The sequence below is a fragment of the Xiphias gladius genome, chromosome 14 (assembly GCF_016859285.1).
Source record: "Xiphias gladius isolate SHS-SW01 ecotype Sanya breed wild chromosome 14, ASM1685928v1, whole genome shotgun sequence".
NCBI lineage: Eukaryota > Metazoa > Chordata > Actinopteri > Istiophoriformes > Xiphiidae > Xiphias > Xiphias gladius.
In genome coordinates, this window is record NC_053413.1 from 19154570 (window position 1) to 19298748 (window position 144179).

Consider the following 144179-nt stretch of genomic DNA (forward strand, 5'->3'; position numbering starts at 1 on the left):
ATCTGTACAACCAAGATACAGCCTCTTTCCAAACAGAAATTCACCCAAACATGGAGGCAAGAGGAGTCAAGTGGCTTTCTAAAAAATAAAGCAAAAAAAGAAACAACACAGTTTTGAGAGAAAAGACAAAAGTTAAACTCCTACATGAAAATCAATGTGCTTCTAACTCGTCCTTTCACTTACACATTTACGAAAGAAATATACACTCAGTGGTCACTTCATCAGTTATACCTGTGCAGTCTAATGCAATTCAATTCAACTGCTTTGACATAAATTCTGCCTTTTCAAAGTTGTTTTTGTTTTGTTTTTTTTGACATTGTCGGAAATGTGCAAATTTAATTCCATGTTTATTACTGAGGTTGTAGTAAAAGGTGGTGGTGTACTAAACTGAATAACATTCAGAGGTGTTTCTAATTTTTAACTTTCCTGTTTTACATACATGACAGGCCAGAATATTAGAAATACTTCTGAATATAATGCAGCTCAGTACAATACCAACAACACTAACTATGAACATGATGCTAAAATCAGGTAACAACTTCCATTCCTCCTGAAATATAAAATTTTAAAAAGTCTAGGAACCATCTTCTTCCGCAGTCAACACATGTACATGGGTTATGTCATGTCAATAAGACGCTGGATGCTTCTTGGCAAGCCTTACAGTTTTCAGTGTTGTCTAATAAACGCACAGAAGCTTCGTGTTGCCCCTTAAAGATGCCTCCCTGAACCAATGTTAAAAAGTTGTATCTTGCATGAAACAATAACTACAGCGTTCTGCTCTCAAGCCATCCCACAGAAAGGCCAAAACCTCCAGTCCTTGAAACGTTATTCACTACTTCTATCTAGAAAATTGAAAACCCATTTGTTGCCGATAAGTGGCTCCTAAAAGAGAACAATTTTGTTACTATCTTGTACAGTAAGTTAGGTTTCAAATGCCGACGCGAGTTTGTGGATCCACTGTGGAGTGTTCCCATCAGAATTTAAAATTGAATCTGATGTGTCTGACCTCTTTTCCTCTGACCTCAACTGTACACACACTTTTCACAGCAACTCCTTCAGTATTTCAGTTCATCCAGCACACACACACTCTGACTGCAACCATCAGTTGTAATGATTACACAGCGACAGAGTCTTCCTACGGGGGGAAGAGGCAGCTGTTTGAATGTATTTTGACTTCGGTAACAGGAGGTGTTGATGAGGGACTGAGTGAGTTTTGAATGTAACTCAGAAGCAGCACCCACGGCTGTTTTTTTTTTTTTTTCTACCTACTTGTACCAAGTTTTATGTGCTGTGCTCCCTTTTTATTTTTTTTGTAATGAATCCCTTTAGAACAATACAGCTCCATCACTGTCAACACCTTGGAAAGAAAAGCCGTGGGTGTAATCTTATGTTTTGTTTTCTCAAGCTTTCCAAATAATTACCTTGTTATCTTGACTTAACTCGCCTAACAATCCCGTTATAACTGGATAAAAACAGATTTTCTTTTTCTCTGTCAAGACACATTATTAGTACATACTGTTTACTAATAGGCATCTAAAAATATTTAGAAATATTTAAGGTGAACTCCACTGAATTTTACAGACCAGTGTCCGTTTACAGGTCTTGGGGAGTGCTACTGCGCTACCGCTTGAGTCCACAACGCTACAAGTCGAGTTGCATTGTGGGTAGTGGAGGTGCCAAACTAACAAGAAAAAAAGGGGGGAATGTGTGGAATTTAAAAAAAAAAAAAAAAAAAGCTATCTCTGTTTCTGCTGCATCGATTTTGATCCTTTTTCTCTTCTAACTACACAATGAGTCTCACTATGTTAGCGCAGTGATAAATTGGCGGAGTAATCTTTTTTTTACAACATTAAGGGTGTATTATTGTGTAGACTAACTGCTGACAACCACAGACCCACAATCAGTTCCTAATGCACCATAATAGGGAGATTATGAGTTATTTTCATTCAGTTACAGCTTGAGGTGGCTGTGATAAAAAAAAAACAAAGAACAAAACAAGAACTTAAATTGCATATTTTTTTAAAATTTGTCGTGAGATTTCTCTCATGATCAACACATATATACATAGAGGACTGTACTAACGCAATATGATCACAATGCAATTCCGCTGAAAGTTGATGAACTGCTCAGTCCTACCTTTAATACTTTTATTTTGTAATAATCGATTTGAACAGGCAGCAATGATTAAGCTCCCATTTGCTGCAAGAGCTTCACTTCGTAGACGTGTAATTTAGAGACGTTAGTGTTTACAACATCCCTGCTCCCAGCTGCTCACAACGCCAGGCTGGCTAGCAGCATACCCATGGGTAGTCTGCTTCCAGATGCCTTCAGTGCATCGAGTTAAACTCCATGAGGAAAACAGATATGTTTTTCCACTGAGTCCTCTGTGGAAATCATAACACCGTACTCACTCAGACCGAGAATTTCCAAACAGAACTAAACTCTTTACTGGAAACACAAGTCTACTTAAACTTTCCAACAGACACCTCGACGTTCTTCTGAATATTAGTTTTTATCGTTGATAGATACAGAGAACCCACTCAACGTTAACACCCGCGGTCTCTTGAGCGTCTAACTTGTCCTTAAACTTTGTTAGCGAGCATTCAAATCAGGTTTCTGTCTTTGCCAACTCCGACGCGCTCATCCCTCATGCTTTGACATCTAAAAGGTCTGGAGAGCTGGGATGCACGCAGAGTCAATATTTATGTAGAGGCTCACTGGCTTTGGCTGCAGTTGCCTGGCCCTGCTTTGCTCTCTGAGCGCTTATTTACAGTGGCTGGTACTCTGTGCTCCCTGTGCATGCTCACCTGCAACTACTGAGTGAACTCTGGACCCTGAAACAGATGGGGTTTTTTTTTCCCCACTGCCTTTTTTATTATGCTACCCACATTTGTTGTTCAGGGGCGAAGCACAGGGTGAAACTGGCTGTCCGTGTGCACAGCGAGCCTCTGAGGTTTGCTTTGTAGATCTCCCCTGACGCAACGCATGTCTCGTTTCTTGTCTCAGCTTTTTCTTCAATTCAGCTTTGTTCCCTCTCTCTCGTAATGATGTTTGATGTCTGTATATTTAGTAAAGATTCGGGTAATTTAACATGTGACGAGTGTCCGGTTCATGCCTCCAAATTGTTTTTGCTTGACATCTTCATCTGCTCACCCTGGCAGACTGTTATATCCGCTCACTGAGAGAAGAGTGTTGCTGCCGTGCTTCATCGATCAAATCCCTTTGCTCTTGTAACCATGGGTCAGAGACTGTCCGTTCCCATAGTGACAAATCAAAACAAGACTCTGCCGACGGCCACACAGCATGAGGCTCAATTTAAGGCTGCATCTAAGGAAAATCAAAAATGCCAGCGTGTTTACGCCTTGCTCTCGCGCCTGACAATAACATTACGCTGTGGATACCTGTTATCTCATGCTTCCAAATGAACTATGCCGTTTGGACACTGGAATCACCGAATTCACAAGGCTTTCAGAGCTCCACTTCATATCGCTTATGACCAAGTGCAGGTGCACAGTAATCTTTTTCCTGCTGGGCTGTATGCTGTCACACAAGGTTGGAGTTTCGAGCTGTGCCGAACCAACCTTTGTAAATAAAGTCCTGTTTGAAATTATTGGCACCCCTGAATTTCAAGTACATAATTTAGAATATCTTCAGAAATAAGGCCAAATTAACCCATTTTGTATAATATTTTTAATACAGTGTCAAGGTTACTGAAAAAGAAGCTTCTAAACGTTTCTTATAGCCATCTAGAAGCTTCTTCCACCTGTCCGCTGGTAGTTTCTGCCACTGTTTCATTGCTATGCCTTCAAGGTCTTTTAACTTTGCCAGAGTCCTTTTTGCAATGGCACATTTTAGTTCTCTCCAAAGGTTTTTCAGTGTGATTTTAGGTCAGGACTTACTGCTGTTCAAAACAGTCCATGTTTTCCTTTTCAACCATTCTTTTGCACTGCTGGATGTCTGCTTTGGGTCATTGTGCTGCTGAAAGACCCTAAGCAGCTCCACCGCATGATCGAAACCTCCACCATGTTTTACTGTGGGTAGGGTGAACTTTTCCTGATGGGCTTCATTTTGTCACCTACAAGCAAACTGATGCAATGGAATCCCATAGAGCTCTGCTTTGGTTCAGCTGTTCATAGAACATTATCCCAGAAAGACTGTGGCTTATCTATGAAAGCTTTGTGCCATTCGTTCAACAGTGTGTGGCGTATGGTACGGGCTTAAAACCACCATTGCAGATTGCTAAAGGTCAGCCTGAAGCTCTTTAGATGTCTTGTGTGGTGTTTTTTCACAATCCACAGCAACCTTTGCGGACTTCTCTCATTGAGTTTCTTCTTAGCACCACGTCCTGGAAGCATCTTTACAGTTTTACGACTGTGACACTTCCTGATAACATTATAAACTGCTGAAACCGGAATTTCAGGATCTTTGGCGGTTGCCTTGTAGCCTTTGGAATTGCTGTGTTTTTTGATAATGGCTTTTCTCTCAGACAGTTTTCTTGTCTTCGCTATTGTGAAAACCAAACTTGAAACAATCAGCCCCTTTTCATGAAGTAAAACCATCAGTCATTGGTTAATTCAGGTCATGTGAACACTGAAAACGAAGCAAAGGTGAGTTGCATTTGTTTTTTTATTTTTATTTTTTCAACTAACTTAAATTCATCAAAAGGATGCCAATAATTGTGTCAAGCTTAAATTCTATGTCTGTATTACTTATTCATCAGTCATCCATTTACTTGATTCAGCTGCTGAAGGATGGCACTGATAATGGATGGCACTTCCCAAAATTTATTTTTTTACAAAAACCAAATAACATTTTCATTCCTAAATCAATCCTTATTATTCAAGAATGGATTATTTAGATCCTTAAGAAATATTTCCACAATTCATAAAATTAAATAAAAAAAATAATAATAACAAAATATCTTAATATCTTTTTTGGAGACTGTTTGGTTCATTTTTTCTAAAATTGTCACAAAGCTACATTAATGATGTAGCTTAATCTAGATCATTATGTACACTATGTATATACAATAACACCCAATATGTATATTTATTTCCAATAAGAAATACTGTAGTTCTGAACATCTGGATTGGATACCATTTGTCACGTTTTCTCAAATTCCCGCATTAAAGCTGCATCAGTCAATATTTTAGGTGAACGATGGATCAAATGAGAAAGACTAAATGTTAAAGGGGTCTCTCGTACAGACAAACCCACACAATCATTACCAGCTCTGCAGTCGCTCTCAGCTCTACAGAGCATTTTAGCATCTCTCAGCTCATTGTTTTGGTTGAACAACTTTACTGTTTTGATTCACTCCCACCACTCTCATCAGCCCTGTCTGCTGTTTTCAACAATCCCCTCTAAAACCTCACTGTACAGTGACAGCAAGCACGATTACCGATTAGCTGGTGAACTTAGTGGAGCATTTAGCAACTAAAGCACCGGATAAGGAGAGTGAAAATTGGAGCTGCATTCATCAGTTGCACAGAAACACGACACCAAATGAATGACAATGTTTCCCCCTCGTTGCGTGATAACGCAGCATGTGAATGAGTACCATCAGTAAGAACAAAGTGACATATGCTAACACATGTACACTATTCTCCTAATATCTGTTGAATCTGTTAAATACTGTTGATTTATTCTGCTCTTTTAACAGTTCCATCCTTACTGGCTCTTCTTGCAGGTTCTTCAGGTGCGGAGAAAGTTGAATGTTTCAAAATTTAAATAGGCTGTCGAACAGCAATGAACGACCGGGAGAAAAGTTTTAAGAGAAAGAACATGCTTTCTGTGAACTGATCAAGAGGTTGGGTGTTGTCTAGAAGAACTAGAGCATCTGAAGTAAGAGTATCTGAATAAGTCTATGCAGACTTTGTACTGCTCCTTCAACAGTGCACTTCTCAAATGTCGGTAATACTATTAAGGACAAATGTTCTTTGACAATATTTGGACAATCGCAACCAAAAGCGAAGAACATTTTGTTCCGAGCTGTTGTCCGCAGACCAGAACTACAATGCCTGTGCCAGACTAGAGCTGAATTCTCTGAAGGGACAATGCAACACATGCCAATCACATTTTCACAGACAAGGTCATTTTCAACCAGAGCAGGATCACGCAGACCTGACGTGACCACACCATCTGGAAACCCGTGTCTGAGGGTGATGATCTTTTTGAGGCAGAACAGAATCTGCCTGCAAACCTGCTTTCACACAAATATGTGTATGCTTCTCAGTTGTTTTTGTGACGTTCATTGTCAAATGAAGTAAACATTCATCAGTTGATAGATTAGGCAATTTTAATGTAAGAGTTGACGTCTGACTCCCAAGACCAAACAATGCGGGATACTGAAATGAATATTGTAATCTCCTGGGTCCCTTACCTGAGAATATTGATGCTTTCTCTTGTTTTTGTTAGAGCCATGGCAGGAGACTGAGCCGGTAAATTGCTGGAGCATCTTATATGGGAAATTAACTCTGGATACTGATCTGGTTTGATGCCGAGATGAACAATGTCAGAGACATTTATTTTTTTTAAATTATTTTTTATCTGCGTTTCGGCTTTATTCGTTACAGACAGTAGAGAGTGACAGGAAAGACAGGGGAGAGAGAGGCGCTGACAAGCAGCAAAGGGACCAGGCTGGATCTGCACCTGGGTCCCAGAGACATTTATATTTTACAGTACATGGCTGGTAGAGTCTCCAGATGCAAAGCCAGGACAATGTCCTCAGGATAGTGAGAAATTCCAAATTATTTGTTGCTCCACATATGTCGAAATTATGGATTTTTTTAAAACGTAATTTCAGATGAACTCTCGTAATTGTTAGACTAATAAAACCCTTTTTAAAACCACATTGGACTATCTTACAAATCCATTGTTACAAAGTTTAAATCAAAACTTTTTGTCTTAGACCATGAGATGTTAACATTTTGAAGAAGAGTGGTAATCAATGGACAGCGATGAACAAGTCATTTCACGCCTCTTTTCTTTGGTTTTCTCCCCCTCAGGAGATTTCAAGGGACTGTGATGAATATAAATCTAGGGTGAACAAGACATTATTACAAGATCTACCATGAATGCGAATGGATCTTGATGGGAGTAATCTGTAGTTAGAGGACTAAAGAAATGGCACATGTCATCAATAGGAGCAGATCCATAAACCCCAACAGCATGAAGAACATCATGGAATGGGCCGACTGAATGTCGCTTTACAATGAATAAACTATTAAATATCAGATTAGGATCCCAAGAATAGACAGAAACATGAAGATCTGCATTTTTAAAATGCAGTCTGTTTGTTTTACAAAAAAAAAAAAAAAACAGTGAGTGAGCTGCTTTGAAACTACACTATGATATAGTTACACCATAACTTAATACCCTGTTTTGTCTTGGAAACGGCCAACTCACAACACCAACTCCCTTTTTACGTTTCGTTTCATTCCTCCAAAATGTCAAGCCAAGTTTTCATTCTTTCAACCAAACACGTATATACTGCAAGTTCAATACCTTTGGTTTCAGAAAGTTTCTGAAACAGCGCGACGAGCTTAAGGTTTATAGGTACAAACTGTGCACATTTGTACTCGGTCAGAAATGTTTCCTCCTTGCGTAACAGGCCTGGCTGAGTGTGGGAGGGGAGTCAGATATTTTGAAGCTTAATCAATAATATAGTATTAGGATCAAATGCACTGCGGATAGGGAAGGGTTTAGCTGTGAAATCCACATTTTTGCTACTGTGACAGAGAGCTTCTTTTATCTCCAAAAACTGCCTGGAAATTGAGGCGGCTGTTTTTCCTTGTAGATGCAACATGGCAAGAAACGTTCCACAGGAAACCAACAGTGCATGTGGAGGGGCCATGACGATTGTCAAACCGAGAAGGATGAGCGAAACACACCGAAAAGTGTGACAGTAATCGGCTGGTGAGGCACACTTCAAAAATCCTTGCTTTGTGCAAAATCATTTGGGACCCCACAGACACACACACACACACACACAAAAGCTGAGTTTTTTCAAATGATAAATCATTTTTTCCTCCAGATATGAAATGGGCAAGCTCTAAAATCTTAGTGTTGAATACCTGTCTTCATTGATGAAACCATCACACGAAGCATGGAACTGAACAGACAGCCCCTCGGGGCATTATACAAAGGGCAGTCAAACGCAAACGTGGATTTATTCTTCCCGTCGTCTCCCTGAGGTTACATAACGCTTCCTCTCCTCCTCTGGAACTCAAATAAAACCACCCGCTTCAAGTGCCAGAGGAAGAGTGGCAGATCGTATCTGTGCGCAAACAGGACCTTTGGCACAATGTCAATAGGATTAAGGGTAAATACTGCAACTGTCTCTCACCCTCCACCGGGGCTCTCGTAGGGGGAGAGGTGCGATTTTACCCCTCAGCCGCTGCCGGTTCGAGGCTCAAGTGGGACCCCCGTAAAGTTGCATCAAAATATTTGCACTGACAAACAGAGGCCATCTCATAAAAGTCGAGCCCGCGCAGCCCTTAACAATAGAAACACGCCAACAGGGAAGGCTTTGTCACTCAAGCGACAACTGGCCATGATGGGTCTCTAAGCAACGGGTGTTGGTGCATGAAACGAGGGAAAGGAAACAGCAACCGCTTAATTGCGTTGCCGGTTGAAAACTGTGTCCTCTGTGTGGGGGGAGGGGGGAAAAAAGGGAGCCGGTTAGAGAGGTGGTGGTGGATGGGGGGGGGGTCCTTTATGTAAAGCTGGATTTTCTTTTCATTTCGAGCCCTCGGTGCTGCCACATACTTGCCTGGTTGTGGGAATCATTAGTGGTGCATTCACGTTTTACGGCGGTGGGCAAATTGGGAATGTATGTAATAAAGAAGAATGCACGTGAAAAAAAGGGTGAACGTTGCGAGCCCACAGAGCCGAAAGGAACTGATTAAAAAAAAATTGCGCTCTTCTTTCAGCAAACCAGCAAATCCCCCCCCCCCCACTGAGGTAATGAGTAGTTTTTATTTCAAGGTCTATTACATACATTGCTTATACTTCTGTGCTGCCGGCAGGCTCGGATGCAGTCATCTGAAGGTTGCTGCCAAGTGTCCTTCTAACTTCGTGCCTGTTTGCGCTGCAGGGGTAGTTCTCACAGGAGTCGCTGGGGAACATCTCGTGGCAGCACCGACTGGGGGGGAATCGAACCCTCGTCGGACGGACGCGGACACGACACGGTGGCCTTGCCCGGCGTCGCTTTTCCCGCGGGGCGACTCGGGGGGGACTCGTTCAAAACATTAAAAAAACAAGATGAATTGAAGGTCATCGCGACCGAACGAGCAAACAGGTGTCTGCGTGGTCACGGCTTTTGCGGGCGTGGGGTGGGGGGGGGGTCATTCGTGGAGCGTTTAACCAGACATAGTGCGCACAAAAACAAAACGAAACATCTAAATAGCGCGTTAAATGAATGCAGTAAATATATTTTCAGCCGGCTGAGATGCACACCGAGCCTTGCTGCAGGCTGGAGACTGTCGTATCCGTTGGCTCAGCCTCTGATGTCACTGAGTGAGCAGGCGGGCTCCCAGCGCGCAGCGTCGGGGACGCAGCGGTGGGCGCAGGCAGGGAATTCGTTTTCCGCTCGTCCGCACACAACTACCCAGAAAACCTTTTTGCTTCTGTCCCATTTCCAGCGTCCGAATTTCAATCGGTGGCTGGGTGTCCTCCGAGACACTCCTCGGCAGCCTTGCTTTACCTGAATGAACTTTTTGGAGGCAGAGAAAAACAGGTAAGGTGGTGCCGCACTTGTGTAATGACGCCCTTGAGCGCGGGATGCTGCGGAGCCATAATCTGTGCTAGTACCGTGTTTTGCCTTTTTTTTAGTTTTGTTTCTTCTTTTCTCTTTTTTTTTTTTTTTTTTGCCGTAGCAGTCGTCGGAAACTCACCCGTCTCGACCGGTTATCTGTCGAAGCTGAGCGCACAGCTCACGCCCGGCTGCAGCCCGGCCGGCGCGGGCAGCGTCCAGCGCCATGGAGAGCAGCGTGGTCCACATCTACAAGGAGGACAGGTGTCCGTCGGGCCAGCCGGAGGAGTGCGTCCCGAACTTCGCCTGGCAAGCCGGCTTATCGGACATCTTCAACTACACGCCCAACGGCACGTGGGACGCCGAGCCCGAGCCCATGTCGCCCCTCATCCCCATCATAGTCGCGGTGTACTCCGTGGTGTTCGTGGTGGGCCTGGTGGGTAACTGTTTGGTGATGTATGTCATCATCAGGTGAGTTTTCGAGCTGTTCCTATGCCAAAGGCAATGCCGGTCGTTACCACCAAGTGTGAAACGTGCGCGCCTGCATGCACATGGCTCAGAAAGCGATGGGACATTTAGCGCGGGGGGGGGGGCTCTTCGTTTTAAGAACAGTTGGTTAGTTATTAGTGGGATTGTGTTTGTTCAGCTGCCCTCGTGAATGTAGTGAGTTTAGAGACACATGCATCCTGGTCTCTGCAGGGCCAGAAATGGAAATTACCTGTGAAGAAGAAAAACGAGGCTTAAGAAACGAAGTCATTACATTTGTTAACGTGTGTATTTCTTGGATTGTCGTTGTTTATTCCCCTTATGGCGCTTCCCGTGCATGTGCATATGTTGAAAGGTGTTTTTCTGTTTTGTTTTATATTCGCATTACCCTTTTTTTCTTCACCACTGAGGACAATGCGTTAGTGACTGTAACTGTTGTATAGCACAGAATATTGTGGGGGGGTGAAACACGACAGAGAGAGGAGTTACCCAACTATGGTGGCGACTTTATTTTGAGAATGGGGAACACGCCTGCCCTCGGGCAGCGCCTCGCCTACACTGAGGACCCCAAAACACCTCTGCGCCCCCCTTAGGCGACAACAGATAACAACCTAGCACCCCAAAACAGCACTAGTATTATAACAGTCCAAATAAACTCACATTTAATTACTGTTTGCAGTCCAGAACGTGAGACTCCACAGTCTCTTTCTATCAGTCCACTATAAATCCAAACGTTGAGGAGGGCGCACATTTCTCTTTTGGGTGCTCCGTGCATCCTGAACTTGGAGGGTTTTCCAGAGCTTCCTTAGCCCCCCTCTGAGAGCTGTCCGTGGTCTGCTCACAGACGACAGTGACAGTGCCAGTGTCTCTCACATCATCTGCTGAATCAATATGGTAATTCAGTCTCCTACAGGGTTTGTTACACTCCGTTCCTGAGCCACATGCTTTCTCTTTGCATCCAGCACAAAAGATATGTTTTACTAGCGCCCATCTAGTACGGGCCTTTCTTTTCAAAAATAGCTCTGCAGGTGTTTTCTTGGTAGTTATGTGTGGCATGGTTTGGTAGCTACACAAGAAATTAGCCATACAATGCTGCAAGGACATGACACCTGCTGTTCTATTCTTCGCGAGAGACTTCCTGAAGTTTTGGACCGATCTTTCAGCCAACCCGTTTGAGGCTGGGTGATAAGCTGGAGTTTTGATGTATCGCTGCGTTCAACTCAGGGAATGACTCAAATCTACCTGAAGTAAATTGAGGTCCATTGTCTTTCGCTACCTCTTTAGGCAATGGGCATGACGCAAATAGGTTTCTCTATTTTTGCTGGCTGTGGTGGTCTGCATATGAGTTATGTCGGGCCAGTGAGCATATGCATCCATAACAACCAGAAACATCTGCTTATTTTACATGTCCTCTGCAAAAACAAGGTGTACTCTCTCTCATGGACCTGTAGCCCATTTCCAAGTATGCACAGGTGCTGTGGCAGGAATGCTACACTGCAGCTTACGTACATCGCACAGATTCACCCGAGTTTCAATATCCTCATCAAGTGCAGGCCACCAAAAAAAAAAAAAAAAACTTCTGGTGACACAGGCAGACAAAAAACAGGTTGGCAGGAAAGGGCAGGGGTCGTCCATCTGGACATCCCCCTGGAGCTTGAAAGGATCATCTAGACGTGAAGCAGCAAAAAACAGGGACTGAACACAACAGGGGTTTGACATTTGCAAATGCACAACCACAGTGGAAAAATTCTTACAGAAGCTACAGAAATAGCCACAAGGCCAAGAAACCGCATCAAATCTTTCATTGTGGTTTGGGAAGCATACTCGTCCACTGCCTCATAAAGGTGTTTTCATTTTAAGTGTTGGATGTGAAATCAACCTTGATAGATTACATTTTAATACCTTAAATTTGGCAAGAGATGTTGGCAGTGGAAAAGGTAGAAGATATTTCGCCCCCCGTTGGTCCTCTTTTTGTTACACTTGTGTAGATACAATAATTTGGCTGCTGAGGTTAATCTGTTCATTCAAGAAAGAGAGCTGAACATTCTGGTAACACGATTTCAATAACCTTGTTTTTCTTTTAAAGGATTTAAGCACCAAAACAGTTAAAAAAAAAAAAAAAAAAGACTTCACGATCTTCCCCCACTACAGATACACCAAAATGAAAACAGCCACCAACATCTACATCTTTAACCTGGCTGTGGCAGACGCTCTGGTCACTACTACCATGCCCTTCCAGAGCACCGACTACCTGCTCAGCTCCTGGCCGTTTGGCGAGGTGGCGTGCAAAGTCTTCATCTCCATTGATTACTACAACATGTTTACCAGCATCTTCACCCTGACCATGATGAGCGTGGACCGCTACGTGGCCGTGTGCCACCCGGTCAAGGCCCTGGATTTCCGCACGCCCGTCAAGGCCAAGCTCATCAATGTGATCATCTGGGTTCTGTCGTCTGCTGCTGGGATCCCTGCCATGATACTTGGCAGCACTAAAACAAATAACGGTACCTTGACCTTGCATACATTCACACCGTTATGCACTGCTATGACTCCACCTTTGATGTTTAACAGGGTTTTACAAGTCTAAGTCTTTCTACTCATATTTATCTGGTCAATTCCATGTCTGTGTCTGCTATAGAGACAATATACGTTCTGTCAGCTGCAAAGGCACCATTGTAAGCAATTTCAAACTTGAAGCCCCACTCCATTCCAACATCTTTTCCCTGAATTATCTCAATTAGCTGCAGGAAGCACCCTTCAATTTCCATGCAGAGGAAGTTCTGTAGGTTTGAAGAGACCCTAGATTACAGCTATTTGACTAGATGGAGCTATGACGGACATAATGGAGCTTCCTTGACTGAGAATAGAGCTTGAAGGATAATTTTTTTTTCTTTCAGAGACAGTCTAATAAATTGTTCATGTTCACAACGAGCCTCCATTCAATAAAGCACAGTGAACGTTACCCAGAGCTATTACACTAGCTGATGAATCTGATTCTGGCCTTTACCTTTCTGTAGTGACGACCTTATCACATCGCAGGATCTCACATTAACAGTTTTAGCCATGCTAGTAATATGGCTCTGTGGATGTCAACGTCGACTGGTTTAGACTGACATATCTCTACAACCACTGGATGGATAGCCATGAAATTTACCACAGACATTCATGGGTCCCAGAGGATGAATCCTACTGACTTTGGTGATCAAGTTCCTCCATTGAGTTTGGCTTTTTTGGTTTTGGTGAAATGTCTCAGCAAGGACTTGTTGGGTTGAAATGAAATTTAGTTCAGACATCCATTTTCCCCCGAGGATGTATTGTTATATCTCTGATGATCCCTTAACTTTCCATCTAGTGCCAACTTCAGTTCAAAATCGTAATTTACTTTAGCTTTGTTTTATGACCAAACACTAGAGACTTTCCTTTCCGCCTACGCGCTACTTTGTATTTTGTACCAATTAGTGCACTAAATACAATAGAATAAAATACCCAAAATAAAATGAAATAAGATTGTAATAAGATGTGAGAATATTTGACTGGTCAAATCTCTTCCTCTAACAATGTTTTCCTGTAACTAACAGGGACTACAGAGTGTGCCCTACAGTTCCCTGAACCTTACACCTACTGGGACACGCTGATGAAGATCTGTGTCTTCATCTTCGCCTTTGTGGCCCCCGTCATCATCATCACCGTCTGCTACACACTGATGGTCATGCGGCTGAAGAGTGTGCGCCTCCTGTCGGGCTCACGTGAGAAGGACCGCAACCTCCGCCGGATCACGCGCCTGGTGCTGGTGGTGGTCACCGTCTTTGTGGTGTGCTGGACGCCCATCCACATCTTCATCCTGATAAAGGCACTGTCGGCCAATGTGCCCGAGACCACTGCCGTGATGGCTGCCTACTTCTTCTGCGTGGCACTGGGCTACACCAACAGCAGCCTCAACCCCATCCTCTACGCCTTCCTGGACGAGAACTTCAAGAGGTGCTTCAGGGACTTTTGCTGCCCTGGTGCAAAAGGACACGGGGACTCTCAGGGCGTGAGCCGGGTGAGAAGCACCCTGCGGGACCACTCGTGTCCCACAGAGGCTCGGGGAGATATGAGTCAGGCCAGGCCAGTATGACTAGCCATGGACATGTCCTCTATGCCCTGTCAGGGCTGGGAGGACTCCAATGACCTAGGCTTGACTCAAATCACCACTGCCATCTGACAGAGAGGGCTAGTGTTTATTTATTTATCCAGACTGTTGGCCAGAGAATTCAAAAAGCATGTTCAATTAAAGGATAATCTTGTGCTATTCTACATTTTCCGTACTGTCAGCAGATCCCATGAAAAGACCGAAACCAACAATGAATTCTAAACAAGTATTGTCTGTGTATCCAAAGCCTGATATATTTGATTCCTCCACTGTTGTCCAAAAACTATGAAGAACACATCAGTGAGCCACACTGTTGCACTGGGTGTAATGTTCCTTCATCAAAAAAAGGTAATTTATTTTGACTCAATCCTGCTGTAAATTCTCACTAGAGCACAAAATGCATTCGCTGCTGAAAATACTCCCCAATAAATGAAAAAAAAAAAACTACAGTGCCCAGCACTTTTTTAAAAAGGAAACTACTTATTTGTGACCTGTTTGTAAAGACATATATCTTCAGTAGGAAAAGGAAAGCATTAAGAGACAGACTAACAGATTGTTAATTTTGGTCTTGTCATGGGACAAACCCTGTAAAGGGAAGTTTAGATTAAAAGCCTATGAGTCAGTGATGGTTGAAGTTCCAAGATGCCTCTGGAGTCACAGCCTAGTTAGATCCTAAATCATTGTAGAGCATTCATTTTTTTTATGACATCCCTTCTGAAATAATTGAAGCTTGATTTATTATAAAACTGAAATATAATTCATAACCTGTACTTTTTCATATTATTTATCACATGGTTTAAATCAACAATGAAAGGTGATGAAATATGTTCAAGCAAGACAAACCAAAAGCATTTTATTGTGTGGCTGAATTTTGTTTACCTGATCTATAAATTGTACAATACGCTTTCACATTAAAGTGAATAATATTGTTCTCACATGCATAAAAAGATCAACTAGTATTTTGTGCATAGAATGAAAAGAAGTGATTGTCCCAGAATTTTTTTTCTGGAACAACCTGTATCTTGAGCATCATCATGTTTTATGTGAATTTGTAGTTTGGTGCTTAGCTGTACTGTAAATTTGTGCGTAGTCTTTATCTTTGAAGAGCCTCACTGTGGCAGCAAACCCATGTAGAATATTTAGTAACATCTCAGAGATCATCATCCGTAATCACCAGAAGAAGATACTGAATCAACATTTTTTTCTCCTTGACAAGATGTCTGACTTTGACGAGGTTTCGAAACATCTGCGTCCACTGTTGTTTAAGGCTCTGTGCTTTAGGAAACTCTTATTACATCTCACACTGCTCCGCACATTTGAAAATTTTCTGCCGCGATGCTACGTCACGTCTAGGAGATGTCGAGTAGTGTACGTAGTGTTGTGGACCTGTCATGGTCTCACCTTGTCTGAAACTACTAGTACATGTGAAAACCGGGCGGAGGGCTGCAAGGCAACAGCCGACATGAGAGTAACATACTGTAACCACACAGCAGGGCTTTCTGTGTTTAGTGCAATTTAATGTTTATACTGTAAATCTCTGTAAATCTCTCTTCAGATGTACAACCCTGCATTTGTGTGTTTATCGCCATGTAAATTTGGTTTTTAGCAGATTTTTTTTATTAATTACTTTAAATGTTGATTGACAGTTGACATCCTGAAATGTTGAAGTTGAGTAGTTAAATTAAATAGCAACATGTGGACTTTTCTGCTTTATATTTTTGATGTCGGCTAAACTGAACCTTTTTTTTTAGGCTGTGTTCTTGAATGAATCAGTTCATAATGATTAACAATCAGTGAATGTATACAGATAAGGAATGTTTTTTGATGGTATGCATTAATTTTATTTCATTTCACATGGTTTGAACCACTGTTTGTTTGCACCGGCTATCACATCTTTGACATCTTGTGAAAAGTAATTCATGTGAACTGATTTACTGTCTTGGTTTCCTGAATTATTGTTGTTTTTATAGGAGTCATCGAATCAACCAGATTTAATAAAAACAAGGCGGTTCTGAGGGTTTCTTCTTAATGTAGAGCTAACCATAAATATATTATCTGTCTAAATCTGATGACGGTACAGTTGTTATAGCAGTAAAGGTGTTTTTGCTTTGTTTTGTGTGCCTTATCCTTTGTCTCTTAACTCAGCTATTTTGCTTGCTACGAAAGATCAGCAATTAACCACATCCATTGTCCATTTTTGTGATTTTTTTTTTTCCTTGAATGAAAGTATATCATGGTCTAAGCTTCCTGCTAAAAGTTATTGTAGCAGTATCTCTTCCTATTGGTCTTAAGGAGGACATCCCACTGTCAGCTTGGTTACAGCGTGTTTCTTGATTATTCCTCTGTATATATACTTCAACTTATTTCATAGACAAGATTTCTTTCTTTGCCTACTCTGTAAATAAACACACAACCACCAATTCAGCCCAGGTGTGAGCACCATGTATGTGTAATGTGCTGCTGCTTTGTAAACTAATTGTATCTGTGGTATATTTATAGTTTGCTGTATCTTTTAGCTCTGAATGTCAAAGCATGCTTCATACGTGCACAACTAAGTCACAATAAAGCTGGAAATGTGAGACTGATTGATTTAAAGAAAACATTACATAAGAGGGGGTTTCTGCTCTGTCCTTCATGTGTCTTCGAAGGAAGAAAAATATGGAATAGCATCACAAATTGGCCATGAGATTAGAACCCACCTTCCCATTTATTTTATTTTATTTTTTAAATTATTTATTAATTTTACTCAACTCAGATACAAAGTTAGTGTTTCCATGGTGAGCGCGCCGACTGAAAAGCAGAGGTCCAAGTCTCCTACTAATAGTGAGGCGTTTTTGTGTTGGTGGCCTTGCAGAGGAATTTGCAATAACTGCAAGTTCAGCCATTGCAAGAGGAGCTTAAGGACAAGCTGCTGTTGCTGTGCCTCTAGTTTTGAATTTACCAGTTCTATTGCTCGGGTGTGTGTCTAGAACATTGTGAAGGAGGGGGCACAGGTTGCAGTAGAGGGCCAGTTCCCCCTGGACCTGCCCTTTACTGTGAAGTTCTACATGCAGCTTTATCTCTAACAAAATTACTGCTATGCACTTTGAAATGCTCTAAGGTAAAATACTTCTGATGGTTTGACAACAGCACAAATACACGCAATATTAGAGTAGATAGCCAAAGTAGCAGTAGCAGTACCGCTAGGAGCAAACTGGCCTCACACGGAAAAACACTTATCGTTTGTTAAAATAAGTAAAACTGCCCATGTTTATGTTGACCTCACAAAGACTGCAGTAATGTGACCCTCTTGTAGCACCACAAAACCTCTTAGAGGTCGGGGTTGGCGGTTGGTTCAACGGATCATGTGACTTTGAACACTGGACACAACAGTTTGTATCCCATTTCCTACCAACACTCAATATGGTTTTGACCAGTACCAACAGGGCAAAGTGGTCAACCGCCCCGAAGGGCCCAGACCTTAGGGGACACAAAGGCTCCAGGTTCACTGCATGGCAGTTACTTCATTTATTTGAAAATGTGTTTGGTAATACTGCATGAACCACCAAAGCACATTATTAAACGAAGAAGATCTCTTCCCTCACGTCCTGCCTTGTTCCTCTATGGGTTAACATTGGCTATATACTCCTGATCTATTTCTCCCCTGGAACGATGCGGCCTTATTTTAAGGCAACACTTGCATTATTACCTAACCCTGAGGCCCCATTTTGTAGAGGGGCCCTGAGTTTAAATCTAGTTTTAGGGCCTTTATTATTTTAGTATAATTTGATACATACATATATATATATATATGTATGCATTTTGAATTTATGCATTTTAGTAAATAAATTTGTGCTTAATCCAGTTACCACTAACTTGTTACTGAAACGAGAAATTTCTCCCAGAAATGACATTTATATACAGCTAATCTGCAACCGCAAATATGTTTTGAAGAAGATGAAATGCCAGCTGGAGTATGTGTTCTAGTAATATAATGAGGAAATGTTGTTAATTAACGCGGCGAGGTGAAAAAAGTGGGGGTGAGTGGTCAGTTGTACCGGTTTTGGAAGGCACTGAGAAACAATGTGGTCCTGCTGGTAGGGGAACCAGATCACAAAGTGCTTATGCATAGAATGTGATGGGGGTTCTTGTCAGGCAATCACAAATGAGATACAGTATAGTGTCTTTAAGCCCGGTTTCAGTGACGCAGTTTTATTTTATTGTTTTTAATTGCATTTTTTCAGAAGAAAAATTTCCTATACTTGGCGTTTGCAAAGGCTCATGGGCGACACTGCCCCCTTTACAGCAGCTGACAGGCCTAATGGTGCACAGGGACTCCCAGAGATTCAAGAGGCAAATTAAATCAATCAGTCCTCGCGATCATTGATGAAGCTGTCAGCCACAATGGCCAAGATAAGTACTTTTTTTTTTAACTCTCTGTCTCTCTCTCTCTCAAGGTGCATGTGCATTAGCAAGCCATTAGATTTAGCCAGCTTCAGTAACAGGCTCTTGTGTCTAATAAGGCTCTAATTGGCTTCATTGTTCCAAGGAAAAACTGTCACTCATTACTTGCGGCATGAAGCACATGCTCCACAGTTAACAGTACTGTGGGAAAAATGGAATGCAGATGTGCCATTCATAGTACGTGTATTAGTGTTATGTGCTAATAATTAGAATATTATTATTTTTCAATTAATCAATGCCACCTTTTAATAAAGCAGCCTTTACACAAAGTTTATAACTAGCAACTAACGGCTTTATTAATGCTTCATAGATAATTTAATAATTCTTTTTTAGGTTTTCAGGTCATGAAAAATCCCTTTGGCTGGTGTTAATTTATCTGTTTGGTAATAATGTATTTATAAATGTGGGTAATGTAGTATTATATGTTGATGGATTCCTCACCTTCTACAGGAAAAGTTTTCAATAAGTTATTAGTAAATGGATTTTTGTCCATGTGGACTTTTCCCAGAAGATAAATGGTCTAAAGGTCCATTGATCTATTAATTAAAGGATAAACACCAGCCAGAGAAATGTTTCAACCCTAAAGTTGTTATTATTATTATTATTATTATTAATGGCTTATAACCAGAGTTGTAGCCAGGAATTTAGAAATAATGAGATCAAATTCAATTCCCTCAAGCGCCACCCTGCACCCTCTGCAGAGGGATCTGATTAGCAGCCATTTTATTCCTTCATTTGACTGTTTGCTTATGTTTGGGTTCATGTTTGTTTTCCAGTTATTGTACTCCACGCTGCAAGGACCGGAAGTTGGTGAAAGAAATACTAATTACCATTTTAACATTTAATAAGTTTATATTTGTTGACTAAAAATAATTAAATGTAAGGTTCTTCAGTCTAAAATCAATGTTAGCTGTCAAAATCCACCAGTTTTAATTTGAGTCTAACTGTGTAGAATCTAAAGTTAGTAGTTCGTCTTTACATTGTAAATGGGTACTTTATTATGAGTGGTACCAATTAATCTGTACCTATAGCAGTGGTGTAAAGTAACTAAGTAAATGTACTCGAGTACTGCACTTAAGTACAATTTTGAAGTACTTGTACTTTATGTGAGTATTTACATTTTATGTTGCTTTATATTTCTACTCCATTACATCTCAGAGGAAAATATTGTACTTCTTACTCCACTACAGTTAGACTGATTGAGACTGTGCATAAATATTAAATGTTGAATATTAATCCATTGGTTCCCAACATTTTTGGCCTGTGGCCCCTAACAAAAAAGCAGTGTCTAGTTGGGGCCCCTTGTCACATGTCAGGTGTCTATGAGTTGTTAGCAATTCCACTAAAGAGAGATTCCCCTCTAAACTTCTCAGATTGTTTCATTTAGAGCTGCAACAAGTAGCTGATTAGTCCATTATGTCGATATACAGAAAATCAATAAGCAACTATTTGATAATCAAACTATTAGTTGAATCTTTTTTTTTTTTTTAAACGCCCATTTTTTTCTGGTTGTAGCTTCTCAAATGTGAGGATTTGAGTCCTTTCTTTGTCATATATGATGGTAAACTGAATACCTTTGGGTTTTGCTCAGCTGTTCAGACAAAACTAAAACAGTCCCCTTCGGCACTGCTGTTTTTTACTATTTTCTGACATATTATTGACAAAATAACTGATCGAATACTAGAGAAAATAATTGTTAGATTAATCGATAATAAAATAATTGTTTGGAGGCAGCCTGACCCCTAGGTTGGGCACCACGCGATACCTTACTGAATTTAAATAGCTCCGCCTCGATGAGCTACAACAGTAAAATACTACTCATGCAGTGTTGCATCAGTAACAATCTAATAATGTTATAATAATTTATCAGTCGCAGGAGCCATTGCCCTGCCATCTACAGGACAAGCGCTTTTGCTTTTAATATTTTAGGTATGCTTCTGTACTTAAGCAGTATTGTGACGTTTACTTAAGTACCTGAATACTTCTTCTCCCACAGATAACTTAGCTGTGCAGCCCTCGAAACTGATTTATTAATCTTTGATAAAGCCATTGGTTGAAATTTATGGAGTTTTTGTGAAAGCTGCCTTATCAAGTGGTACCAATTAATCTGGAGGGGTAAATCTTACATTGTGACTCATACTTAGAGTCAGAGTATAAGCAGCTTTACTGGCAAAGTATGTTGTTGCATACAAGGAATGTGACTCCGGATTCTAATGGCTCTCCGTGTATTTACACACAGGACACGGTACCAATAACAATGTCCAGGAGGATACGCATGGACATGCAGCAGAAACATGGACAACAAAGCTGAGCAAAGATAAAAGAACATGAACATATGACTATGATGTACGAGCCAGAAGTTGAAAATATAAAAAACAATAAAAATCGAAAATTGAAAAAAGAATGAAAACGAAACTCAAAGTCCCGTTCAACGCCATCATATCTGCAGTGGAGGTGTAACAAAGACTGCTGATGAATGCAGTGTCTATGGGGACAATGGCTTCTCACTACGGCTGCAGTTCCTCTGCTCGCCACACGGGGAAAGAAGTACGTCTAAACCCTCATTGGCCACAGCTGTTTACGCCAACGAATAGGAAGCCTTTGCCTCCCAACGGTTGCTTCCGGGTTGTCTTAGGAAGAAATCCTCTCGAATTTGAAGCTTGTTTTTATCTTCTCAGAAAAAAACAGCTAAAAGCTAAGTGTCCATAAAACGTTTAGAAAATGAACAGAATATTCGGACGCGGGAAGCCCAAAGCGCCTCCTCCGAACCTGTCGGACTGTATTGGCAATGTGAGTACTGCCAGGCTGAGGTGTATTGTTGTTTAGGTCTTTTTATGTGACCCAAAACAAGCTAGCGTGTTTACCTTCCACCGCAAGGCAACGAAAAACAGGACTGTCCTTTTCCACTCGACCCGGGTTTAGACCGTGAAAGAGGCATATTGGTCAACCAGGCTTTCTCCCCCCTTCTGCTTGCCTCTAACGCACATACAGCACGCAGAGGCAGGGCATTTTAGCACCGTGTGTGGTCTGCTAGGATGCTGGCAATCATCACACCTCGTGATTGATCTGCTTCACTCTCCTCTCTCAGGTGGATGCAAGGGCAGAGTCCATAGAAAAGAAGATTGGCAGACTAGACGCTGAACTTTTGAAGTACAAGGATCAGATGAAAAAGATGAGAGATGGGCCCTCGAAGGTGGGAAGCACTCTTTCAAACCCAAGAAAATAGAAGGGCCACAACATTGTTTTTTTTGAATATGGCAAACGAGAATTGTATTTATTCCTTGTGAAATGCAGAACATGGTGAAACAGAAGGCAATGAGGGTGCTGAAGCAGAAGAGAATGTGAGTTCGACAATGTGCAATCATATCTTTTAACACAGAAATATGAGAACGAGATCGAGATATCAAGGTACTGCAGTGAGGAAATGCCAGATATGTACATTTTGAGGTTGCAACTCTTTAATAACCAAACTATAAAAATTTTTGTTGTGTTTATGTTATAGCAAAAAAAAAAATTATATTATCCAACATATTGTCATCAGATCTTTGACACACTCAGATATAGGGCTGCTCCTGCAACAATTATTTACCTTATCGATTAACGTTCCAATTATTTTCTCAGTGAATTGATTCATCATTTGGTGTATAACATATCAGAAAAACACTGAAAAATTCCTGTCACAATTTCCCAGACCCCAGGGCGATGTCATTGAATGTCTTTTTTTATCCTAAACCAAAAGATATTCAATTCGGTATAATGTAAGTCAAGAAAAACTTTCACAATTTGAGAAGCTGGAGCCAGTGACGGTTTGGCATTTGCATGAAAAATTACAATTAATCAATTATATCAAAACCGTTGCCTTTTAATTTTATGTCAGTCAGCTAATTAAACGAATGAGTAATCGTTGAATCTCTACTGAAATATCACTACTGGTGTCAGCCTCAGAAATCCAGTATCAGTCAGGCTGTAATTGGAACTGAGCTTTGAAAAAAAACAAACACTTATTGTTATATATTGTTGTGACATTATATGTTACACAACCAACTGAATTGTTTTTGCCCAGGTATGAAGGTCAAAGGGACCAGCTGGCTCAGCAGTCTTTTAACATGGAGCAGGCAAACTACACGATCCAGACGCTAAAGGACACCAAAACAACAGTAAGAGCCATTCAAAGTTTAAAATGTTGCACGGCTCTTCATACTGATCTCCAGATGCAGAGCTGACTTGGTGACCATCAGCCTGTGTCTTTACCAGGAAAGCACATGCAAATTCAGAAGTCAGATACCAGCCAGATTTCCAGCGCAGATTCAGTCCTTCAACAGTGGCTTGCAACTAAATGTTCTGTCATTTATTTCTGTTTCCAGGTGGAGGCCATGAAGATTGGTGCAAAGGAAATGAAAAAGGCTTACAAGGACGTCAAGCTTGATCAGATTGACGTATGTTTGCTATACGTTTATCACTAAAGTCATACACCACTGCACTGCTTCTAATGTTTCTCGGCAATCATATATTGATGGTGTAGGCCACACCAGGCATCAGTGCTAGCAAACAATCAAGTCGTTTGGTCTCTATTTGTATAAGCAGAAAGGTTTGTCACTAAGTATACAGGAGCATAATGTTAGAATCACCACCATTATATAGTTTAGATATAAAGAAATTAATTTTTTTTTTTTTGTAGACCTTTTTCTGTAATTCAGAAAAACTGTGACAGCATTTTACAATGTGGAACAGCAAATTTCCAGGTTCCTTTGTCCCCCTTCAGTCAAATGAAGTCTGATTTCAACAACCAACATTAAAATAAATACAAGACTTAAGACTTTAAAAAACATAAATAACACATTCGTACAAATGTGTGTATTTGTTCCTGGTGGTGTGTAAGCTCTTCAAAAGGTGAATAAATACAAACAGGAGAGTTTGCATCTTACATGACAGTGTAATGTTGGTAAGTAAAAATCAGTATTCGAGTTTTGAGATATCTGCTACTAAAAGTGACCACGTGTGTTTGGACTTGCAGGATTTACAGGACCAACTGGAGGACATGATGGAAGAGGCCAACGAGGTGCAAGAGGCCCTGAGCCGCAGCTACGGCACTCCAGAGATAGACGAGGATGATCTCGAAGCAGGTATACCTGACTGTCTCTGACACATTTATTTTGCATTTACTTTAAAAAGTACTTCACTTTGACACCTTCGTTTAGAGCAATTTAAAATGAATGACCACGGCATTTAAAAAGGCAGCAATGACTGCAAAAGCGTCTACAGAACTGCAGTGACAGGTGTAACTGTGGTTTCAGAGCTGGACGCACTGGGTGATGAGCTGCTGCTGGATGATGACAGCTCCTACCTGGATGAGGCCTCAGCTGCCCCGTCTATCCCTGAGGGAATCCCCAGTGACAGCAAGACAAACAAGGTAACAGTCTACAGGGCACAGGGATCAATGTAACTGCCATTTTACTCCAGGCACAGATTATGGCATTGAAAACATGTTGAAGTGAAATCAGAAATGATTATTGTAGTTTTTTTTTTTAAGTTCTTTACATTATTTTTGTGTCATATTTTTCAAACCATACCATAGCTTTTTAGGTTTTCCCCACCTTTGAGACAGCCACTTGTTTCATCTTCATCAATATCATCATATTTTTTTCATTATCTCTGTGATTGTTTTGCATTTTGTATTATTTTGTTCATATCTATTTGATGCTTTTTACTTTTTTTAGCCTTTTGTTCATGAAACACTTGGTAAAAATTGTTTTTAAAGGTGCTAGACTATATAAATAAATGCTTAGATTCACCCAATGTTGGGAAGCTCCAACATCTTAGAATTAAGACTACTAAATTCAGTGATCCTTTCATGATGTCTCTTGGTGCTTATTGGTTTTCACCTAACATTCGGCCACTCAGTTCAACTGCTTCTCATTGCACGGATGTCATCTTAGTAGGTAGACATGGGAATACTAAAGTCAGGATTTGGTTATGTGCTAAGAGAAGTTAGTCCTCTGATTCCCAACATGAACGCACAACAGAAAACCTCTTGAATTAATTTATTATTAACCTGCTCTTGCAGCTGCACTTCTATGTAACAGCTCAGGTATTCTGACAGTGTTGTTGTTGACTGTGATTGCTTACCAATGTCAAACTGATTTATTTATTCAAACCCTTACCAATGTAAAGTATGTGGTTGTATAGTAAATGCGTAAAACTATTGGTATGGTTTGTTTCTTTTACGTTCTGACCGAATCTCCGTGCTGTTGAACATGAACCAATCAAAAGAATAACAACACCAGAGATGTTAGTGTCTGTTTAGAGGTTCGTCTGCCTGTGTTTGTAGTTGACTACATTTTCTTCTTCCGTTTTCAGGATGGTGTTTTGGTGGATGAGTTCGGCCTCCCACAGATTCCTGCCACATAAACAAGGAATGGATAAAAACAACTGCACTTCACCTGAAAACACTTTTATATGTAGAGTAACATTTATACATGTAAAAACCGTTTGACCCGAGAACACTACGATTTTGAAGCTGTCCTGGTGTTGGGTTGTGTATTGTTACTACTACTGTACTAGCATGTGGCCTTGTAACATACGAAACTTTTTAAAAAATACTCCTCCCTTTTCTCCCCTTCAGCCTCCTGTCTAACACTTGTCAGTCTCGTGCATCGCCGATGTGACCTAGTATCGATTTTTTTTTTTATTTGTTACTAGTTTTGTGTTGTTTAGTGGAGATGATTCCCACTGAGCCTGCTCAAAATGTCTGCGGGTTATTTGAAACATGCTAAATAAATCATGCGTTATAATTTAAGCTTGAATTACTGATTTATTGGTTATCTCATTATTCTTCTTTCTTTGTGGGTTCTTATTTCTGTGGATTGAACTCTGCTCGCAGACCTTGACATTTACCCTGCTGGCCAAGAAAACTCAGAATTCCGTACTTTATTAGGAGGTGGACGACTATTAACATTTTGTGATTAATTATTATTTGTAAGGGGCTTAAGGGACCAGGGGCAAAACTGAGTTGTGGGCAGCTAATGAGCCGCCCACACATACACATTTTCCCTACTAAGTTTGCATAGACTGCCAGAAACCAAGCTGTGTTCCTATGCTGTAATACTACCCTACACAAGGTTTACTGTATATTAATTACTATTTGTTGTACGGTAAGCATAACATCAACTAATAGTATCATTAAAGCAGTAGTTAGACATTTTAGGAAACAAGTCTTAATCACTTTCTTCCTGAGAGTTCGATGAGAAGATTGATGCCACTCCCACAACTGTCCATTTAATATAAGCCTACAGCCAGAAACAGCCTGGCTCTGCCTAAAAGTAAAAAAAAAAAATCTGCTTTCTAGCACCTCTAAAGCTCACAGATTAACAGTGAAAAAAAATAATAAAGAAAAACAGGTCGTAGTTTTATGATTGGTCATGCGCTGGACGACTTCTTGGCTGGCAGCGGTAATTTCCTCATGTCTTGTCTTTACCGTGATGCTTTCAGGCAAAGGCAACCTGCAGAGACCTGACGACCAGTGGATGGATTGCCGTGAAATTCGCCAGAGCTATTCAAGGTCCCTCAAGGATGAATTCTGGCGACTTTGGCGGTCCTGACTTGTTGAATCATGTATTTGTACAAGCGTGACAATGGATGTCATAAAGGGGGAAGGGGGGGCCGCCGAAGCTGCATTCGAGACCGCATAAAGTGACCTGTCCCCTCGGCTGTGAAACTCAGTATCCTCTTTATCTTACGGGATTTTCTTAACTGATGGTATTTGTTGTAATTCTTATAATACCGTTCATCTTGTTTTAGATTCATATTTCTGATTTATTACTTGTATTCTTTTTTTTTTTAATGCAATGCACTTTGTTACTCTGCTTTAAAGTTGCTCTATAAATAAAGTTACTATTATGCACCGGACGTAGATCTCACAAGAAATCTGGCCGCATTGGAGATATGAACCTTGCTTCACCGCTTACAAGGAGTTTGTTTGTAACGTGAAGTCGGCGTCATTTGTTCAACAGTGTATGAAGACAACGACCGAGTGGACCCAAGCGTGCTTTCATTTCAAAAGTCCGACTCTGGTGGGACTCGAACCCACAACCTTTGAATCACATCTCAAGTGCTTGACTAGAAGTCCAATGCGCTATCCATTGCGCCACAGAGCCAGTTATACCTGCGTACCGCGCACAATCGGAGACTTTGTATTATTCTAAATAACTGAGAAAAAAACGGTAAAAATAATTTTGGACACTTTTGGCGACAACTATCTGAACGTGACTCACAAAGTTAAGTGTTACAAAACAAGAACACTGTGTAATTAACAAAAAAAAATTTTTTTGTTTGAAATGTATGTACTCCTTTTATTTAAAAAAATACTACCTGGTTATATTGCTGATATGTTCAGTTCTGTGTGTACATATTTTGATTGTTAACTGTTCTGTTAATTAAAAAAAAAAATCAAATAATTTAAAAAAAAAAAAAAAAAAAAGAAGAACCAGGAGAACTGTTTCCTGTGCTTCCCGGCGGAAGTAGTTGGTGACCAGCAACAGTTAGCTTTGTGATCCATGTTGATGTGATTAAAGGACTCTAAAAAGGAAAATGTCAGAGCAAACGATAACAGTGACAGTTGCATACGGTAACAGAATTTTTAAATATGTTAGACGCCAATTAACAGCTAATATATAGAAATAAAAACGTAGGTTTACTAACAACCATCGCTCGAGTAGCTTGGAAATAGTTAGCTAATGTAGCTCTTACCGAACATTTGGCTCCGTTGAAAATACTTAATCCCTAACTACACTTTAAATCTCGAATGAAATACAACCCTCCAATGAATATATTACACTCATTGAATCTGTAAATAATTTCCTTTAATCTGACATCTGAACATTTGTTTTTTGCAGCTCACGTTATATATTTATTAAGAGAATGTGTAGATAAATTGTATCTGGCTTTATTCTGGAGACTTAAACTTGCTTTATTTATGTGTAATTCAATATGGGATTTCTTTATTTACTTTTGTTATGATGATATCTTATTGGTGAAGTACTTTATACATGTGAAATCATCTCCTTTATTAGAAATATTTTTAAATAAATTTGTTTCACACACCAAAGGTTTAGGGGAAAAAAATGAACAATCCCCAAATTTCAAAATCTATTCTTGTGCTAACTAAACACAAGTTATGATAATCTCATAAATTTGTTTTTATGTGCACATTACTGTAAAGCAATTTCCTGTAGTACCCAGAGTATGGCCAAATACTTTGCCATTGTTACTACCTTACTTAACCTCTGTTTAAACAAAATAAAGCATAATTTAGAGGCTACTGCGGTTAATTGGTATATCTGAATGGTCATACTTAAATCCAAGTCAGACACATTGTTTCAGAAAAATAGTTTTTGCCACATAGGGAAGTGCTTATGCCAACACTTTTAGATTCAGCTCTAGTTTTGTTTCCCACTTCAGGCTCTGCTAAGCACAGCATCACATTAAGGGGCCAGGATGATGGTAAGGGTCCGACTGTCAAAGACCTGTCAGATGCTCTCACTCAAGCCACTGGCGTTCCAGCAGCCTCACAGAAACTCATCTTCAAAGGTAGACTGTGGGTCTCTTTTCGTACACAGCCAAGTGAGCTTGAATATCATACTATGTATCTGGCTCTAACATTGCCTTGATCATTCTGGCAGGAAAATCACTGAAGGACATGGAGGAGAGTCTGTCCAGCTATGGAATAAAAGAAGGCTGCAAACTCATGATGATTGGAAAGCGGGTAAGGCATTTACATGTGTGACGTTTCTGATGTGTGACTGTGAATATCATCAAATACTGATAACAATCTTCAAACAGAACAGTCCCGAGGAAGAAGCCGAACTGAAGAAGCTGAAAGACATTGAGAAATCTGTGGAACAGATGGCTAAAAAGCTGGAAAAAGTAGACGGGGAGTTGACTGGACTCAAGAATGTAAGCATTCATCTGCAGTTTTTAAGTTGCATATTTTTCCTGCACCCATTTGTTCTGTTCTTAAACGTGTCTGTGTTTTGCTTGTCACCCATCTGTTCCAATTTTTTCAGGGCTTCCTGGCCAAAGACCTCCAGGCAGAGGCACTGGGTAAACTAGACCACAGAGTGAAAATAGCAGCTGAGCAGTTCATGAAGATTCTGGAGCAGATAGATGCCTTGGTAATCTATCGTGGTTTAGGTGTTTATTTTTGAGTGCATGTTTTATTCATGTATCACATGTAACAAACCCCAAACTGTTCCTCTCCTGACAGAGTGTCCCCGAAAATTTCAACGATTGCAGGATGAGGAAAAAGGGCCTTGTAAAGACAGTGCAGGTAAACCCCTTTTTCAGTGTTATCAAAATGTTATGATTGAAGATCACTGAGAATACTGAATAATTTTATTAAGAGTGCTCCATTTCTGTCAATAGGATTTCCTGGCTCAGTGCGACAAGATTGAGGCTTGTATATCAGATCACCTATCAAAGATCCAGTCAAAAAACCTCGCCCTGGCAGAGTAGAGCTAAAAAGTCTCCGATATCATGTTGCTCTGTGAGCAGCTGCAAAGTGTACAGAAAGCTTCAGGTGTGGAGCAGATCCTTGTCTATTTATTGTTGATGTGATGTGTATGAGAAATCCCTCACCACGAGAGAATCCTGTGAACAGAAGGAGGCTGGTTAACGACACTGATGCTAGATACACTGCGGATACATTATCTGGGTTAAAGACAGATGTGGGGTGCTTTCTGAGATACTGTAACCACAGGCACTCTTTGAAAGGATCTGAGGTGCTTTGAATTGTGGCAAATCATGTAGACCCTTTTAAAGCGTCCAAAACTAGTGATCAATAGAACTACCACTGCCAAATATCTGTTATATTTTCCATGATGATGTCAGACAAATTCACCAGTTCGTCAACCATTATCCCACAAAATATACAATAAAACAGACAAAATGTTTTTTGGTTTTTTTTCCTCATTGTGTTGTACCAACTGCTGAGCGTTCCGTATAGCAACTTGTACACACATGGGCAAAGGTAAGTGGACACCCAGGCATTACATCTATGAGACTGTTTACAATCCAAAATTATAAGCTTTAATTTGCTATGCTAACAGCCTCCACTGTTCTTAGGAGGGCTTTCTGTAGGATTTTGGAACTCGGCTACAGGGATTTGCTCCCATTCAGCCACAAAAGTGTGGGTCAGGCACTGTTGTGTGGGGTGATAAAGTGGGACTCAGAGTCGGTGTTCCAGTTAATACCAAAGATGTTGGGTGGGGTTGAGGTGAGGGCTCAGTGTAGGCCGGTCAAGTTCTTCAACATCTACTTTGTTTTTATGTTAAGGAAAGTGATTAAAAAAAAAAAAATCGTGGATCCGTCTCTGTAGCCAGATTCACACCAAAATTTAATGGGTTCTTCAAGAAGATAAGTTTAGGTAAACCGCAGCCCAAGACCAAAACAGTACAACGCTGTCCACATACTTTTGACTATATAGCCTATGTATTTATTATTCCATCTACATTAAGAGTTGGCACCAAATTAGCACCTTTTGTTTAATCCAGTGCATGATCCCTATGTATCTTTTGAAATGTGTGTGAACTGTGGAATTGTAATCGCTTTAAACCATCACTAAGAATGACACATCCTGTCTATTTTCTTCTGTTTTAAAAATAAAATTTTTTTGAAATATGAACAGAGCATTGATCATTTACCTCAGATGACAATTTAACCTCAGAACCTTAATTCCTTACAAAGTACAAAGAATTCAGTAAAACCAGAACAGTCAGACCTTTTTTCAGTTTATTTCCAGCTTTATCCATTGGGTCTTTACATGCATCTTTGCTAGCTTATACAGACCCTTAGTGGTGTTATCACAGATGTGCAAATGAGCTTTAAGAGTGGGGTTGAGGGGTTGGAGGGGGGTCCAGAGGTATGGTCCAACCAAAAAAAGGCTATACCACTGTGAAGCTTTGTCACAAGCCAAATGGAAACCTATACACAGGATGTACTGAATAAACCTCATCCAGTGACACCTCGGTCACTAATCATCTTTGTCCTTTGCTCCGTGCTTTAAAATGCGCGTGAATGCTACATAGTTGAAGTTGCCTTTCTTGTCAATTGGGGCCTCACGGAAGAGCTCGTCCACTTCTTCATCTGTAAACCTGTCACCCATCGTAGTGAGCAGCTCCCGCAGGTACTCCTCCTGGATCATGCCTGTAGGGGAAGACGTAATTCCAATAAAGGGCAAGTAGCAGACCTAGATCATTATGTATACCAGGTTGCTGCTATTACTGTTAAAACAAGCACAAACTACTTTTACTACTGAAACTATTAGTCAAGTAATCAATTAGTTGATTAACAGAAAATTAATCACCAACAATTTTAATAAGAGATCAACTATTGAAGTCATTTATCAAGGAAAAATGTCAAGAATTACCTGGTTACAGTTTCTATTGTATAAGGATATGATATGTTTCACATCAGTTTAATTGACACCCTGCCCTTGAGTCAACTGTTTTGATCAAGAATACTTTAAATCAAAAAAAAAAAAAAAAAAAAAGTCCTGACTGCATTGGTGCAGAGACATGCAGACAAACTGCATTACAAGGTACACTGCACATTTGAAACGTATTGACAACCTTGCTTCTGTCTCACTTAGCACGCAACCTCACCTGTGCCTTCCTCGTCGAAGCAGGCAAAAGCGTTACGGATCACATCTTCAGGGTCTGTGCCGTTCAGCTTCTCTCCAAACATGGTCAGAAACATCGTAAAGTTGATTGGACCCGGCGCTTCATTCATCATCGCCTCCAGGTATTCGTCTGTGGGGTTCTTACCTGGGAAAAGAAAAGGTCAGAGTAATCAGGACTGAATATACTGGCTCTCACCCAGTACCCATGCTTAGAGCATACCATCTACACGAAAACAGGTGCTAACAGACCTTCCTGCCTAGTTTTCCTTTCTTTATCTCAAATTTTTGTTACATTACTACTTAAGGGAATGTTTATTTATTGAACATCTTGCAATTAAGATAGCTGTAATGTCAGTGTTTTTACTACGATTGCCACCGTTTTCTTTGGTAAAGGAACTGAGGATTTTTCACTTCAATGTCTAAATGTGTGTAAATATATTGTTAGGTCTACCTAATGAGGCCAGCATGTCATGGAGGTCTTCTTTGTCAATGAAACCATCCCTGTTTTGGTCAATCATGTTGAAAGCCTCCTTAAACTCCTGGATTTGCGACTGATCAAACATAGCAAACACATTGGAGGTGGCGCGCTGAGGACGCTTCTTGGTGTTCTTCCCCTTGGCCCGTTTGCTCGACATGTTGACAGTTGGTAGGTCCCCCCTCCTGTAGTACAAATTATAGGAAGGCTGTGAACTAGAGCTTGACAATATGAGAGATATTTGAAAAAGATCATTTCTAATTTACTGGACAAAAGTAGCTCGATTAGATTTATAATGTACATTTTGTGTGAATGCAGATGAAACTGATGAAACACTTGAATGCATGTCACTCTGTGTTTATATAAAGACTTGGTTATTGCTTAAAATAACAAAATAACATCTGTGTTTTAAAAAAAAAAAAAGTCTAAATTTAATATCAGTTCTGGGTAAATATATCCACTTATGTAACCACTTATTGATTCAATAAAACTTTACACTTCATTGATGACTCTATATTGAATCCCTTTCAAATTATCTTAAGTTAAACAAAACAAGAAATTACGCAGCTTCATGTCTCAGTTTCCATTCTTTTACCGTGTGTCTTGTGTTTTTGTAGCCTATATTTGCTGATTATGAAATTACCCACCTGTGTTTGGTTGTCTACCTGTGTTTATTCTGTTATTATTATTAAATTGTACATACTTTTTGCAAATAAAGCATTAAAAAATAGAAATTGTTTGATGTTTTTTGAAAATGGTGACTTTCTCCATCCAGTAAGCACTAAACCAGGTCTGGCTTCAGAACCCATCATTTATACTTGTCAAATCTGGACTTGAATAACAAGTGACTGTTATAACACAGTTTCAGATTTGTGAAACCTTTATTCAATTTGTGAAAACACAAATAGGGGAGATTTTCTCTGCCTGCCCCCCAATATAGACCACATCAGACCAGGTCTAGATCAAAAACCACTGCATTTGGACATGTAAAATCTAGACCAAGTTAACCAAGAGAAGCTAAAGACTTTTTAAAACACAGTTTCAGATTTGTAAAACCTGCAAATCATAAGCAAACTTCAGCCTCGGGAGGAGATTGTGTTTTTATAGCAATTATGCTAGCGTGACCCTACCACAATAAAAAACATATAGGCAAACAACAAATTATTATTGAGTTGTTGATTTGCAAAAGCCTTTATCTATACGTTGTGCTGTAACAAATATCTGCTCGACAGCGTAAATGACGGCAAAAAAAACATTTTATTTCTTAGCTAGCTATGGTCCAATGTTGACCTTAAATAACTCAATGAACAGGCTAACTTTACAGATCTGACCGAGATCAATTCACAGGACATATGAACGAGCACTGGATAAATGAAAGCCAAATCACCCACCTCAAAAAATACAGGAGTTATTGCCAAAAAGCTGTGCACACAGGCACTTGAGCATCCACAGACTGATGAAGGGAAACCATCAATGTTTCATTTCCTGGTCCCCAAATTGACCAATCAGAGCCGAGCTGGAAGGTACCATCAGCCTGGAATATTCCATGTTGTCAATAGGTGTACTTCATGGTGTTTATTGTTTTTTGTTTTGTTTTTTTTTTACGTTGGATTAGATGAATGAGTTTAATTGGCGTGTGTGAGGGTACTGGTGAAGATGCTACATAAATACAGCTCTTATCTTTAACATTTCTTTGCCGAAACAACAAAGGCTGTGGTTAACATGTTTCATCACCAGGTGGCAGCAATTGCTTGACAAACTTGTGTTAATTGCCCAAATCAGGACTCCGCGGAGTATTTTTTGTTGTGTTTTGGTGCGTGAATATTCAATTGTCATACAAATGACCCACTTGTACTTGATTTTGTAGAACAGGATGAATGTAGATTGATCTAAAAAAAAAAAAATTAAGTTGAGAAACAGAACTTTTTAGGGAAATCGAGAAGAGTGGTATGGGGGTAACATTTTGGTTGGTTTAGCCCGGCCATAAGAGTTTATACACATATATGTGTTTATATATATTTTTTTTTTTTAACTTTAATTTTGTTTGGGTTTTTTTCCCCTGTCCAGACAGGGCACTAGTGGCTCCAATGGCTTTTGGCCGTCGTCTAAACGATGGCCCTTTGAAGACCTTTTGAAACGAGTCATTTCATCCCGCGCAAACAGCCCCTGAGCTGCCATCTAATTCTGCTACTTTACAACACCTACGATGTCAGACCGGAAATGCCCACTGTTCCCGCTGAGGTACTGAGCGCAGCGGAGGGGCCGGGCCTTGGAGACGCTCCTCAGCTCGCCCTCTGGCCCTTCACATGCCCTCATGGTCTAAATTTAAAACTACCCCAGCCTTAAAAGGTCCTGACGGTGTCTTGTGCATTCTGCCGAGTGGCAGCATTATTTTTGTTCTGTGGACTGCTGTCCTGTCCACTGCCCCTCACCCTGCTGCTTTGCCTGGATCCGGACTTGCTTTGGCTACTTTTGGAATAGCACACCCCTTCTCTTATTTTTTAATTGTTGTGGACTGGTGGATTCTTATTTGTGGTGAGTGATACATATTATTAATAAGTTTGTCTCTAATACTGAGAAATTGTTATTGTAGTTTATTTCATTTGCTCATATTTTAAAATTCCAAATCAGTAAGGCCTTAGGCCTACTTTCAATCTCTTTATTGATTTCTTTTATTTGTTTAATTTTACTTATTTATTTATTTTTTAATATCTTTAATTCATGCATTTTTACTGTCCTTCATACTAACAGGCTTTTGCTCATTAAGCTACTGTGTTCTTGTAGATTAGACTCCATGTGTCCTTGCAGTGAAATTTCATCCTCAATGAAGAAGAGCTTATCTCTTCTATTAACATTTGCTTTTACATCTCAGCAGTCAATGCTCATGGCTTACATTCCGGTTTACAGTCTGTAGCTTCTGGACAATTAAAGAGGTGTACACTGCCTGCTCTATTTATTGCCCAAAGACATAAGGAAAACAGAGATCAGGAAATACAGGTTTAACTCTGTTGTCATTAACTGCCGATCTTATAATTACCTTACCACGTTACACGGTGATGAGGCTGTTTTGTGTTTTCAAGCTGTCTAACTTTAGCAGTACCTCCTAGACTCAAACTAGTTGATTAGTTGATTAATTGAAGCAACAGTTTTGGAAATCTATTAACTGTCTGGCATTTTTGATTAGAAAAAAAAAAAAAAAAAGACAAACATTCACTAATTCCAGCTTCTTAAAAGTGAAAATCTGCCTGTTTTCTATGACACTGAACTGAAAACCTCTGGGATTTGAACTGTTGTTTGGACAAAACAAGCAGGATGAATATGTCAACAGTTGCTTTAGGATATTGTGACGGGCAATTTTCACTATTTCCTGACATTTTATATTTCAAATGAATAATCAAGAAAATAATCAACAATTTAGATAATAATGAGCATAATGTGTTACAGTCTTTGTACCTATTGAGTGTAATATCACTATAATCAGCCAAAGCTGGCAAACTAATCAAAACATTCCCACACATAACGTTTGACCCTTTTTACAGCGGATCCTCTCTTCAGCTATCAGATCTAACCACATTTTGTTCCCCAGTTCATCACAAAACCTTTTATATTTCCATGTGTGGAGGTGATTTTATCATTTAAATCCTGACATTATTTTTAAAGACACATTAGAGTTGATTTATTACCCGCTGCTTCTTCATTTAACACAGTAGAATTAGATTTTAACCAGAGCTAACGCTTCACATGCTCACACAAAATAAAAATCATAACGCCATCTTTACTTTGTAAAAAACATATTTTTAACTATTGCTGGTTGCCTTTCCTAAAACCTAACCACCACTTCCTGCCCTAAGCTAACCCCCGATTCAGAAATCAGTCTATAATAATAACAATGAGATTGATTTACAGAGCTGGTAAATTAAAGGAGAATCTGACATTACAAGTTGGCGCAGTGGCCCTCAGGATGTCAGGATCATTACAAGTGACGCAGCAGCTGCAGCAGCAGCAGCAGCAGCAGCATCACCATCACCATCACCAACACCATCAACTACATGAGAAGAAGCAGCAGCAGCATCACTATGAGAGCAGCTATTGCAAGAGCACCAAGTCGTCTGTTAGCAAGCAGTCGTTCACGACTTACAAGACCTCCAGCCATCGGTAAGAGGATGGGAGTGACACAGACGCTGATGGTTAACATTTGGAGAGTGTGAAATAAAAAATGACGCTCTCTTGATGTAACCTGCCACGTCCATAACCAGGGGAAGTGATGAATGCATTCAAGCAGACCTCTTTCAAATATTCAGCACTGTACTTTGGGTCTTATGTGAAGTATTGTCAGCAGTAGGAGAGGGGGGAAAAAAAACATGCAGCTCAAAGAGTTTTCATGGAGTGCAGGTGTCTTGCCCCTCCTCTGGTCTTCATCTACCCATAGACGTTCACCTATTATCATGTCAGGGAACACATTTTATACTCCTTGAGCCTTTTTTTGAGTCTAAGGGAGCAAGTTCAAATGAATTCTCAGGTCTTTCAGTGTTAGTCTATTCCCTAGTCTTCAGTTGCAATGTGCAATGAAAATGCAAGTCTTTCAGCCCTCTGAACGCTGAACGTTTTATTTTCCAAGCTGTTAATTTTACAAAACTCATTTCAATACCAAGGCCTTTACTAATAGAAAATAGCCTGTGTGACAGTGATGCATTCATTTATTCACTTTTTTAATTGTTCCATGTTTTTACCAGCTCAGTACTTAAGATTTGAGTGGTTTTTCTGTCAAATGTCAAGTCAAATTTGTAAGAAAAGTTGAGTCTCAATTAAGTGAAATCTCAAAGCGGTCAAGTCCTAGTCAAGGCTGAAGCCCTTGTTTTTGACTTACGTCCTTGTCTAGTCCAACGGTCAAGTCTTACATCTACAGCTCTGGGGCTGTTTTAATGTTGGTAACTATTAGATTCACTTTGCTATAATATTGTGCTTGTGTATTCTGAAATTAACTAGTATCTCTAGACCCTGCACAGGAGCCTTTGAAACACAGGAACACAAAGCCCAATGAAGGCAATTGTACAAAGGCGATTACAATATAGGATAAAGCTGGAACAAATTAATTTGCACATTTATGATTATCAATTAATTGGCTAGGTCATTTTTTTTCGAGGAAATATTTAAAATATTTATTGTTTCCACCTTCTTTTTCTTTTAATTCATTTATTTGCCTCAGGGACCATTGATCATACAAAATAAGCAATTCTAAAAATTCAACCTGTACTCACCATTTCCTGCTATTTTAGTGACCCAACAGTAAATTGATTAATAAGGAAAATAATTAGCATATTAATCAATAATGAAAATAATTCTTAGTTGCAGCCCTAATATAAGATATGAGCTATAGATTACTGCCCTTTCCAGCCTTAGGTTTCTGACACAGCTTTGCTGCAGGGATAAACATTAGCAAAAACCCAGGACATGTCACTGGAAGTTGGCGAGGAATTCGCCATGGGTGTACTGGTATACACAGTCATTTGTATGCTAATTTTTATTTAATTTCACTTTTATGGGAAATTCTGTGTTGGAATCAAACAAGGATCGATCAAAGTATATTCAAAGTCTAGCGTACGGTTTGTCTGAAAGGAAGGTTATCAGATCTATCGCAATAAGTCCAAAATCAATAGCTGCCAAGCGCAGAACGTCATGTATGTTCCATGTGTGTTACTAACACTGGTCAACATGTAATATGGTCAGAGTTTCTTTGTCCTTCAAGCTGCAGGGCTCAGTGTACATGTTGGAACCGTGATAGTTTTCAAAATGGGGTCAAGGGAAGGAATTTCAGCTGTAGTCAATGGCTGCCAGATATATTCATGGACAGCCGAGCTATTTCTGTAGAAAGGACATGAGACACTGCCACTAGGCCGACTGTAAAGACACTGTATGGAAGCTATGAAATTGTAAATGATTGTATACTGGCTTCCGAGGACTTTTAATAGTTAATCACCTTGGTTCAGTTTGCCAATCAAGTAGATTAACAAGTAAAATTTTCTTGGTAGATTTCACACCTCGATTCTGCTGGCAATCATTGATTTAAGAAGTTGGTACTTTTATTATTCAGATTTTGAGATTGACACACACTGAAGCTTCCTCAGACTGTAAAGAATTAAATGCTTTTATCAGCACCAAAACTTTTTATACCTTTGACTTTCTGAACCAAAGGCTTCCTTTCCAAACAGTTGGTGAGTCAGCAGTAGAAATAACCTCTTGGCACTGCAGAAATCTTTTGTGAGACTCTCTCCATCTGTCTGTCACTGCTGTGCTTTCAGCCCCTTCCACTGACTTGATGCTGCCTCGCCAGTATGGAATAGAGTTCATCAAAGCCATGCTGCACCGCTGCTCCTCCAGGCCAAATGGAGAGACTAGGGCGGACTTGGCGGAGATTATGAGTGAAAGCAGGGCTTTACAATGAGCCTTTCGAATCTGCTGCCTTTCGAATCCACCAGTTCTGGCTCCATTTATAAACCGAGCTGACAATAGGGAAGCCTGAGAGGCTGATAGGTAAAACTGTCAGGGTCCTGGTAGTCAGGGTGGACAGAACTGGACTATATAGCATATTCTGGCTGTGTTTTTATGTAACTGTCTTTGATTAGATTTTTATCATCACAAACACTTGTGGTACATACATTTAGTCATTAGTTTATTAGGTACACCTAGCTAAAACTACAACAGTTAGCCAACATTCATTGTTTTGGTGGGTGGACAAAATATTAAAAACACCTTTCAGTACAATGCAATATAGTTTATCAGCACCATAAACTGAAGCCTCCAAAATGATCATACATCTTAAATAATACGTCTCTAAAAGTTTCAGCAGTGTTTCAACAAATATTGAAAATCATAACCTTCATGAAGGTAGAATCTATCAAAACCAACAAAGTGTTAGAACATCTCTCAAGACTTTCCTACACAGCCCCCAAGCCCAATTGTTCCCGCTGAGGGCTTAAGTCTTTTTAAGAGAGGCACAAGTATATAGTTTTGTTTTAAAGAAAAGGCTCAGTAATTTCCTAAAACCGTGGGGCATTGTTGTTAACAGCAAGCGTTATTGAACAGGAGTGAATAGTGCATTTGTTCAGTTGCGCATTAATAGACATTTGGCACTATAATTAGTGTTTAAAGCTGCAGAACGGTCTATGTAGAATTGAATCAAAATTAACTGCACTGCCCATGTTCATTGGTTCATTGTTATGAAAGAACATGCCACTCAGTGCAAAACTTAGTTAGTAGGATCTACTGATTGTTGGATTTGAATGTTGGATAGAATGTGTAAGTAAAATACTGTAATTGGGAATGACTTTTGATGTCTGAATTTGTAGAATACGTGATGTGATTGTTGTCTGTTACCTCCAAGCCTGAAGACCTCTGTGAAGACAGAGAAGGGGCAGGAGGTGGTTAAACTGAGCCCGCTACCCAAGAGAGCCAAACGCACCTACCTGGCGATGGACACAGACAAAGAAGTTATCGGCTATGTTATTCCTGTATTTAGAGCCAAGTGAGTGAACAAAGTGCCAAACATATGACACATGACAGCGAATAATAAGTTAATCGTGAAAGAACACTACTATTAATACATGTTTTCTTTGCAGTTACTGATACCGAACATGTTTTTAAGACACTTCCCTTTCAAGCCTTTATCAAACCATGGTGGTTTGTTTTCTTTTAGTCATGACGTGGTTCGGGGTCTGATGGAGGCCCAGGAAGAGGTTACGGAAGAGGGGATTAACTATGTGGCAATGAGGAACCTATTTGTCAGGGAGGCCAGGGAGGCTCTGGATATAAAAGTGGAGAAGAAAACCAGGACAAAGCATGTCCGGGAATCCGCCGAACATCTGGAAGTGAGCAAGACGGTAAATCCTTTTCATTCTTTTGTTTGATTGATTTGCAGAGATAAGGTAGAATAGTCTCTCATATAAAGCCTAGAACTAGTACTGCACTAAATATCAGATTCTGGCTTCACTCTCTTGCTGCATAGATGGAGGAGTGGGCAGAGTTTCGTAGGAAAATGAACACAGACAGCCTGACACACCCTCCAGAGTTTATCATTAAGCCCCGTGGACAGACTGTCTGGGAAGGCAAGACTGTCAAGCTGCACTGCACTTTGGCCGGGTGGCCCAAACCCAGGGTTGCTTGGTAAGATGAGTTCCAAGTTAACTGGTCCCCACCTTCTCTGAGTCACAAGAAAGAAAGATGCTGATGAGAGCAATCAGTCATGTGTGAAGAAGTTTCCACCCAAAGCTCTTGTCATCAGCCAAGTCTATTTTCCTCAGTCGAAGCATGAACACACACTCCTCTGCAATTACAGACTCTGAGGACGATGGTAAAAATAAACCAGCTGTCTTTCTGCTGTCTTCAAGGTACAAAAACAATGTGCTAATTGATGCCAAGGCCCACCCTGAGAAGTACACAGCCGAGAGCAATTACAACATGCACTCCCTGGAGATCAAGAAGTAGGTAATCATCCAGCTCACACTGCATGACCTCAGTTAGAATTAATGAGATGCACCCAAAATGCACATTACCCCAAAAATAATGTTTTTTCTTGAAAATATTCTGCAGAATGTTAAATGCAGTCGAGATGCCAGTAATTCATCATGTGTGCATATTTTATTTTCAGCTGCGATTTCCTCGACACCGCTCTGTATCACATTTCTGCCCTCAATGTGAAAGGAGAAGTTTCCTCTATGGCTACCATTGTTGTCAAAAGTAGGTAACTATTTTTGTTGCAGATAATTGTTGCCATCTCTGTAGCAGCTCCTGTTCCTTCAGTTAGTGGTCGCAGTTTAAAGTCAAGGTTTAAAATAGTGCCATTGTAAACACAACATGATCCCGTTGTGCCTTGTGTCTATAGAGTCTTTTTCAGGGGTTGGATGGCACCAGTGGAAAAACAACAAATCCTAAAGCTCTTGTTCAAATAAAAAGTTACTTCTGGGGCCAGAATGTGTCTCTGTGTGTATTGTACTATTGTCAAATGTGTAATAGAGAACTCTCTTGTTACTGCTACAACAAGGTTACTGACTGATATATTTCTCCACAGGGTTCCAGGAGGGTGAGGAAGCAGGCCCACTTGATCCTAAACCACGTGAGTCAGTTTTAATTTTATTTTGTTTTCAAGTAAAATATGGCAACTTTATGTGTATAGCACGTTTGACATTTCACATACACAGGGTAATTAAAAGTGCTCTACATAAGACATAAAATAAAAAAGTAGAACTAAAAACTGCATTAATCAAAATATATTAATGCAGTTAATTATATCAACAACACAAAAAATTACTATGTGAAGTGAAAAAGGGGCCGCTCTTATTGATGAAGCCTCAGAGAATTATCACTCAACTTTGCAGTTCCCCGCATTCTAGCTTCTTTCGGCTCATTGTTTTGGTTTTTTGACCCTACTGTTTCAGTCTAACCACCCTCATCAGCATGCTGAAGCTCTCATAAACACACTGTGTGCTACCTGCCTTGCACTTAGCAGCTCGCTGATTGTGTAACTAGACAACTGTTTGCCATATCAATTTGACATTACATTTATTTGGCAGATGCTTTTGTTGAAAAGCAACTCACAGTGAGTGCATTCAAACTTGTAGGAGCAAGAGCGGGCTATCATCCAAAACTGTGTGTGTATGCCTAAAAAACAGATGACTGCAAACATGTTCAGTGCTACAGTACAAGTGCTTAAAGTTTTTTTTTTTTTTTTTTAATGAGACATAAGTAACTGCCACCTGAAAAGGTCGGATTTTAGTCTGCAGCGGGAGATGGGTAGTGACTCTGCTGTCCTGCCGTCATATTTGCTTTTAATAGTAGTGATTCTAATTTTGCATTTCCCCTTCATCTCTGCAGATGGTTTCTGCCTGGAGCATGGTGTTACCTTTGAGACCACCATCATTGACAAATTCGAAGTGGCCTTTGGCCGCGAGGGCGAGACATTGAGTCTGGGCTGCACTGTCATCGTTTATCCAACTGTGAAGAAATACCAGCCTGAGGTCGTGTGGTACAGAAACTGTAAGTTACAGATTAAAATGGAAACGGTGCCTAATGTTCCTTTTTATGAACTGTATTTTACCATAAGTATTGCACTATGTAGAGCCAATCACGCCTCTTTTGTTTTGACTTCTCCCATCAGCTGTGCCCTTGAAGCCCTCTAAATGGGTACACACCCACTGGTCTGGGGAACGTGCCACACTCACGCTTGTCCACCTCAACAAGGAAGATGAGGGCATGTACACCCTGCGTGTCAACACCAAATCTGGCTTTGAAACATACTCTTCTTTTGTGTTCGTCAGAGGTAAAGTAGCCGATGGATATTTCAACTACAGCCGTCAATTTAATTGCAAAAAGAGGGACTTTTGAAATTTAGCTTTTTAGTTTTGTATTAGATTGGAAATTGAATTAATCTATGAAGCTGCTGAACCACAAGTCTGCTGAATTGTATAGTTTTGATCAGCGGTGTTTTGTGCAAAGTAAAGCAACATATTACAGATTACCACACATACAGATTTGGAAGGGAACTGTTCAATTCTGCTGTGTCTTTAAGTGACACGACGCTCTCTCTGAGGTGTTTGGTTTCCCCTGAGGCATGCTGCTTCTATATCTGTCTGCATGTCAGGAAAGTTACCACAGAGTGTGTTCTGTTGCATTAAAATCTGCTGGTTTATGCATAACGGGGAATCTTTAGAATCTCCCTCTTATGTCACCAAGATATAAACTAATTTATCATAGCAAGATACAGCACTGCCACATATACTGTACTGTCAAGGCCTAAGTAGGTCAGGAAAATGGAAGCTGAGTATGTAATGGAGATCAGCCTGATTTAGAAACAGCACTACTTACAAGTGTGTGTGTGTGTGTGTGTGTGTGTGTATGTGTGTGTGCACCTCGCCATGCCAGATGCCGATGTGGAGGTGGAGGGGGTTCCGGTGGCCCCCTTGGATGTGCGCTGTCATGATGCCAACAAGGACTATGTGGTGGTGACCTGGAAGCAGCCAGCGGTGGAGGGCAGCAGCCACATCCTGGGATACTACGTCGACAGGTTGGTCAGTTCACTGTCCAGGGGTCTTACAATATTTTGTCCATGTTTCAAATGAAATCATGAAAGTATCATTCAGTTTCATCAATTTAGTTAGCCTATTACACAATTCTATATACAGGAAATACAGGAAAACTGGCCTTATTTTTTCGTATTTCTATGTTGAAAATGTTATGAGGGCACGTGGCACTTGCCCAAGTTCCTCCCAGATTTCTGTTGAACTGGCAGCTTGACAGATAAATGTTACCTTCCAGATAAATAACGCCTACACGCATTCCCACCTGCCTACTGTAACTGTCAGTCAGTCATTCCGTTACTGTGTAGGCAGATAATATCAATGAAGAGCAGTTAATTTCTGTAGCAACCACTGTAAATATCAATCAAGCCCTAATGAGAGAGATGGTTCCTAAAATCAATTTATAAGAAACTCTTATGCAGTGGAAATATGTTTTCCTGATAATCAAATCAAAGTGTTGCTAGTGGTGTTCACAAATCTAATTTATGCAGTACCTGTATGTGTTTTGTGTTGTCAGGTGTGAGGTGGGCACCCAACACTGGGCTCAGTGTAACGATACCCCAGTGAAGTACGCCCGCTTCCCTGTCACAGGGCTGGTGGAGGGCCGTTCTTACATCTTTAGGGTACAGGCCTTGAACCATGCAGGAGTCAGCCGTCCGTCCCGCGTCTCCGAGGCCGTGGTCGCCATGGATCCCTCCGACAGAGCTCGCCTCAGAGGCAAGAGTAAAAAACCAGATTACTGCTGACATGCTGCAACGAAGCCAACAACTGCGTTTTTTTAATTTATTTGTTTTATTTTTCCCAACAGCTGGCCCCTCAGCTCCTTGGACCGGGATGATCAAGTTTACAGAGGAGGACTCCGCTGGTATGATAACATCAAACTCTGTTATCACAATGGTAGAAGGAAATAAATACATTAAGGAGTCATCTTGTCAGACATTGTAATATTCAGATGGGTCAGCAGTTAATAGTGAACATTTTATACCGACTTAAAGAGCTGGGTAAGAACTGTCAAGTATCAAAATCCTGCATCAAACCTCTGCTCAAATTTGTAGTCTAGTTTACTGATTCTTTGATAGAAATTTCTTGATATAAATCAGGAAAGTTTTTATAGTTTTAGACTTTATTTTACTCAGGCAAGGTTCTTGTATGGCTGCTTGTGTTGAGAGAACATTAAACAGTGTTTATTGGAGAAGTCTGACATATTATCTTAAATGTAGGTATGTAGAAAAACATGATTACATTCCTGGAACTAAGGTATTGAAAAAAGGATTGTTTTGGTATCAGTAATGAAATTTTTCAAATGATATCCAGCCCAAGTGTCTCGCACCAACTTATAGATCAAGTCCCTTGGTTAAAGTGACTTCCTCCAAATAATATGAGGGTCCTCTTGCCTCTTCAGTGGGCGTTATCCCGGGAGAACCCTCCGATGTTGTGGTTACTGAGGCAACCAAGAGCTACGTGGTGCTCGCCTGGAAGCCCCCGGTCCAGAGAGGTCATGAAGGAGTTATGTATTATATTGAGAAGGTGAGGAGAAATGGTTAACTGCCTCTTGCAACTGGCTTTGAAATAAAATTATGTTGTAATATAGAAATACATTAGTTACAAAAAAAAAAAAAAATTCTTTGAAACACTGCTAATACTTCAATACCAAATTACCTGAGCTGAATTACCTGACAGTTCCCAAACTGGGGATCGGGACCCTACAAAGGGTTCTCAAGACACATCTGAGGGGTTGCAAGATGATTATTAGGATTTTTATTTATTTTACAGGGACAGTGTACATTGATCTGTGTGTTATTTAGAATGTTTGTGCCACTTGGCCAGATGTTAAATTAGCCATTAAAATAAAAAGGAAGGGAAAGGAGAATATTTATCTTTCTGCTGCACCAAATTCTTTTTGATTTTTCTTAATTTCTTCTAATCCTTACCTTTCAAAAATTATCCAAATGAAACAAGGGGGAAAAAAAAGAGGTTGGCTACTAAATATCACAGTTTGTCATAAGAGGTCACATGTCCAGTAGGTGTAGAATCACTCCTCTAAGTCACGACGTCTTGTGACTTGATCACTAATAAGCAAAGACAAGGATATCAGTAATCAAGGATAACCAGGATAACCATCATACCTTACCTTTTTAAAGTGTGTTTTAAATTCCAATTGCCAGATATCACTCACTACTGTCATGTTATCTTCTCTCTCTCTCTGACACGTCCCTGGCCCTCTGTCAACCTCAGTGTATTTCAGGGACAGACACCTGGCAGAGGGTGAACACTAGCATGCCAGTCAAATCTCCCCGCTTTGCCCTGTTTGACCTGGCAGAGGGTAAATCCTACAGCTTCCGTGTGCGCTGCTGCAACTCCGCGGGCGTGGGCGAGCCCTCTGCATCCACAGGAGAAATCACTGTCGGAGATAAACTGGGTGAGCCAGCAGGAAATGCATTTCTATTATGTATAGGTGTCACAGTTTATCAGGACATTCCTGCATTTGGGTGTTTTTTACTGTTGGAGCTTTCTGCATTAAGATAAGTTCTGTCTAAGTTCCCTCCCTGCTCACTGTAATTAGTATAACGTCCTTTCTTTCTGTCTTTCTTATTTTCTTACAACCCTCGTTCTGACAGACCTTCCCTCTGCTCCGGGCAATCCAGTGGCCACCAGGAACACGGACACCTCAGTGGTGGTCTCCTGGGGGGCCTCAAAGGATGTCAGACACCTGGTTGGCTACTATATTGAATGTAGTGTGGTGGGCACTGATGTCTGGATGCCTTGCAACAATAAACCTGTCAAGCAGACAAGGTTGGCAATTTTACTATTAAAGACGCAGTTTAAGTGTTGTCTCACAATTTACTCAAGCTTTTCAGCAAATTATGATTTTGTCATACAACCGTTTTCTGTTGCTGCTCTGGTGGTGAAAAGTACATTACGGTTTTGGGGTTTTTTTGTGTGTTCAAATTGGGTAACTGCGAACTGGCAATGCAAAGATGGAATACAGGTCACGATAATGAAATGTCATTTACTTTATTTTTCTTTGTTCAATTGTCACTATGATTAGCAAGCTAGCTAGCTTACCTACCACAGATAGCTGTGGCAGAGTTTAAAGGAACACGGTGTAACTTTTGCTAAATAATGACAGTTAGTGGATAATGAAAAATAATAAAATGTAATTTAACAGTAGCACAGCTAGAGAAGATTTAAAGTTAGTGAACTGACTCAGTAACGTCAGTTGTACAGTCAGTTATATCTACCCAAAGTTTGCTAACGTTAGCTACCATAAGCTGGTCATACCACACACAGTAAGGCTGTAGCTAGAGAATAACACCCAGGGTGTTATATATATGTTGAGTAATGTGTGTGTTTTATTGATTATGAATTAATCCTTTCATTTTTAAGAGGAAGAATGTGTTATTTTGTATTTCAAAAATTGAATAGAATCGTTTTTAATTTTGGAAAGTTTGCAAGGCTGATTAGCAAAGGTACTACAGTTACCAATTTTTCTAAGTAAACAGCAAAGATGCTTGCATTACTGCTTCATGGAATTAGTTAACTCTTTACCCCAGGCTTTAGTATAACCCACATGGCTCCATCCACAGAGATTTATACTATAATTTCTGCTTCCAGAGCAGCAAGGCCGCTAAGTAAGCTTTGTATTATTAAAAGTCCAATCTTTTGGTCGGTACTAGCTCTTTCCCCTATAGTTATTAAAATCATACTGAGTGACATGGAGACTCTTAACATTTTTTCTCCTTACTGTTTTTAGGTTTACGTGCTATGGCCTGTCCACCGGCGCAAACTATGTGTTCAGGGTGAAGGCAGTTAACGCTGCTGGATACAGCCAGAGCTCCCCCAATTCCGATGCAGTGGTTGTAAAGGCTGCCATCTGTGAGTATCCTCATCATAACTCATCTCCATTATTCACTTTGCCAGTAGTATTCAAGCCATTCTCTCTCTCTCTCTCTCTATGTCTCTCTCTCTCTCTGCTCCATCATCCCTGCTATTTTTTTAAAACACATATTTATCACAGGAATGACTGCTGAGAGGGTGCACTCGTTTTTTTTTTTTCTCGAAACACCTGCTTTAAATTCATATATTTCACACACGACCTGCACGTCTCTGCTCTTTGCCGCTGAGCCATGAGATCCTCTTAACTTGTCTTTCCTCATGAACCCTGTTAACTTTCATCACTCCTTTTCCTAACCACAAATATTTAATCGTTATTCTCTGTTACTTTGGATGTATTCTCTAAGGTTCTGATATAGTTGGCTGCCCAAATATCTCCTCTGCTAAATTCCTACATATTTTGAATTTCATGCATACAACTGGCCAGTTTATATGTGACTGCTTGTGGGTATATTTGCCTGTGCCTGCCTGAAAGACTCATCACTAACAGTGGATTTTGTAATTTGGCTGTTTCCCATTTTTTCATTTATTATTGACATGGTTAATAACAAAATAGATCATGCTTCACAATGCTTTTCATTTCTTTAGGTATTGATTTCTGTATAAATTAGATTTTGCTCGAGTTCTGCTTTGCTATTTGATAACTCTTCAGGGGTGTCTCTTGGTGCATGACCAAGGTGAAGGCTTAAACGCTGTGTTCTTAAAGAGCATGAACCTCATGAGAGTCTCGTCTGGCGTCGGAGACTTTCTTAGCGTCAGAGTTACCCTGCTTCTGGCCTTGAGCGTAAGTACATTATCCATCACAGTGACCTTTAAACAAGTTGGCTGCTTGTGTGCGCAAAGCATGTAGCATGTTCAGTTGTAGAACTTGTAATTGCTGTGATGTCTAAACACTAAGGACCAGTCAATTCTGTGCAATATTTGGCTAATGCCAACCATCTGTATAAGATTATGTATGGGACTGAATTTGTCATTCAAGGAAATGTAAATAAATAGGGTGTGAAGATCTGGAAATGATCTTCTTTGATCAACTTTTTCTCTTACAGTAAATGCTTACCAGCTTATGTACTCTATTTGTAGCCGTTCCTGGGAAGCCCACTGGTGTGACCTTGCTGGAGGCCGTCAAAGACTACATGGTGCTGGGCTGGACCAAGCCTGCTAACGATGGAGGTGCTGATATCAGGGGATACTTTGTGGACTACAGGACTGTGAAGGGAAACGTCGTTGGGAAATGGCATGAAATGAACGTCCAGGCATTGACTACAACCTCCTATAAGGAAAGTATTTTCACAAGCACCGATTTACCAAATTTATGATGAACTTGTTTTGGCTTTTGTGTGTTTTCTGTGAATGGAGAAATTGTTACAAGTCAGGGTGTGATCTGAGTTGCACTTTGACTTTAATGTCATGTTGTTTGCAGATGATGAAACACAAATAAGTTTATCTACTCTCTAATTATTAGAATTGACCTGTAATTCAGAGTTATATGAAAAATTATGTTTTTTTAATAATTTCTCATTATCTGCATTTGCCTTACTTTAGGCTGAGAACCTGAAGGAGAACGTCTTCTACCAGTTCCAGGTGCGCGCAATGAACATGGCAGGTGTGAGCAAAGCTTCCCTGCCCAGTGCATCTCTGGAGTGCAAGGAATGGACCATTACTGTTCCAGGTATAGGACAACTTTAGACAGACAATAAATTCACAAAAGTCAAGTCATGACGAGATTAATTTCAAGTGCATGATCACATGAAAGTGTCTTAAAACAGTTTCCATAAAGCGCTGAATGCAACTGAATTAATACCAAACAGTACAGCTGATAAAGGAGAAGATAAGAGCATGGTCCAAAGCAGGATAAATGCACAGAAAATTGTTTTGGTGGTAGCAATGATTATCACATTCAAGTGCATACTTACAACATTAACATAGAAAACGTCTTTTTTGCTATGCCAAAATGTATTTCTGTTCATGAAAAATAGTTCAGAAAAGAACATGACTTTCCTATAAGTTACCGTATGTAAGCAACACCGAAACAGTGCATTTTCCTCAAAATATTACATGATTAGATTTAACATGGTTTGTTGATACATTTTAGAAGTACGTCTTGAAATATAAATACCTTTTACTGTATTTGTATTCCTTTTTTTGAATGCTCATTATACTGTAAATACTGTGTATTTAAAATATGTTTTCTTTAAATGTGGGCAGCAAAGTCTAAGAATCCAACATTATTTAAAGTATCCTATAATTGTTCAGAAGCCCAGTGAAGAACTTTCTAAACTCCCCTCCCTCGTTTCTCCACCAAGGTGTACCTGTTGGTCTTCATGTGCTGGAGGTTCGTGACACCTCTGTCGTGGTCCTGTGGGAGCCACCTGCATTTGATGGCCGCACTCCTGTCAATGGATACTATTTGGATGTCAAGGAGGCCTCTGCTGGAGAGAAGGGCTGGAAGGCTGTCCATGAGAAGGCCAACAAGATGAAATACTTGAAGGTGAGGCAGATGAATACAGTTAATTGTAAATTGTGGTTTGAACAGCATGTCCTTCCTGCGTGTATCTTAGTGTGAAATATGTACGTCAAATATTAAATAAAGTTTTGTTTTTAACCACCTCTCCCATCGACTCCTTGTGTACCCATGCAGGTGACTGGGCTGAAGGCTGGTACATCCTACGTCTTCCGTGTGCGTGCTCAAAATCTTGCTGGAGTTGGAAAGCCTTCCGCAGTCTTAGGTCCAATCCTGGCCCACACTCGCCCTAGTGAGTGTGATTGTTATGTAACTCACACATTCAGTAGCATAGTGTTCCTATGCAGGTCTGGAAAAGTAGGGGAAATGGCTTTTTTTCATTACTGATACATGACTTAACTCTTTATAGAGCTGTAAACTGACTGTGGTATCTTATATTATGTTACCTGCTACTGTAATGACTGAAATCATGAGTTTAAGAACTGAAATTTGCAATCTGCCAGTGATGCGCACACACACACAGTAACCCTTTAATCTCTCTTCAGGCACCAAAGAGATTTATGTGGACGTTGATGACGATGGCGTCATCTCTATGATCTTCGAATGCTCTGAGATGAATGAAGGCTCCGAGTTTGTTTGGTCCAAGAATTACCAGGCCATAACAGACACCTCACGTCTGACTATTGTCACTGAACAGGGCAAGTAAGTGTCACATGTGTTCCCAGTTTGTCATGCAGCTCCCTGGGACACAAATGACTCTCCACTTCTGATTCCTCTTTCCTCACATCCTGGTGTCCTCATGTATCCTTGTCTCCAGGTCCAGAGCTATCTTCAACAGTCCCTCCCTGGAGGATCTGGGCACCTTCTCCTGTGTGGTCACCAACACTGAAGGCATCTCCTCCAGCTACACACTCACCGAGGAGGGTGAGTCAGCCGACAGTATTGGCATCTCTGCGCCTGAAACTTGATTCACTTGTTATGTCTTTCTTTTGGGTGATGTAAGTGCTAAAGGTGTGCTAGGGGCTCCTGTCTGTTATCCTGTTTCAACAGCTGCATCAAATTGAGCTCTGTTATTCAGTTCTGTTTATCTGTCAGAGATGCTGTAACATTTTAGGCTGTATGAGATAAGTAGCATTCTTCAAACCTTTGATAAACTTTTCTAAAATACTGTCAAATAAGAAAAAAGCAGTCAAGCTAGTTGGAGGAGTTATGCGAAAGGGGTAGGCAGAGGTCACGAAATTCACCATTTTGCTGCTCTTGCTGTTGTTATTTGACAGGTCTCATGCGTCTCCTGGACATCAGCCATGAACACAAGTTCCCTGGTGAATATCCCACAACAGCACAGATGTTACTAACACCACTTTTTTTTTCCACTTACCAAAGAATTTCTATTTTATTTTAGTATTAAATACAGGCATTGTTCAGAATATGATTTGGGAATTATCACTTTACTCAACAAATCCAATCTACAGGCATTTTGTCAGGGATATTGTAGTTACCAAGCCGTGGTTACTTCATGCACCATGTACATATAGAAAAAAGTACAGTTAGTTCTACAAAAGTTTTGACAAATATGGTGCTCTCCAGTTATTCCCTTCAAGAATGAAATGGCCATGGAGTTGCTCGAGAAGGGTCGGGTGCGATTCTGGACTCAGGTGGAGAAATGCACTTCTGCCTGCCAAGTGGAGTATGTCTTTAACGACGTCATCGTTACTCAGGGAAAGGTAGGAAGCATAATCTAAGCTAATTTGTTTCTTTTCATCATGTTGTCCCGTATTGCCGCATCTAATTTGGATCATCTTTCAAACACTGATCTTAACCTTATAAGTGATGGATTGGTGTTTCTCTCTGCTTTATTTCTTCCAGAAATACACAATGAACTTCGACAAGTCCACCGGCATCATTGAAATGTTCATGGACTCTCTGGAGGTCACAGATGAGGGAACGTTCACCTTTAACTTGGTGGATGGAAAAGCTAAGGGTACAACCAGTCTGGTGCTCATTGGAGATGGTAAGACCTCAAATGCAATTTTTACTTTCATATTGATGCTGTGCATACAGATTTGTCAGAATATTAATGTTAAATGTGAATACAGAATAGACACCCCAACCTGCAGCTTAATTTTAATGGCACACACTAAAAGCCATACTCTGCTGGGTGTGTTGCATTTACTGCAGTTAAAGTATATGTCCATTGAGGGGCAGCAGAAGACAACCTTTTCTTTGCTGTCATGTCTTCTTCTTGTTGCAGCTGACTTTCTGATGCATTTTAAAGTTATGAAAAAAATGTTATTGCAAGGGTTTAGAATCTGGTATATAACCTTTACATTTGCCGTTGTCCAGAATTCAGGGAGCTTCAAAAGAAATCAGAATTTGAGAGGGCAGAATGGATCAGGAAACAAGGTAAGAGCTCTTACTTCTCTTACATAAGTTTAACTCTAATTACACAAATCTGTTTCTCTAATTATTTTCCATTGGCTATCCACAGGTCCTCACTTTGTCGAGTACCTTGACTTCACTGTTACTCCAGAATGTGATGTGCTGTTGAAATGCAAGGTAGGAAAATCAACTGATTATTTCTACGGCTGTTAATATTTTTTAAAGGTAGGAGCATCACAACTGGTTGCAATTTAGTTGAGACAACTTAACCCCATTTCTCTTGTTTTGCTCCACAGATAGGAAATATCAAACCTGAGACTGAGATCACCTGGTCTAAGGACAACATTGAGATTGCGGAGGATGATGAAGATGCTAAGAAAATCGAGAGAAAGGAGGGCAAACTGACCTTTAATATTGGAAAGGTCAGCCCATTAGACAGAGGCCCTACTTTGTGAGGCGTTGTGAGCTTATGAGTAAAGAGTTAGAAGCGATGCTTCTGATGCAGCTATGCTTCCGTCTTAATGTAGACTAGATGCTATGCTACCAACCCTCCCTCTCTGACACACAGAATCATAAATGATGAAATACTTTCAGAATATATACATTCCTGAGTCCTGCTGGAGTGCTGCTGGAGTCAGCACATCAGCATGTCATCCTCGGGAATCAGAATAGACGTATTGGGTACAACTGTCTCTCTATTTTTAAAGCTTTTCCTTTTAATTCTTATTTTGACATTGTATATTTGATATAATAGGTTTAAAGGTCATACTTTTCAACATTTATGACCATATAGTGTAAATGCAGTGTATGGTTTATCTTTGTGGTTAATTCATTCACTTCATTTCTAACTATCCGATTTAACTCCTCTGGCCAACTTACTCAAATGCTTAAAAGCTGGAAAAGCTATCCTTTTTTGAGGATATCAGTCTGGTCTGTCAGTCAGTGCCAGTGAAGTTATATTGATGTTTCAAGGTATGATTGCATTGGAACTGTATAAATACTATTCATAAAGAGAGGGTTAGTGTCATTGCATGAGCTCAGGAGAGGGGGTGTGTTCATCGCCACTCCTGTCATTCCCATTTGCATTAACTGGCTTATCTGTCTAATTCACAGTGGGTAATTAAGCAAGAGAAACAGAACGAAAAAGAAGAAAAAACTCCACCTGCAGACGATGTTCCCCCACCGCCAAGACCCAAAGTCTGGATATAATCTTTGCTGCCATAAGTTGATGACTATAATTTCTCCATGTGTCCTCCTCGTCTTACCTTCTGCATGTTTTCCTTTTAACGCCTGCAGCCCCCTGGGTGGGACAAAAGCTTGCCTTTTCGGTTTAGTTGGTCTCTGTCTGGCTGTTCTACTGTCTGTTATCTATCCCAAGAATTATACTGTATACTCCTCTGTTTTAGGTAGAAAGGGAATTCATTGTTTTCTCAAGGATACTAAAGTTGCTTTTACTTCAAACTCTAGATCTCCAAGAAGGATGAAGGTATCTACAAGGTCATACTGATGGACGACAGAGGCAAAGATGAGAGCACCTTCAATCTCACAGAAGCAGGTAACGTCTAATTTTCAATTTATGAAAAATTGGGAATCATTGGGACTAGTCTTGCAAAAAAAGTGTTATCAGTGAATATGACATTATGTTCTGTTCTCATCTTTTTTTTTTTTTATTATTTCCCAGGATACCAAGCTATAATGAATGAGCTGTTCAGGGTTATTGGTGAGTCATTAAACTTCACACTTACCAAGCAATAATGAAGCACCACACATAGACCACACATTACAGACAACCACAAGATGGAAAAATATTGTACACGTGGGCACCATGTACAATATTTTTCCTCAGCATGAACTATTAACAGCTAGAAATTGAAATATTGTATGCATTATTATATACCATTACTCTATGTGGTTTCCATGGGATTTAAATATATACCTGTTTTTTGTTCTTTTCCTTTTAGCCCACTCCTCTAGTGAAATTAAAGTCCTCAGTACTGAGCATGGCATCGTCCTCTACTCCATGGTTACGTATTATGACAAAGACCTGCGTGTTGGTTGGCTCCACAAGTATGTAAATGACCTCATCCCCTTGCTGTATGCTACATCCTTTTCTGATTTCCTGTCTGTCATACTCAAGCACTTGTCATGAAACACTGGCACAACCCAATATGAACATAATAATTTTAAACTAAGTAGTTTAATTCAGTTGTTACCAAACTTGGATCCTGAATCTGTCAGGTGGCCATGAGATGGATAACAAAAATGGCCACTAACTACACTAAGTGAAATAATGAGACTAATATTGTAAAATATTTGCTTTTGTTGACTTTATTCACCTATTTATCAGGGACAGTACACATTAATTAACAACAATATGTTGTAAATGTGTCAGATTTTGCCTAACCCTAATAACAAACAACAGACAAGACTAAACATCACAAAGGACTAAAAAAAAAAAAAAAAAAAAAAAAAAGTCTAACAAGAAAATACTAAGGAGACATGAAGCGCACATTCCAAAATACACACACACACACACACACACACACACACAAAGACAGACACTCATGAAAAGAATAAAGCAGAGACAAGGCAATCAAGATTAAACGACACACATAGCATGCAGATTTCAAATATAATACATAAACGCTGGACATGGCAGGAAGAAAATATATCAAATATCATGCTGGCACTCTTGTTTCTCCAATACCCAGTTTTTCAGCTTTCAAGCAAAATTAGCATTGGTTAGGTTTCTCGACTCAGGAGGAAAGTCTGTTCTGGCCAAGTGATGCTCAGGAGAAAAGCCTGATTGACCAGATAAACTTTTCCTTTCTGGTATGAAGCAGTCACCTCTTTTGACAGCTGTAGTGTACCTGCTTGTAGTTTTCTTCACAAATTCACTTAAAATGTATCAGTATTTTGCAACTATTATGGCAACTGAATATTTGACCAAAGTATTCAAAGTCCAATTTTTTTGTTGCCGCTTCCATACACAGACAGTTCCCGATGACTAATACTGCACAGTAAGAAAGTGTTTAAAATGGACTATTTTGACTATAAGTGTCATTCTTAGCTCCAGAGTATAATCTTCTGATGAATTCTTGGAAAACAATCCACACCAGCAGGCAATGATACAGATCACGTGTATCAGATCTCTCAATTTTTTTGTAATGCAGGGATGATTGTGCAGATTTTAAGGGTCAGCTCCAATTACTTCTCTCCTATATGAATCGTGCTTTTCAGTGTACTTGATCATATCACTGTATACTTTTTCGTTAGTAAAAAAGACCTGCATTACATGATCTCTATGTTCCTCATTTCCACATCAGAGATGCTAAGATCGCCGCCTCAGAGAGAGTTAAGTCTGGAGTCACAGGAGAGCAGCTCTGGCTTAAGATCAATGAGCCCACTGAGAAGGACAAAGGCAAATACACCATGGATATCTTTGATGGCAATGATGGTTTAAAAAGAGTCTTTGAGCTGACTGGCCAGGGTGAGTAAAAGATTTAAAGTTGAAAGGAGAAAGATGTTAAAGATGAGACAGCTGTATCTCATTCATTTTGGCTATTTTTGCACTTACTGTATGTAACTAAATAATAAGAAGTTATTTATTTATTTTTCTTGTGCAGCATGGGAAGAGGCATTTGATGAGTTCCAAAGGCTCAAGTAAGTAAACAAACTCATCTGACTCAACCCTTCTGCTGTGTCATTCTGTATTTCTGTCTGAATAGGATGTTTACACAAATAAATAGTAACAGGCATCACAAACTTAAAATAGACTATGTACTTTGAGAGCCCTTTCAGAAACACTCAAAATAAGTTTTCTGTCATTGTATAGCTAAGGGGGGGGGGGGTCTCAAGTCATCTGCCTGTGATGCCATTTTAAGATGCTTCTGACAATGTCTGTCTCGTTCCTTCCGCAGGGCGGCAGCGATTGCAGAGAGAAGTGAGTTATTATTTCTTCTCTGGTTTCTCCCAAGAGACATCATTCTATGAAATTATGTAACATTCACTTGGATATGGAGGATACTTCAGTTTTTAATAGAATTAACTTTGGCTCAGTGGAATTTGAGACGCATGAGTCTGCTAGTCGTAATATTAAGATCTCATTCACAGAAATGGGCTTTTCTGGAAATTAAATATTCACAACATGGAATTGAAGAAATTATTTGAAACTCATTCGTGCATGGAGTAGAGTTAAAAACTTTGTAGATTGTTTTATGAAGGATTGTGCACTCCAGTTTGAAAGTCAGACTCAGGTGAATATTATGTTGTACACGGACAAATGCACAACAGGTTGACTGACTGCCTGATGGTTGACATTTGCTTCTTGGCTCACTCTTGTATTTCTTGTTTAGATCGTGCTCGTGTTGTTGGAGGCTTACCAGATGTGGTTGCAATCCAAGAGGGCAAGGTAAATAAATTAGATTTTCACTTTGTTTATACATTATGTTAAGCTCTTTGTCTCACCTTCCACTTTCAATTTCATTGTATCACTCCCTGGCGGATCTCGTTCCCATGAATTCTCTGAACTCTGTTTTTGAATTCAGTTTTTATGAAAAACATCAAAACCCTGCAATCCTCTTCTTCTCTTTAGTCCCTGAACCTGACTGGCAATGTGTGGGGTGAGCCTGTACCTGAGGTGTCCTGGACAAAGAACGAAAAGGAGCTGATATCTGATGGCCACTACCAACTCAAGTTCGAGCATGGGAAGTTTGCCAGCATCACAATTGCCGCCGTCAGCACGGCTGACTCTGGCAAATACGCCCTCCTGGTCAAGAACAAGTACGGCACAGAAGCTGGCGAGTTCACCGTCAGCGTCTACAACCCGGAAGATGAGGAGAACAAGGAGGAGAAGAAAGACTAAAGGATGATCCAGGGTGATGAAATAAAGTAGAAAAGGTTAACGACTGGGCTATCTCCAAAGCGTTTTACCCCATCACATGCCGGTGCGCCAAAGCGGTTTAAATAAATCATGAATTCGCCTGCTTCCTCCTGCATCTTTCATGTGCTGGGCTAAAGAACTTTGGGCACAGCTTGTCAAAGAAGCAAAATTGAATGTGATACAAAGAGAATGATTTCTGTACTTGTAGTTGCTTGGCATATCTTCTGTCACTTCTAGCCACTATCAGTTAATGTAATGTATGGGAAATGGTTGACCTGTCATTAATCTTTGGTTTGAAAACAGTATGAAGGGCAGTGGAAGCAAAGCACTGCTTTTTTAGAATATTACAGTATAACATTTGGGTAACCTTTGACCCCTCAAACAATGTCACGCTGAGGTTTATGTACTGTAAAAAATAAAGGATAATAGGGATGCGATGAACTTCTTATCAGCTATGTGCTTTGTGTTGTGAGACATGGGGGAAAATGTGTCAGTGGATATGTCACAATTTCTAATGATTAGAATTCTGTGTCTATTTATAAACAGCAATTATGTTTAAATTGTCCTGTGTGTATGTGTGTTATGTACCTTTGATGAACTGTTTGCAAACCATAAGTGTCAGTCATTACAACAGTTCGTCGGAGAGGAGGAGCAGGTGGATCCTGATGGCATGTAGAGTAGTGTGAGCGTGACAGAGCACATGTGACAGGAAACTGGTTCATTCGAGGTGTCTCTCACAGCCTACAAAACTCTGGGCAAAGAGGCACTGACATAACTGGCATACTTTTGGAGGTCTTTCTGTAGAAGTAGTCAGGAGTGTCATACATTGTCAGAAAAAAGTGGGGGGAATGTTGTATTTCAGGTATAATAGCCAGAAACCATACACACAAACTGTCCTGCAGCATTTAGTTTGAGGCTGTGTATCTAATGAACCCGTTAAACACAACTGTATTGTCTCCTCAAGGCACTCTTTATTGTAATAAAACCCCGTCTGCTTTTCCCTTTTTATTTACATAATCTCCCATGAACACATCACGCCTCACCGAGGTCACCTCTCATTCAGAAGAGAGGTGTGATCCTTTGTGTAATATCTGCCAGTAAATATCCTCTAAGATTGGCTGTTGGGGACAAAGTCTTACTAAATGCAGTGAAGGTGTTTGAGTTCCACTATAATACGTGAGAAGGAAGAACGATGTCGCTTTGCCCGCACTTAACCCTGTCGCACCAGCTGTGCAAGTGCGCCGCCACTGCGCGGCTCCCTGTCCCGTCAACTTCAGCTCGCCGTTTCCAGCCGCACCAGTCAGCCACGGTGGTCCAGGCGCGGACACGTCAGGAGGCTTCCGAGGAGTTCCACGGGCGGAGGCATGGGGACTCACTGAAGACGCCACAGCGTCCTTCGCCGGCAGCCCCCCGCTGAAGTAACCGAAAGGTACGTAAATGCTTACCGATGGGGGGATTTCAGCCCATTTCACAGAAGCCGCCTGTGATAGTGCATTTTTTTTTTTTTTCTGATTCTACCGTCAGCTAATGTTAGCTAGCCTGGAGGCTGGCTAACATCTTCTAGCTACGATGGATTAATTTAACTCGGACGTGTAGAGACTGGATTGGAAATTCATTCATCGCACAACAAATGAACGTATCCAGATTCCATCGAAACCGGCGACGTAGCGTTAGCAGTGACGCTCGCCTGTTACGGTTTCGCCGTTTGCTATTAACGGTAACATGAACCCAACGGTAACATTGAGGCTAGCTGAGGGTTAACTAACTGGCAAACGGCTAGCTGAGCTTCGACTCCATTCATTTATTCTCATGTCTACTGTTTTTCCGCTGCGCTGTTTACGGCTTTAATCTCTGGATGTGGCAAGCGTTATTTTCCAGCACACGGTTTAAATATTCGTTTCTGGCTTCTGTTCGTTTATTTCCGAGACTTCCATCATTTCCATTCCATGTAACGTTAGACTGCTGCGTACTGTTGACTTTTCAGTCAAGCGATGTGTCATCTCTAATCTCTGAAATTAGCATTTTTAGCTAGAATAGCGAAGGCTGACGTTACATTTGTGCGATATGCTTGAAGCTAGGTGGCTTGTACCTCGTGTTAATTCACGGTTTTTTTTATAGGTACTTACGGACTTCTTTCATGGTTTGTAGGAAGTGCTGCCACCTCACCAAACAAACCACCTGCCTGTGGGTGGTTTGTCTGAAAACACTATTAGTAGAACCTCACTAATTTACATGTAGGTTAGGATAACAAAACAACCCCCCCCGGCATTTCATGTTAACGTGTAATGTGAGGTAGCTCAGGTGTCAATGATTAAGTGACAGCGTGGGGCTTTAATGGTCATTTTAGAGGCTGTAGCTTGTGAAGGAGTCACATTGTGCTGTGTTATCCAGACAAGGGCTGCAACTATTTTCAGTATTGATTAATCTGCCGGTTATTTTCTCCATTATGCATTCCGTCTAAAAACTTTATGATAATAGTGAGAAATGCCCAATAGAATTTCCCAGAGCATAAGTTAATCAATGTCATAGGCTTTTTTGAATTGACGAATAGTCTAAAACTCAGAAATGTTCAGTCTACTATCACACATGATGAAGAAAAGTGTAAAATCCTGACATTTGTTAAACTAGAACCAGCAAATGTTTGGCATTTTTGCTTAAAAAATTAGTAAAATGATTAACTGATTATCAAAAGTTTTTTGTCGATCGATCGATCAATCAAATAATCCATGCAGCTCTAATGCAGACTAAACATTAGAAACTTCCAGTACAACACATTACAGAATAACAGCACCACAGACTACAACCCCCAAAGTTACCATTAAGTCTAAAGTAGTTTCAACAAAGATTGAAAAATATTATCCTCATGAAAGTAGGATTTGTTGCAGGGCTGTTGTAATGCATCCATTGGCTAGGTGTACGTAATAGCCTGGCAGCTGTATACGGTTTGAGTCTTGGTTTCGACTTGGTTTTTTTATACAGTGAGTTAGAATTAAATCTCAGTGAGATTTCAGATTTCAGTTTATCCAATTTGAGAAGCATTTGTCCAAACTTCCCTATTCTACAGTGTTGTACTTAAGTAATTGAAAAACAAACAATTTAAAGTGCTTTTGGCCTCTTCTTTCTCACAGGTTGTAACATCAGGCCTATGTGGCCACAGTAGTTGACCATTTCCACTTTTTGTATCAAAAAATTCACAGCAGCTAGGAATTTTGGCACAAGGCTGAAAACAAGGAATTTAATTGTTGAATTGATCTCAATATTTTTCTTTTTTTTCTTTTCTTTTTTTTCATTTTTTTTTCTTTTTCTTTTTTTGTCACTACAGAATTTGTAAAAATCAAATCAAATCCCAAACTCCATTTTTTCACAGTGTTTGCCTGGGGTTGTGGTTGTCATGGTTTATCTTACACACATAATAAGTCGTCTCATTTCGGTGGAGTTTGGTGTAACCTAATACTTGAAAGACCAACATTAACTTTCTGTGGTCTGGTTGGCCAGCTTAGTCACAGGAATCAACTCTTTTTTTGTCACCCAGTCAAAGCAAATGTGCATGGGGTAATTCCAGATGTAGACCATAATTATGTAGTTAGAGTAAGTAGGTTCATAATACTCACATGCCTTGTCTTGTAATTTTTAATAGTACATATATGTAGCTATTGGAAGCAAAGACTTTATGTGTTGATACTGGCTTAGTGTATTCAGGTACTGCTCACTTCTAAAAGGAAAGTATTTTTCTGTTTATGCATGGCTCATGTAAAGTTCTCTCACAAAGAACAGACCCTAACACAGGGGGATGATGAACCAACAGCCTTATCTCAGTGGGCCTGTGTGTTTTCTTTGGTGGTGTTTACAAAAGGCTTAGCAGATGGGACAGTAGGGATGAGGCCTTTTTGGAGGAGCCTCATGCATTATGTTTTTTTAGGCATTCAAGTAGGAGCTAAACCAGGCAGGATGATGCTGGAAGTTGGACCACAGAGAACCTCCTGATTACAAAAACATGTTTTGAATTCTTCATTACTTGGACTATAGTCACAAGAGTGTATCCACTCTATCCATATTAAATGATATGATTAAATTAGCACTCTGGCTAATTTTAGCAAGCTGTAAAGATATTTAATGGAGGCTAATCCTTGAAGAGATTATCCATTTGGTATTTACAGAACTTTCACCTGCTTTCTTTGATATCATGTCCAGAATGTCAAAAAGTTCAAGGGTAATGACCAACAGCCAACATGTTGATTTCCAATGCACTGAACATCCCATTGGTTGACCTCTGCAACCAATCAATGTTGTCACCCCCCCCATGCACATTAATAGGCACACGCAACAACAAATGTACCCAGCATGTGACTGACTGTGCAAGAACGTAATGCTGCGGAGTACTGCTTGGTCTTTACCCTGAGCTTGTACTCTTATCAGGGGAAAAACACTGCATACTCGTTCACAGGAATTAGCTGTCCCTTATCAGTCATACACCACTGCCTTAAAAGAGGCCATCCCATTGGCTGAAAACCTTTGTGTCCTGTCAGCTGACTGGATGAGCACAAGTGTATACCCCGTGAATAGCAAAGAAAAAGGATTAAAAAGTTTACAACAGTGTTGCACAATCCCCACTGAGAAAGTGGCGTATCAGTATTTACCCCTGGGAGGTTATTCCAAGGTGAATAGGTGGGACGTATTTGAGATTGGAGTCAGGATGGCAGGGAGTCGTTATTGTCATAATCTGTGGGGGGAAAACATTGGTCCCAGTGGAGTATCCTGAGGTGGGTAAAGTAAGAGCTGGTGCTCCACCATCAGTGATGAAGAGACCTAGATCCTGGGGGGACAGGGACCTCCTGGGAAGCAACACAGAGGACACAGACAACAGTGAACAGGATGAGTCCACGTCTCTGAGGTCATCTTGGTCCCTGGTGAGTCACAATGACAGGTCTCTTGGTCAGTCACAGCTTGAGCATGAGTACCTACTGCACTTGTATTGCTTGGTTTGGCAGGTTGCTTAGGCATATTGGGTCATTGTTGGAGCCAGGCTTAGTGGCTTGACATCTGACCAAAGTAAAGCAGAAAGATGATGTTAGTTGTAGGGCTACATTCAAGACTGGTTTTTAGGGATAACTTAAACTGTGAAAGAACAGAGGGTGGGACACTGATCATCTCAAATACAATTGCTAGTGTATATCGAATATATTCAGGCTGGGTCAAGAAGCCTGCATTGCCTGTCTAATCTGTGAGTTATCTCAGAATACCAAGCCTGTCCTATTTAATTTTAGTCTTGGGTCCGGCATTGTACCTACTTGTGTGTACTTCTGGTACTAAGCTGACACTAAAAGAAGGAAAAAACAATGGTCAGCAGCAAGTAAAGCATGTTTGTCACATGTGACTGTGTTCCAGATAACTGAATCCTGGCGTCTTTCCAGACAACACCTGTGTAAGGGTGCTCTTTGTTTTTAACGTAGACTATTCACCATTATATAATGACCTTTTTATAGATGTTTGTCAGACCAGGAGACAGACTTAATACACCTCCAGTATATTACCCTGTGGTGTCAAAATAAGAGACAATTACACAATGCTTCACATTTATGTAATGTGTTATTTACTTGGGAAAAACACAACATTTTCAGTTTCCAAGGATACAGAAAATACACTAAAAGATACAACCATACACAAAATTGACCAACAACATGCCACATTGATCCATTTTACCCTTGACAGTGGTACAGTTAAATAATTTTGCAGCTAAGGTGTTTTTTGTTGGTATTCACTTGCCCCTCTGAGATAGAAAATTTCATCCATGTATTACAGTTTACATCTGCTGGGCTGAGACCTATTGAGTCACTTTGTGTGCACTCACTGCATTGAACAGCACAACCTGTAATCGGTTTCGGCAATCTGTGACAGATTTTGCAGATAGATATCACCCTTGTTCATCAAAACGTCTGTCCCATGGATAGTCTTTCATGATTCTGGCAGCACCTTTAGGGTGGGGTTTTCCTTTTTTTTTTTTTTCTTTTTTTTTCTTTTTTTTTAAGCTAAACATAAAAATGTAAAAAGAAAATGGAAATATTTTTATCAAAGTCTTAATAAAATATGAATCTAGTTTAACTTTGCTGTCTGTTTGCCTACTTAACCCTTGTTGAAGACTAAAAATGTGTTAGTGATTTGATTTATGTTTTAAGATCTAAGATAACTGCAGGTTTTATCAACTGGGTGTGTGCCTATATGTATGTAAAGTGAGAGGTGTGTTACTGTCAGGGTGATGTTTGCAAATGTGTACCTTTTTTCTAATGTGTATTTAATGTGTTTTTACTTTAATGTTTGTTATGTCTGTTGGATGTGGCAGTTCCCTTAATCTAAGACAAATTTCTTCCATGGAAGACAATAAATCAACCTTAAATGATGACATAGAAATCGTGAAGGTGTGGTTTTACAACATTTTAGATTGTTCATGCATTTCTTGTTTATTTAAGATCTCTGTGACAGATTAAAACATTTTCCATTTCAAATGATCCACTGAGCAGACTGTCAATCTTTCATTTTGAGTTTTTCAATTTATTTAAGTCTTCAGGACAGATGGTGGAACCACTTGGAAAGATATATAGTCCAGCTTGTCACTAAAATTGCCATACAAACAACAGTACAATGTGCAACTGTGGGCACTGGTTATTTTCCTGTAGGTTGTAGTTTCATTTATTCCTCAAGTGGGTGGGGTGTCACAGCCCAAGTAGTAATATTGATGTTGGCACAAAGGAGACAGAAGTTGTGCCTTCTGTTAAGCGCAACTGTATTTCTCAATCTTCCTTGTGTACCAGTGTGGGGTTCGGTTCTTAGAAAGAATTGAGAGCTTCCTGTTGTTGACAGAAGGCCTCACATCGAATCATCTAAACCCCTCTACAACCCTTTTGAACAAACAGTTTACAGTGACGGCTGTCTGATTTCTTTGATGTTTGCCTGTCTGTGTCTGGTTAAAAGTGTGAGAATTATTACCTTGAGGAAAAGTATCATGACAGTATTCCCTCATGCCACCCTTCCAGAAGTGCCCCTATTCTCTAATCTACACCCTGCACCCACCTCGCTGCTGTCATGGCTCAGTGTGAGATAGGAGTATTTCAGGTAACATAAACCCAATGAATTCAGCAGGGTAATTTGTTTACAAGCCCCAATAAACTAGACCACTACCCATACAAACCAAGATCATGTTTGCTAAGTTAATAGGTATATGCACTCTGGGTCACAGTGCACAGATGACTGCAAATAATCTAGTTAAGTAAATTCAACAAAGAAGCCACGGGAAGGCTGTAGAGTTTGTGTGATTATGTATAATTATCTTTGGCCTGTGTGTAATTTTCTCTCTGATTTAGCAGCTTCAACAGATTGCTTGTAAAAGAATTTACACTCTCATAAACTGCTTGTCCCAAGTGACAAAAAAGTGCTTTGAGAGAGAGTGCAGAGTTCATCCAAGCCAATATAATTATAGCAACAGAGCTCCGGCTTGTACTGTTGTATTTGATATACTTAGCAGAGGGTTAAGAATGTAAACAGGAAGTCTGCTGCTTTCATAGCAGCAGGGCAGTGGGAACGCTGTGTGAGGTTGTCTCTTCTCATTGTTTCAACCCACCCGCCAGACCCCCCTCTCTGATGTTGCTCATGTGGGACAGCTGCCAGTGACAGGGTAACAGCAGCACTCTGGCAGTCTTTATGCAGGTCAGGAGATAACAGACACCACAGGGCAGGCAAACAGGCAGTGAGGGAGCTGAGAGATAAAAGCAAAAGACAAATGAGACATCCCGACTGTCCATTAAAAGATACTTAAAAGACAACAGTAGATGGACTTAAATGAAGGCAAACTCAAAGATTCCCCAACTCGTGAGGGCCAAAGCCAAGCTGTCTCCTCTTCTGAACTCTTGCTGAGCAATATGCCCTTATCCAGTCTTTCCTTAACCATGCTGATATTTTGTTCTTTTCGCCCTCTAGGCAGACACCATGAACTACGTGGGCCAGCTGGCAGGTCAGGTGCTGGTGACCGTCAAAGAACTGTATAAGGGCATTAATCAGGCCACATTATCGGGCTGCATTGATGTTGTGGTTGTCCGCCAGAGAGATGGCAACTACCAGTGCTCACCATTTCATGTGCGCTTCGGGAAGCTGGGTGTGCTTCGCTCCAAAGAGAAAGTAGTAAGTTAAAATGTTTATTTCTTTAATTTGCCTCTCTTCCCCGGAATGTTTAAGTCATGTAATGGTTTAACCTTTTGAGCTCCATATCAAGACGCTTCCAAGCTTTTGAATCTATAGAAAGAAACTTTCTGCACATCTGAGAGAAAACCACAGAGTGCATTCCATACAAACATAGGGTTTTTCTTTGAAGAATTAAGCCCTTTTCTTCACACTATGCACTTTTAATATTTTGAATTCACATAGAGTATAATCTGTCTTAAGGACAACTTAAACCACCAATACAAAATTGTGACTACTGCATAGGATTGTGTCCAAATTAAGTCAGATTACTTTCGGGTTTAAAAAAAGTGACCAGATAACTCTGTTTTTAGGTTATTGAAGTGTAACCCCTCAATTGAAGGCTGTAAACATCAATGATCTGCCAACACAGGTGTTTTCACCTGTTCAGATTTCACCGGCCTGATTAGATCAATTTTCAGGACCGTAAAGGCGTGGCCAGAATGTGCTTGATTGGAATCTCCCTACTTACGGTCACATTATCCTTTTCTTTCAGTACAATTTGAATGTGGATAATAGATTAATATTGATCAAAGCAATCACAAACTGTAAACAGACTATCAGAACGATGCTGCTGTTTTGCAGTCTGATAGTGTAATATTGTACTAAATAAAGTGATAGCATTCCAGTCATGCTTGCTGGTATGTTGAGATTGATGACTTGACAAGTATTGGTTTGTAAGGCCATATCAAATTGTAAATGGGGTTAGAGAGGTTTTGTTTTCTTTGAAGAAGAGAAACAAAGCTTCTCTGGAAACATGGAGGCTTCTCTACACCCTCTGATAGTAGTGGAGATTAGATCGAGTTAATCGTGGTTGAGGAACAATGTAGCTATTTTTAGTCCTCACCTCTCACTTGAGAAAATAGTATTTTTTGTAGCACCTTTGCGTTGGCCGAAGTAATGGGGAAGGAGAGCATGTTCAGCCTTTTTAATAGTAGTGCATAAGTAGTTTTTGAGCTGACGTGTTTGCAGACTAGTGTGGACGATGATTTGCAGGGGATTGACACTGTCTCACCACTTACCCAGAATGTTGATGGGTTTGGAGGAGAGGAATGAATGGTTTCTATGGCAACAGTTCTACAACTTGAATGTGTGGGAGGGGGAGGAAACATGAGGAAGGAGGCCTGAACAAGGGCTGTTGTGTAACAAACGGTTATGCATGTGTCCCTGAGTTCACATATCAGATCCTCGAGGGCTGCTGCCAAATATATGTTTAGGGTTTTTTTTTTTTTTTTTTTTAGAAGTCACTGGACCAAACAAATGCTTTGATATTTCTTCTTGACAAGCAGATATTTTTAAAAATTCAGAGTTGGAATTAGACTGTCGTCGGCAGCCAAATATTAAGTTTGGCTGTGGATAGTGTGCCTGTCCCCACATTGCAGTTACTTTAGTTACCAACCAGAAATGTTTTAAAAGTACTGTCTGATTCAAAAAAAATATTTGGGATAATATCTACACTCAGGTTTGCACAAATAGTTCTTCTTTTCTTCTGTTTTCCTTTCTTCTTTTCGGAACTAAATATGAGTTTCAGAAGTCATATAGGCTAGTGCTGTCATAGAGAAATAGCCCAATACTATGGCTTAATTTCGAGCAACGGCAGGCATACATTGCTCTCAGTAATTCCAGTAATCCAGCACAGTGTAGGCAAATCCACAGTTCAGCCACTCCAGTGAATGTAACCTGTCACTGACTGGGAAAGGTTGAACAGGACCCTCATTTATTCAGTCTTATTATTAATTGGACATTGAAATTCCCAGCCATCACTCACCACACATAAATTCCCCTTGGCAACCCTGAGGGCGTGAAATTAAATCTTGAGGCAGAAACCACACTGGCAGGGAAGGACATCAGCAAGGAATAATTCAACATAGCAGATCACAAGAGGAAAAAAGAAAAGATTATATTGGTGGCCATTGGTTGAGAATTTATATCAATGATTTGGTTTCAGAGCACTTGTGAGTCGAAGTCTGCCGCCTCTGTTGTCTCTGCCAGGCGTGACCTGTTTTTTTCTTTTGTGGTGTCAAGTTTCTGAATGGCCTCAGGTCCACTGGGGGTTTGCCTGGCAAAAATGAATGGCCCTGTTGTATTGGCAGGCTCCACGAAATGCATGCCCAGAGGACCCATACACTTATCAGGTTTTGTAAAGCTTTTAGAGAAAGATGGGGCTGTAAGCAGTGACACGTAAATTAAAAAGGCAAAATCAGACTCATCGAGATAGATATAAATGCTGATTAGACATCTACCAAAACACCATTTACAGTGCCCTTATTTTTGGTTTTGATTTCTGAATAAAAAGTATTTCACAATTAGCAATTGTCATTTTTCACGTTGGCCCAGAGTTATCAGCTTGTACTTTCTGCCAAATTCTTTCAGATTGACATCGAAGTGAATGGAGAGCCCGTAGACCTGCACATGAAGCTTGGTGACAATGGAGAGGCATTCTTTGTCCAGGAATCCGAGCAGCAGAATGTAAGCATCTCATTAACTACACAGATGAATGAAGTCCACCATTTTGAAAAATAAATTGAAATAATAATACTTTTTTCACATTCTGAAGCATAGTGGCTAAAGCTGAGGGAGATATTTAATTCTTTTTCAATCATACATCTACAACATATTTCCAGGTTTCTAATTTATTGTATTTATTGTATTGCTTTAAAGCAGAGACTTTTTGAAATTTGAAGAAAATGCAATTTTCATAATTTCATAACCGCTTTGGCATCACTTTTGTACACACTACACCAGAAAGAGAATGTCTCTTGATACCTTTTCCCCAACAACAATCTAATTGGCTACAGTAGTCATGAAGAGCAAGTGTAGGGCAATGTTTGTGTGAGGAAATAATTACTCCACTGTTGTGCAGTTTCAAAATTTGAAAGGTGACCTGTTGCTCAAGCTTTCTAAACTCTTATTGTGACAGCTCAGCACTGACAGTCATCCTGTTCTACTGGACCTGAGTCACAGGGTTCACTATGCTGACTCTAAGGATGAGTAATGCTGCTTTGGTTTGCACTCATTTAAAGATATTTTAAACACCACTTTCCTGCATTCTCACATGATCCTCTAGCAGATTGTCCCTGCCCACCTGGCCACCTCCCCAATCCCCACTGAGAGTCACATGTTCTGGATCTCAGAGGTAGAGCACAGGGTACCAAAAGAACTGGAGGACGACCCTGCTGACCCAGAGGACCCCCCTGAGCCTCCTGCTCCCAGCACCGTACCCACGAAAAAGAAGAAGAAACGGAGGAAGAAGCACAAAGGAGACCCCCGAAGAGAGGAGCTGACCCCGCCCATGTCAGTCACTACTGGTAATGCTGTTGCTGCTACTGCACCTGCTGCTACGACTGCTGTTATGTCCAGTACTGGGCAAAATGAAGAGATCTTTGAGATGGACCTGAGCTCCGACGGGGAGGCTGCAGCACATGTCTCTAGGTAAGTTCAGATTCAGTGCTTGTCACTGTATCATCAAGATCTGTTTAGAGATGGCTTAATTATTATTGCATCTTTTGCAACCTGGCTTTAGGTCACCTTCAGTGACCACAATGCGCGACGTTGACCCGAAATTACCTGCGGCCAGACACAGCCTTGACGGTTATCCAATGTCTGATGGGGATTGGCCAGCAGATGACAGGTATGTATTAACGTGAACTCGCAGCCATCAGCAAAGGTGTGGAAGAGACACGTAAATAGAGTCTGTCTTATTGATTGCATTTCTTTACCTATCCCCTCAGTCATGGCTTGTCTCAGGGCTTTTCCCCAAAGAGTGACTCTGAACTGGTGGTCAGGCCTTCAGAGAGTTTGCTCAGAGCTGAGTCCCACATGCAGTGGACCTGGGGAGAGTTTCCAGAAACAGCCAGGGTAAGCACTTCTCTTCTCCAAAATGCTTAACGACAGTTCCCTTACTGTACTTATCTTAATAGTAGCTTTTTTTCTCATACCCAACATCCAGGTCATCAAGAAAGAGAAAGCAGAACCAATAAAAAAAGTGACCATCACCCCATCAGAGAGCACCCACTTCCGCGTCATCCTCAGTTCCGAGGCCATGGAGAACGAGACAGAGATCAAAAAGGAAAATGGTGCCTCGTCTGTGTGCGCTATTGTCAAGCCCGAGCCACGCACCCCTATCTCCACTGTAACACCTGCGAATCCCCTCGGTTCTGCCAACACCGTAACTTTTGTGAGTCCTGTAACCCCCACAGAGCCCCTGGATGTCCTGCCAGCCAATGTGGCGACCTCCACCCCTTCCAACAGCCAACAGAGTGATTCACCCTCTAAGAAGAAAGGCAAGTTGGGTCACTTTTTCAGCCAACTTTTTGTTATCGCAGGTTATGAAGGTCCATTCAGTGATTAAAAAAATGGTGTTGTATGCAGGGGTCCCAAAGAGGAGTCAGCATCAGGGTCCTGAGGATATCTACCTAGATGACCTGAATGTACTTGAACCTGATGTTGCTGCACGATATTTTCCGAAGAGGTTAGTTCATGAAAGAAGTGCCTAATTAATGTTACTGCCTGATCCGTTTAAATTAAAAATACAAAGCCAAAAGGGGTCGATTTTAAAACTGAACATACGCTGGAAAAATATCCTACTGGAATAACACTGAAAGACAAGTATCATGATGTATCGTACTCTTTTGTTGCTCCAGCGAGTCTGAGGCAGCCACTAAGCACTGGATGGATTCGGAGATGTGCTCTGGTTCACAGTCTCCTCAATCGGTGGGTAGTGCTGCAGCTGACAGCGGGACAGAGTGTCTTTCTGACTCAGCCAGCGACCTCCCTGACGTCACCCTTTCTCTGTGTGGAGGCCTCACAGAAAATGCTGAAATATCCAAAGGTATACCAAAATGACACTCATAAAAAATGCAGCCCAAAGTGCACTTAGTACTTTTATGCGAGATGGAAAGTTAACCTCAGCCAGCAGAGAGATACAGCTAAATTTGTTGTATAACTACAAAGTTTCTGTACTGAATTAACCACATAAGAAGGCGTTCCAGGCACTGTAGGTGGTGGCTCTTTTCTATACAAATGCCCACCTTTAAGGACAGACGTGTCTCTATTTAATTAGGATTGAATCCCAACAGTACTTTCTCTCTTATGTCTCAACCACTCTCTTTCTCTCTGATTTTCATTTTTGTCAATGAATTTTAAAATACATACACTCTTAGGAAGTATTTTTGAGAAAGCTTTAGCAGCTGTGGCTGGTGGAAGAAAAAGTTTCCTGACCTTTCTTTGCGGCTTTAAATAAGATCTTACAACTCACCACCGCAAACCATTTCATCTGCTGTCTTTTAAATAATGTCCCACACCCTTCTGTGCTTGCAGAAAGATTCATGGAGCATATCATTACCTATCATGAATTTGCTGAAAGTCCAGCAATTATAGATAACCCCAACCTGGTTGTAAAGATAGGAAATAGGTAAGTACACATTTTAATTTCAAGAGGGAAATGTACAATGGTGACGTATTCTAAGTACATGGTCAATATTTGGCTCTTAATTCATTTCTGTGTTCTCAGATATTATAACTGGACACTAGCTGCACCCTTGATTTTAAGTCTACAAGCATTTCAGAAGAATTTGCCAAAGGTAATTGTTTGTTTTTGTTGTTGTTGTTGTCTTGTTCTATGTACACTCACCGAGCACTTTAATAAGAACACCATACTAGTAATGGGTAGAGCCTTCTTTTGCCCCCCGAACACCCTGAATTATTCATAGCCTGGATTCCACAATATGTTGGAAACATTCTTTGAGATTCTGCTCCATGTTGACATGATTGCACCACATCAGATTGTCAGCTGCACATTAATGCTACCAGTCTCTCATTCTACCACATCCCAGAGGTGTTCTGTTGGATTCAGATCTGGTCACTTGGGGGGGAATATGCATTGTAGATATGCATTTTCACATCATTTTGGACCATTATCATTACAATATTTATAAAAACACAACACAGGTTGTTTTTCACAGAAGAAAAGCGAAACTAATATGCTGACTGATGAAGTGAGCGCTATGTCCTGAAGTAATCTTTCACATTTTTGTGAGTAATTGCATTGTGCGCCGCATAAAAAAAACATTGGTAAAACAAGGCTTATAGTGAATTGAATTGAACTGCAATTTTCACATCATCCCATAACCATCTCACAGTCTAAGAGCATTTTGCTGCTTGCCAACGTTTTTGCTCGGTTAAAAGTCTGTAGACAGCTCACTTTCCCAGTGGCCACTGGTCAAGAGTTACTGTAGTGAGCTGATTCCTCTAACTCTCATTCCTCACGCATAATTATTTTTTTCTCTTAGGTAACACGTTACATCAGACTGTCTTGTTGAGCTCATCATTTGTGACAGACGTCATTCTTGGGCTGTTTGACAGAATTTCTGGCTGGTTTTCTTTCTGCAGAAAAGACGTTGGGGACGTTAAGAACATGTTTTCACTCGTCTTGAATTAATTTCCTCTATTGCAGCAGAACACGTTACATCAGCCTTCAGAACTCCCTGCCGGTTAAACTGGACTAACTAAACACCTTTTTAAGGCTGATTAACTCTGAAAGACTCGCTATAGATGGACTCGAAAACACTCAGTAGCCTAGCAACTTACTTACACCCGTAGTTTCACTGGTACTATCTGCTCTAATGAATGAACACGTAATTGTCTAGTCATGAAATAAAGGAAAACCCCCGCTTTTTTTTTTTTTTTTTTTTTTTAAACCTAAGTTTCAGGGGGAAAAAAATACTGTTTTATATTAGGACCGGTACAGTATCCTTTTTCTCCAAAGCGGTAGAGAACTCTCGGCGTAGTTTTTTCTGATCATTCGGTTAAGGTACTGCACAAAAATGCTTAGGAGCTTCGCATAAGTCTTATAATGGTAGGTAAAACCATACCTACCATCTGCTGTTGTAGCACATCTGCCTCAAGGTTCGACGCGTTGTTCATTCTGAGATGCTTTTCTGCTCACCACTGTTGTAAAGACTGGTTATCTGAGTTACCGTAGCCTTTCAGTCAGGTCCAACCTGTCTCACCATTCTTCTCTGACCTCTCTCATAAACATGGAGTTTCCGTCTGCAGAGCTGCTGCTCACTAGATGGTTTTTATTTTTCACGCCATTCTTTTCAGTGAACACTCTAGAGACTGTGTGAAAATCTCAGGAGATCAGGAGTTCAGAAATACTCATACCAGCCCAGCTGGCACCAACAATCATGCCACTGTCAAAGTCAGTGAGATAACTTTTTTTCCCCCCAATCCGATGTTTGGTATGAACATTACCTGAAGCTCTTGACCTGTATCTGCATTAGTGTATGTATTGCACTGCTGCCTAATGATTGGCTGATTGCATAACTGCAGGAATAAACAGGTGTACAGGTGATCCTTATGAAATACTGGGTGGATATATAGTCAGGACCTATGGATCATTGTAGATTGACAACTAGCTCATCATTAAATGTCTTGTCTTGTTTATTCAAGGCTACGGAGGAGGCCTGGGTGAAGGAAAAAATGCCAAAGAAGTCAGGCCGCTGGTGGTTCTGGCGAAAGAGGGCGGATAGTACAATAAAGCAGGTGTGCACATGCGATCAGAAGTACTAAAAACGAAGCCTGCACGGCAAAGATCACTTTCTTTTTTAGTAAAACTCCATAACTATATGTACAGTCTTGTTCTTTAGATCTACTTTCTTGATTGTGTCAATTTACTTGGGAGATTTTCCCTTAATTTTTATAGTCGGAGACTAAGCTTGAAACCAAGGAGGAGTCTCATTTGGAGGAGGAAGAACCCTCCATATCTCAGGAGAAGCTGACCTTACCGTAAGTGATACTAAGGGTTTATTGATGTGTGTCAAGTGAGGTCAGTAACGTGCTGAATTCTAGCATGGGATTGTAAAATAGATAAATAAATAAATCCATTGTTTTATCACAATACAGCATGATAACATTATATTGTGAGAGAAAGAAGTTGAGAGGTCAAGTCTTAATACACATACAACCATAGGTTTTGTGTACCGTAGTTTTTCAAATAGCAGATTAGTTTTTAAGTAATTTTATCAGTCAGAATAAATAGACAACCGTAACTGTTGTGGTTTCCTTCTAGGCCTAAAGCAGGAGAGTCATCCAGCGATGAAGACGCAAAGGAGGTGAGCGCTGCATCCTGTCAAGAGAGACTGCAGCCAGTAGAAGGACAGCACCACCCCAGCCCGCACACTTACAGGAAGTCATTACGTCTCTCTTCTGATCAGATAGTAAGTACATTCTTAAACACAATTTTCCCTCCTCAAAATCATCTAGATTGTTAAAGGCTGTAAAGCATTCTACGAGTTTGGTTATATTCTATATTTGTTGAGTTCTAAGTTAATTTGACAGTTACATTTTGAAATGCTAATTTGGCTGGTTTCCAGAATGGAATATTGATCAGATTACACAGTGGATTGAATTACTCAAAGTGATTTGTACTTTCAAGGGTTTATTTGGTAGTTTAAGGCTCCCTCTGCTGGCTAGCTATGAATTGTATGTGTTTGCTCCATTTATAGTCTGTAGGGGGCTCTAAAGACCTGTACATGTTCATTGTACTGCGGCATAACAATTCATACTGGAGTGTAGTGCACTGTTGGAACGCATGTGAGTGAATGAAATGGACTTTGATTCCAGATGCCGTCACTGTTTTCCTTCTGTTGCCAGGCCAGTCTGAAACTGAAGGAGGGACCTAATGATGTGACATTTAGCATCACCACCCAGTACCAGGGCACTTGCCGCTGCGAGGGCACCATCTACCTGTGGAACTGGGACGACAAAGTCATTATCTCTGACATTGATGGCACCATCACCAAGTACGTGTCCCCCAGTCACTCACGTTGGTTTTATACCTCCCCTGACCTGAGTAATGATGCTGAACTACTCAGGGCTTAAGTGGTTAAAGACCACACATGAATACTGAACAAAAAAGTATAACAGCAAACTGGCCCTTTTTGTGAAACTTTAACTGTAATCATCGTGCTTAGTTCTGTACAGTACATCACTATGTTATTGTTACAACCCTTTACATAGTCCAGGGATCATCAGTTCTCCACCAGTGCATGGGATTTGCTTAGATGCATTTCCTGTAGGTTGCATATAATATCAGGTGCTTGTGCATGCTCATTATGTATTCTCAATAAATACCAAATATTGATCAGGCAATTTTAGATCAAATCAAGCAAAAGTACCTGTGTAAAATATGATGCATGTCAGTCTTAAGTCATGATCTATAAACATCTATATTCTAAGAAAGGAAGTCATTCTTGCATTTGGATGCATCTGTGGAAATATTATGATGATGATGTTTATTATTATAAGTTCCCCATGTTTATAAATTGCCAACATACTTTGAAATAAGGCTTCTTATTTGATGACAAGTGCTTTCGCTGCAGACGGAGGCCTACAGGTGAATGAACAGTGACTTAACATGTTGCAGAACATTGGCTAGTTTGGATAATGAAGAGTTAAATGAGAAACAAGCGAGGAATATGACGGATGAGTTATAGATAGTTTAATTTTTCTTCTGAGACATTTTGTTCATTTTCTGAGCAACTTCATTGCCAACGACACATTCAAGTCCTTCTCACAGAGCAAATATTAAGGCCATAATGCAGTTGTCTTTATTTTAAGCTTTTTAATTAGCTTTAAGAGAGCTCCGTCTAATTTGACACGAAACTGATGTCTGCCTGCCTTTTTGACACCCAATCTCTGATGTTCATAGGCGGTCAAGTTCAAATAGGTCCAGTGTGACTGCAGCGTACTACCTCTGTGACCCTGTAGGCCAACCTGTGACATGTGGCTTTCTTTGAGTAAAAGGGCAAAGAGGGCTATAATGAGCCCATTTACATTTCAGTCTGTAAGCACACACCGTCATAAGCTGAGGGTGAGACAGTACCCTTCCCTATGGGCAAGTAATCCTCATTAGTGGAGAACAGTCCATAATGTTCTTTATTTATGATGAAATGGTAAAGTAAAGTAGTTACCTCCTTTAAACAGTTTGTTCTACCGATTTGCTTTATTTTCTATCACACACGTTTTCTCTGACTCTTACTGTACATCTGCTGTGGTTTTTTTTGAGCCTGTTTGTCAGTGATGTTGGCAGGTGGGGATATCCCTGTCTTTCTGCCATTAATAATTGTATGTGTTTTATTCATGTTTTAGGTCAGATGTGTTTGGACAGATTCTGCCACAGCTGGGGAAGGACTGGACCCACCAAGGCATTGCCAAGCTCTACCACTCAGTAGCTGAGTAAGTGCAGAAAACACTGATTAATCACAGAGGAAGGATAAATGGTTAGTCAGTGATTTAGAACTGTCTGGTTTTGATTCTGAATCACCTCTATGTGGAATTGATATTTTCTCCCAGTGTTTGCGTGGGGTGCTTTGAGGTGGATGTCTCAGTAAGTTTAACTATTTAAAAAGACAGAATTATTGTAGAAACTTCACATCACTGTTCAACCACTTTTCTAACTATACTTCCTTTCGGTAGGTTTGAAAACTTAAATCTTGACCTGTCTTTGCTTCTTCAGTCTTGCAGAGAATAGAACATTTAATACACATTGGAGGAAATGGGCTATAGTGACCATGGGCAGTAATAATAAATAAAATCTTTCCTCAGTAAAATTGCAATTGAATTGGTGTGACCTCTGCACATTATGAAAGCAACCGGCATCACTGATCTAATTAAAGTGCTATTCTTAGTAGTTGCTAATGATGGTCATGGTATTAAATTGTATTCGAGCAACCACTAATGACCACCACTCTTCCCACTGGCAGGAACGGCTACAAGTTCTTGTACTGCTCAGCTCGGGCTATAGGCATGGCGGACATGACAAGAGGTTACCTGCAGTGGGTCAATGATGGAGGCACCATCCTGCCCCGGGGACCTCTCATGCTGTCTCCCAGCAGCCTCTTCTCTGCTTTCCACAGGTACATACACTACAAATGGCTACCATGTTCTGTGTCTTAAAGCCAGATACTTTTTATTCCCAGCAGTCTTTACATATACCAAATCCTCCTTATCCCCAAATCTAAATTTTGTTTTCAAACCACCCTGTGTTTGTCTCCCTACAAACTTAAATCCTTTTGTCTGCCAACTTAATTTCACATTAAATATCCCCAAGTTTCTCTGACTCAAAACCCTCCAGACTCCTCCAAATCCTCATTCATTATAGTGAGCGTTTCATATGCTAAGACCGTTAAAGCTACAGAAAGCTCAGGCTCATGAATTTGTAACTTAAAAAGGTGTTAACTATGTTGGTAGCTTTGTCATCTGCTCCTAGAAATGTACTCTTGTTCAGTATCTTTGCTGTTTCTTAACCTTATTTTTTCATCTTTTATTTTCTGCTTCAAAGAGTTGGTTCTGAACAGTTGTGAAATGTCTCCTCACAGACGGGGAATGGGGAAAGCCTCCAAGGTGTCGCCTTTGATGTGTGACTGGCATGTTCATTAATTAGCCAGTTAGACTTACGAGAATGGCAACTTGCTGATGTCTGTGTAGCACTGAGCTGTGGATGGAAAATTATAGAAGACTGTCACTTGTCACTTTTCTCAGTTGTACCCATGCTCTGTCAGAGTTCAGCACAAGTAAACAAACTTTCTTTGTAGTTAATCATTTAGTTAAACTTGATTTCATTTCTATGTAACAGAAACATCCCTACCATCCTGGTATTTTGACTTCCATTGGGAAAGCTATACTAAACTGAGGATTTCAAAGTGATATTTGTTTTATAATTTTTATTTATTTATTTATTTATTTTGCGCACCGTACATCGAATATATACCTACTGTATGTATAAGAAAAAAGCAAAATATCATCTAAAGAGCCTAGAGGAACGACATTTGAACCATGGTAAGGACATGCAATATGTGTGTCGCTCTAATCAAACTGTCTTCTTCCTTCAGGGAGGTCATCGAGAAGAAACCAGAGATCTTCAAGATTGAATGCCTTACAGACATCAAGAACCTGTTCCAGCATAACAAGCAGCCATTCTATGCTGCCTTTGGGAATAGAGCTAATGTGAGTTAATGGATGTTTGAAGATGTCAGTCTCCAAGACATTAAAGCGCTCACTTTTACACGTCAGTGAGCTGTGTTTTCCAGAAGTCGATGTAGTCATAATGTGTTGTAAGATCAACATGACGCTGCGGCTATCAATCAGTAGAAACAAGCATATGAAATCAGTGTTGGGCTGCACCTGAGTTGAGGTCATTGTCGGAGTATGGTCCCATGTGACTTTGGCCTGTGGAAGGAAGCTCAAGCAAGGCACAGCGCGCCCCCCCCCTTCAGCTGCATAAACACCAACACCCAGATGAAACAGCGGGTCAGCCATAAAACCTCGGCCTGTCTCTAACACTAGCAAAAACATACAAAACAAAAAACAGTAATAACACACACAAACACACACACACAGTCCTACACTTGCCCACCAAAACATTCAGTCTTGAAATATTGCCAATACGTGCATTAGGTGGAACACAAACAGGAAATCTGTGGTTAATGTTACTAATGCACTTATGTCACTTAGTACAAGTGTTTATTATATATGCGAGCTACTTTCTGCAAATTACATAATTGAGTGTGTTCTCATCTCAGATTGCTTTAAAAGGCCCAATGAGTATTTTTTAGGTTTATTCACATTTTATCTAAGAGGAAAATATAGAATTTTATCTTATTTAATTTGTCATAAATGAAAGTACAAGCCTGTGTTGTGCTTAGAAGCATAAATGGAAAGACATTAACTTTGATTAACCATTTGTTTACATTTGGATTACAGATAGAACCATTAAACATCATGTCTCCATACAGGATGTGTTCGCCTATAAGGAGGTAGGAGTTCCTGTGTGCAGGATCTTCACAGTTAACCCCAAGGGAGAGCTGATCCAGGAGCAGACCAAGGGCAACAAGTCTTCGTAAGTACATGGACTTAGTGTTCCTGTCTTCCTTACTGTTAGGATTCCCAATATTAAGGATAAGACATTGGTACCATCAGAATTAGTGCTACAGTTAGACAGCCAGAAATTTCCCTCAGGAGATGACAGCTAAGCTAAAGGGAGAGTGAATATTGGACTCAAATTTGTCAACTGTCCAGAAACACAATTTCACATAAATGCTAACGTTGCTCAATAGGCAACTGTTTGCTCACAAATTCAGAATTTGAGATCAATTCTTTATCACCAACTAGCTACAATTACCTGTTCCTGATTTAAGTTTTTAACTCCTTATTATTTCAGTTCTTTATCGCGCTATGTCTTTCATTCTGTCTCTCTGATCTCGACCCTTCCTCCACAGCTATGGCAGGCTCAGTGAGCTGGTGGAGCATGTGTTCCCTCTGTTGAGCAAAGAGCAGAACGAGGCTTTTGTCATGCCAGAGTACAGCTCTTTCTGTTACTGGAGACAGCCCATACCAGACATCAACCCCGACGAACTGCTCTGATCCAGCACATATGGATACCCGGGTATAAATATACATGTGACTAGACTGTACACTTGAATGCATCTCCAGGAAAACACGTGGACTGGAACCCCAGCTTCCCTCCGTAGTACTCAGACACACACAATCCTGTAATGAGTGTTACACAGTAACAGAGTTGTGACCATAAACACAAAAAAGCAGGTTAACTGTAATTAATCCTGATGAATAATGGCTGAAAAATCTCATCCCTGGGAGACAAGAGACTAATCGCCAACTAAATTATTGTCGTTCCTCATGCCTGTGAAGGCATCCTAACCCAGTGAGCACTCTTTAGTTCCCATTACTGTAAAGGGATAGAGATCAGAGATACACCTCTTTTCTCCGTAACTTCTGGCAGAGAGGATGATCTGCTTTTGCCATCAGGGGAGCAACAGAAGCCCCGCGCGAGGCATTAGATCTTAGCACTAGATTCTGAGCTGTGAAGCTGTAGAAGGAAAAGTTTTTCTTGTTTTTGTTTTTATTTTAAATCAAATTTTTCACATATCCTGAACACCCTAAGGAAGTGAAATGAAACATTCAGAGCAAAAAAGAGGCACTTTTAATTAAAACGGGATAGGCAATTAATACAGGGCACTAGTCATGCGCCGGTAATATCTTGCTGTGGCTGGCGTGTTTGCCTAGACGCAGCTATCCGGCCTTTATTTGACGGCTTCATTGTCTTGTAAAAAAAAAAAATTATGTAGTATGCTATTCACTAGCCACTATCACTAACTATAAACCATTCACAGTCTTTAATTTCCAGGAACCTACAGTAGAAAAAGTAGGTGCTTTTAGATGTTCAGTTTTGTTCCTCGCTCTTCACTCTGGACAGACTGCGGTTAGTAGCTCAGTGCTGGTGGACTCCAACAGCTTTCAGAGGCCACTTTTTCCCTGGAGGGGAACAACCTTCAGACTCATGTTTGCTATTGTTAATATTTAAGGTCGTACCTGGAACATACATTTGCCAACAAATATGTGAAGATGCACAGTTAGGTGTGACTTAAAAAAACTAAATGAAGCAGCTTCATGATATATTGTCTTGCTGTTGTTTTAATGTTTATTCTGTTATACGAGCTCTGGCGAATCAAGTGTTTCGTTAACAATGCAGTTATTTATGATAATTGATATGTTTAAGTTATTGATTTCTGTTGTGATGCCTTTGCTTGTCTGAAAAAGTAATTTATCACAAATGCAATGTGGAAATGAATCAGTATTTTGTATGGTTGGTCACAGGATAACATGCACTTAACAGTAACTTCTAGGCCTTGTATGAACTTTTTTTTTTTTTTGGTCTTGAATCCCATTTTCAAAATGAGCTGTATTCCTTGTTTTACAGTGACGCTTTCAACATGTAATGCACATACACATTCCTGATCAAACCTCAGAATCCGCAGTTTTAGTATTAAAATATGCGTGTAAATGTAAAAGATAACGCTTGAGTTGGAACAGTGGAAATAAGCAGATCTAAAAAGAGCTTAAAATGAAGGATTGCGATGTCGCCTGTAACTAAGGGATGCTATAAGTTTGTGTGCGCGTGTGCACGCATCGCTGAGTGCTGCTGCTGTTGGGGTGACGGGATAATGCACCCTTCGCTTATGTTCCCTCAGTGGCTTTACCGAGACTTATCCAATGCACTTTGTCCAAGCTGCACCCAGAGACACAGACTTACAACTCAGCACACCTCTCACCCACATGCACTTCTCTGAAGGTCTTCGTAGACAGTATGCAATTAATGCAGGATGAAGAGTTCTAGTTTTACCTCTTTGCTGTGTGAATGACCTTCTGACACCACAGACAAATCAGCTATTCGCAATTGCTTACATTGATATGTCAACGTAAGCAATTGTTGAAAGGTGGTTATTATTTGTTGGTTTCAAGGCAAAATGTGGGAATTAAAAACAAAAAACAAAATAATGTTTATTCGGGGTGCTGAACACACGAAAGTAGTGTCACAGCCAACCCTTAGCGAGCGTGTGTGCGTGTGCGTGACAGAGAAAAGACTGATTCTGTGCCTCTGGTGACCAGAGGAAGAGCCATTGGGTCTTGTTTGGAGATAAACAGGAAATACTTGACTGTATACAGGAAGCTTTTTGAAGTGCTTCATTGACATTATGTGTGTGTGGTTTAGGAAAACAATTGTGAGCAGATGTGTGTCTCCACTGACATGGATCATACCTCCAGCAAAGGTTTAATAGTAAGACGATGATATGTGGTAGCGAGGATTAAAAATCGTAAAGGAGCAGGAGCGAGACATGACAGACAAAAACCATAAAATGGAAAAAAAAAAAAAAAAGCACAATTGACGATGCGAGTTATATTCAGATCGTTATTATTTGACTGAAGTGTTTCTGCATCCACTCTGTCTCACCGATGTTTTTGTGATGATTAAGATGCGTGTTTTGCTTTGATACATTTGCTCGTTCTCTACTAAGTTTGGTGAAGTCAAATAGATATATCTTATAACTAACAATATGAATTCCATTCTTTCTATGAAAGTAAAGCATCTTGTGTGTAAGAATCACACTTCATCCTCTATGATCCTGGGATATGTGGTGTATAATATTGTTTTCAATGCTCAACTGCTGTGGAAATTGATCCAGCATATATACTGATCTACACATTTTTCGTTTTCGATGCCTTTTTGTTTTATTATTTCTTCTAAAGTGAATGATCTTTCGTGGGACTATGATTGTTTCATGCCGTTTGGAGGTAACATTTGTTATGTGATTGTGTCTGAACAACAGAAATATCTTAAGTGTATGCTGTGTTTGATTTGTATAGAAATGTGGTTCAAAGTATGTTTAAAAGAAGAAAATCCATTGTAAGAAGAAGAAGAAAAAAATACAGGCCTAATAAAGCTAACAAAGTGTGGCTTGTGGTCATATTTGTATTAAATAAAGTTTCTAGCGGGATACATTTGTGTGCTACAAATTTCCTGTCTCCAGTCTTAGTCCGAGTCCAGTAGTTCAACAGTAACCACAGGCCTAGTGGAGTAACTTCTAATCTTTTGCGATACATGAGCGAGTTTATTGCAGTTTAGGTCCCTCTGGACATTCCAAATTTCAGTTTCTTTCACTGAATAACACAAATATGAAAAAATTATAAAAACTAATTCAGTGGACTTTTTTTGTTTTGTTTTGTTTTTTTCTTTTTTTTTTTTTTAAACTTAACAGAGGCTGAACTGAAGGTTAAATACACTCCTGGTTCTCACAGTTTGCTGTTTGGGTATTTTCTAAATCTCAGGAGTGAGGAGAGGGGAAGTTTTATTTTTCATCCACACCCAATTTATCTAATGAACCAAACGGGGATTTTGCCTTCTAACCTAGTTTTTCTCAGTGCTGCTACTGAAGCCGGCCAAGTTTGTAACATTTCTAAAAGCACGCGTTGCTAAATCTCGTGCATTTCCACATCAGTCTCCTCATGTATGTTTATCAATCATTAATCATTCTCTTCCTCTACGGTGTAGATTACAAAGTAAGATGAACTGAGCTCATGCTTAAAGGTAATTTATCAAGGTTTATTGCCTAACCCATGATATTTTATTCCACTCATATTCTGACCATACTGTATAGTATCTGAGATGGGTTTGTTGAAATAAAAATTACATTTTATGAATTTTAATGTTAATTTATAAACACTTTTACACAAGACATTCACAATAGCTACAAAAAGGCAACTTGATAATCAAATATATTAGGAACAAATCCTACTTCTTGTATTCAGGTATCTTTAGGCAAATGGCTTACAAATTGCAATGAAATGACTACTGAATTTATAACTGAGGATCTTCACACAGTGGCACTGTGTGGTAAAACGGCTGCATCACAGCAAATCAGTGGAAACTATGGCCTCTTCAACATTTCTTCCAGTCCAACTATCTGGGAACAAACTAGTCCTTGCTCTCTGTGTCCACGTGAGTTCCAGCTATCTTTTGGCCTGTGGTGCATACAGGAAGATGGCACTGTAGGTGGAGAGGATCTCTCTGGCCTCGGTGGTGGCCAGCTGGCCTTCCGTCCTCACCAGACCCACGCGGTCTCCCTTCCTCAGGGGCAGGATCAGACTGAAGGACACCGAGCCGCCGCAGCTACCACTGGCCGAGCCCCCGTGTTGACTCACTACGGTCCCTGCCGAGCTCCGCAGCCTCTGGACGCTGCGGTTGGACACGGATAGGACAGCCTCCACACGGTCACCCTGCTTTGCAGTTAGCAGGCCTGATATCAGGTACCGGCCATCCAGTGGTACAGTAAAGATCCCTGTAGAAATAAGAAAATGAAAGATGATTAGTCTGAGGATGTATAATTAAAGGAGTCCAATTTGATGATGGACTTTGTTGACTAGAATCGGATGTTAATTACTCCTGGGCCCTATTCTTCAAAACTGAAGTTGACAGAGAAACACGTCCTTAAATTCAAATGTAGAGAAACGTAGGCTCATCCACAGTTGTACGACAGAGGATGCCCAGAGCTACAGGTGGTCCCCTTGTGTGAATTCATTTTCAGATATGAGTGACACACTTCCTTAGAGGCACCGGTTTAGAAACGTTGACATGATTTTGGAGGAATTACAGAGAAATGATCACAATCTGTCGTGTGAGCCACAAATGAATTTTAGCAATAAAGAGTAGAACTTTGAAGTAATTTATTCTTTTGGCCATTCGGGGCCAACTCCACATTTACGTAGTATCACCTTATAAAGTTGTTATTGCAGACACGTTGGCAAACATTTTCTAATTTGTTCATCGAACAGAGAGAAAAACACTAACATTCATTTGAAGTCATGTCTCTGGCCACCTAATGAAATCAAGTCCAATATTCACTGTGCTCTGTTTTGCCCTCCACCAACTCCTGCCCGCTGTGTCTGGAAACGATACTGATGAGGGTGATGGGACTGCATTGCGCTGTTGCTCAGATACATCCGCATTGCTCTTTCTTTTATACTTGTGTGTCGTGTGTTTATGTTTGTTTTCGTCTCCATGTCAAATCCGCCTTTAGACAGGAGCTGAATCAACCTATCGACTCCCTTAATGAGCAAGCAGCTCAATCTGCATTCTCTGCAAACCTACAACTGCCCATAACATTCTTCGCTCTGCAGGTCTGCAAAGATGTTCACGTGTAGTTTGTTTGGGAAAGCATTGTTTGCAGCTTAAGCCCAAAGAGTGAAGTAGCAGGCCGTAAAACCAAAACAAATGAGCTGATAGATGCTAAAATGCTCCATAGAGCTGAGGGGTGACACACGGTTGGGGGATAATTCTCTGTGGATTTATCACTACGAGTGGCCCCCTTCACATTACACCAAGTCAGTTGACACAGTGTTTATATGAAAATGTTGGCTAGTGCAGCTTTAAACTCCACCTACATGATGCAGTAAAATATGTGATAGGGTTAAAAAGCAAAAAAAACCAAAAACCATTACAAAAAAAGAGCGTAATTTAGTTTGCGATACTTAGAGCATAAGAGATCAATTCACGTCAGACTGGATGAAAACGAACAGGATGATGCTAACTGGGTCACGTCCTTGGAATAGTTTAACCGCATTTGAAGCACAGGGTCCTGGAGATAAACTAATGGACCAAAAAAATGTTGAAGACACAAAGGAGTAAAACTGCCGCCTTACACAACTGGAATGTGACTGCAGTAACTCGGTTATGAGTGACATGAAATACATCATGCCCAGCCAGTCCATCTACTGTATCATGGCGACCTTTCAACAAATATTAAATGTATTTTGTGTGTGTCTGTGTGTGTTTGTATACCTGTGTGGGGATTGTAGTGTCCGCCGTCATTGACTAGGACCCTGTTGAAGCGAATGATGCCAAAATCTCCAGAGAAGGGCTGCTGTGTGAGGCCAGCCGAGAAGGAGAAGGGGTCTGCCAGGGCACTGTTGTCTACCGAAACTGGACCCAAAGAACATGCGAGTCAGCGTCTCACCTCAGAGACAAATTACTGCCTAATTCTCACTTCATTTAACTGAACGTAACCTACTACATAAACCTTTTCACAAGTCCTCATATTGGAGCTAAAGATTTTTATACTCTTTTTCTTTATCCACGCAGTTTAAAAAACAACAACAACAACAACTCTGAGAGGTAGAAAGAGGATTTCCAGATGGATTTTACCTGGTGATTCAACTGGGGCTTGATACATCGGGTTCCATGGCACCTCTGCTGCTATGGGAACTACAAGGTACAAATGAGGACAGCGTTGTTTTATTATACTCATTGTTTTGTGTGCTTTTTCTGTGTCAGTGGCTATTAAGAAAAAAAAAACAACAACAGATGTCTGATTCAGTCAATACAGCCATTATCCATCTATCCACCCGTTGGCTGTGCCGCTTATCCTTTGAGGGTTGTGGGCGGACGGGCGGGGGGGGGGCCGTAGCCAACCCCAGGTGACATTAGGCGAGAGGCGGGCAACGCCTCGGGCAGGCCGCCGGTCACGTAGAGACAAACAACCAGTCACGCTCGCATTCGCACTTACAGGCAATTTAGAGTCGCCAATTATCCCGCCTGTCTTCGGGCGGCAGGCGGACGCCGGGGCACCCGGAGGAAACGCACGCAGCCACGGGGGTGGGGGGGGACACACGCAAACCCCACGCTGAATGGGTCGAGCTCAGAGCCTCCCCTCGGCCTTATCTGTTTCAATAAAACCCCTTCCCTTCATCACCACCACCAAACTTTCTGGTAAGTGCCCGCAGACGAGCTGAAGTCCCTCCACGGTCCGCCCACGCCTCCTTAAACTAAACACATCCAGTTCCCACTCCCTCACACTCTTCAGGCTACAAATTATTCATATATTTTCCAATTTTTTTTTTTTTTTGGTCTGGTGTGGTGGCAAACGGCAAAGAGTTCGGATGCAGGCAAGCGCAACTTGGTAATGAACTGCTACGGTACCTCGGCGGCTGGTTGATGGAGGCTTGAAAGACACGGGCTGCGGAGGGGGGTAGCCTGTAGAAGAAACAGAAAAAGAAAAAAAAAATCACAGAAATCACATCAGGTTTTATGATCATCTGAAGAGAAGGTTCGTGAAAACGCTCGCCGGAGGCAGTTGTTTGGTTTTTTTCATCTGAACGCCCAAAAAAAAAAACAACAAAACACTGCGGGATAGTTTCCCGGAGAAAAAACAGGTTATAATCTAGGCTGCATACTTTTGGTTTTATAATCGCCTTTTTTTGAATCAGGCTGCTTTGGGGTTTGCTGCTTTGGGCTCTATGAGGACAGTCAGGTGTGTTTACAGTCGCCTCGGACGCTTGAAATTGAGCCAGACCTGCAGTGTGTGTGCTTAAAACCAGCCAGCCGAGGAACGACCGAAAAGAAAAAGTTGATGCGAAAGGCTGAGACTTCGTCGGTGAGGGATAAGTGAAAACTGAAAACAAATTTCATCACTCCACACCAAAGCCTGATGAGTTTTTTTGTTTTTTTTTTAAATCAATTTTGAAAATACATCTTGGACTGGCAGGAATATACATGGCTTCTTCTCCCACACTGTCAGTGAACAGCAAGAGTACAAGTGAGGTCTCTAACACTCTGCTGCCAAAACATGCCGATGTGAAAGCCAGAACAAAGCCTGGTTTGTTGTTTGCTGTTTTCCCTAATCATCCTATATGCGGGTCCAGTTAATTCAATCCAGAGCTGGCTAATCTGTAACTACCTGTTGTTTCCTATGTCCAATTTGAATTGGTCCCTGTTAAAAGCCCTTCTGGTATAGAATTATTATGTGTGGATGACAAAAAACAAAAACAAACAAAACATGGATAATGGAAGTACATGGATAATTAAACCCCTCGTTATGGGTTCCATGTGTGAAAATGGCTAAAAGGAACAAAACAGACCCAGGCTCAGTTCCAAATTTTGTCATCCTTGATTAGGTCAGTCGACTATATCCGATGCGTTTATGAACTGACAGCACTGTTGGAAAGAACATAAACACATTATGTCGCATGTGGTAATGCTGGCTCGGCCCCACCAGCACAGTGCCAGACATGCTGTCTTAAAATCTCCCTCTTGTCACTGCAGTGAGGACGGATCCCAGTTTCAGCGTCCATTCACACATGTTACGAATAGACGCTTGAGATTACAGCCTGGAGATTACAGTGTTGTTATTTAGTATATATGAGGTATCAATAAAATACTTACTGGGTACTTAAACCGGGACGAAATACATAAGTGCAGGAGAAGAATTTTAAGAAGAATTTTACAGTGTAAATATTTTTTCATTACAGATTTCCAGTTTAGTAATTACAGGGCACGGTAATATTAATGGGTACCAAGACACAAAAATTTGGGAAAATCGAGTTACAGTATTGAAGTTTATCAAATTAATTAGGGTGTTTATTTAGTTAAACTTATTATATACTTTAGCAACAAAAATTGTTTTTAAATATGAAGTATGTTTTATTATTAATATAATGTACATTATTGTTAAGCTGGGGAAACAAATCACTAGGGTAAGCATGGGAAAGAAGGGCTTACCTCTGTAGGTGTTACTATAAAAGAGTTATTTTTATGTTTTTAGGTTGTTAAAATGCTGGAGGGCAGGAATACAGTCTTGGGACCCAAAGTAACATCCATCTGACAATCAAAACAGATGTATTTCAGTATTTCGTTGGTATTTGAACTGTAATTTGCAGGCTATAATTTAAAGCATCGCCAAATCCAGTTTTGTGCTTTAGATCCACATGGTGAAATTAAAATGAGACTTAATGCAGATTTGTGTTGTTCACACAGATAGAAAATAACAGATTTGCATCACCTATGAAAAACAACCCAAAGTAGAGTTAACTGTAGAGTGAGTGTAGTTGTTGAACGCCAAAGGTTATCATGAGCATTAGCACTCCTCACCTGGTGCTCCAGCAAACCCTTTGACAGGCATGCCAGACGAGTGTTCAGAGCCTCTCCGCACAGTCACCCTGCGGACGTAGCCTGGAGGTCCTGCCTCGCCTGTCTCCACAACCTGCCTAATGGGATCCAGGGGCAGAGCGGAGTGGCCTGGCTGCTGGGGCCTGGACGGCTGCATCGGTGGACTGATCTTGATTGTGTGCATGTTGGGCTGCACTGGTTGGCTGGGATTGTAAGGCTGCCTGGGGCTGGATGGCGGCGGTGGGATGATTAGAGGGATCTGGATTTGTTTTATTCTGGTTCTAGTCTGAGTTGAATCTGGCAAAGAAGCAGGCCTCTCTGGTCTTAAGGTCATTCCTTGGAAAGTGAAGGAAAAAGAAACACAGCGGCAAGATTGTAAATATACCAATATACGATTCACTTTCTAACCATACAATAGGCTTTACTAGCAAGCATAAAAAGCTGTGGGTCATCTCTTATAATCCAACTGAAAGTCATGGAGCCTGCTGTAACTTCAGTCTAACAAGCCTCCAATATACTTTTTGTTTACAAATCACACTTCCTCCCTCAAATTCAGACCACATCCCTCCCTTCTCTTGTGAATTCTCCTTAATGACTTGTATTCTGATGACAGGCCAAATTAGACTTGGCTTGCTCTGGACCTCTGAGCATTTTTGTGAACCAGTATCATTATTACCCTTCATAAAAGCAAAGCAGGCAGTCAGTGTGAGTTTTAGGCAACGTGGACCCTCTGAACGGAAACCAGTCGGCCGCTTGCCAGACCCCCTGAGGGCTACTACATCACAGGCCTCGGAGGTGAGCATCGACACACTGTGAAAGTGTCCCGGGGAAAAATAGTAAAAACAATTATACTACCTGCTTTGTGTCAGCCCCTTCCCACAACCAGGTGTCAGACAGATTTGTGTCACGCTGTATTTAAGATTCAGCGTAGGGGTTTTTACATTAAATGGCTTGTTTGGTGCTCTTGGGCACATACTGTGTCTGTAGTGCCATTTCAACCTTGTGGGTGAGGTTTGGCATAAATGGAGCCCATGTAACAGGATATAAGTAATGTCATTCAGCCGGAGACACTTAAGACAGGGAAATTACCACTTATTTCACTTATTGCAGTGAGATTTGGTGGAAAGGCTCTGCTCTTTGGGGAAGCTCTCAAAGAACACAAACAACAGCAAAGCTTCTGCTGGGAGAATAAGCACGTTAACTATTTGATATTAAGAAATTGTTGTAAACATACACACATTAAATCTCAGCAAAGCCATAAAAGCTTTAGTACATAGGGAAGTTGGGATGGCAGAAAGTGATGCAGCAGCAAGCAGTGTAGATATGGAGGCATACAGTAGGTAGTACAGCGGTGAGAATGTCAGGTTATAAAGGCCCCTTGTGCACCTGTACGAATCTGATTGGATGTTACTGGTCAGGTGGCAGACGAACGGTCTCTTGTCACAATCGGCCATGGATGCGGAAACACGAGTAAACCATCTGATAGACAATCGGCTGCTACCTGCTACCTAGCATAGGGCTCAATTTACAACAAGGCTAAAAGTACAGATTTGCTAACAGCTCCGTGAGGCTGTACTTAACCACTGTGGTGGCTTTAGCTAAATGCTAACGTCAGCATGCTAACATGTTCACAGCGAAAATGTCAACATACTGACGTTTAAGAGTCATGTGCTATGTTCACCACTTCAGTTTAGTATGTTAGAATGCTAACGTTATCAATAAGCATTCAAAATGAAGAAGAGCTGAGATATACTTTTAACGGGTCTCTGTTTTTTTTTTTTTTGTGAAGAAACGTACGCATATGAGCAGAGGGTAGACACATCTGTGCTAATGGTGTTATGCTAGAAGTTGGTGGCTGTAATTCACCAAGCAATTTTAGGAATTTGCCAGCTAAAGGCAAAGAAGAAGGATGTTGCTAGCTAGAAAACACTGTGAACAATGCAGATTTAGAAATAGTCAAAAATTGGCTTTGCAATTTTCAAGGATAATGTTACACACACATTTTAGTGAGAAACACTGAATGTAAACATAAGAGTTTTATTAGAAAAAAACAAACTCTTGAGGGTACTGTATGATCTTAACTTTAGGTCCAATTACTAAATATTCTAGAGCGTTCAGCCGTATCTCACTGTCTTTATCAGCAGACGGACTTTCCTGACAGGGACTACCAATCGCAGTTGAAATCTCACACTAATTCCATCGTGTACCTTTAAAGGACTTTGCAGCATCTTGAAACTAAAATAATAATTTGTAATGATCGTAAGTTCTGCCATTACCAACAACATTATAATGAATGAAACTGTGCATTCAGTCTTGTACTGAGGTAAAGTGATCAATCTAAAAGTACCTGAAAGCAATCGTATTACATTAGAGTCTGCTTGTTACTCTGGATTATGAAAGTAATCGGGCACTCTGCTCTTATAAAATAAAATATCATCAACAAAATTCTTGCTTCTTACTGCAAGTGTTACCACAAGCTACTCAGAAACCACATGTATAATCAAAAACAAATTAAACCCAGCGATCACGTTGTACTGAGATACTCAGAAATCTCTTCTTCATTTCCTTCCTATGCCTCCTTCAGGACGCCGGTTGCCTGAGTGCATATTTCCCATGAGCTTTCAGCCTGTGTCTCACTGAGGGGGCAACCACAAAGTTATAAAAACGCACTGTACGGCACACACATACACAAGAGTGCTGGTGCAACCAAGAGCATCACGAAAACCAGATGTCATTGCTTAAAAGCAGATTGAGACACAGAAGGAGGAGGGACGCTTTAGTCACTGGTGCTTCCACGGATTCGGGTGACGGTGCGTGAGTGTTCAAAAGTCTCTGACAGCATCAAGAAATACTGCAGCTGACAAGTGGATCACGCGATGGAAAATGGTGTCACGGGGCACAGAGCAGGGTGTGTTGGTTACACGCACAATAATACATCGCTCACAGTCTGACATGCATTTTTCTTTTTCCTTTTCTAGCTACGCACATGGACACAATTTCACCCTCCAACCCATTTTCCTCCAGCGATATTAATGATGGGAGGTTCAAATTGTGCACTGCATGGCAGACCTCAGGGACTCCCATTGTGTGTCTGGCTCCATTCTCCCTTGAAGACTTTCAGATGGGCTCCTGGGTCAGAGATGGAAACACCTCACCTCGCAGCTTCAGAAATGTCTCTGGGGAAGCTGTTGTAGTCTAAGCGCCCCCTCAAAATTCTGGTGCTGACTAAATATATACAGTGTGTGTGTGTGTGTGTGTGTGTGTGTGGCAGTGTCGAATACAATTTTCCATTCTTTCCCAACAGACACCCCTCGACTTCAAAAAGCCTTTGATGTCTTGTTTTTTCTTGTATTCCCTCATCACAGTAGACAGTTAATCTTACTGCCTGTCTCTCCAATATAAAGTCAGAATGATCAATTGCAAAGCATTGATCCATGAAATCAAAGGGTTCTTTTTATCCCTGCTCTAATAAAACTCCTTTTTTTATGTTCTGATGGCCTCGTCTGTCGATACATACTTATAGGACAGGGTGGAGGAAGAGGAGAAAGAGAAGTCCTCTGGCATTCTTGGAAGGACAAATCGGAAGAAAAAAATTGGATGGTTGGAGAGAGCGACGAGGGAGTGCAGAGAGCGATAAGAGAGATAAGAGAAAGAGAGAAAGAAACGACGGGGAAGTGATTTGAGCTGGCCTGGGATCACCTCCAAAAAAAGGAGGAATAGAAAAAAAACCAGCTTTGAATGACAAAATTCAGCAGGAGAAGGCTGATTAGTCACCGTCTGAATAAGGAAGAGCGTGCTCAAGCTCTTTGAGACCAGACGCACTCTCCATATTTCTACATTTCCTGAAAACCTCTATTTAGCAGTTGAGATATTAAAAACTCTTTGTGTAATTTCAAAACAACAAAATGCAACTGAGTCATTGCTGCTTAACTCCAACTACCTTTTGGACATCAGTAGACAAACACACATGTTGTGGTGTATTTGTGGTAAACTGCTGCAGCAGCTGCTGAGGACGAAGCAATGCCAACATTTTACAGCTGAAGTCACACAATTCCACTCAGCAGTCACATTGAGTAAGGGCAAAGCTATTCCAGTTAATCTTTCAGTTATGTTATTACAACGCCTCATCTGTTCGCAGCCTCCTCGGGGTCTTCACATGACTGTGTGGAGAATATGAGCTCAAACGCAGAGAGGAAACATTTCAGTAGGCTCCTAACCACCACCACACCCACAGAACTGGGATTTTTCATGGAAATTTCATCTCTATTTAGACTATTTCTCTCTTTCCCAAAGTTGAGGAAAACATTAAATCCTCAGCCACACAGCTCAACTCCCTCTCTCGTGAGATTTAGGATACAGACTATGGGCACAAAGTGGGATGAGGTGAGGTGACTATGATGATATCTGCCATTAAAGGAAAAGTCTGACAGTTTGTGAAACATGCGTATTTGCCTTTTTGCCAAGAGTTGGATGAGAAGATGGATACTGCTCTCATATCTGAATGGTACAGGCACCTCTAAAGCCCACTAATCAACAGTTGTATCACATTTGTTGAATCCATACAGATTTGTACAAAAACTGGTTTCACATTACTGCAGGTTATGTGCCAAACTATTTCTTGACCAGAACCAGTTGCTAGACAACATGCAGAGACTCCAAGAAATTACTGTTAATTTGTGAGATTTAGAGGTGGATTTTGTTATCTTTGGACAGGCCCAGTCTGGTTTTTCCCCCCTATTTCCAATCTTTGTACTGAGGTGAGTTAGCCAGCCACTGGCGGTAGCTTTCTATTTACCGTTCAGACATGAGAGAGGTATCAATCTTCTCATCTAACTTTCAGTTAGAAAGCGATTAAGCGCATTTCCACTACCACTCTTATTCCTGTACTGTAAATATGAAGTAACCACCAGTAGTCCACTAACATAGCTTAGAAAAAAGATGGGATAAAATGGAAATAGCTAGCTGACTCTGTCCAAAGGTAACAAAATCTGACTTACAGCACCTAGCTAATAAACACATTATACCTTGTTTTTTTTAATCCTTACAAAAACTGGGGTGTAAAAATGACACCTCAAACTGTTTACAAGGAGTTATGTGACAGACTGGTTGCTTGACAACTGCTCCTGGCTAAAAAAAACAGTCCATCTCATAACTCCCCACCCCCCTAAAACGCAAAAGCAATTGTGTGTTTGACCCTTTGTACAGATTAAACAAACAGAATATAATGTGTTAATTAGTGATCTTGAGCCCCCCTGTTTCTAGTCTTTATGTTAAGCCAAGGTAGCTTGCTGCTGGTGGTAGCTTCATACTTGGCGTACAGACATGTGAGCGCTATCAATCTTCTCACGTAACTCCTGGCAAGCAAATAAGCATATTTCCAAAAAAGTCAAACTTTTCTTCAAAAATATACTGACTCATAGAAATATAAGCTAGAGACTAAGATTGAATAAACAATATTCATAAAATGAGATCCCTGATAAACATCTTTCACAATCCTGTTGCAGTACGGACAGTTCTTTCTGATTTAATGCTGGGCAGAAGTGGAGTATAATCTTCCATGCACGGTAATGTAATCAAATACCACAGTTTGGAAATAACAGGCAATATTTGGGAAAGAGTGAACTGGAATACAAAATTCCTACACACACTCCTTCTCTCTACACCACAACCATTAACACATCCACCTTCCATTTCTCCTCAGGTACCTATCACACCAATGTTTTGGACGATGGTTTAAGAAAGGGAGGCACCACTGATGGGGCCCCTAGTCATGACATCACAGCTGAGGGCAATCAAAGCATCTGGTCCTGGGTGTGGAGCCCTGCTTCTCCCCTCTCCATCAAGACTGGCTCCAGCAGTGAGTCAGGGCCCTTAATGAGGACCAGACTCCACACATCAGGCTGAGGTCACCCTGTGGGAATCTCTGGAGGTTGGTATTTGTACATGTGTAAGGAGAAAGAGAGGCGCTAGGGAGGTGTATTGTGTATGGGACTGTATGTGTGTGTGTACTGCATGTGTGTGCTGAGAGACTGGGTACTGAAGTTGCGGTCTGCAGCTCTGTGGTATGAGTAAAAAAGCTATGTCATTGTGCAAGACAGAAGACCTCACAAATCAACATGTTCATCAAGGGAGTGGGCAAGATGGAACAGTCTGCAAGGGTGTTTTGATTATTACATAAGGGAGCAATGAGACACGAAACAGTGCAAGTAAATTATCTGAGTAGTTTGGAGGGGCTGAGCGTGGGATATAAACTGAGCTTGGTATGCAAAAATTCCAAGATTCAGTTTACCTGTCCCATTCCTTACATTACAGCTGGGGAATTCTTAGGACAACATGAATCTAAGTCACAGGATGTTTCCAATGTGGGCCTCTGCTTCTTGGTGCCGGGACATATTGAATGACATACGCAGGGCAAGCACAGGAGGCCCAATGAACTTGTGTCCTCCCACTCCGGGAAATACCCTGTGGCCATTCATGGGATCTGATCCTTCCTTCCAAGCCTCCATGTAAACCAAGCAAGCAGAATGCATTATATGGGGGATTATCTTCAGGAACAGTTTGTGTTTACACAGATGTTAATCGCACTTTATAAGTTGAAAGTTAGGGAGGAAGCTGAAAAAAAGATTGTGTGTATTTAGTTAGTATATCGTTATCCAACTTCTTTTGGCTCATTTATGCGCTTGACTTTGCTAATGTGGGAATCCATTGAAGACAGCATTCAACTTGGGTCTGCCACTACAGTCTCATGGCCTCCTGTTCTCAGTGCAACATACTGTACACCCAGCACACCCTTTCCATTATGGAGTTGTACTTAAACCGTCATTCTCACTCTTTTCACCTGAAAACTTTGGTGTCACTTGCTGCTACTGCTGCTGCTGTTGTTCATATGGTTTTTCATAAGCTTCACCTCCACACCAGCATTCACCTTTGGGCTCTGAAGGCATCAGTATGCTCCAATCCAATCAGTTCTTGTCAGATGGTCGAATAGTCACAGTCAGATAAGTGGGGCAGTATCCAACGACTTCTGTAACATTTTGAAACTGACCATCAAACATTTACGCCCATTTTTACAAAGCAGCTGGCCAGGTGTGCAGAGGTGAGAAAGTAGGCAGAGAGGTTTTAACTTCTCTCTCAGGCGCTTTTTTCATTCTTTACACAGCTACTTCTGTCATTCATTTTAGAAATTAATCCAACCACATTAGAGTCTAGACACCTATCAATTAACAATCAATTCCACCTGAGTTTGGTGACTTAAGCTCTATAATGATAAACCTTCTTCATATGGGCTCCACGGTCAGGCTTCTGTGCATCACATTGAAATATTGATAAATACCTCATGTTGACTTGGTTTATCTCAGTGAAAGCCTAAGAGGTCCTGTGATAATTTGCTTTTCAAGACACTACCAAAGACAGCCAATGAAGTCATCAATGTATCACCAAAACATCAAACTCACCTGGCTCTTTGGCAGTGACATCTTTCAAAACATGTTTGGCCATCGCAGACAGTTGTACCTGGAATTTCTGCAAGGAATTCTGCAGTGTGATGATGTCTGCAGCATGATTTCCACAGGTTATATTCATCCTGTAAACACAGTCCCGAAGACCGCCAACATGTCTTTCCAGCCCATCCTTCAGCTCTTTGATGTTGGCAGAAACCCCATCTAACCTTCCACACACTTTTTCAAGTCTGGTCACTCGTCCATCCACAGCAGAAATGCCATCAGAAACACCCTGTGTGTTCTGTTTACATTGACTCAGTTCAGATGACACCTGTTTACTTAGCATATCAAGCCTGTTCTTCAGCTCCTCCACCTGACGTGCGGTGTCGTCTGCCTGACTACTGGGTACTGCAATGACTGACGCCCGGGTGTCCCATGCTGGACTCCCAGTGCCTCTCTGTTCTGCATGGCAGCATGTTGAGTTTATATTATACATATCCTGGTTGTATTTGCTTAAGGAGTCACTTAACCCTGTAACAGCACCAGCCAGGCCAAGCACATTATCTTGGAGATTAATTAATCCTTTCTGGAAATCCTCCATCGTCTTGGCACGTCTCTCAGTCCCGACTGACTGCCTTTCAACAAGGTCCTCCAGTTGCCTGAGCTTGTCTGTGTTGTCTCTGACATCTGTGTGAAGAATGTCCAAGTCGTTCCTATACCTGCTCAGGTCCTTCAAAATATTTTCTAGGCCGTTAAGTGTAAGTGATGAACTCTCTGGACCTACAGTAATTCCTGAGCCCGAACATCCTGCAGAGCACAACTCTCCCACAGCATTGATCTTCTCATCCAAACCTTGGAGGAGGAACTTGTTGTTGTTGACTTCTGCTTGGATGGCATCCATGGAGTCACCAAACATCCCTGGGAATGAACTGTTGCTCATTTCCACCAGCATGTTCGTAAAGTGGTCCTCCATGCTGTTCAGACGCTCATCCAGAAGCTGCCGAAGTGCTGCCACTTCGTCCGCAATTGTACGGGTCAGCTTCTCTTCAATGTAGAAACAGTGAGTCTCTGCATTTAGTTCTGTGACATTTACACGTGCTTCCAGCTCCTCAATCAGTATGCCCAAATCAGTGTCTTCCTGAGTTTCAGACAGGTGTGCTAGCTCATTGTCAATGCGGACATTCAGGATGCGGTGAGCCTCTGCAATACGATCAATCTCACGCCACAGGTCTTTGTGGTCACTACGATCCTCTTCCTCTTTGGATGGATCTGTCTGCCTTTGAGTTCGTATAGGTCCATCTGCGGCAACCATGTCCAGACGTAATGCCCGGATCTCTTTTCTCAGGTCTGCCTCCTTATTGTCCACTAGCTTGGTCAGGCTGACCAAACCTATGTCACGGCTGTCTTCACAGGTCTTCTGCAAGTTCTGGATCTTGTCGTTGCATGAGTTTTGTAGCTTGGCCATCTGTTCCTCCACATTCTGGTCTAGCTCCTTCTTGAGCTTCTCAAATTTTCCATCAATATAGGTTTGTATAACATCAAACTCTGCTATGGCTGGGGTCTGGGATTGAGAGGCATCCATCAGGACACGTATCTGCCCCTCATGACTTGTCATGGTTCCTCGTAGGTCTTCCAAAGCTTCATCCTTGCTTTTAAGTGCATTGTTGATATCATCCAACCGGGCCACTATTTTCTCTAAGGCCTTGTCTCCAGCAATCCCACCTTTGGTAGCCTGATGACCATCTAGCACTGCTGGGCTCTCCTCTGTGCCTGCGGTCGTAGCACTGTCTGGTGGATGGATGTTGTTAAGAAGTGTCACCAGCATCTTCTTTGTGTCTTCCTGCAGGTCAGTGCGGAGGTTGGAAGTTAACCCTGTTAAAGCAGATTGGAGATCCAGGACTGTCTGAGAGAGGCGCTGAACTTCACCTTCCAGAAGACGCACCTTATCTGTCCCACCATGCCTCGTCTCATGATGCCCTGTCTCTCTCCGCTCTGGCCCTATAATCACAGAATAAGTTATAATTTTTTTAAAATAAATAATTAAAAACAAATTATTCTGTCTTCTATGAGCAGAGTGTTTTTCATTTAGTTGTTTAGTGTTAGTTAGTAAAATTTGTTAATACATTGTAATCTAGAGTAACTTGACAAAAATACATATGGTAAATCAGAAAATGGTGTCTTACTCTGTGTGTGTCTGCTTGTATGTCCAGGATTTGGTGGGAGGTAAGGCTGTGTTCCCTGCACTGTTTGTCGATCCGGGGGTGGTTTTAAATCTTTACAGTTCGGACCTTGGTAACCAGGACAGCATCTCCACTCTAACTCTGTGACTGTCTTGTAGGCAATCTTGTATGTGGGTCGAAACCGAGTTTGATATCTGTAAAACAAGGCAGAATAATCAATAACTTTTTTTTTTCAATATCTCAAGCAAAAGTCATTATGAAACGGGGAACATTGAGCTTTATGTCCACGATAAAACTCAGACCATTTGCAAAGTGTTATCAGTGTTATTCCTGTCTTTATGTGAAAACATCTGTTGTTTGTCCATGTGAGAGCTGCTCTGCTATTCCAAAAAGAAGAAACTGTTCTAATAATATATTTTTTTATTTTGGAACTGTTGACTCCTGCAATCACCAAAACATGCTTTTTGGGCATGGACATTTTTTGAGCTTCTCTACTTTTCCCAGTTCATGAACATTTAAACTTTCTAGCCAAGCCAAACAGTTTCCAACAAAACAATAGATGACTTCACTTCCCTGAAGACAGGGGTCAGGTCATGCAGAACATCTGGAAAGTTGATGTCTGAGACAATCATCTTTGCACATTTCCCAACTGTCATCCTCACTGATACCACTGTTCATGACTGATAAATAGAAAAAAGTAAACTGAAAACGTGTGGGACAGTAACACTTCAAAGCCTGATTGTAATTAACAATGTATACTTAAATCTCATCCAAAACTGTATGTCATAACTCAGAAATGGAAAAACCTGAAGCATTTGCTCTCACTTCCAGCTCGTTTTTCTTTACGCAGAAACTTGGAAATGAGCTCCTGCGACTTAAGAATGATCAGTTCCCATGGATCTTTTCCACATCACAGTGGCTCTTGTCCATGTGTTTGTGTGAGGGGATCACAAAGTTAAACCACAGATAAAATGTTTTGTTTCACAACTAATAATGATCCACACAGTAAAATATATGAAATTGCAACCCGCATCCTCTTGCACAGAATTAATGACAGTTGTTGCTCCCCAATTACTGGTGTGGATACTCCCATTTATAGCAATCAATCACTGAGTGTGAATGTGATGTATTATCATATCAAAGTTAGAGGGAAGGAAGAAAATAGTAGTGGTGAGAAAAGCCAGAAATACTGCCAGAAATACAGTACATGGCATACAGTAACGTTAAGAATATGTTTTGCTGCCACAACTTATGCACAAGAAACATATTTTGTAATATATTTGTAAATATTTAGATTACACATTTAAAATGCATTTTGAACTCCGATAATAAATCTTCTGCACCGCTCCCAACTGTTTATCTGCGGGACCGTTAAGTCAGCACAGAAGTGTGGAGTGCAGCTCTTGAATACACCTTTAAATGATAGCAAAGTCAATTATTTTCCATAATGAGGATGGAAGCTACAAGTTATGTTATACTGAGGGCCATATACCTGCTAATGAAGAATCAACAGCTGTGAACCCTCTTCTAGGTTGTGATGACACATGTGGACACTGAATGAAACTAGATGCACAAATATTAAGATTTAGAGAGGCAGAGAGGGATCTGTTCTGGAGGTGTAAATAATTTGTAAAAACTTTGATGCGTGAAGCCAAAGAAACCCTGTTTTCTGGATTACAAATTAGAAAAATTGTAAATAAAAAAGGCAAAAAAAAAAAGTGAGCGCTGGCCTAAATATAAATAAACATTCTGAGTAGATGATAATGACGAACTTTTTCATTAATTCTTGACCATGCCATCCGTGATCTTGGAGAGTCAGCACTCCTGTTTAAGTATACTTACATTTGTCTTTACTTTCATTCATTTGGCAGCCACTCTTGTCTGGAGCCACATACAAATAAGATACAACACCGCACATTAGGTGCACGTCAGCTAACTTTGCTTCCGGTGAATTCTGGGGCCAATTCCAAGTGTTATATACCGGTGACCTGACAAAGATGTACGCTGACTCTCACCCAAGGCACCGATGGCATTGCTGTTCAACATGCTGATGTTGAACAGAACATGAGATACATTTTTACACACCATGCCGTATGCCGTCATATACTCTATTTTGTTTTGGAAATAGTTCGGGCATGTTGTCCCAGAGAAGGAGTGAAGTGTGCTGGTTGGTATTAGTAAGTAACCGTCGCTTCAACTTGGAAGGTAACTGTGGCTAACTGTAACCATGGCTTCGTCTGGCCTTATTCCGGATATAGTTCTAAGGTTGGCATGAGATTCCAAGGCTTGGGAGCAGCTCCTGGGGGAACTAAAGTGTGTCGGCCCATCAACATGTGTTCCCACTTACCTTAACCTGAGCCTGACCTCAAATCTACCCCTAACCAGTTACCGCTAGCCCTGCCTACTCCCGAGCCTTGGGATCTGATGTTTACCTTAGTTTTAGTCCCAGTCAATCGAGTTTCTCCAGTCACCGTGAACATTTCTGCCTCCTGGTCTCCCACAAAGAAACATTTTGTATCAGAACTCCAGTCTGAGTCATAGAGCTAAACATGACCCTTTCCCTTTGCTCCCCGGATGCTCACGTCACTTGTTGCTGGCAGTGGGGCTGGTAGGCTGGGCAGGGGGCCACCACGGGCTCCTGGAAGCTCTCCACACTCCCCTGCACGGCGCAGCTCACGTTCTTGTGCACCACATAGGCGCACCAGTTCCTGAGGAGAGAGGCAGAAATAAACAAGATCTCCAAGATATGTACCAAGAACTTCGTGAAGTATTTTAGAGGAACACCGTGGCCTACCGAAAGGCCTACCACAGAAAATAGCTGGACTTTTTTAGTAATTTGGCAATAAAAGCATCATAATTAGGTCCATGTGCTTTACTGAACTTTCCCTAGAGGTTGCGTTATTTCAGTGATGTTTTCTCCCCCTTTTTTTTCTTCTATCCTAGTTTAATTTATCAGGAAACACTTGCCAATGCGCTAATGGACTCAGATGAGAGATTGGAGTAATCACTGACATTCCAGTGTTTCTCTGGATCTTATCACCTTTGGCCACACTGGCAAACTCGAGCCAAATTTAGTCACGGGCTGATAAAGACACAGTGAATGTTAGCAGGGCCACATATGACCATAAGAGGCTAAACCTTCCCCGGACTGGCGTCCCTCCGATCAATGGGAAGTTTGGAAGTCGCTGCGTTTTTGTTGGAAACTGCGCAACAAAAGCGCACGGCTCTCACCCTCAGGAAAAGTGGGTTTACAGAGATGCGCGTGTGGAGCCGGTTGTTCATACTTTTACCAAAACAGAAGAAGTTAAAATGGTTCGCAGTAAAAAGTGTAAAACCCGTTACGTACCTGTTTCTGTGTCTGTGTACCACTCCAGTGTATGCAGACCCTTGGAACAAGTCGTAGGAAGAGGGAGACCCGTGAGTGAACTGGAAGTTTAAGAACAGTGTCAAAACTGTCCACCGCCAATCCATCTCCCCCTGCCTGTAATTCATACTTAACAAACGCCGTAGAATAAATATCCCCAACACAGAGAAGGAGCGCCGCTCCGTTATTATCATGCGCGATATTCCCAAACGCCAGAGTCACGCTGCCCCCAGTGACTGAACCAACTCCAATGATTCAAGTTTGGGGAAGTCCACATTCAACTGCAGCTCCCTTGGAATGACGCTAAGGGCCAACAGCCTCCTCCCAAAAACTCAGATCAGGAGGGGAAAAAAAAGAAAAGAAAACTCCCCCAGCTTTTAAAGGTTTATAGTCTCATAGATGTCTTAGCTGGTGGTAAAGTTTTTCTCTAATTAAGTTTTTCCTCCAAAGTGTTAGAAAACACGGGGTCGTTCATTATGTTAAGACACCAGGAGGATGCTGCCACTGAAAGTGATTTGGGCTGCAACTTGATTAAGTCTTTGTCAGCCCACAGCCCTCAGTTCACACCTCGCTGATGAGCATAACAGGATAAAGCCTTTTGAATGCAACCTCCAGTGTTGAAAGAGGCGTGTGCGGTGGTAGCGTTGATGATATTCACGGCCAGAGATAAGACAACGGCAATTTGCAATTTTTTTTTTTTTTTTTGGGGGAGGGGGTATAATGTGCAGTCTGTTCTTTCCTTCAACAACTTGAATCCCTCACAAGAGCGAATTCTGTTTTTCAAGCCAAACCGGGCAATAATGCGCACGGAGACAGAAAGCAGCGCGTTAGTTACACAAGAGCAGCAATTTCCGCAGCTCTCGAGGCAGGAATCCATTGTCGGTGCGTTGGCGCTGCGGGAGAGTGCGAGCACAAGGAGAGTTTCCGTGCACACACGGCGGTGCTGTGAGAACGATTTTTCTCGGATGGCCCTGAGCACTCCCCCCTCACCCCACCCTCCAGAAAAAACAAAGGGAGACAGTGAGTTGCATAAAGACAGAGTGAGAATGCATTGCACTAGACGTATAAACACACGCACGCACGCACGCACACACACACACACACACACACACACACGCACACACAAGTCTAACAGCCCTTCCGTCGCCCAAAAGAACCCTTTACCGCTGAGAACACTTTTTTTTTTTTCCTTGAACTGCTGTCAGACCAGGGTCGGCCCTTCCCAAAGCAAGACCGTGTCACCCTTTTCGTCAGGGCCGCGTGCGCTGCGCGCGCCAAGCGAGAGATGCTGGAGTAGGTTACGTAAGCGAATGACGTCTGCGGGGGATTGATTTCCAAGTATTTTATTTAACACGAGCAAGTGCGAGGTACACCCTCACGTACAGAATCCTTTAATGAGATTACTGACCATTTTATTGATTTTGTTGTTGTTGTTGTTTCGTTCAGTCCCTCTCACTTTCATATATTTAAACGTGACTCTAACCTACACTATGCATTCAGCCGACCCTGACATCCCGGGCTATTCAGAGAGGGAAAATACAATTTCGTTAACAGGGTTCATGTGAGTCATATTTGTGGCTGTTGCTGGCCGTTTCTTTGTTCTCCAGGAGAGGGCAGCACAGCAGCAGTGAAGAAAGCAAAAAATAAATAAATAAATAAAAAAAAGAAATCCTGCTCGTAGTCATGGCAATTCCTTTCCAAAAGTGTTGGAGTGAGAGAAGGACATTTCATTACTGAGACAGTATGAGCGTCTGAATTTCTCCAGTTCCATCACCTTACCATGCTCTGCTCATGCCAGTTATCTGTGTTGGGCCCTTTGAATGCGCCCTCCCTTATTTTATTACTGTACATTTGATCAGACTCCTGTCATCCCTCGGACCAGATCCTCATCCACACCCGGCCTTTGCCGTTTGTTTGCCGCGATGACACACCACACATCTCAGACCTATGTGCAAGTTCGAATGAATTACCCTGCCCTGACATTCACGCGGAATGGGTAGTAAGACGAGTCATGACTGAAGGAAAATAGCAGGGCATATCTTTAAGTTAAAAAACACACACACACACACACACACACACACACGCACACACCATGATTTCAGTCATAAATCCAAGGGACGTTTCCTCGTTTCACCTCTCTCTCCGATCGATTTCTTATTTTTTCGACTTTGCAGAAGTTGGAGGACTGATTGGAAGTGGTATAGCCCACACTGAACCTGGTGTGGATCCTCTGCCGCATTAAAATGCATTTGTCATTGAGACATGCATTTTGCAAGGCCACCCCTCACCAAGACTGCTTTTGAATCCTTTAAATTCAGCTTACTCCTGCCGAAGCACTGACCTTGATCTTTATGTTAACTTATAATAAATGTGCTGGTGCACTGGTGGGGCGTTCAAGGCTGCTACTGAGGCAACACAAAGCAGGTTTTTTTCTTTGAAAGGACCAGTTTTCTGCTGTACTGCAGTGCCACTACGCCAGATGCAGTACATGTATGTCCTGGAACACACTGCTTCACATCATGTGGATCAGTCAGGCTGAGCTAAACGTCCATGCAGCCGCATTGTGGATTTTCTGAGCATTGCGGCTTCTTAACGGTAAACGTGCCCTTGCAAACTAAAAAACCCAGCGCTGGCTTTTTGTGTCACCCAGGGAGAGTAAACAGTGCTGCAGAGATCGCTTTCATTCGGCGAGCATGGTATAGCACCACGCGCATTACACCATGATACTGCTGAACTTACACTGGGTGACTCAGTGGGAGAGCCAAGGAATGCACACACTGCCTACACAGGTGCTTTTCAAAGTGGGGTCAAGGGGCTGCCTAGGCGGGATGGCTGTGGTGGGATTGTTACTTCAGTAAGACTTTTCTCTCCTTTAGCTCCACACAGTATAACAGAGAGTACGAGACATGGTCTTTTTGATCACTTATTTCACTTTATTCACTCACTGCAACACATTTTTTGAGCTGAAGTGAATTAAAAAATGTTCTTAATCAGATGCCTCGGGCCTAAGTTTTAGTCTACGGACAATGTGCATCACACTCCTCTTGAGAAGAAGCTTGATTATTTGTACTTTTTAGATGCATACCATACTATATGAGCACACATTTTACCGCACGATGAGGCAGTTGAGATCTCCCGGTCTCATCGCATGCTGTTACACCCACTCTCAGAGGCTTTTTGAATATGCGTTTGGTGTGAGGGAAGCAGAAATGATACCTCAGAGGATCGACTCTACCAGATTGTCTTCCACCATTATTTCAGATTTATCCCTCTCGTCTCAACGTCCCTTCTCTCCCTGCTCCTTTATTTTGCCTCCCCGAGAAAAAGACTTGACAGAGACCAACTTGTATCCTGGCGCTTTGTTAAAGTCCACCAAGAAAGTCAATGAAAATAACACCGTATTACAGTTGACCTTTCCATTAGATGTGATATTTACATTTGTGGGCGCTTTGTAGGATTTATGTTTTTAGATTATTAATTGGCCTAACACTGTGAATGAGCTCCTATACATCAGGCTGGAGGTTTGATTTTTCTTGTTTTGCTTAGGAAAAAGAATAGTGGGTCTGATTCGCTAGCGTGCCATGATCTGAACATAAGAATAAGAGAAAGTTCAAACAAGTGCCATGGTCAGAGACAGACGGGGAGACAGACTTGGAGACAAAGGGAGAGGGATATAGTTGCCTGTTGTGGATGTACACAAATAACCCAAACACCCACACACGTAGAAAGTCTCCCCCCCTGAGTCTCTAACACATCCACATACACATGGGCCCTGTGCATCCAGGCACACACGGCAGATTAGGAAAGCTGATTTATTGGTTGTAAAATGTTAATACAGCTATAAGCCGTGCTCATGAATTGTTAATTAAGGCCGTGACAGACTCGTCACCTAAAATGTTAATGAGGTGAGATTGCGTGGGGGCTGAGAGGTCTCTGTGAGCTACTGAGCAAATACAACAGATGAGCTCCATCCACAAGACCCCCACATGCTATAATAAGAAACGCTGAGGGCACCTGAGATGGGTCGTGCCCATTTGGCCATAGAGTAATTAAATTAATGAATGGCAGTGTGGGAATTAACCACTGTGATAATGAAAGGGAATGATAAATATAATCCATTTTTACCCTCAGTCAGCCTATATCTGTACTGTCTTGTTCAAACTGACTCATCCGGGGTGGAAGAAGCATTCAGCTATTTTCGTCTTTTTAAGATATCTATTTAAGATAAGATAGAAATGTATTCCTCCCAGAGGATTTTTCTGTGCCGAAGATGGTCAGTTTTCAGTGAAATAATCAGCTTACATAAACAGTAAGAATAGGAGTGGACTGAGTTAAAGGTATAAGATAATAGTGCCTAATAATAGTTCGTGTCAGGGTCTAGTGTCCAGCGGTGAGAGAGGAGTTGCATAAACTGGTGGCTACTGGGAAGAAGGACCTCCTGTGGCGTCCACGATGCACCTTGGTGGTAGCAATCCACTGCTGAAGGCGCTTCTGTATTTAACCATAAAGGCACGAAAAGGGTGAGAAAAAGTGTCAGTCATGTTCTGTAGCTTGAGTAGGACCCTGCTCTCTGACGCATGCACCCAAGAATCAGATTCCACCCCCATTTATCCACTTTAGTGATAATGGCACTTTGGCATCAATGACTTTAATGATGACACTTTTGTCGTAACAGCAAACCTCCAGGTGTACTTAATAGCATTAGCCCACGTTTCCATGGAGGTGTGGCAGTGCATTCAAATTTTAACTAACTTCGTACAATCTTCTGTAGTTCATTTATAGAAATGCGTAATATTTTTTATGTTGATCATATGTTTGCGTGTGTATGTGAAGTGACTAGGAGTTAGCTGTCACATAAAGGTCGTGGGCTAAAAAGTATCCTGAAATCAAGCGGATTGGAAGTATAAAGATGCAGTGAAGTACTTAAAAACCATACTTAAAGTAAAAGTACTGTATTACATATGAGCAGTGGTGCTCAAAAAAGCAGTATCTATTGGAACAAACTGAACACAAGCTTTTTTTTTCACTTTAAGCAGCACATAGCCTGTGTCTCAGTTCCATAAATGCCAATTGTTCTCAGTATACGCAATACATTCATCTTTATAATATACTATCTCAGTATACTACTACTATACCGAGGATGCTACAGCCAATGAAACACAGAAAAGCAAAACTGTCTCTCTCCCTGGAGCTGTCTTTCCATATATATTACATACTCAAAATCTACTTAGAATTAGTTTACAGCCTTGTGCCCTTAGCAGATGTAAACAGAAGCTGTAATTTTGCCATGGAGTCAGTTAGTTTTTTATTTATTTATTTTTAAGGCTATCCTTGTTTAAATTTTGGTAAACTGGCACCGGCTCAGAAGTGTGCCGAATTAGCTACGAGCAGTTCCCGCGGATGCGCGCACACACACACACACACACACACACACACACACACACACACACACACACACACACACATACACACACACAACTGTCACTGGATTACTTTGACACTGAAGAAAAAAAAAATTTAAACCTGATGATTCTCAGTCGAGACCTGGAGTTATACGGAGAAGCTTTTTTTTCCTCTGATGTCAAAGAATTTATTGACATTTATTCGCGACGGAGAACATGGAGATAGGGGTTTCATCGGAAAGAGTATGTGACATTGAATCTAAAAACATATATATTGTGTTTAAACGTTCAGATTTGGCCGAGTTATTACTCCGAGAAGTGGTTAAACGCTCCGCCTATCACCCTTTTTGCCTTATTCTGCAGTGCTGTTGCTAGCTAGCTAACTTTGCTGTAATTTTGCTGTTTCAAATACTTCTTTGGCAAATGCAGCATTTCCCAGGCAAGCTAGCTAGCTAGCCAAAAGTTCAATCGTGCTGCTTCAGAATGGCTTTGTGGAGGAATGCTCATGTGCAATAATATAAAACTGGAGTTTTTCTGTCCCTCTGTCTGTAGCTTCGGACTTGAGAAACTTCCCAGAGGGCTTTTTTCCTCCAGGGATTACTTCACTTCACCCAGCTAAGGTAGGCTAAGTGTTATTATTTTTTGCTTACTTGCAAGTTGTTTGTCTTGGCTCTGTTCATTAAGTGTTTCAACACTTCTTTATATCTTGGTGAGAAGCATTGGCTGTTGTCTTTGCGCTTGTGGTTAATGTTTTGGTGTTTGTTAGATGCGGATTTCTGGAACTTTCTATGTGCTTGCTATCTACAGCATGTAGCATGTTGTATTAGCTAAGCGTGAATCCCTGCTTTGGCCTGGCTGATTTTATTTTTCTTTTGTTTGTCATTTGGGATGTAAATGTTTATGCTTTTATACGGTTTATTTGTATGGAGATGAAATGTACACTCATTTGCCAGTTAATAGGTACACCTAATTAAAATGATTGCGGACTAACACATCGGTCCTGAAATAAATCTTGCCTTCATGAAAGTTATAATAGTTTTAGGGAGGTTTTCATTAAACTTTATGGTCATTTTGGAGGATGTTGTTTGTGGTGCTGTTGAACTGTGTTGCAGGTGTTTCTGTTATTTGAACTACCCTCGTTGTCATAAATGGGGTGGACAAAATAATATAAACACCTGTTTGTATACTGCATAGACTGTTTATGGTATAATGCAGTACAATTCAACAGCACCACAAACTGCAAAAACTGAACATTATAACCTTCATGACAACGGGATTCATTGCAGGAATGTTTTGCTAGACAGCATTAGTTTTAGCTCAGTGTACCTAATAAACTGGCAAGTGAGTGTAAATACTCATGTTTTAATTGTTTTTTTGGAACTTTTACACCCAATTGTCGATAATGTTTTAGGGTGGTTTTCTTTTGGCTCACTGCAAGTTCAAGTCTCTAGTAGATGGTAATAGTGTATTGGCTTTAGGAAATATAAACAGGATTGTTGTCTTGTACAATGCAAATTTACATAATGATTTCCATGTAATATTGGTGTCACTGCAACCTCAACATGGCTTTTGTCACTCTCAAGATAAATGATCACAATCACATTTCCTCCACATGCTTGATACTCAGCGTGGCAGTAGAGAAATATTTTCACTCAAAGTAATGGGATTATGTGACTGCTTGCTGCTTTGTATCACAATAACATCTGAACCACTGAGCCCATGTTAACTCAGCTTTACTCACTAACAACACTGTGCTTGTATCATGCGCTGTTGGTCAACCGCTGCGTATATAACACTATGTAACATTTCATAATAGATTTCCTGGTCTGAGCCATGAATTTGTGACTGTGTGATGTTTACTGTAAGTGAATAATCCACTGCACACTGTAGCTGAAATGTATTGGCCTGCTGCTGTTTATTAGGAGGATTGCTGGGTTTTGATTTATCCATTCAGTTCACTAGATAGTATTTAGTTGAAATTGCTTTGTTGAGGAATGACCACATGATGGCTGCTGAAGGCAGAAGCTGAAAAAGTGATACATTAGAAATAAACACACCCATCACTCAGGTGGTTGTGATCCGCATGACTGAGAGTCTCAGACTGGACCGGACACTCACTTATTACAATACTTACAATTGAAAATTTAAAAGATTAAAAGACAGAAAAAAATATAGGATAAATATTATACAAGAACATATTGAATCAACTACGTCACTAAAACTCAGTAAAATACATGAAACACACAAAGATTGAATCCAAGAACGAAACGCAAAAGTAATACATAGAGAAATTAGAAACTTATTACATCACTTGTCCAAAAAAGGTTTGAATGGTGAAAAGAAGTAAAAACTAGCACCGGGCCAGAAATAATATTTATGCAAACAAGATGGAAACATGTGGATACAGGTGTTTATTTTTGGGAGAGGCAAGGATTATTTGAAAAGGACAAAACTGCTATCATAATTTGTTTTTTGACCCAGCACATGTAAAAGCTTTCAGCTGTTTATCCTCTACACTTTTGTGTGACACAGTGGCTGCTGCCCACATATAGATACAAGATTATAGTCACATTATGCTCAGCTATCACATTGTAGATTTCACCTATTGGTTGGTATTAGGTATTGAATATAAGGTGGTTTTGGATTTGTTATTGTCACTCTTCAATCTGTGCTCTTCTGATCTTGGTGTTTGCGTGTTGGGGATGACGAGGTCAGACCCTAAATTATCTCTCTGCCGTCTCTGTAGTCACATAGTAAGTCGATTATTTTGGTTGGCTGACTAAACTGTATTTGGAGAGCTACCATTTTATCCAGTTGTTACAAGGCTGTAACAGTAATCTGTGTAGACAATACCTTTTTACTTTCAGTATGTACATGATTCTTGGCATCCAAGTCATAGGGTATGTTGAGGTATTAAAGGACAGGTTCAGTTTTTTGTTTTTTTTTAATTTTTCAAGTCTGTCTCAATACTCACATGCCCACATAGGAGTGTGTGATATGGATAAAATCTGTTATCAAGGTATATATGTCCTTTTATATTTCACATGTACTGTATATTGTTATTTGTCATTTGTAAAATTTAATCAAGAAAATGTTTATGGACAAAATAACCAGAGAGGAAGCCCTGTTTTTGCTTATCCAGCATATTAAATACAGTACATGATAAATCAAAGTACTTCATTGCATTGATGCAAAGATCATGAAGAAATCCATTACTGCCATAAAACTTGTCCTGGTCATTGATTTTGAGCATATGCTACAATGATCTCATACACCCAGAGATGCCAAAGAGATAGATGTAATGGTATAAATGTCTCAGCAGTTAATAAAATTATATATTATCTCACTGTATATTTTATCACATTCCCCATCCCTATCTTAAAATATTAATCGGCTCAGATTTTTTAATGTCTATCCTAACAAAAAAGTTATTGGTCGTTGTATCCGTCCCTCATGTCCATATTGGCCCTGAGTTAGAGTTTTACTATAATGGAAGAGATATGGGACATTTTTTTTCCAAAGTTACGGTCTTCTTAGTACAAATTATTTGATAAATTGGTCGGGTAAGAGCAACCCCTCGATAAGTAACAATAAATTGTGTCTCCATTACAACGTTTGTCCACCATTGAGCACTGACAAGTTGATTTTTCAAATGTAAAATGTCCCTCAAAGTACAAATCAATTCTTTGATGACCAAATTGAAGGGATCCTTACCTAAAAATGCTTGGGTTGTTTTAATGTTAAAAAAATAAATATTGTAAGTGGATTTTCTAAGCTCAAGTCTTGATCTTCCTCAAAAATCTAGTATCGGTGGGGCTCTACAACATTACCTCTTTTGTTTTACTATCCCTCTGCCGCAGCTCAGCAAGTAAACATTGTATGAAGAAACACAAAGAGGGAATTTCCGGCTTTAAAGACTGTAACTTTGGACGATAACTTGATTTGTCTTCCAAAAAAAGTGATGGGTATAGCAACCAATGACTCTTTCAATGTAGACATGGCTGTGTGAGTACTGTAATACCGTGGATTAGAAAATAAAATAAAAAAAAAAACTTTCATAACAGTTTATCAAATAAGAAACAGCTCTACTATAGGTTGGAAATGGACAAAAAAAAAAATAAGCAAACAAAACAGCTATTACTCTGCCACTGGAAGAGGAGCCACGATATTTGCTTTAGCTGAGTTTGTCAAGTTCATCTTTTCACACATACTTTTTCACAGGGGAGAGGTGATGCCCTCCTCCTTTCACATGAAAGCTCTGCTGCCTTTTAGACATTTCTTCAACTGCTCAAGGAGTTTTCATCAATCGTAGAAGCACTTCATTAGTCACTCTCAACCTCTCATATCTCGTCCTTGTAATTATTTCCTTTCATTTAACAATAACCAAGTTTAATTTTTGATTCCTTAATCTTTCTATTCATTCCTTTGTAAGCTGAATGCCTCTGTTCTCACGTAATTTAGTCACAGAAGACTAAATTACATGAATCAGATGTAAGTGATGTAACCCTCTTTCAATTTTGGTGCTTTTGTTGTTCGAAGGGAACAAACACTTCTCCATCTGTGCTTTGTCCTAAAGTGTGAAGAAAACACTAACCCTGAGCTTTGGCTTGAATGCCACAGTGCTTGTTAGAATCGGGTACAAGTTTCCTAAAAATTTGATGCACTTTCTCAAGTTCAATTTCACCTCAAACTTTAACAAAGTGAGAATTTTTTTTTTTTTTTTTTTTTTGTGCCTATGTTGCCATTTTTGATATGAAGCTTGATTACAGAGTTGAAAACATTAAAGGTTGATTAAACGATGGTTACTGTGATTTACAAATACAAGTTTGTCATTCTTCCTAATGACATCGGTACATCATTGATCTACAACTTTATGCTGCAGTATGACTCAGAGTGATGTACATGTCTTTTGTGTTGAGTGCATGGCGGGTGGGGCTGGGGGCGATGATGTCAGTGTGACATCAGAAGGGACCTGTAATGCTGATGGTTAATTGGCCCACTTTGTAAACCCTCATCCCCCTTACTATACATATTCCCTCAGTGTCCCGACTCTTCCTCCCACATGCAGCACACCCCTGTTGTGTGCAGTGTTTCACTCTGCGCCAAAGCACCCAGCAGTGATTCACACAAAAGTAGTCGTTTCTTTCAAAAAACTGAGAATTCTCTGTTCTTCTGCAAGACACAGGGTGAAGAGAAGAAGACGAAAAAAAATGCAGATCACCAGTGGTCTCTGATCCATATTGGTGTGAATGTAATTGATTTCCCGCTGTGTGGAATCTGTCTCTCAGAATCACAGAACAAACACTGACTGAATAGTTGAAAGGGAAGAGAAAATCTGGGCTTCATCTCACAGCTCTGCCTACATCTGTTTTATCCCTGTCAAATGTACAGGCAAGGTATAACACAGCCTTCATATGGCCATTATGACTTCATTACAGCTGTCTCTCTGGTGAAACTTAATGTAAATAATTAATGTAGGTATACCACATGACACAGCATTTATAGCCTAAGCTTGTTTGCCATGCCCGTCAGGAAAACGCATACAAAACGATATAAAACACGGTGTTACCATGAAAAATAACAAAACAGACTTCATCATTCATGAGTATAAAACTTAGTCTCTTTTGACAAACTGTTTTAACTTGAGTAAAAAGAGTCCTTGACATGATTAATTTTAGTTCTGATGGTGGGAGTTCAACATGTCGATCCCTCGGACATAGAAAGTTGGCTATCCAAAAGCTTTCTGAAATGGCACTTTTGGTTACAGAGCCAGAAACCTCCAGAGGTTTCACCCTGTCACTGAGCACCTTTGGAGCCTGGTTTTCTAGGCATTAGTGGATAAGTCTACTTAGTGATGCTCCGATTATAGCTTGACTGATACAGGATTTATGAGGCCGATATGGATATTGATATTTGAGAATTTAAAAAAAAATCCAGTAATGATAAACTGGCTGATATTAATGATCTTTACAAAACCCATAACATAATCAAGATTTTTTTTATAAGGTTGACTTGAATAGATTTTTGTGACCAAGAAATGTACAGAGCAGGACATTTTGCAGCTGAAAAATAAACTTTCCACTACTCTCTGGTGGGCAGAGTGCAGAGAGGTGACACTGTTACAAAACATAACTTGAGCATTTCTGTACTCAATTTCTGGTCATTTGTCAACTAAAATACACACCAGTGCCCACATATCTGCAATAAACTAATATCTGCCAGTGTATCTACACCAATACAGGTCAGCTATGATGTGTTTCTTTGTCAGTTTCATTATAACATTGTTTCTGCTATCAATTACATTCATTCAGAAAACAGTAGGCCACCATATTAATTTTTGCTCCCACAACAATCTCTGGAGCACTGGAATTGGATTGGCTTTGGCAAACCCTGAGTTGAGGTATCAGAATCAGTATTGAGAGAGAAAAGCTTCGATATGTGCATCACACTGATAAACTAAATCTACAGTATTTAAATTCTCCTTTGCAACCTTGCTCACCATTTGTACATGTTTCACTCATTTTAGATAGAAAATCTCACATAATACTGAGATATTTCTAATGAAACTTGTTGAATACATTGACCATTTACCTTTTAAATTTAACTTCTGACAAGGGCCTGGCCTGGATAAAAAGCATATTGACATATCTTTTTTAAAGGAAAGCTACTGTATACTAAAAAAGACAAATTTGACCCAAAACCCATGGGTAGAAAATCACCCAGGACAAGGGGCTGTTTTTATCCAGTGACCAAACTGTAATATACACCCATCAGCCACAACATTAAAACCAGTTACCGGTTTTAATGTTGATCAGTGCATAAATAACACCAACACTGGGTTACGACAACCTATTGGTACAGGGTAATGTTAACCCCGTATTCAGCTGGCGCTAATTTGACCTTACATTGGGTCAGTTTTTATCCCAGTGATTTTTAGTTGCGCTGGAAGTAGATCCCTATGCAGGTAGATACAGTTGCTAATCCAGCCAATTTTCTGTGTTTACTTTTGGTTGAACACTGAAATGATTTATGTAAAATTCAAGTTTTTTTGGAAAGCTCTCTCGGCTTGCCTTGATATATGATGTAATGCCAGAGCTGCAATTTCCCAATTCTCAACAGTGGAGGTGGCAAGTGCAAAATTAACATGACCCAATAAGTCATTATGGCCACAATTATGAGAATAAACCCTAATATGAAAAATTGGAATTTTACTTTAATGATAAGTTTTAGATGTGTTCATTATGCTTCACCTGTTGTTGTTACTTGAAAACCACAGTGTCTTTCAGAGTTGTGCTTTAGCCAGGATTTTGGCTGCTATAAACTCCTTGGAGTACAGGCGCTGCTGGCAGTAAAGGCTCATCTGGAACACTGGAGACAGTGATTAGAGAGAGGGAATCAATAATACATGGTAAGGGACGGCTAATGTACCACAGGGACCTACAGACAGACAGCGACGTCTCCGATACCCAGCCCGCTGTCTCATATCCGCTGATTTCGACACACAAAGCCTGAAAAAGCAAGCACATGAGGTATGAAAAGCAGCCAGGGAAATAAAAGCTGTGGAAGAGAGAGGTTATACAAATAGAAATAAGAGTTTGAAAGCAGAGAATAAGAACTTAAAGGTACCAAAAGAGTGACGCAAAAAGAAACTGAAGAGTAAAGAAACTCATGTTTAAAATCACATCTGATTCATTTAATAATTTCCTTAAATCCCCAACTTACATGATCATAAAGGAATTTCTTTTATTGACTACCGAGGAAGAAACGCAAAAAGCGAAGGACACACACAACAACCTTATTTCAGTGTTCTGTGTTCGAAAGAGGGCCCTTCATCCTTACACCAACATGATGTTTCAAAAATCAATATGGGGCTGTGAAACAGGCCAAAATGAAATAAGTGTGCAAGCTATCCGGGAAATAAGATTGGCAGGCAGACAGAAGCATGCCACCAGTCTCAGGGGACAGATGATCGCCAAGCGGTCTCTCATCCAGAGAGAGTGGGGTTAATGCCTCCTCTACATTAGCACACTAGCACCACGGCGGCCAGCTGACCTCAGCTCCAAAAATATTAGATACACACACACACAGAAACGAAGATGAACAATAGAAGTATGAGAGAATGAAGATCTAATTAATCAGTGATTGGAGCAACTGCATGCTTCCTCTTTTGAATGCCACCTACCCCTGCACACACACAGTATATTCCCCCCCACCTTTTTCCCTCTTCATTACACCCCCGTCTCTTTGTCTCATTTCCAGGACTGCTCATCATTAGGCTACAAATACAAATACAAAAACATAGTTTACAGATTCAGACAGAAAGATATTTGTCCACATGCAAGGGGCTGATGTCCTGATACAACTTCTGTCTGAATAAAACCTCATTACCGCATTGACACTCCAGAAGCAGACTCATGCACCACAACGCCACAGGTTGCTCGTTACTGCTTGACTTTCTTTTCGCAGCTTGAACCTTGGCAGACCAGGCTCTGTTAGCCCCCTCATTCAACATCGCTGCCTGTGACCTCCTGCTCATCATGACACAAACCCTGCAAATCAGTCATTCAACAAGCAAATACACAAACTTTATATTTTTTGTCTGATAGTGCCTTTCTGAATGCAGTATTTGGCTGTGAAATGTCTCTATTGAATTGCAGAAGATGCAGACATAACATTGAGAAGGATGGGAGACGGGAGCTATGTATGTTGAGGCAATAGCGTTACCATGGTGACACAGGTGAAATCACGGAACTGTTTTTAACCTCGATGCAGATGCTGCTTATGTGAAGCTCAAGAGACACAAAAAGCAGATTTTTGTGTTCAGGAGTCTATTGAGGAAGAGTGAGTCAAGCTCAGAGCATTTTGTGTCCTTATTCGATGAGTTCAGCTCATTCAGAACGCTCAATGCCACAGGGAGTTTATAAGAGCATCATTTCGCAGAATAAAGAACGGAGAGAAGCAGATAAGCGGTAAAGTGAGCGCACAGAAACACACTTTGACAGACCAGTGAAATCACATATATAAATGTTGTTTCTGTGATTTTATTATCGAGGCTGCAACGAACGATTATTTTCACTCATGAATTAGTCAAGGTGACGACTGCATATAGTCCAACTGTCCTCAACCCAAACATATTCAGTTTACCAGGGTAGAAACCTTAACCTTCAGTCTTTCTCTTTTTCCCCAAAAGTAGCTTTAAGGTTGTAAAAAATCATCCTTTTCCACACTTGTATATTTATAACAAATTACTTAGGGGCACAAATAATGATTCTGAAAATAATCATTATTTTCATATTGATTATGAAATGATTATGACAATAATCATTATTTGCGGTGATTAATCCTTTGAGTGTCTCTTCAATTAATCAGTTAATCAATTACTCTATTAAATGCCAGAAAAAAGCTAAAACTGTCAATCAGTATTGCTCAGCGCCAAGGGGATGTCTTCAAATTACTAGTTCAACCAACACACGAAAATCCAGAGATATTCAATTTGGAATGACAAATACAGGAAATTCTCACATTTAAGAAGCTCGAAGCAGCTTTTTTCGGGTCTTTTTGCATGGAAAATTACAATTAATCTATTATCTATTATCAAAAAAAAGATCAGAAGCATTTATTTTTCAGTCTATGACTGTTTAGATAATCACCTAATTGTTTCAGTCCTAGAAGTGTCCAAATCCAAGACGTGGTATTTTTTTAAGGCTGCATAGAGAGAGGTCATCTGGGCCTTGCCACTATTTCTGTCAATAGGAGTTTATGCATTATTATTGCAGATATTGATATCAGTGTATGTGTCAGCTGACAACTAGCAAAATATTGCAGTACAGAAATGATAAAGATATTTGAGGAATGGGCTGGATGTCAGCACTGATCTCCTGATTCAATTTAGATTTTTTTTTTTTCAATTTAGTTCGATTCTTGATGATTCAGTTACATCAGATAAATACCAATGTTGTATAATTTTGGCTAAAACAGGATACAGCTATACAGTATTGTTTTTAGGCCTACATGTGCAAAACAGTTGAGCAAGAACAATAAAAGACCTGCACCACTTACAAGGGTGTCATCATTATACATTTATTTCAATTTATTTCATTTTAAAGAATATATTTTATACCATACAGCTATGCATGGTCAGGCAGACATCCACTCTAATGATCCTTTTAGCACAGACAGGGCAGAAACTGAAAGTCTACTCACTAATTCATTTGCACTGTGTTGACAAGACATCAGCCTGTTATCTGCAGACTGCTAGCTAGTGTTAGCTCCCTGCCGGTGACAGACTGATTAAAGTAGAATCTACACACTGTTCAGTCGACTTGCAAGGCTTCACATCTCATAGCCAGGGGTGATATCTCTTCAACAAACACAAACAGAAAGCTCAGTTGAGAGTCTTTTTTTCAGTCTATCCCTCTCTATCCCTTTCTAGATCCTCTATGACATAGCAGGATTCAGCTAACCATCCTAAGTCATGACAGTCCTGTAAACTGTTGCAGGTTTACATAGACTATAATTATTTACTTCTCAGTTTACGAGACTGTCATGACACAAGTGCGGCTCATATAAGCAGCTATCATCTACGTTACTTTTTAACTTAACCTTTTTGTGCAGACTGTAATAACTTGGATTTCCACGAAGTAGACATTTTATATAGCATTGTTTTAATTTCTGTGACAATAAGCTCAGCTAAATATAGAAGACATTCAGCAAGTTAATCATGTGTCTTTAAAGATTTAATCTAAAGAGCTGATTGAACTGTTAGCAGTACATTCCTCCAGTACATTCAAGAGTCTGACGACTTCAACTCAGATGAACTAATGTTTGAGACTGTCCTGTAAAAAAAAAAAAAAAAAAACGAGCCCATACGTCGTCTGTGCAAGCAGGTTATTATGACTGTTAGGTCACCTCTAGCGACTGTAGTAATTATGACGAGAGCAAAGGCAGAAGTTAGGTGATGTAGTATATAGAGTGCCAAAGACTGCGCTCTTAGGAGGCTGCGGTGGATGGATTGGTTGACGAAACACAGGACTTTGACACAAGAGACTGCTGTTTGTTTCCCGTTTGAAACTGAAAGTCGTCATGCTTTGTTTTATCCACGGTTGTTCCACAACCTTAACCACGTATTTATTATTGTTACCATGACGACAGAGGTCCCGTACACCTGCCGCTTGTACGCTCCTATGGGTCATATCTGAGGGAAGGGACAAATCACCTATATGGTTGTTTAAATTGGACGACTGTTGAATTAACTTTAAATTAATACAGCTTATATAGTTACATTAAGTTAAAGATAAAAGATTATTTGATTGAGTTAATTCCACTGAATTCCTGTATGATGGTTTACAGTATACAAATTTTTTTTCATTTCAGTTTTCCTTGGAGGCAACTTGTGTGACAAGCCTGAGTATAACTCTCTGATGTAAAGTGATTATGGCTCGTGAGTAGGAAGCGTGTCAGGTTGTCACAAGCCGGCTGACTGGCACCTCGTCAAACGCTCATTCACCCTCCCGTCATCACGCGCCCTCTCCGCTGGGCTCCATGATTCATCATCTCCCAGTCGAAGGAGGTTAAGCTGTAAAGGGACGTTTCTCTGTGCCAGAGGGGACTCCCCCTGAACAGCCATTGCTGAGCCTGTGATGACATTTTCATTTGACCCATAGCTAACATTCCTGTAATGAGAAGCCATCCAAAAGCAATCTCCTAAAATAGAAAGGGATTTCAATTTGACGACGCCTTTATTGATATGCAAAATATGTCAAAAAAAGCTTTCCAGTTAGATCAGTTGGATACATTAGGAGCCAGTGGAAGCCATTTGATGATGCCTTAGAGTGGTTTGAGCAGACGTATGCCAGAATAAAATTATACTAATTGGTATTGCCTAAGAAAGGAAATTTTGAAAAGGAAGAAAAATATTTAATCTCACATTCCTTTTTATTGAGGATGTGTATGAAATTGATTTCTCCTCCTGTGTTTTTCAAACCAAAGTCAGTCAATAAAGTCGATTAATCTGTTTTGCATTAAAGAAGTGTTGAGCCAAGTGCTACTCAACCACTGTGGTCTGAGTAGGATGCAGTTTTTTTTCATAATCTGTAACTGCCAATTTTCACTACAACAAATATGAGAAAAAGAAGTTGAAAAGAGGCAGACTTTAAAGCTGCAACTATTATTTCCATTAGTGATTAATATGCCAATTAGTTGATTATCGTTTTGGCTATAAAATGTAAAAATAATAAAATAAACAAGCCTGTGCTTATTTCTTCCATCCCAGGGTGATGTCTTCAGATGTCTTGTTTTGTCTAACCAAAAGTCCAAAACCCTAAGACATTCAGTTTACTATCATATATGACAAAAAAAAAAGATAAAATCTTCACATTTAAGAAGCTGAAACCCGCAAATGTTTTGCATTTTTGCTTAAAAAAATGATTAAATACTTTTAAGATTGTTGACAATTAATTTTTTGTTGATTGACTGATTGATGAATTGACTGACTGTCGCAGCTCTAACTGACTTCAAAGTTCTCAGTATGTCCGAGGTACTTTGGTTAACTCTCAGACATTGTGACGGTGATGTTAGCTGATGATGGAGAATATTTCAGGCAATATCATTATCATCAAATGAATCTGCAACTATTTTGATTATTGACCAATCGTTTAAGGAATTTTTCAAGCAAAAAGGCTCAGAAAAGTTGTCAAATGGATTGTTGGTCCGATGTTGCATTGGGTTCTGCGAGGTTGTGATGGCTGTTTTTTCAGTACCTTTTGACATTTAATGGACTAAACAATTAATAGATTAATCAAGAAAATAATCAGCAGGTCAATAAATAATGAAAATAATTGTTAGATAGTAGTTGTTGGTTGTTAGTTCCTGGTCATTTATCAGCCTCTCATAAGCTCTGACACTGATATATCCGAGATAAGCTAATATGGGCTACCTTACCATCCTTCCTGATTTACCGGTCTGTCTCTAGTTTTAAGTAATTTATCAAATAAAAATGCAAAATCTTAGTAGGTACTAACAGCTGCAGTTTTAGATTATCAGATTTCCCCTTTCCCCCTATGTTACAAATTGAATGCTTTTTGGTTCACTAACTACTGTTCGGACAAAGTAAGTAATTAGATGGCAACACAAAGGGGACATCTGGGGACTTGTAATGGGCAATTTTGCTTATTTTCAGGCATTTTACTGACAAAAGTAATTGGTAATTGAAAAAACAATCAACAGATTACTCAATAATGAAAATACTCATTAGTTCAAGCCCTATAAAATACAGACGACCATTAATAATAACCTAAAATGTTCACTGTTTTTACATCAATGTGAAGAATTGATTGTGAATCCAAAACTTTTGGCCCTTTTTCTTGTCTAATGTTCATGTTTTACTGGCCTTTCATTTTTTCCAAAGGGTCAAAGTAATCACTAATACTTGCATTAGCAACTCAGAGAGGGTTGTCGTCTGAGGCTTATACTTGATTACACACTGCAGTGATGATGGTAACGAACTATAAGACTGCTCTCACGTGTCCTGCACAAAGGCAGCAGTTCATATAGTTTACAACAGGTAGTTGTACAAGATCCAGACAGAATATCACCATTCATTTTATCTGTCGTGAAGGAAATAGTAATTTACAGATTGACTGAAAGGAGAAAAAAAACATGCAGCAGGATTTTTCGTTTAATTTTCCTCCATGGGTGGAACCGGATGAAAACATTACATGCTCTGCTGTCATCAGAAGGTTTAATTTGCCTTCGAGCCTTGGATGAAATCTACCTTATTGCTGCTTTCCTTCTCCCCCACACCCAGCGTAATGAGAGAATATTTCCCCAGAGTGTGAAAGCAGATCCAAGCTGTACTTTTAGAAACTTTATTAAACCAACCTAACCAATTATTTTTGTGTTTGTCTTCCTTCTGACGAGTGACAATCTATTCAATAAGGCTGGTAAATGTTAATGTAAAGTTAATTTTCTGCTGTGTTAATGATCAGTGATGTATTTTCGGTTTGCCAGCAGCGCTGCCAACAAGAGCTTCATATCTTCCAGTGGGGTCGGTTTAGGTGTATGGGCTGTACAGATGTGAATGGGGAACTAGGTGTTGGAACGTCAGCGACAGCAATACCTCTGACTCAGAGGGATTGCATTTTAATACAAAAGTCTGGCAAGACTCCAGCTGGGACAAAATCTTTTATTGAATTGCCCAGTTAGCCTTTGATCAAACACTTTGGTGGGAGATTGCGTTCCTAACCTGACATTTATCTATTTATCTTCTCAGAGAAAAAGAAAAAAATAGCAGGAAAAATCAATCAGACTTTAGAATTGAGACAACATTGGCTGCGGGCTGATAGATGTATTGTCACTCGCTGTTACCAAGAACTTCAACATTCAGCCTGAAGAGATGTCCGAGATTCCCCAACAAGTCAATTAGCTGCTGTGCAACACTTAAAGAGCGGAGATGCAGGTGCCAGACAGACTGTGGACATCTAATCACCCATCAGAAAAATCACAAGCTGCTGATTTATGTGTGAGAAGATGCTCAAACCTAATGGAAAAACTTTAGATGTCAGGGTTGCACATATGAAGGAAAACTCTTGTTCAACTCTGTCACATATACACATACAGTAATTTTAACGTGTCTGGGGTTCAAAGCAGCATTGTAGCCTAGAGCCTTCTAATATAGTGAAGTCATATGCCAAATCAGTCATGCAAAAGGTAGTATTTATTGGGAATTTTTTCAAACTATCATGATTCACACTCGTAAGAGGCTTGTACAAAAGCTTGAAAGAGCGAGTTTCCATACAGCAATGGCACTGGGATGGAAGGATTCATCTGAAGTTCCTCCACTTTTGTAAAAGTTTGCTTTTTATGCATTTAAATGCAAAGTGTAACCTGAGCCCTTAACCATGCGAGAGACAGTGTGCAGGGAGTAGAACTGCCTTTAAAAACCGTACAAAATAAAAAAAATGTATTAAAAATACTAATTGAAAGCGGCAGTGGCCCTCTCAGACCAGAGCACAGATCCAGGATAAACCCGCGGTTCATGTTGCTATTAATGGGCCGATGTGTCATGATGACCTGGTTCTAATCTGGGTTTAATATCAATCCAATGCTTGGCTTTGGTAGGAAAGGCTGAACTTCTATAATAGCTACAGAATTTGTATAACCCACTGGAAGATATTGGCAGTGACATGTTGTCCTCTTATCAGTAGTCAGTATCTCTAGGAATTACATTCAAATTGGATGATTCTCACATCATGATTTTTGTCCAATGCCAGCATTCAGTGCCACTGCAGACCCTGCAACTTTGCCTTTCTATTAGCAGTACGATCTTTCCCTGCAAGAATTTTTAAAACGTTGCTTTTGGACATATAAAATGTTCAATCTAATTGTAAATCAGATTTATGCAGAATTGTCCAGTGTTGACATTGTTGCCTGGCAGTAGGTTTCATACATTCTGTTATTCCTAATTATGCTGCAAAGATACTTAAATGATGGTAGAGTGTGAGTTCAACTTATTAGGGGATTAAGTCACATTACTTTGCCACTGACAACTATGTTGAATGGAAATATGGCTGAGAGAGGGGGGCTACTACTTTTAATGAACTAAAATGCAGCAATCCTGTAGAAGTCAGATTTATCCAAACGTGTGTAATTTTGATGTTTATAGTGGTGATACGTACGAGAGATGCAGATTTTAAGCAATTTGCTAAATTAGTAGTGGGCAGTTTTAACAATCAATAGTTAGTCGTTAACAATTTATGAAATACAGTGGACTTTTTCCACAATAAAACCATTTTTTAACCACTGGCATGACCTACGTTTGCTGCAAAATCAGATTAAATTAGGAAGTTAAAGAACATCTTAATTAAACACCAAGTTACTTGAATTAAATTAAACAAACTAAAATTAATGAATATAAAAAAAAAAAAGGAAAAAAGACTTCATTTAAAAAGGTGGAGCTTCCATGCTCATCTGTCGCTATTCAACGATCTGCCAGACAAAATGCTAAAACATAGCAAATAAAATATTTATTGGAGAACATACATTAGATCAGACTAAACGTGTTGGACATATGTAACAATTAAAACAAAGCCTGACCCATTTTTCCTTTAAAAGTCTTCAAAAGTAAATAACATCTAACATTAGAGAAATAAAGATGAAACAGGTTACTCCACCCTACCAACAGCGTACTCCGGTTCTACTGGTTTTATATGAAATAACATGCATACGTTATCTACATGGTGGGAGTGATTTGTGTCTTATTCACTGTAGCTAATGTTAGAACAGCTGCTGGAAACACCTGCTCACCTGGCACAGATGTCTCAGGGATGCTGTCGCGCCAACTTTACCAGTCCAGGAAATCTTTCAAGATTTACCACCCCTGGTTAAACGTATCTGTACTCAAAGCAAAGGGGTTGTGGCTTTTACAGTTCATCACTTTTGTGTTGATTATGTTCTAGGCTTGTTTAACTAGAGCACTGCTTGTCTCAAACATTAGCACCACAGCTACAGCGTTGCTCTCTGCTGTCTGACACTCAGCTCGTGGCCTGCGTTAACCGAGCAGCTGCTCGCTGCTTCTTTTTGAAGATGGTAGTTTGGCATGGGCAGGTGCCTCAGATAGCTAGCTAAACCGCACAACTACCAGACAACAACGCCATAGAATTTTCACAACTTTATGCTTCAGTGTTCATCAACACATCTGTCAGGCGAGTACAGAAATCCACGCTGCTTATCACTTGTCTTGGATGGCAAGAAGGTGCATTCATTTTAAAGGTTAAAGTGCGGCCCTCTCGGGTGCTCAGCAAACACATGTGAAACCATATCATTGAGGAGTAAGAGGCAACACCTAATGGTGGAACCGGGTACCGCAGCAAACTAGAGTACATCTCCTGGCAGTAACGCTGCATGTCCCCGTCTTCTGCATTGTCTGTTAATTATTTTGAATTGATTGAATTATTAATGGAAATTAATCGATAATACATTTTTGTTTGTTAATTTTAAGCAACGAGTGCTGTGACTTTGATAAAGTTACCTTTTATCAGACAGCCTGAAGTAGAAAACTGACAGGAAAAGGGGGAAGAAAGAGGGAATGGAAAGTTGCATGCAACAAAAGTCCCCAGCTGGACTCAAACTCAGGATGCTTCAATTTAATGGGTAGTGCCTTGAACACAGAGGACGCCAGTGGTCTTCTTTTTTCATTTTTATTTTCTTTTTAACCATTTTTATTATCTAAATGTTATTTTTACAACTAACTTTTCAAAATGATCTGTTTCAACTGCCCTAACTTCCCAAAAGGTGAAATTCATTATGAAAAATCACTTATACCTACATTATTGCTACTCACTGCCAAGTCTACTTTGTCATCTGAATGTCAAACTTGATTACAATTACACGTGTGTTTGTTACAGATTTAATATCTGTAAGTGGTATATAATACAAGAGTTATTCAGGAACAAGTTGACCATAAGAGCTTGATAAATATGTTATAAAGGCTTATTCTGAATTTGGTTGGGAGGTCTACTTTCTGCCTCTTAGCCATCAAAAGAACCTTGAAGGCTGTAAAATATAAAATCACACAAGAACAACATAAGCAATGAAAAATAAAAAATTAGGTAATTATCATTATTTGTTGTTCCTAAGCAGGATCTGGTTAAACGAGGCCTTCAGTGTTCCGTGTTTGAACAGCAAATTTAGGTCTTGTTCCACTCAATGTCAATGACACCACACACATAACTACAAAGCAAATCCCATTCAGTCTTAAAACGTCATCCGTCAAGCTGTCTCTGGGGGGGATAGTGGAATAGCTCCAGTGGATTCACAAAACATCATTAAATGACCACAAACAAAATATAGCACCATTCAAAACACAGTACTGAGGTTGCTGTTACCTAGCATTGCAAAATGCACCTTTGCATGTACTTTGTTTATGCTATGTAAACAGATTGTTGTTTTCATTTGCTCTGAATATAGTTTCTGTGTTGTAAAAATTTAATCAAATTTCAAATATTGACATAGACTAACTAGAAAAAAATTGCAAAGTGGCTTGAAATTAAGAATGGTAGCATTGTCATATTGTTTGATTATATAATCTGACAAGATGTAAAAATAAAGAGAGGTCTTTTTGCAGGTAACCCAAACCTAAATCTTTTCAAGCACACAGAGGTCTAAAACAATTTAACCACAAAAGTCAGTTAAAGGAGGACAGAAACACAATGAATTTCCATCATACTGTAACCATTAACAAGATTTCATTTTATTAAAATTTAAAACAACATAGTTAGTTTGACCATAAAAATATCTCAGGGATAAGATGGACATGATCCACACCTATATAAAAATGAATGATTACCGGTTTTTATTGATACATGGGAACATATACGGCAAAACCCTTGCATAGTTCCTTGCAAGGGTTATTGTTAAGGGATTATTGGGTGCATGATGAACTGCAATGAGAATGTGAAGGGGAATTAAATGGCCTTGGAGCTGAAAGTCTTAGTTAACAGTGCCACTGTCATCCTTTTAAAATGCTATTTGGATGGGTACTTTTTTTTTTTTTTTTTTAAGGTTTCATGAGGGTTTGATTCTAACCATGAGGGAAGATAACATTAAGGAGGATTTCCTCAGTGAATCTAGTAATGAAAATAGTTCATACTGTTTATGTTGAATTCTGTTTAATAAATTTGAATGAATGACTTTGAATGACATGCCCTAGTGGCATGTCAAGCCTCCACGGATCTGACAAGGAAACCCTTCCTCCCGTACTTATTTTGTCATTAACAACTGTTGCATCAACAGACTCAATTCACACCTTCTATGAACTCCCCATAGCACCACCTGCTGTTACCAAGGTAACCGTGGGGGTTGTCAGAGTGTAATGCAAAAAAGTAATGCAAAAAAAGGAGCCCGAACCAAACAATGTTCTGCAAGTCCTTGAAGTCAACCACTTGCTTGACTCAGAGTTTTTGCCATGTAGTGACAATAGATGCACATGTGAAAAGTTGAGGAAGCGTTGAATTGTCTTTAAATGAGGGTGAATTTCACTAGAAAAGGATTACCTGCTGTTGAAGGGCTATACAGCTGATGCATTCATGGGAAATGGAGGCTGGGAACATCAGCGATGCATTCCCCGAGGGAAATGAGGGACTGAAATGTATGGAGATAATTATTTCCTCCAATCTTCCGGCCTGCTCCCTGCACTGGTCCTCTGTGTCCCATCTGTGACTGACCTCTGGTCCCCGGAGACTTTGTGTGTGTGTGTGTGTGTGTGTGTGTGTGTGTGTGTGTGTGTGTGTGTGTGTGTGTGTGTGTGTGTGTGTGTGTGTGTGTGTGTGTGTGTGTGTGTGTGTGTGTGTGTGTGTGTGTGTGTGTGTGTGTGTGTGTGTGCGCGCATGTGTGTGGACGAGTCTAAATTTTCTTGTTCAGTAATTACTTCTTAACAGAAGATGTATAAAGCAAAATTGAAAGTGTTTAATTAAATTCACATGCAAATGTTATATGTGACGGTAGTTCTATTATTAAAAAAATGTTGTCTATTAATAATTCCACATTGCTTGTCTGTTTTAAACATGAAAAAGTAAGAGTACTAAATTTGTAAACTCATCGGTAAAACGAAATTTTAAAAGACTTACAGTAAAATGAGTTTTTATAATTTCATTGTGTTTTTCTGCTCCCGTTATTTCCTGTTACCCCTTTACTGTCACTATCTACTAAAGGCACAAAACACCTCAAATTAACCCCCTCCCCCAAAGAAAAAAACAAAAACAAAAACAACAACAATGTATTAAATGACTACACTGCGAAATGGGAAATATGGTGAAGGAAGTGATTTACCCCCACTGCAGTTCCTTTCAGCACTATGGAGCGTCCTAGCAGCTTTCAGCTCATTGTTGTGGTTTTACGGCTCGCAACTTAATTGTTTTGGTTCATTGTCACTTCTCTCATCAACCTCGTTTCCAGCCACAGCAGGCAGCTAAAAGAGCTAAAAGAAGAGTGAATACTGGTCAGGTGGCCAGAGACATGACTTTACTTGAATGCTAATGTTGCTCACTATCTGCTGGATGTGTAAATAGATAACTATTTGCCAGCATGTCGATCATATAAACTTTGTAAGGTAAGAACGTATCAATGTTGCGTTTACAGTGTTCCAATGCGCCCAAGAGGCAAAAAAAAAAAAAAAAAAAAAAATTCCACTAATGCTGTTAATCTGTCTGTAATAATCACAAGTCCTCACTGTGTTTAGGTTTGCTCACTATATCAACCATTGTATGATGAATCACTTTCCATTGAATGCCTGTAGCTCACAAACTGGTTAAAAAACACAGCAAATGTCAAAACCAGATCATTAATTCAGTATAAACAAGTTGTGAAGTCTTGAAGTGTGAGTGGCTTGAGGGTGAGGGATGATGATAGGCTTCTCATGACATGACAGCACTGTGAATTTTTTTTCCACCGGCGCAGGGTTGAAGGGTCATCCATCTTTCTGCGGAGACATAAAAGACAAATAGGCTGACACTCTCCTGCGAGTGGCTGTCATACATCTATCTCATCATTATTGAGCTGCTGGGGACCGGAACCCCATCAGGCCGTGTCACATTGCCAGCATTTTCATTCAACCGTGAAACATCAACAATAGATGAGCGGCTCTTCACAATGTGTTTGGAATCTTAACAAAAAGGTAGAAGCTCGTTTCCCAGGTTTGGACTTCAGTGACTGAAACTGAGCTGAAATTATTCTTTGATCATTTGATTGACAAAAATTAATTGGCAACTGTTTTGATCATCACTTGTCATTTTTTAAGCAAAATGCCAAAAAGCTGGAGATTCCATCTTCTCAAATGTGTAGATTTGCCACTTTTCTGTTTTGGTTCATGGTACCTCGAGCTGAAAGGATTAGACAGTTGACAAATTAGTTGTTAAACAAAAGAATTTCAACAATTTCAATAATCAAATCATCATGTAGTTTTTTTAAAAGCAGGAATACAAAAAAAAAAATCACATATTCCAACTCCTCAAATGTGATTATTTTAAGACCGAACATTTATTAGATTAAAATCCATTGAGAAAATAATGATGAGAGAAATAATTGTTAGTTGCAGCCCTAACTAACTGTTTTATATCATTGGTGCATTTTTTTTTTTTTTACATTTTATTGACCAAATGATTAATCAGTTAATCAATCAAAACTCTGACCCTGGAGGAAATGGCAGGCAGAACATGGCTAAGAATAGACCGGGACTGTGAGGCTCGATGTAAGCAATAGGCTCATCAGTGGGCATATCCTGCCGTCCTGATCTGTTTTGTTTCTGGTTGGCTGCTCAGTGTAATCACCAGGTGCAAAGAAATCTCATTATCCCAGGTCCTGATCTCGGTGTACCGGGCTGAATAGCAACTATGGTCGGCTAGTGTATTAAAACTTTTACCTCTGCATTAATTGGGCATGACTTGTTGGGTTTCTGCACCAGGAGGGGGTGAGGGTTTTTTTTTAACACAAGTTCTTTCCCCTTTGGCAGCTGGTGGGCAACGTGGGCAGAGTACCAGGGGAAGGAGGGGTGAGGGTTCATGGTTACAGTGCATGGGTCAAAGGAGATTGGATCTTATCTCACACTTTGGTTATCCAATCTCTGCAACCACTGTATGAGCCTCCTGTATTGGGGCACTAATATTGATAGGTATCATTTATTGCTATAAATGAAATGCCTATTTATTTTTCACGAAGACTGGCTCAACTGTGAAAGTCCAATAAAATTCATTAAGACAAAGAAGGCAATAACACTGCTTAGCTATTAAGCAGGAGCCTTTGGAGGGAAGACTCAAATACTGAAATTACTGTACCGAGGGCTCCATGTGGCTGTGTATGTGTGTTTCTGTGTGTAAGCTTTTTATGTATTTTGTGTGTGTGTGTGTGTGTGTGTGTGTGTGTGTGTGTGTGTGTGTGTGTGTGTGTGTGTGTGTGTGTGTGTGTGTGTGTGTGTGTGTGTGTGTGTGTGTCTACAGCAAAGCCTAAGGAGCAGACATGGTCACCCCTTGAGATTAGAGTGCAATAAAGGAGGATGAGCGCGTCTGGAAAGCTCCAGAACACGCTCCAGACACCACCTTACTGGAAATCAATCCACTCGGTCAGGCCTCCTGCGTACTGGGTTTAAGTGGGAATGATGGCAGGAGAGAAGGAGCCAAGTAAAGAAATGGAGAGAGGGGGAGAGAGAGGGAGGGGTTGGAGGCACAAGGGGGAGGCAAGGGAGGAAAATGAGTAGAAAGGCAGAGAGAGGGCTGATTGAAAGCATTATGGTCAGCTGGATTAGCAGGCTACCTCACAGCACTCAGGTCTGAGTAGAGGTCAGTGTTAGCAAAAGGGACGAGAAGGCATGATGGGTGCAGCCTGGTCTTATTTGTTTTTTAACACTCATCGACTGATGCTGACATTCATTGAATGTCCAGGCTTAAAACGCCAATAACTCTGCTAGTTTAATAGTGCACGCACACAGAGGTAAGTCCACTCTCTCGACTGGAGCCAAACAAAAAGCGAGAAGGACAAAAAAAGTATTAATCTTTCTTCGAAACTTTCTTCCGCTTTCTTATTGAGGTGCTTGTTGCAGCAAAGTTAAGAGAGCCAAAGGTCAGCCCTCATATCAGTAGTGCTGAGGTATAACCTGGCAAGCATAAAGATTGCATGGAGTACAAGTTGCTCTCGCTTCATTTCATTGGTCTTTGTTGTGAATGTGTCAGAGGTGTCAAATGTGCCTCTTTAGCGATTTACACACTGATCATGGCTACGCTGTCACTGTGAAGAGCAAAGTTCCCATACCAAACACAAAGTAATACAACACGAAGAAAATGCAGGTGCTTATCCAAAAGGAGAAATCTGCTGTGGAGGTGTCAAACACACATATACTGCACGCACACACATTTGAGTGTACGGTGTCTCCTTTTTTCTTAGACTTTATTGATGTGTCTTAATCACCGAGAGGAAATAAGTGACAGTTTTTTTTGATGACATTGCTGCAGAGACATATTGACAACTTGAAGAGTTTCGCACTGCATACTGATACTGATAGCCAAAACATTGTGCAAGGACAAAGACTAATGTTTGGATAGCAGACATTACACCCTGCACTTGGGTGCTGAAACTCGATTATTTTCAATTTAAAATAATTAATCTTCTTTTTAACCATTAATCAGGTAATTAAAGCTGGCGTTTTACTATATTTTTCTTAATGTCAACAAATCCCATTAAAAAAAAAAACTAAAAAAAAAACTAACCCAAGTCTGTCTCTCAGTGCTCGGTGCTTGTTTGAGCACTGAGCAATGAACACTGAGAGTTCCTACTGAAGATGAGGTTCCTGCTGAAGATGTAAATATTAAAAAACAGGTCTTATAGATAAATTTTTAAAAAGCCTCAGTAATTCCCTAAAACAGCTGGGAGCTGTAGATAGTAGCAAACTTTACTCAAGCAGGAGTAAATAAGTACATTTGTGGAGGAAGATTTTCAGCGGTGGATGAAAACACATTTGTTGCATGAATGAGCGTTTTACGGCAGCAGGATGATGTATGTGGGATCACCTTAAAATAATCTACAATCCCCATGATAATAGTAATAAATGAACACGTGAGCCGGTGCAATGATGGTTAATTTGTGTTTTTAATAGTTTTTGGATAACAATAGAGATCTGTAGCTTTCACTACACAGTGAATACTCGATAGGGGGATCGACTCAATCAATTGCTGGTTTTGGTCTTTCCGTGAGATTTAATGAAAATTAAAAAAAAAAACAGGATATAGTCCTGACTTATCATTTAAACAATAAAGTGTCAAAAACAGTGCAAGAATGCCCAATACATGTTCACAGAACCCAGTGGCGTCTTCAAGTTGCTTGTTTTGTTTGGCCAACGAGCTGACATCCAAAATAATATTAATCAGAGAAAAACAGCAAATCCTCACATTTAAGACGCTGGAATCAGTAAATGACTTAAATGATTATTTAATTAATTTTATGTCTGTCAATAATCAACCAATCGTTTCAGTTGCATAAAAACATAGTTTTAGTTTTTTTAGTTCTCACCATAATTTCACAACCAAAAATGTATATATTGTATACAGGTAATAGCATCTTCCATATGCCCAGACAAAATTATCTCCACAGTTCATTAGGACCAGTAATGTTTCATGTGATTCTCAGTAACAGAACAACTCCCTTTGTGTTGAATCTGTGTTTTCTACAAGTACTGTGAGCTTCAGCCAAACATAAAGGATTGTGTTATTCGTTTTTTAATTAAATTGCAAGAGGCTGCTTTCCTGCAATTTTATAGTCCCTAATGGATGATGAAATGTCAGTCTTGGCATTATGACAAATCACAGTAATCAGATCAATTGCCATACAAAAGCATTTCCACTTATGATTACAACATGCCATTTTGAAGTCTATTGCCATTTCAGAGCCCTCCAGAGTATACACCTACATTAACAAAATGGCAAGAGCGGCAAGCATGTCATTGTTTTGTGGTAGTCAGTATATATAGATATGTGGTGAAAAATTGATACTGACAAATAGAATACTAGAAAAAAAATCAAGAAGGTGTGCGGTAAAGATAAAGAAGAAGAGGCAAGTTAGTATGTGTGTATTGTGCGTTACAAATAAAATTAACAAACAGTCTTACTTGCACCATACTGGCATTTATTCATAAGCCAAGCTGTTGCTTGTCATTTGGCCAGGGTTACTTAGAGCTCCTAGGAAATAAATGATCCATGACTCCATCTGAATAGAGGACCACATGTTGTCAAGTCAATACTTTGCTATTGAAATCGCGGACAAAGACTTCCCTGAAAGGCAGGAAAGCTTGACCTTCAACAAATCACAACTCATTCAGCTTGCTATAAAGAGCTCCGTCTGTCTGTCTGCTCTTACATCGTACCACCTGAAATTACAGGAAAATGTATTTTAGATATAACCAAGGTATTAGCTGTAGATTCAACTTAAGCCTCCAGAAATATTTCTGTGTTGGCACATGTTTCACTTTACACATTTCCTCCACCATCTGATGCCCACATTTTACAATCCACCAACATACATCTACTTACTTACTTCTTTTCGTAGAAGGAGCAATATTTCGAAAAAACAACAGCCACTACATTATACATATACTGTATAAAGTGTTATATTTCACTGCCTAATATTGCTCATGCACATGATTGCAGTGTGCAGCAAGAGGGCAGCAGATGAGCACTCACTCTATCCTTGAGGCAAGAAAGATTAAAGAGCACACACTCTTTTGGAAAACACTGAAATAACCCCATCATTTACCTTCACTATGCTGTATTTTACTCCAAACACTCAAGTGACCGTAGCTCATCCCTATGCACTGATCCCTTAAGCACATCATCTATCTACCCTCTGCTGGTTTAATCACATGTTGGAGATATTTATAAAGAAACGCCAAAAAAAACAATGCCTGTGACCAGTGGCTTGTATTGCATCTGTTGGTTCTCATATCAGGCTCCCCTTGGCCTGGGTTTAGCCAGCTTGGTTGATGAAATGATTTGCTGGAGGCAAGAGCTTGGGAAACAGCCTGGGGCAGGGCTGCGGCTTCCAACACCAAAGAAACACTGATAGAGAGAGAACCACAAGAGCCTGTCATCAATCATAACTCCACCAGGATGCACTTGAATCCTGGCTATCAGAGATTGTTCCCATGACTACTGACTACTGTTGCAAGTCCATAATCAGCGGTCAGATGATGAATACATCTGTAAATTTCTACAAATTTTAATCATAAGATAAGTTGTTTTTCAAGTGAATGGTTTTTGGAATATTTCTCACTAAAATTCCCGGTAAATTCCTTCTCAGCAGCAGCAGTGGCCGTGTCAAATGCAAATGTGTTAAGGATTTAAAACATTTCAAGATTAACCTGAGAACAGGACAAATAAGAGAGCTATTGTGATTTTATGTGTTGATAAGGCTGAAGCTGGCTCAGGAAAACCGCCACTTTCTGATGCCCTGCCATGGCCTCTCGACAGTCCACCCCCATGTAGAAAGGTAGCCACAAATGAGCTCATTTAAAACGAGACTGTTGCTGTGGCAAGGCTAAAAGTCAGACAGGCAATTCTGACAGGTGTCAGAGTTCCAAGTCGCATCCTCAGTGAGGGCACTGTACCGCATGCCTTTCACCTAGAAGTGCAACAAGGGAAAAGAAAGGGAAGATTTAAGAGTTCTTTTATTAGTGAAATATTGGCAAGTCTTTTAAAATGTGGCATTGGCAATTATATAATGCTCAAAATAAAGTCAGTCATAAATCTTTTTCATATTTGAACTACGATTTGTCATAACAAATGTTATTGCCTCATTAATATTTCTATGGGTAAAATTTAACCTTGTGACACTCTAACATGTTTTGTACTTTACCAAAAGATCTTTTTTGTACAGATATTCCTAAAACAACCATGTACAATGGCCAGCATTGCATGCGAAAATGGGAGCATAATAAAAATTGCACATAAAAACAATACCTAAGGCTTTATTTACTCTGAAGAAAATTGATTGTTTAGTACTAAACATATGCTGATATGCTTGTGGAGGGTAAATTGGCGCATTGTGTGGACGATTGTTGCATTGGTAAAGCGGTTTCAGGCTGACGGATTTGAAAACTGTCCGATAGTTTGTTTACTTGGCTCAAAAATAGACAGTAATGAAATGAGAAGTGGATAAAGGACTTGTTTGACTTGTTGACAGTGGAAAAGTTACTATTAACCCTCCAAGACTTTGATAATGAATTTTATGGACAAACGAACTTCACAAAGCCCTACATTGGAAGTAGTGTTAATTAATCACAGTATGGTCCCCTTAGGTTTGTTATGGAAGCCCATTTCCGCCAATGTGATGAAAAAAGAAGATCCTGTCAGTCATTATAATGAGAAATTTTCTCATCATAATGATTTAAGATCTCAAAATAATGAGAAACTTTCTCAGAATAATGATTTAGTATCTGAAAATAATGAGTTTCTCATTTTTTTGACGTAATGACTTACAGGATCTTTTTTTTCATCACATTGGTAGAGATAGTAAAATGGTAAATGCGCAAAACCTTTATAGCGCTTTTCTAGTCTCAAAGCGCTTTACACTTCTGCCACATTCACTCACTCTCAAACACACATTCAAACAGCACCCTTTTCTATACATACGGCGCTTTCTACACACACACACACACACACACACACACACAGTCACACACCGATGATACATAGGGGGCAATTTAGGGTTCAGTGTCTTGCCCGGTAACTTCGAAATGCGGACTGGAGGAGCCGGGGATCAAACCACTGACCTCCTCGACGCGCCCTACCTCCTGAGCCACAGCCGCCCATAGTGAGAGAAAGTGTTTTTACCTTTTTAACATTTTCATGCCTGTCTGCTTCCAAGAAAACAACAACCACCACAAAGAATCAACTCATGAATCTAATTAGAGCCACAAAGTGCTAACAATAGCTGCTCGGAGACATTTTGGCAGCCATGGTTTGATGGTTGTATTAATTTATTAACATATTTATTTATTTATCTATTTTTCTTTGCTGAGGACACAGTTGCAAAGTTTTAGCACAAGGAATAACAAACACCAAAAGGAAAAAAAAGATATCCTTTGCTGTAAATTGCCAGCAACTGCAAGCAAAAGGTGACAAGGTGTGTCCAATTAAAAGTAGGGAAATGATCATCATATGGCTGAATGGAAAGTAAACACTCACTGCTGCCTGGAATAAGTACAGGCGTCATCTATATAATTGTCACTTCAGTAAGAACTTTATTTCTAATCCAATATACCTAATGGGACAAGTGTTTTATTAATTTGTTATTGATTATTAAAACTTATGGGCTTTACAGTTGGGAGTCTAGGGCTGGTTTAAATATATCAAAAAAATAAGGTCGAAGACTGTGAGTAGGAACATTTCTTGACAAATTATGAGAACTTTTTTCTCCTAACTCTGTGTGTTTTTCGTGTCTGTGTTTGTGTATTTGTCTCTAATATGTGCCAAGCTGGTGCACACATTGGGGCTGTGTGGTTATGTGTGTATGTGCCTGCATATGTGTGTACTCTTTTGCTCCCCTGCTGACAGTATGTGGGTGATGGATGGCAGTTGTGTGCACCGCCTGTTATGTTACACAGAAACACAGGCGCACACAAACACACACACACACACACACACACACACACACACACACACACACACACACACACACACACACAAACACTTGGCTAGCACTTTCAATAGCCAGCCTTATTACAGGGACATAACCAGGATGACAATGCTCTCTAATGGAGCATGCTAACGCTGTGTCACGCTCTCTTCTTCTGCATATTCCAGCTAATCTGGACGTTTCCGCCTCCAAGCATGTTGGTTTGTTGCTAATGAGACAAGCATATCCTGTTTTGCTTTAAACAGGGCAACATTTCATCAGTGTATATTAATACAGCCTTTCCTCTCTCTTGTCTAAATGTAGCCTAGATTGCAGTATATACAGCATTTCCTTTTTAAATGTTTAGAACAAAACAACACATTTTTGTCCATTACATTTGAGAAACTCTCTGCAGACATGCAGCCATTTATTCATTGCCTCCTTCACTAACTTATTCAGCAACTACTTTGCCCTGTTGCATACACACATGCTGTCTTTGAAGGATGGAGCCCCAGCACCTGGCATCTTGTTGTGTTTGCATATCCTGCGGACATCCCTGGGGCTAGATTGTGACAAAGTATAAAGAAGCTTCCCACGCCACCTCCAAGTAAATATCAAAAAGAAACATGGAACTGGTTTAATGCATATATAAAGTAGTGCACAGTCAAAAACTACACAAAATTGTGTTCAGACTTTCATGTCATCATATTCATGTCTACAGCTATTAGGTTTTTATCAATGTGTTATTGGACTGTTCTTACGGAAATATCTGCAGTAGAAACGTCTTTGTCTTGCTAATATCTCCCATGTAGACTAAGATCACAATGTGACAATATTGTGATGCATGCTATTATAAAGATTCACCAATAGAAAATGTGACACCTGAGCTGCAGGCTTCTGTTCCTGATGTAAGTAAACCTCAATTATAATATTGAAATTTACAAGAATGCAGGTTACTATAAATCAATGTAATCTTGTTGTTATGTGGTTCACGCCACCTGTCTGGATAAGAATGGTTAAAAAAAAAAAAAAAAAAAAAAAAATCAAATTTTGTTTATTTCATATTTTCATTTTAGCTCTCTTAAAGAACACCATTTCCCACAAGATAAAAACCTTTGGGAACAAAACGGCACCGGCTCAACATAAGAGTGCCTGTGGTTAGTCCAGACATTACTGTAATAAGACAGGGAGACAGGGAGGGTGGATCAGCAGTCAATTCTAAATAAATTTTCATAAAATTGGCAAAAGAAAATGCAGAAATAATTTTTTTTTGTTGTTTTTTTTTTGTACAAATTTCTGGCATCCCGACTCATGTGTTTCACTCAGGTGGAAAGAAATACACTTTCTGTAGACTTTTTTGTTTGTTTGTATGTTTTTAGATAGCAGAAATCACAGCTGGAAAATTGAAAAGATGACAATATAAGAGAACATGGGTGGATATCATGTATATTGAAGATAGCAACAGTTAGAGTATGATGACGAAGTTTTGTATGTGAACAAAATAATCAATGTTTTACTTTGTTCAAATCACAAAGGGTTTGAATTCTAACTCATCTCAGAAAATGGATAGTAAACCCCAGTAATATAGTTCATTTTTTCACTGACTGATGGGAAAAAAAACCCTCAGCGAACGTTTGCATTGAGTTACAGCGGCAGTTGTAATTTCAGATATTTCTTACTTCTTCATTTGGGATCTTAACTTTATCCCTTAATAGTGAGAGGATGATGAGAGCCTTTGTAAAATAATGAGAACTGTAAGATAGTAAGTATTACAAATTTGCTGTTATATGTGGTTAATTCTCAGGACAACATTTGAAATAGACCAGATACATTATACGCTGTATTTTTTAAATTTAAATCACTACTGTCATTGTTTTTATACCGAATTAAATGACTTAAACCAAACATAGCTCAATCATGTATCTTTAGGTCCAACTTAATCATCTAGGTAATGCACTGAGAAGTCAAAATCAAACTATCCAGTGAAGAGTTGTTGGAGAATTGGAGACATTTTCTATCTCAACCAAGATGATTGATGACTATACTGTTTTGCGGAGAGTCCCAGCCATTTAAACACCATGATACCACATGAGAGTCATTGAGGTCACATGTGAGCCATTGAGGTCACCCTGGAAGTCCTGAGAGTCATTATTCACATGAATTAAGGTGCGAATTGGTGTGAAACCACCTGAGAAAGGATGTCAGCATGACATTGTAAGTAACATGTCCTGTAATATCTTCCATCCTTCAACAACACTCTGGTGAATAGTTTAATATTAACTTGATATAACTGAATCAAGCCTTTTTTATTGGAAATATCTTATTATAATATCCCTGCTTGATGAAACAATTTATTATTCTCTTCTGGTACAGAAATGATGCTCTCAGCAACACAAAAAAAGGTACAAATAGGAAATACTAGATACAGTATGTGATGGGAATATTCCCCCATTTACTTGGCATCTTTTGAAAGTAATTTAAACCACCTATTGTGAATGTGCAACACTTTGTTATATGCTTGAGTATGTTGCTTTCATGCTTTTTTTTGTTTGAGCATTTTTGTGCCCGTGTGTCTGTTCACACCTGACCATGCTTGTATTCTCTGGTCATGTGTGTGTATACAGGGGTTTGGGTATCTTTTGATAGAGTGACTGGAAATAGAGGCTGACCTTAAAATGTGATGGATGAGTGGGTTGAATGCAGAATACTAAAACTGCCGGCACCAGGCACCGACACCAGGCACCAGGCACCGGCCCCTGTTGGCTTATAGCTTAAGGTCACCTCGTAGTGACAGAAATGGGAATGGGGAGAGGGAAAAAAAAAGACATTTTATCGCACTGTGGCCGGAACCTCCGATCCCTCATCACAGCTCTGTCTCGGTCTTCTTGTGTTTTTGCGCAGCCAGACATGTCAGGACGAATTAGGCGAACTCACTTGCCAGTAATTGGTTTCTGGGGAAAGGTTTTTAGGCTGACATTAGAAAAAGGGTGGCTCCCTTCTCTTGTTAATTGAGTAAGTGGGTAGAGTTAAAGAACATGGCAGAGATGTTCTTCCACAGCGAACAGTGGCATTAAGAGGATCTGCACTCAAAAAGTTTCTGCTTCACTTTGTCAGGTCATTGAAAACCTGTCCAGCCTGCCAGCATTTTCTGTCAGGATTTGTATGTATCATTACGAGGAAAGATTAAAGGATAATGGGTTGAATGAAAGCTAGTGGTCCCCCCTGACGCGATTGTAGCCAATTTGCACAGAACAATGTTTAGCTGTTGTGTCACGTAGTTGGGTCTGCAGGGTATGCAACAGCTTGCAGCTGTTTAAACTTTAATCTTGCCAATGTATTTTTGATGCCCTGACCCTCTTATGGGGAACCAAGTTGTCGGCAAGGGAAAGAAAAGAGGATGCTCACACTAAGATGTTTGCACATGTATGTCCATTTTGAATCCCGTATGGAGAGCAAGTTCACAGATATTAACTCACTAAATAGAATTCTAATCGTAAGATGATTTACTGAAGGCACGTCTCTCATGGCTTCTATGAGTGTCGGACTCTGGGCCTGTAAATGTGTACATGTGGGTGTGCTTTATCACATCACATACAATGCACCCACATCTCTGCAGGAAATATGCAATTTTGAGCAGACCAGGCTCTTGATTTAAAGTAGAGCTCTTCTCAAAGACAGAAGTCTTGTGGTTCAAACTCTCTCTGTCTTATAATGAAGAGGATGGTGCATATAGATCATAATCCACGCCTCTTCATGAGCGTGTAGCTGTGTGTGTGAGAAGTCAAAAATAGAAGCGAAGGTGAAGTACATTTTTCATACAAGCACCATGGCAGGCATGCATATCTTTTCACTCACCTTAAACTTAAAATAACTGACTTTACTGGCCATTTGGTGGCAAAACTGAATTTTGAGGTATATTTTTATTAATTGAGCGTGAACAAAAATTACAGTTACTATTACTAAGTCAATTAAGGCAGCACACTTATAGGTAATCAGTTCACCTACTATCACGCAGCCAGTCCACAGTAGTGGTTCTCCTTGCTTGGCCCCATTGAACACAACTGGACAACAAGTTGTTATACTTAAAGAACTAAATAGGTAGTTTGTCAGTGCCTTCCAAAAAAGATTTATATGGAAATCAGTTCCTTTTTGATGAGATAGAAGAACATCACTCTGCTTTTTCTTTAGCACTCAATTCAAATATAAGTCATTTTAAGCTAATTTAACAAATGACCAATACTGTCTTTTTTTTTTGAGAGGTCAGGCTCCATCTGGCAATGATCACGAGTGGGAAGGCAATGAGGGATTATCTGTTTAGATAGTCAATTAATAGTCTGCCAAATGCCAAACAGTTGCTTTTTCCGGCTTCTCAAAAATTAGCTTTTATCTGCTTTTCTTTGACTTATGATAGTTAAATAAATACTTTGGGATTTTGGACTGTTGGTCGGACAAAACTAGGTATTTGAAGACATTAAACTGGGCTTTGAGAAATTGTGACGGATATTTTGTTAAAAAAGGGTTAGCTAATTTTTTAAATCTTTATTAAATCAGGTAGTCTGTCTGATGGAGACTTTTTTTTATTATGTATTTGAAGAGGGCCGTTCCCCATTGACAAGCTTTTTTACATATATGAGGGTGAATACACGTGGGTGTGTTTTTAGGTGTTACTCTGCAAATGATACAGTATTGACTTCACGCTTTTTCACACATGTTCTCAGTATGAACAAGTAGCAGATTGTAACAACAAAGTAAAAAGACAAAATCTTGATGGTTATGTTTATTGTATGTAGTGCTATTAAATACCCCTTTTCCTCTTTAACTGCCACTTTATTTGCTGTGAGCTCAATTTTCAGACATAATCACACTCAGCATCTGGGAAACGGTAAAGCCACAGTCATCCTTGAGCTCATCAGTGTGAAATAGGCATCGACCACATTCATCATGACACCATCTCATTTCCTGCCAGTGGAGTGGTGGAAAGTGGTTGGATCAAACACTCGCCCGTGAAGTGAAAGCATTCGGCAGCAGGCCTTAGAGATACAGCCATAATGCCAGACAGACAAGTAAAGAAACAGATGATGGAATGATGGGTCGTTAAGTCCTCAGAATCACAAGATGGCTCTAAGACATTGTGCTTGTCAGGAATTATGGGCTCTCATTTTGTTCTGGGTGGGGTTTTTTTGGTGAATGTTAACTGCAGGTAGAAATATGGGATGTGGGTCAGGTGATATCAGCATCGGCTAGGGGAAACATGAAGTCTGAGGGCATCATGAAATAAGACTGTACGATAGAAAATGAGATCATTCCCCATCAGGGGATCATTTTAAAAATCTGATGCTGCTGCCATGTTTTAGGAAACATAGTGTGCGTAAGTATGGATATGCAGTGGCTTTAGGCATTGGACAACAACAGGATGTCCTCATGCTGTGAAAACATCTTCTCACTGAGAGACCATGACCTGTGTTAACCGTTTTGTTTCGGCTTGACATTGTCTATGTGTAAGGTCTTTTCACTTTCCAATAGGAAATCACTGTGTGAGCCAGTGTGTTGGATATTTTACTTTCTATAGCAACTATGAATATTGAGAGGTGGCATTGTTATTAAACCATGGTTCATGCCGGGTCAAAACATTTATTCTGGTTATTTTGAGCTCCCAGGCTCGTGAAGCGTGGGTTACAGCTTAGCTCTGACAGCCGTATTTTGTTTTGAAAAGTGTAATGTTGTTATCACTCTCACACCTTCTATGATGAGGATGAGGATGAGGATGAATCTCAAGCTAGAATACATTTTGTTTTGATGAATTCAGGAGGGGATTGGTCTCAAAGTTTGGTCCTCAGTGAGTGTACAAGCATTAATGTGGATCTCTGTTCAGTTCAGTAAGTAGCAAACAATTGCTTGCCACCAAATCTGGTTTTAATCTCACAATTTCAAGCTTTGTCAGCATCGTATTTTGTCTCGTCCGAGACCATTTTGAACATATAAGTCCAAACCTTTTTTGGCTGAGTTTCAGATCTGAAAATGTTTGAGACATCAGCTGTTTCTTTGCTTTTGAGTACATTTATAATGACACAAGGGAATTTAAATAAAGAAAAGTTGGCATTTTGGGAAATATACTTTCTTGCCAAGAGTTAGATGAGAAAATTAATACCGTGCTCATATCTGTCCATTCAAGCTAAGACTCGATTAACAGCCAGTTATCTTATCTTAGCATTAAAAACTGGAAACAGGTGAAAAAATCTGCCTACCAGCACCTCAGAAACTCAGGCAACCATCAAAGACTCTAGGAAATCAATGCTCTTGGGCCAGCCTACTAAATCCAGCCTCAAACAGGTAAGTAATTGCAAAGGGAATTATGAGTTTTAAAGGGTACAGTGTAATACGTAGTCAGTGGTGCTAGCTAGTAGGGGTCAATCACCTAGTCAAATGTCATGCTAACTTTTTAGCTGCATCAACGTTCAGTCTTGTGAAGGTCAAGGTTCTCCAGTTTCAGGGGTTATGCAACATAGTTCAAGCTATTTCTTTATTTCTTTTGTTTCCAATTTAAAAGAAGCTTTTTAAAAAGTGAACTCAGTTTAAATAATCTCAATGTTTACTTACTTCAGCAACTTTTTTTTGAGAACCCATTTGCTTATCAGGTGCGGTGTCCAAATTACAGCTAGACTGATAAGTTTGTCAGGGTGATATATCAGCTGCTACCGGTGTATATGACGGCAGCTAAGTAATTAGATATTGCCGTACAGAAATGCAAAAAATCTTCCTCAGCATGTATCTTGAACATAATTTAAAAAAAATCCAAACCAAAAAAAGAGGTAGGTTGTTTTATGTTAAAAAAAAATACTTTTGGCTGATATATCATTATCAGATTTTTTAAACTCTAAATACTGATATCTGTATTGGCCTCAAAAACCCAGTTTGTCCCGCTATGGTCCAGTCCAAAGACTGGAAGAAGACAACATAACTTTTGAGTATAATCACGATTCTCCAAAATTTTACCTAACATATCAAACCTTCATTTGTCAAAGTTATTAGGCTGTTTCTTTGTCTATTTGGAAAATATCAGCTCGAATGCACTTGTCATATCCCGTAAGTCATTGTGTGCAGGCTACTCCTAATCAAGGTTAGAATTAAAATATGTCTCATGCATTTGATTATGCTCAGATTCTGCCTTGGACCTTGACTCTCTCAAGCATCTGCATCTCATTGACAAGTTAGAGCTTTCTGTCAGAACTATTGTGTTTTTAATAACAGAAGTCTGTTGAAAATTAAGAAATATAATAGTTGGCAAAGCTAGCAGTGACTGGCTATAAAAATATAAAACAAATGTGTAGATGTAGATCAACTAATGTTCAGAAACATGGAGTTTAGATAGGAATCTATAGGCTGGGGATAACCATGCATACCTGCCCGTGTGTTTTTATCACCTTTTCATGTGTAATATCAGCTTCCAGAAAAGAGGATTAGATCTCCATAGGTTTTTAATAAGCAAGGAAAATCATTGTGAGGTAATTATCCACCATCTCAGTAGATCTGCGATGACTGCAGTATTACTCATTTCTCTTCCCTCCACTGTGCAGAGTGATAGCTGTGTCTGAGAGGCCAGTGCGCATGGTGTTGAGAAAACCCATGAACTCAAATTGTGATCTAACAGGCATTTCCCAGAACTGGTGTTTGTGTGTGTCTGTGTGTGTGTGTGTGTGTGTTTGTATGTGAATGTTTGGTGTGTGGGCGGTTGCAGTGGTAGTTGGAATAAGTGTGTGCATGTGCCTTTCTACGAGCACACATCAGTGTGGTTGTCTGTGTTAAACTAAGTGGGATCCGTTTCAGTGTTGACGGTAAAGCCGGGTTTCATGTAGCAGCTCTAAATTGCTGCCAGTCCATCCATGAAACTGGTAGCAAACAGTAGAGATGGTGTGATGATAAACATGAATAATAAACAGGGTTTTTGCAAAGGCACTGTTGAGAGAGTCACAGAGGGAGTGAGAGAGCCAAGCATCCAGAGTGATTTGTATGTGGGGAAAGTCCATCCTCTGAAGGTGAACAAGCTGTGGTGAGATAGCTTTGCTTTTTAATCAAGGTGGATACAGCATTGTATTGGAGGGAGATTTATTGCTGAATTGCTTTCAGAGTTACCTGAAGGAAAGCTGCATATTCTCACAGCCAAGGGCCAACAGCGAGCTAAAGTGAAGGTGTTGTGTGGTGTTTTTCAAACAAACTCTGAAGTCTGATTTATTACTGATTGCAAAAATGTTTGCTATTAGTCAGGCCCAACATCTAAGCACCTAAATGCTACACATAAAATGAATAAGACTGCACTTATAATTAAGTTTATTTCATTTTTGTGATCATCAAGTGTTGCTCCCGGGCCTGTCTCTAAACAAAGAAGCAACAGCGCAAAATTCACATCATAACTTATGTCACACTTAGTTATTGAATCCACCATCTTTGCCAAGTGAAAGCAGTTACAGCGCTTTCAGCTGCGACTGTAATATAAGACAGTAGTTTATCTCCCTATCTCTCCTCATTAGTGAAATCTCCAGGCTACCACACTGCAGATTATTGTTTTGTTTTTGAAGATTGTGATCTCCTAAGCAATTTGCGAGAGCCATTAAAGTACCATTTCCTTTACCAGAATTGCTTTTCAAGTCATTTTGAATGAGTGTTTTTTTTCTGGTTGCTGAAAGTGTTTTTATGTTTATAGTCCAAGAATGAGGTGTTTGTTTTGGTGTTGAGAAAGGCAGTGAATTTTCCTTTGTGTGAAACGGCAGTATTTTCCCTCAATATAAGCAACCTTAACTTTTAAAACAACATTTTTAAAAGGCATATATGTAGTTGCAGATAAGTGGATCCAAGCATTTGATACTACATTTTATATAAACACAGAACATACAAGTCATCATTTTAATTTTTCTTTATAAAAAGATGATAAAAACACTACTATACACTGCTATATCACACTTAATGATGAGAGACAGCAGAATTGTGAGGATAATCAGGCATTTCCGCTATGGATGTATGATGCATTTTACTGCCCATAACTGGGAATATACAGAATGGCATTTCAATGTTGCCATTTTGTGGTTCAACATGTTGCCACTAGAGCTCACTCTTAAGCAGAACAATATACTTGGTGAGTGTAATCTTATTCTTTTCAGTCTCTAAAGCAGTAATACACCCTGTTTCCTTTCCATATCTGCTTCCACATGGAGAAGCCTTTATAATTTCCAATTCAGTTCAATTCAGTATTATTTATATAGCGCCAAATCATAACAGAATTTATCTCTTGGGTTGCTTAAACTATAGCAGATTAAACCTCTTCGGAAAGGTGATTATTATGTCGAAGGGCACTTTTCATGTAGAGCAGGTCTAGATCGTACTCTATTCTAGTTATATTTACAGAGACCCAACATTCCTCCATGAGCACTTGGCAAGAGCTTCAAGGAAAAACTCCCTTTTAACAGGTAGAATCCTTGAACAGAACCGGGCTCATGGTAGGCGGCCATCTGCCTCGACCGGCTGGGTTAAGAGAGAGAGAGAGGGGGAGAGAGAGACAGAGACAGAGAGAGAGAGAGGATGGGGGGGCAGGAGGTTGGAAAGAGAACATAGCACAATACAGGTACCACATCAAGATGTATAATAATGATGAGACTACTAATATAACAAATAATTTTAATAATATTGCTAATAATAATAATAATAAGACTATCATTGTTATTATTATATTTAATTATAATAATTGAAGCAGTGGGTTTTGAGCAGGATCATGGGGGCAGTAGGTGGTTTGCAGTCACAGATCCAGACTCTGCAGCACCATAGGCAGAAATACGTGCAGAAAGCGACGGAGGAGAGAGGAGAGAGATGAGAAAGCACAAAACTATGGGAGAGGGAAGAAGCTAACTTAATAACAAGTATTGATGGGATATGAATGCGTACAGATGCGTACAGATCATTTTGGCATTGTGATTCCTCCTTACCATATTTGGATCCATTTTAAAGCACTCCTGCAGCTTAATATGCTTATTAAGCTTAATGCTTTCTTAACTTTTATTGCCCATGCTAGGCTATCTCAGTGACCCCACTGGATTTTCTCTCTAACCTTTCTTGAAAGGTTGAAACCCCCCCCAAAACTTGTTTTTGTTTTGTCATCTTTACAAAGCTAGTCCAGTATGCCTGAGTCACGTCTCACGGAATGACTTACTAAGCCCTCTTGAGTTTAATTCTTTGCATTTAACTTGAAGCATATGAAGCCTTTGCTTTCTCAATCCACTCATGCTGATGATGCAACCCCAAAACAATGAATATATTTAAAATAATATAACACTATGTCGATGCTCTCCATGAACACGCTGTCCCTCTTTGTGGATATAGGTGTATACTTTTGAATTCAGGTGCAGTGTTTGGATTTGGACAAAGACACCATGGGAAATAGAACAAAGATAAGCAAGACTAGACACTTGTAGGCCAGAAAGAGCCACTTTGT

General features: G+C 40.2%; 7 protein-coding genes and 1 non-coding gene across 13 annotated transcripts; 5 read left to right on the forward strand and 3 right to left on the reverse strand.

Annotated features, from left to right (window-relative positions):
- The first annotated feature begins 9980 nt into the window (after positions 1–9980).
- Positions 9981–14609, forward strand: oprk1 (opioid receptor, kappa 1). Its single transcript, XM_040143797.1, has 3 exons — positions 9981–10225; positions 12392–12744; positions 13819–14609. Exons 1-3 carry the CDS (start codon positions 9981–9983, stop codon positions 14355–14357), a joined length of 1137 nt encoding a protein of 378 aa, XP_039999731.1. The 3' UTR covers positions 14358–14609.
- Positions 14610–21385: 6776 nt separating this feature from the next.
- On the forward strand, positions 21386–25605 carry chmp5a (charged multivesicular body protein 5a). Its single transcript, XM_040143865.1, has 8 exons — positions 21386–21605; positions 21904–22008; positions 22110–22156; positions 22879–22972; positions 23180–23251; positions 23830–23938; positions 24110–24225; positions 25173–25605. Exons 1-8 carry the CDS (start codon positions 21537–21539, stop codon positions 25221–25223), a joined length of 663 nt encoding a protein of 220 aa, XP_039999799.1. The 5' UTR covers positions 21386–21536; the 3' UTR covers positions 25224–25605.
- Positions 25606–26876: 1271 nt separating this feature from the next.
- trnar-ucu lies at positions 26877–26968 on the reverse strand. Its single transcript is given in 2 exon segments — positions 26877–26912; positions 26932–26968. It is a non-coding gene; the product is annotated as a tRNA-Arg (tRNA).
- Positions 26969–27312: 344 nt separating this feature from the next.
- bag1 (BCL2 associated athanogene 1) lies at positions 27313–30166 on the forward strand. Its single transcript, XM_040143133.1, has 7 exons — positions 27313–27438; positions 28272–28400; positions 28493–28575; positions 28653–28766; positions 28877–28984; positions 29077–29139; positions 29235–30166. Exons 1-7 carry the CDS (start codon positions 27402–27404, stop codon positions 29322–29324), a joined length of 624 nt encoding a protein of 207 aa, XP_039999067.1. The 5' UTR covers positions 27313–27401; the 3' UTR covers positions 29325–30166.
- A 415-nt stretch (positions 30167–30581) lies between these two features.
- myl12.2 (myosin, light chain 12, genome duplicate 2) lies at positions 30582–33479 on the reverse strand. The gene is made up of 4 exons (XM_040143134.1): positions 33355–33479; positions 31940–32148; positions 31472–31633; positions 30582–31013 (listed from the first exon to the last, which is right to left on the reverse strand). The coding sequence occupies exons 2-4, from the start codon at positions 32121–32123 to the stop codon at positions 30841–30843; spliced, it is 519 nt and encodes a 172-aa protein (XP_039999068.1). The 5' UTR covers positions 32124–32148; positions 33355–33479; the 3' UTR covers positions 30582–30840.
- A 100-nt stretch (positions 33480–33579) lies between these two features.
- Positions 33580–57089, forward strand: myom1a (myomesin 1a (skelemin)). Of its 4 annotated transcripts, XM_040143125.1 has the most exons (39): positions 33580–33776; positions 34031–34498; positions 35870–36118; positions 39345–39485; positions 39657–39840; positions 39966–40123; positions 40348–40440; positions 40608–40696; positions 41028–41072; positions 41831–41992; positions 42114–42275; positions 42878–43019; positions 43550–43749; positions 43841–43897; positions 44435–44559; positions 45268–45451; positions 45651–45825; positions 46787–46908; positions 48007–48203; positions 48469–48595; positions 49230–49414; positions 49565–49679; positions 49933–50089; positions 50205–50311; positions 50665–50709; positions 50975–51111; positions 51254–51398; positions 51731–51790; positions 51876–51943; positions 52063–52188; positions 52880–52963; positions 53234–53321; positions 53448–53486; positions 53728–53833; positions 55093–55256; positions 55393–55429; positions 55687–55709; positions 56122–56177; positions 56361–57089. In XM_040143125.1, the coding sequence occupies exons 3-39, from the start codon at positions 35925–35927 to the stop codon at positions 56628–56630; spliced, it is 4569 nt and encodes a 1522-aa protein (XP_039999059.1). In that variant the 5' UTR covers positions 33580–33776; positions 34031–34498; positions 35870–35924; the 3' UTR covers positions 56631–57089. The 4 variants fall into 4 exon arrangements, with proteins under 4 accessions (XP_039999059.1, XP_039999061.1, XP_039999062.1 ...); XM_040143127.1 differs by lacking the exon at positions 52880–52963; XM_040143128.1 differs by lacking the exon at positions 35870–36118 and having other exon boundaries at positions 33581–33776.
- Positions 57090–57906: 817 nt separating this feature from the next.
- Positions 57907–81188, forward strand: lpin2 (lipin 2). Of its 3 annotated transcripts, none has more exons than XM_040143132.1 (20): positions 57907–58077; positions 64617–64817; positions 67248–67343; positions 67942–68306; positions 68398–68505; positions 68606–68732; positions 68824–69157; positions 69246–69345; positions 69518–69705; positions 70194–70287; positions 70387–70456; positions 72327–72419; positions 72580–72662; positions 72946–73093; positions 73530–73678; positions 75027–75113; positions 75641–75793; positions 76769–76883; positions 77672–77775; positions 78155–81188. In XM_040143132.1, exons 2-20 carry the CDS (start codon positions 64626–64628, stop codon positions 78297–78299), a joined length of 2751 nt encoding a protein of 916 aa, XP_039999066.1. In that variant the 5' UTR covers positions 57907–58077; positions 64617–64625; the 3' UTR covers positions 78300–81188. The 3 variants fall into 3 exon arrangements, with proteins under 3 accessions (XP_039999066.1, XP_039999063.1, XP_039999065.1); XM_040143129.1 differs by lacking the exon at positions 57907–58077 and adding an exon at positions 60975–61555; XM_040143131.1 differs by lacking the exon at positions 57907–58077 and adding an exon at positions 60975–61555 and having other exon boundaries at positions 67945–68306.
- A 730-nt stretch (positions 81189–81918) lies between these two features.
- On the reverse strand, positions 81919–100695 carry emilin2a (elastin microfibril interfacer 2a). The gene is made up of 9 exons (XM_040143832.1): positions 100137–100695; positions 99373–99498; positions 96794–96984; positions 94626–96608; positions 87154–87507; positions 85207–85260; positions 84433–84492; positions 84070–84210; positions 81919–82570 (listed from the first exon to the last, which is right to left on the reverse strand). Exons 1-9 carry the CDS (start codon positions 100346–100348, stop codon positions 82242–82244), a joined length of 3450 nt encoding a protein of 1149 aa, XP_039999766.1. The 5' UTR covers positions 100349–100695; the 3' UTR covers positions 81919–82241.
- Positions 100696–144179: the final 43484 nt, after the last annotated feature.

Bases quoted from the DNA above. Each gene is read 5' to 3' on its own strand.
- bag1 (XM_040143133.1), top strand. From the start codon at position 27,402: ATGTCAGAGCAAACGATAACAGTGACAGTTGCATACG. The intron at 28,576-28,652 runs GTAAGGCATTTA...ATCTTCAAACAG, and splicing joins TCATGATGATTGGAAAGCGG to AACAGTCCCGAGGAAGAAGC. The intron at 28,985-29,076 runs GTAATCTATCGT...CTCTCCTGACAG, and splicing joins TGGAGCAGATAGATGCCTTG to AGTGTCCCCGAAAATTTCAA.
- lpin2 (XM_040143129.1), top strand. From the start codon at position 61,445: ATGAAGAGACCTAGATCCTGGGGGGACAGGGACCTCCTGGGAAGCAAC. The intron at 67,344-67,941 runs GTAAGCATCTCA...ATGATCCTCTAG, and splicing joins AGGAATCCGAGCAGCAGAAT to CAGATTGTCCCTGCCCACCT. The intron at 69,706-70,193 runs GTATACCAAAAT...CTGTGCTTGCAG, and splicing joins AAATGCTGAAATATCCAAAG to AAAGATTCATGGAGCATATC.
- emilin2a (XM_040143832.1), bottom strand. From the start codon at position 100,348: ATGATAATAACGGAGCGGCGCTCCTTCTCTGTGTTGGGGATATTTATT. The intron at 99,499-100,136 runs GTACGTAACGGG...CTCTCTCCTCAG, and splicing joins GTACACAGACACAGAAACAG to GAACTGGTGCGCCTATGTGG. The intron at 96,985-99,372 runs GTGAGCATCCGG...CTTGTTTTACAG, and splicing joins CACTGCCAGCAACAAGTGAC to ATATCAAACTCGGTTTCGAC.
- myl12.2 (XM_040143134.1), bottom strand. From the start codon at position 32,123: ATGTCGAGCAAACGGGCCAAGGGGAAGAACACCAAGAAGCGTCCTCAG. The intron at 31,634-31,939 runs GTAGACCTAACA...TTCTTTTCCCAG, and splicing joins TGACATGCTGGCCTCATTAG to GTAAGAACCCCACAGACGAA. The intron at 31,014-31,471 runs GTGAGGTTGCGT...CTTCCCCTACAG, and splicing joins CTTCGACGAGGAAGGCACAG to GCATGATCCAGGAGGAGTAC.
- myom1a (XM_040143125.1), top strand. From the start codon at position 35,925: ATGTCAGGATCATTACAAGTGACGCAGCAGCTGCAGCAGCAGCAGCAG. The intron at 43,750-43,840 runs GCAAGAGTAAAA...TTTTCCCAACAG, and splicing joins CGACAGAGCTCGCCTCAGAG to CTGGCCCCTCAGCTCCTTGG. The intron at 55,430-55,686 runs GTAAGTAAACAA...TTCCTTCCGCAG, and splicing joins GATGAGTTCCAAAGGCTCAA to GGCGGCAGCGATTGCAGAGA.
- oprk1 (XM_040143797.1), top strand. From the start codon at position 9,981: ATGGAGAGCAGCGTGGTCCACATCTACAAGGAGGACAGGTGTCCGTCG. The intron at 10,226-12,391 runs GTGAGTTTTCGA...CCCCCACTACAG, and splicing joins GTGATGTATGTCATCATCAG to ATACACCAAAATGAAAACAG. The intron at 12,745-13,818 runs GTACCTTGACCT...TGTAACTAACAG, and splicing joins CAGCACTAAAACAAATAACG to GGACTACAGAGTGTGCCCTA.
- chmp5a (XM_040143865.1), top strand. From the start codon at position 21,537: ATGAACAGAATATTCGGACGCGGGAAGCCCAAAGCGCCTCCTCCGAAC. The intron at 22,009-22,109 runs GTGGGAAGCACT...TGTGAAATGCAG, and splicing joins TGAGAGATGGGCCCTCGAAG to AACATGGTGAAACAGAAGGC. The intron at 22,973-23,179 runs GTAAGAGCCATT...TTCTGTTTCCAG, and splicing joins TAAAGGACACCAAAACAACA to GTGGAGGCCATGAAGATTGG.